General features: G+C 34.5%; 21 protein-coding genes and 1 long non-coding RNA gene across 26 annotated transcripts; 16 read left to right on the top strand and 6 right to left on the bottom strand.

Moving 5' to 3' along the window:
* The first annotated feature begins 9,112 nt into the window (after window positions 1–9,112).
* LOC108212131 (nuclear transcription factor Y subunit B-1) lies at window positions 9,113–12,653 on the top strand. The gene is made up of 6 exons (XM_064089758.1): window positions 9,113–9,137; window positions 9,704–9,929; window positions 11,393–11,522; window positions 11,734–11,826; window positions 11,910–12,044; window positions 12,606–12,653. Exons 1-6 carry the CDS (start codon window positions 9,113–9,115, stop codon window positions 12,651–12,653), a joined length of 657 nt encoding a protein of 218 aa, XP_063945828.1.
* Window positions 12,654–15,776: 3,123 nt separating this feature from the next.
* LOC108214372 (pentatricopeptide repeat-containing protein At3g09650, chloroplastic) lies at window positions 15,777–18,209 on the top strand. Its single transcript, XM_017386336.2, has one exon. It carries the CDS (start codon window positions 15,838–15,840, stop codon window positions 18,034–18,036), a length of 2,199 nt encoding a protein of 732 aa, XP_017241825.2. The 5' UTR covers window positions 15,777–15,837; the 3' UTR covers window positions 18,037–18,209.
* Window positions 18,210–20,198: 1,989 nt separating this feature from the next.
* LOC108214374 (ribonuclease MRP protein subunit POP4) lies at window positions 20,199–24,286 on the bottom strand. 2 transcript variants are annotated; one of them, XM_017386340.2, is made up of 8 exons: window positions 23,921–24,286; window positions 22,417–22,493; window positions 22,043–22,308; window positions 21,514–21,582; window positions 21,366–21,424; window positions 21,055–21,156; window positions 20,666–20,771; window positions 20,199–20,469 (listed from the first exon to the last, which is right to left on the bottom strand). In XM_017386340.2, exons 1-7 carry the CDS (start codon window positions 24,174–24,176, stop codon window positions 20,677–20,679), a joined length of 924 nt encoding a protein of 307 aa, XP_017241829.1. In that variant the 5' UTR covers window positions 24,177–24,286; the 3' UTR covers window positions 20,199–20,469; window positions 20,666–20,676. The 2 variants fall into 2 exon arrangements, with proteins under 2 accessions (XP_017241829.1, XP_017241828.1); XM_017386339.2 differs by having other exon boundaries at window positions 20,666–20,774; window positions 23,921–24,285.
* A 1,707-nt stretch (window positions 24,287–25,993) lies between these two features.
* LOC108214373 (beta-1,4-xylosyltransferase IRX9) lies at window positions 25,994–28,338 on the bottom strand. The gene is made up of 3 exons (XM_064088725.1): window positions 27,558–28,338; window positions 27,030–27,270; window positions 25,994–26,511 (listed from the first exon to the last, which is right to left on the bottom strand). The coding sequence occupies exons 1-3, from the start codon at window positions 28,199–28,201 to the stop codon at window positions 26,383–26,385; spliced, it is 1,014 nt and encodes a 337-aa protein (XP_063944795.1). The 5' UTR covers window positions 28,202–28,338; the 3' UTR covers window positions 25,994–26,382.
* An 897-nt stretch (window positions 28,339–29,235) lies between these two features.
* On the top strand, window positions 29,236–32,887 carry LOC108211457 (pentatricopeptide repeat-containing protein At3g53360, mitochondrial). Its single transcript, XM_017383063.2, has 2 exons — window positions 29,236–31,694; window positions 32,749–32,887. Exon 1 carries the CDS (start codon window positions 29,277–29,279, stop codon window positions 31,578–31,580), a length of 2,304 nt encoding a protein of 767 aa, XP_017238552.1. The 5' UTR covers window positions 29,236–29,276; the 3' UTR covers window positions 31,581–31,694; window positions 32,749–32,887.
* A 1,159-nt stretch (window positions 32,888–34,046) lies between these two features.
* Window positions 34,047–36,414, bottom strand: LOC108214855 (polyubiquitin). Its single transcript, XM_017387073.2, has 2 exons — window positions 36,161–36,414; window positions 34,047–35,587 (listed from the first exon to the last, which is right to left on the bottom strand). The coding sequence occupies exon 2, from the start codon at window positions 35,585–35,587 to the stop codon at window positions 34,214–34,216; it is 1,374 nt and encodes a 457-aa protein (XP_017242562.1). The 5' UTR covers window positions 36,161–36,414; the 3' UTR covers window positions 34,047–34,213.
* A 908-nt stretch (window positions 36,415–37,322) lies between these two features.
* Window positions 37,323–39,956, top strand: LOC108213810 (uncharacterized). 2 transcript variants are annotated; one of them, XR_001805382.2, is made up of 7 exons: window positions 37,323–37,472; window positions 37,561–37,663; window positions 37,800–37,874; window positions 38,214–38,316; window positions 38,650–39,069; window positions 39,182–39,267; window positions 39,566–39,956. It is a non-coding gene; the product is annotated as an uncharacterized LOC108213810 (long non-coding RNA). The 2 variants fall into 2 exon arrangements; XR_010290577.1 differs by having other exon boundaries at window positions 38,650–39,267.
* A 1,468-nt stretch (window positions 39,957–41,424) lies between these two features.
* On the top strand, window positions 41,425–50,386 carry LOC108214954 (importin subunit alpha-9). Of its 2 annotated transcripts, none has more exons than XM_017387228.2 (11): window positions 41,425–41,609; window positions 42,216–42,435; window positions 43,162–43,315; window positions 43,826–43,928; window positions 44,753–44,937; window positions 45,313–45,392; window positions 45,706–45,856; window positions 48,382–48,463; window positions 48,547–48,605; window positions 48,681–48,986; window positions 49,881–50,386. In XM_017387228.2, the coding sequence occupies exons 1-11, from the start codon at window positions 41,558–41,560 to the stop codon at window positions 50,043–50,045; spliced, it is 1,557 nt and encodes a 518-aa protein (XP_017242717.1). In that variant the 5' UTR covers window positions 41,425–41,557; the 3' UTR covers window positions 50,046–50,386. The 2 variants fall into 2 exon arrangements, with proteins under 2 accessions (XP_017242717.1, XP_017242716.1); XM_017387227.2 differs by having other exon boundaries at window positions 48,538–48,605.
* Window positions 50,387–54,076: 3,690 nt separating this feature from the next.
* LOC108213727 (uncharacterized) lies at window positions 54,077–56,830 on the bottom strand. 2 transcript variants are annotated; one of them, XM_064089109.1, is made up of 10 exons: window positions 56,587–56,830; window positions 56,421–56,508; window positions 56,201–56,331; window positions 56,016–56,112; window positions 55,564–55,720; window positions 55,225–55,338; window positions 55,044–55,123; window positions 54,769–54,840; window positions 54,605–54,659; window positions 54,077–54,515 (listed from the first exon to the last, which is right to left on the bottom strand). In XM_064089109.1, exons 1-5 carry the CDS (start codon window positions 56,605–56,607, stop codon window positions 55,620–55,622), a joined length of 438 nt encoding a protein of 145 aa, XP_063945179.1. In that variant the 5' UTR covers window positions 56,608–56,830; the 3' UTR covers window positions 54,077–54,515; window positions 54,605–54,659; window positions 54,769–54,840; window positions 55,044–55,123; window positions 55,225–55,338; window positions 55,564–55,619. The 2 variants fall into 2 exon arrangements, with proteins under 2 accessions (XP_063945179.1, XP_063945178.1); XM_064089108.1 differs by having other exon boundaries at window positions 54,605–54,840.
* A 213-nt stretch (window positions 56,831–57,043) lies between these two features.
* LOC108210788 (lipid phosphate phosphatase gamma) lies at window positions 57,044–61,187 on the top strand. Its single transcript, XM_017382203.2, has 2 exons — window positions 57,044–58,058; window positions 59,982–61,187. Exon 1 carries the CDS (start codon window positions 57,365–57,367, stop codon window positions 58,034–58,036), a length of 672 nt encoding a protein of 223 aa, XP_017237692.1. The 5' UTR covers window positions 57,044–57,364; the 3' UTR covers window positions 58,037–58,058; window positions 59,982–61,187.
* A 36-nt stretch (window positions 61,188–61,223) lies between these two features.
* On the top strand, window positions 61,224–63,913 carry LOC108213434 (uncharacterized). The gene has a single exon (XM_017385225.2). The coding sequence runs from the start codon at window positions 62,751–62,753 to the stop codon at window positions 63,633–63,635; it is 885 nt and encodes a 294-aa protein (XP_017240714.1). The 5' UTR covers window positions 61,224–62,750; the 3' UTR covers window positions 63,636–63,913.
* A 669-nt stretch (window positions 63,914–64,582) lies between these two features.
* Window positions 64,583–67,336, top strand: LOC135151224 (uncharacterized). Its single transcript, XM_064089019.1, has 4 exons — window positions 64,583–65,854; window positions 65,944–66,264; window positions 66,364–66,707; window positions 66,789–67,336. Exons 3-4 carry the CDS (start codon window positions 66,390–66,392, stop codon window positions 67,332–67,334), a joined length of 864 nt encoding a protein of 287 aa, XP_063945089.1. The 5' UTR covers window positions 64,583–65,854; window positions 65,944–66,264; window positions 66,364–66,389; the 3' UTR covers window positions 67,335–67,336.
* Window positions 67,337–67,978: 642 nt separating this feature from the next.
* Window positions 67,979–73,411, bottom strand: LOC108212130 (uncharacterized). The gene has a single exon (XM_017383863.2). It carries the CDS (start codon window positions 73,409–73,411, stop codon window positions 67,979–67,981), a length of 5,433 nt encoding a protein of 1,810 aa, XP_017239352.2.
* A 1,427-nt stretch (window positions 73,412–74,838) lies between these two features.
* On the top strand, window positions 74,839–75,711 carry LOC108212129 (uncharacterized). Its single transcript, XM_064089757.1, has one exon. The coding sequence runs from the start codon at window positions 74,839–74,841 to the stop codon at window positions 75,709–75,711; it is 873 nt and encodes a 290-aa protein (XP_063945827.1).
* Window positions 75,712–77,748: 2,037 nt separating this feature from the next.
* On the bottom strand, window positions 77,749–80,159 carry LOC108210602 (L-type lectin-domain containing receptor kinase VIII.1). The gene has a single exon (XM_017381961.2). The coding sequence runs from the start codon at window positions 79,982–79,984 to the stop codon at window positions 77,870–77,872; it is 2,115 nt and encodes a 704-aa protein (XP_017237450.1). The 5' UTR covers window positions 79,985–80,159; the 3' UTR covers window positions 77,749–77,869.
* A 2,106-nt stretch (window positions 80,160–82,265) lies between these two features.
* Window positions 82,266–84,338, top strand: LOC108211771 (putative F-box protein At4g38870). Its single transcript, XM_017383455.2, has 2 exons — window positions 82,266–82,420; window positions 82,873–84,338. The coding sequence occupies exon 2, from the start codon at window positions 82,937–82,939 to the stop codon at window positions 84,014–84,016; it is 1,080 nt and encodes a 359-aa protein (XP_017238944.1). The 5' UTR covers window positions 82,266–82,420; window positions 82,873–82,936; the 3' UTR covers window positions 84,017–84,338.
* A 2,156-nt stretch (window positions 84,339–86,494) lies between these two features.
* On the top strand, window positions 86,495–88,790 carry LOC108213256 (putative F-box protein At3g16210). Its single transcript, XM_017385031.2, has 2 exons — window positions 86,495–86,682; window positions 87,283–88,790. The coding sequence occupies exon 2, from the start codon at window positions 87,339–87,341 to the stop codon at window positions 88,428–88,430; it is 1,092 nt and encodes a 363-aa protein (XP_017240520.1). The 5' UTR covers window positions 86,495–86,682; window positions 87,283–87,338; the 3' UTR covers window positions 88,431–88,790.
* Window positions 88,791–98,496: 9,706 nt separating this feature from the next.
* Window positions 98,497–100,846, top strand: LOC108210598 (zinc finger protein BALDIBIS). The gene is made up of 3 exons (XM_017381954.2): window positions 98,497–98,992; window positions 99,087–99,486; window positions 99,762–100,846. Exons 1-3 carry the CDS (start codon window positions 98,845–98,847, stop codon window positions 100,741–100,743), a joined length of 1,530 nt encoding a protein of 509 aa, XP_017237443.1. The 5' UTR covers window positions 98,497–98,844; the 3' UTR covers window positions 100,744–100,846.
* Window positions 100,847–109,441: 8,595 nt separating this feature from the next.
* Window positions 109,442–115,238, top strand: LOC108213561 (dnaJ protein P58IPK homolog). The gene is made up of 9 exons (XM_017385366.2): window positions 109,442–109,618; window positions 110,090–110,255; window positions 111,741–111,942; window positions 112,045–112,205; window positions 112,347–112,440; window positions 112,517–112,729; window positions 112,835–112,915; window positions 113,310–113,528; window positions 114,756–115,238. Exons 1-9 carry the CDS (start codon window positions 109,489–109,491, stop codon window positions 114,918–114,920), a joined length of 1,431 nt encoding a protein of 476 aa, XP_017240855.1. The 5' UTR covers window positions 109,442–109,488; the 3' UTR covers window positions 114,921–115,238.
* A 1,020-nt stretch (window positions 115,239–116,258) lies between these two features.
* Window positions 116,259–118,214, top strand: LOC108214977 (cytochrome c-like). The gene is made up of 3 exons (XM_017387262.2): window positions 116,259–116,601; window positions 117,061–117,194; window positions 117,891–118,214. The coding sequence occupies exons 1-3, from the start codon at window positions 116,490–116,492 to the stop codon at window positions 117,981–117,983; spliced, it is 339 nt and encodes a 112-aa protein (XP_017242751.1). The 5' UTR covers window positions 116,259–116,489; the 3' UTR covers window positions 117,984–118,214.
* A 2,282-nt stretch (window positions 118,215–120,496) lies between these two features.
* Window positions 120,497–122,435, top strand: LOC108214978 (cytochrome c). The gene is made up of 3 exons (XM_017387263.2): window positions 120,497–120,752; window positions 121,189–121,322; window positions 122,031–122,435. Exons 1-3 carry the CDS (start codon window positions 120,641–120,643, stop codon window positions 122,121–122,123), a joined length of 339 nt encoding a protein of 112 aa, XP_017242752.1. The 5' UTR covers window positions 120,497–120,640; the 3' UTR covers window positions 122,124–122,435.
* A 1,228-nt stretch (window positions 122,436–123,663) lies between these two features.
* LOC108212128 (protein ATAF2-like) lies at window positions 123,664–124,782 on the top strand. Its single transcript, XM_017383860.1, has one exon. The coding sequence runs from the start codon at window positions 123,664–123,666 to the stop codon at window positions 124,780–124,782; it is 1,119 nt and encodes a 372-aa protein (XP_017239349.1).
* Window positions 124,783–128,979: the final 4,197 nt, after the last annotated feature.

The raw sequence follows: 128,979 nt of genomic DNA, 5'->3' as shown, positions 1-128,979 counted from the left end.
GTTGTAGTAGCAGTATTTAACTATTTACTATGATGGGCTAGCTCTATATTAAAGTTACACTTAGCACAATGTTTGGTCACACTTTTGTACAGTCAATTATTTAATCCTAAGCCAGGCTTCATAAAGTAATTACTCTAATGCTGCTTTTCTATTTGCTTTTGCTACAGTTTTCAGGAGCTTTTCTGGACTTCTGGTGCATTTAGTATATTATATTTTCTGGAGCTGACTAAAACTAAGCTTGTCTCTCTCCTCGTTTTGTCTGGCATATTTTCAAGGGGATCCTGGGTGCAGCTAAAGTGCTGTGCAATACTATGTGTTGTTTGATTCATAGGTTAAGTGAGATCTTTGCTTTTGGCAGAGGGGAATTTATGTCTTTTGCATTTGCTTTAAATGTCAAATTGTCTAACTCACCAAAACATCACAGTTTACTAGTTTACGTTAACAAATGTAATTGTGTTCGAGCTAACTAACAAACCGAACACGAGTTTTTTCACAAATAAATACGAGACGAGTCGAGCCAAACCAGAAAAAAATAAGGTCAATTTGCTACTTGACTCCTAAAATAGCAAACCAAATAAAATTATATTTTTTTTGAAAATTTGGTATTTTACTATATATATGTATATGTATATGTATATATATATTAACAACCATACGGTTGGATCGGTAAAATATATTCTTAAAAAATCGAAACACTAAATTAGTATTAAACACTAGTTAGCGGTACCCATCAAACCTCTACTTGACTGTTAAAATAGCAAACCAAATAAAATTATTATTTTTCAAAATTTTGGTTACATAACTAAAATATATAAATGATGACATCCATATGGTCAGATCGATAAAAAATATTTTAATAAAATCGAAACACCAATTCAGGACTAAACACTAGTTAGTGGTACTAACCAAACTGTTTTTTGATAAAATAGCAAACCAAATAATATTATTTTTTTCCAAAACTTTGGTTACATCATTAAAATTAATAAAAGCATCGGATGTTGAATTCTGAGTTCAATAACATGTATATATTATAAAAACATCGTGAAAATATTGCATTTTTTTTAGTTTTAAGGGTGTTGCTAAATGCAGTAATATTTTACTTCCTGCAGTAACCAGTAATTACTTTCTTAGCCTTCTGTTGTTTTAATTATTATTAAATGTAAATCACCTAACTTTAAGTGCTGCGTGAATTTAATACACTCTCTTTAACTGGGTCTGTGCCGAATGTTAAAAGCTCCAATGCCCATGAATGAGAAAAAGTAAACTGGATCATTTTTTTTCACGTCTATATTATTTATTTTATATTTTATAAAGTCTGGAAAAGCACACAAAAATCTCTGCACCACTGCACCTTTGGCTTTAAACCTTGTATATGCATTTCTTTGTTCATGTGCGTTGATTATAAATTTTATAAAACTTAATATTAAATAAAATGTTGAAGTTAAAATTTTAATTTATTATCTAATACCTAATAATAGAATGTAATATAATGTATATCTTTAGTATCGTATGGATACATCAAAGTATTTCAAAGTATTAGTTTGTATTATAAATTCTTGTTAAATAATTAAAATATTATATTATTAAAAATTTAATAACTCTGAAATTAAATTTTCTTACAAAAATTTAGCCATCAAGATAATCGATTTTAAATTTGAAAAATAAACCACAATTATTCAGAATATTATTCATTCGGAATTCTCATTCATTCAAATATGGTTCCAGTTTGACAAATGATTCATTAAATATAAATCTCATACACATTTTAAAATTTTTAATTTATGTGTTAGTTAAATTTTATATTCATATACTATTTCTATGCAACATAATGTAAAATTTCTTACACACACATACATATTTCAATACAAAACTTCTTGGCATACTATTAAAACAAAATATTTTATATATTATAATAATCAAATATATTTATAATTTAAATTCTGTTCATCACAATATTTGTTTACTTTTTAATTAGAATATGAGATTTTCCTAATCAAAAATATGAAAATCGCTAAAAACAATACTAAACTTTTGTTCATGCAATAGTCTAAATTTTGATTTCAATCAACAATATTTACAATTAACTTTATAATATCATTAAAACATATAAATAAATGTAAAAAAATTATTTTTTATTTTGAAATTATTAATTCAAAATTAAAAACAATAATAATAAAGATAGTTGTAAGTTTCATATTTTTTAATATATTTTTTTAACTCACAAATTAGATGAACCAAGGTAAACCGAGCGACAGCTGGTATAATCACACATTCTCCTCCTTCATGAGTAGAACATGTGACCATAAATACAAGTCCCCTAACCAACCCTAAGGATCTATATTTTTCAATATTACCTTCCAAACAAATTAGAAACTTCCTTGAAAAAATTCGAAATTAAAAATAATAATTTCTTCCTATCCGTAATAATCATTTTACGACTAATTCAATGCTTATTTATTAATTTTTAATTATCTCATATTGAATTTGAATATTGCTATTAAATATTTATTATAATTATTTTCATTATACTGAACATAAATTCTTGACTTATCATTTATTGTCAAAAATAAAAATTATTGAAAGTAATTAAATAATTTTTTAAAGAATATATGAAATTAAAATCTTGAAAATAAAAACAATATTGTGAAAGAATAAAAGTTGTATAACTTAAAATTATGTTCATTTAGAAAATTATTTCTACTATATCGCTTATATTTATAATTTATAAGATATTCACATTATCTATAAAATACTCCCAAATTTAATAAACAAAATTTGATACTTTTCGTGTGAATAAAATATAAATGAATGTTCAATTATGATTGCATAAAAAGTTACTGTAGGTGACTTGCCTGGGTTGACTCGCTCCACAAAAGATTAAGCATACGCAGAAAACAAAAAGAACGGATGAAGGACATAGTAGTAATTTCTAGTTACTGCATAAAGTAAAAAATTACTGCATTTAGCAACCATGAGTTTTAAAGAGTCGAACTCGAGCCGAACACACTTTATGCAATCGATCGGATTCTATAGATATATATCCCTTCAATGGAACTTGGGTGTGGGTCTTTTGTCGAAATGGAAATATGCAGTATTTACAGACAAAAGTACTCGTTTTCTTAACAAACACATTTATGTGTTCAAACTCGAACTCGAGTTCTTAACGAACCGATCAGAATCGAGCTTTTATCGAGTCGAGCTCGAATTTGTTCGCGAACAGCCCTATCTATGTTAACCGAGTCCTTCCCCTTCTTGACTAGTGCTCGAATAAGAAGATGACAGTAGTGGGACTTGAAAAAAAAACACCAAAAAGGATTTGTGCATCTCATTGCTCGGAGAAAAACATAACACGCAGACATAGAGTCAGTTTGTCCACCCTAAAAGTCGGTGGTCTAAAATTGTTTCGAATTTTAAATTGAAAAATATACATTTGTATAATAAATCACAAACTTGATAAATGATAAGTTAGTTTAAATTATTTTTTTAGTTACCTACTCCCTCCGTCCCCTTTTACATGTCCACTTTGGAAAAAAAATTTGTCCCAAATTATTTGTCCACTTCTCTTATCAAAGCAACTTTTTGTATGTTTTTTCAAAAAGTAACAACTTCCAATGTTTGACTAGCATATATATATATACACAACTCTATCTAATTCATTACATTTATTAGGGATATGTATGAAAATAAGATATCCAACTAACATTTTCTTAAGATGCGTTATTTTTCCAAAAGGGACAAGTAAAAGGGGACGGAGGGAGTATAATTTTTTATTTTTGATAAAAATTACTCATCAATCAAATTAACGTGTGACAGCCCTCAAATCCGGGGGTCTGGATTTGGTGCCACTAATAGAAAAAAAAAAAGAACAATTTACGCATTGCCCTGAAATAACATGTTCCGGAACTGAAGACTAGCTACGTCTTCAAATAACGCTGGGCCATTGCCTTACAATGGTCCTCTTACGCAAACAAATAGGCTGGGCCGTTATCAAATAACGGTCCTCTTACGCAACTCCAATTATATCTGAGTTTTTACTTCCCAGTTCTAAAGAATTACATTTTTAAGAAAGGGTTTATTCCATAGGAAGTATACTTACAACGGATAAGCCTTACAACCGAGGAACTAAACCGAGTTATGAAAAACATTTATAGAGATTTGAAACCATGTGTATCAATTTGATAAGTCACTCTTTCCAACTCAAAATCGTACTGAAGTCATGCATTTGCAATAAGTAAAAGTTTTAAGAAAGGAGCACTTGCTTCTAAATATTGAGTTTGAATAGGAAGACTTGCAGTAATTACAAGTTGAGAATAGAATTACTTGCATAAGGGTTTAAAGAAAATATCACTTGAACAATAAGTGAAGATAGGAATACTTGCCTCAGTTCTGCTGATTTTCACACCAACTAAATTCTACCAGACTATCCCACAGCACAGCTTCGTCTTAAGGAACTATTGCTGATTCAATTCGCAAAGCTATTCAACTAGTTCTGAATGTCCTTGATATACAAGTCTTTGTTTATTCTCCAAGAGTAACACAGTACTTCAGTTGTCGATGCCGACGGAGTACACTAATATCGAATAACGTTTAAAATCCGCAATTAGCTACCCTCCGTAAATCCATATACATACTACATAGTCAGATAAACACATAGCACATAGTTGAACAATTAACTTTTATAACTATTAAAAGTCAATATCGATAAGCTAACATATAACATGTTTCAGTTAACAATGTCGCGTTATTCTTAAATATTTAATATTCTTTAACAAGTAGAATATATATAATTTCTAACGAAAATTCGGCAGCATTTCCTCTATTTATCGGACTATCCACCTGTTTTTTAGTCTAGTGCCAATAATCATTCCAACAAGTTTACAACCCAACAACTCAACAACCGTCGACTAACAATACTCCGAACATAATTATAACTTTAGTAATCCATATATCACTTTATACTATAAGGAACAAACTTTTTAATCATATATACAGATATACCTCAAGAAAGTCGAAGTATATTTATATACATAACTAAGAACTTAAATTCCTTAATCCTCGTATAGTCAATATCGATAGTCCAAATCCCAAAATCATCAACTGCATACTATAAGAAAATAAAGGTTTTAATTATATAATCACATATACCCGAAAATCGAGGCATATATAAGTATATAATCAAACCTCAACCTTCTTAATCCTCGTATAATCTCAATAATAAAAATACTTTAGACAAAAGTGCCAATATCTCTGATTTTTTTACCTTAAAGCTTGGCTGCTTAATCTCACAAGCTGAACTTATAACAAAACCAAGTTTAAATCAAATTCATTGTATGCTCCCATTTACCTTTTTAGTTTAGTTCCCAATTTAGTTTAGTAACTCTTTTTAATTTAGTTCCCAATTTAGTTGTACAAAATCAGAATAAACTAATCTTTTTCAAAGTACTTAACTGTTTATAAACTAAGCTTTAAATATTTTAGATTTTCAAATCATAACATATGCCAATATTACACAGGGACACCATATGATTTAATCTAAATATTTAAAATACCATCTTTTCAACATATCTACACATATACCAGTATTTCAGTTTCTTTTAGAGAAGGCTAGTTTTTAAATACCCACATGTTGTTACTCAATTAAAGACTAAACAAAACCAATTCAACTTAATAGCTATTCACATATAAACATAAACAAGTATGCACTTAAGGACAAACAATCCCACATAATCTAGAATTCATAAATTACTTAACTAATTACTCACAATCCTTTTGAATAGAATTAACGTGATTTTACTTATATATTGATATTCAAACCAATTAAACACTCATCTCCATAGCCTCACAGGCTGATTGAACAGTAATATTCAACCGATTTGCAATCATATCAACATTCCTAAACCTTGGCTTTAGCTAACATATAACAATTAGCAATAACCCATATCCCTGTGATTGCTTGTGTATATATTAACTAATTTGAAATAAGCCCACTGATTCAATCTCGGCACAATCCCAACAATTCACACATATACATACATATATATAACTGAGAGATGAGTGGGAGGAGATGTACTCAATCAGAATGATTACTGAATAGAGTGAATTGCTGACCGGAAACAGAAAATCAATGGACCGAAGAAACAAGGAACAGTGCCTGGCTTTGAGGAATAGATTTGAGGTGACCGGAAAGCGAGCAGAACCACGGTGATACTTGCTTCGTCAGGCAGCGGAGCGGTGGCAGTACAGTGGCGATTTGATAGCCGCGGAGACAAGCGAGGAGGTTCGGCGGTGCCGGATTCCGAACAGTGGAGGAGGACGGTGATTCAAGAAAAGAAAAGGAATGAGGGATTATATTTGCGGATTAAGGAGATGAAGAGAATGAGGAATAGGGTCTGAAAAGAAAATAAAAGAGAGGTGTACAGAGGTTTTGATACGTGGCCAGAAACAAGAAAAAGGGTGTGAGCACGTGTTATCAACACAATCAGCCAATTGTAGTTCAATTGCTGAATAATCACTTATATTATACCTGTTTATCAATTTACGGGAATAACATACGAGTAAGATTTCTCCCGACAACTACTGAAATATTTTTATAAATCCCAAAATATTATAAAACTAATCAAATAAAAATTTCAGAATTTATAGAACATTTTCAAAATTTATATAAAATTCTGAAGTTAGGTTGCGTTCAGAAACTAATTAAAAAAATTTATCCTTATAAAAATAGGATTTTTAATATTTTAAAAACTCCTAAAAATGTTTATTGTCATCATCAAATAATTAAAAGAATCCTTAAAATCACTTTCATATTTTCAAGAATTCATTTTCCAAAAGTCCATTTTTAAGAAAATCATAAATAATTCTAAAACAACATAACAATAAGTAACATGTACGCATGCTTAAATCACATCCAAAAAAAATACAGTTAAATCATATAACAGGTAATTCACATATTTAACATGGCATTTAATTCATACAGACAATAAAATTCCGATACCCCAATAACTAAAAAAATAATATAAACAAATATTTTTGAAACTGATCAAACTAGAATAAAATATTGAATTTTATTCTTAATTTTTCTCAAATAATCATGAATAAAAATAATAAAATAATTCTGAAAATCCTGTTCGTCACATAACGTAAGTCACTTTTATTTTTATTTTTATTATTTTAACAAATCAAAATTATTTAAACATATATTTTAAATCGCAACTTATCATATTAGTAGCGCGATTCTTCTTGAAAAATCTTTTCATTCATTGACGAGTTACCTGATTAATATATTATACATATAGCATGTTATCCATCGATCATCTACAATACTTACACAAAATTATAATAAGGATTTTGACTTATTACAAAAAAACACCATATTCCTAACATGATATATTTGTTAAATAAATTTGTGTAAAGTTAAAACATACTCCCTCCGTCCCAATACAATTTCCTTTTTGGGACGTCCCATCAATTGTATACATTCCAAAAGTAGCAAACTTTTATAATATAAAAAATCATTACACCAACTACTTTCTTTCACTATCTCCATTCTATAATAATATAAACACTATTACACCCACTAATTTCCTCCACTATCTCAAATCTATTATTAAATATAAATGGGTCCCACCACTATACCTACTTTTCATCTAACTTTACTCATTTCTTACATAATTTCTTGGTCTCCGTGTCCCAGCCATTTGTATACAAATGACTGGGACGGAGGGAGTAACTTGTTAACGTCTGAGTATTGTCTTACATACATTTAATAAGACTTCGATAAGTCATTGATTATTATCTTTATGTCATCTAAATATCATATCATTTATCTGTTATATTTTTAATAACCCAAACATATTGAGAATTTTGATAATTTAGAATATTAAGATTATTGATTTTTATAAATTTATTCTTAAAGAAAAATAATTATATTATTAATGATTTGATGATTTGATTTAAATAATAATAAATTTACACTTTAAGTTTAAGCTAATCATTTTTGGGCTTCATAATTTATATTGGGCTAGTATACTAAACTGTTGAGCCCATTGTACTCTTTTAATTCGATTGGTCAATATTTATTACTATAGTCAATCATAACCTCTATATAACTATATAGCAATATCTTCACTTTGATATATGATAGTGAGCGCCGTCTTGTCTTGTTCTTAAGAAAATGGCTAATCCTCGTCCATTAACAAATTCTGCAGGTTCGACTGCTCTCTATTATCTGTTTTGAATTTATGTAATGGTTTCTTTACGTATACAGCTTTGTTTCGAACGTATATATGGTCTCGTTTATAAATGTTTCTGATTTAACTTTGTTTTAACATGATTTTATGAAAAACGAATCTTACATCGATCATCGAGATATATATACATGATTTTATGATTTTATTAAATCAATAAACCTATTGAGATCTTTTATCATTTTCATATACCTTGATTATGTATATTGATTTGTATTCAAATAATGGGTTATTCTTTGTTATATAAGATTTAGCGTTATGTTAAGAAACCTTGATACCAGTTTAAGAATTTAAAGCAAAAGAAATGCGTTTTAAGAAATTTTTTGCAAATGAGTTTGAAATTTGATACATATAAATGGTAGTATTCAGATTTGCCTTTTGGTATGTGCTTTCAAATCTAGTGTTATTTATAAAATGTTCATATATGTATGTAATAAAATCATTTTCAAAACTTTCTACATATGAATACTAGATTTGAAGAACCTTTTAAGATTCAATGTATTTATTCTAATTTTATTTGGTCATGACTTTTCTTAGATATCTTTCCATAAAGATGAATCCTTTCAATCATAAAACTAAGATATTTAATGTGGATATCACAATTAAGATATAAAGATCACTATTTTATTGTATACCTTGGAGATCATATATGCACCGCAAGCAAAACATGTTTCACATATTAATATATTTTATAATCTCTTACTTGCGGAACATATATAATCTTCAAAGTCTCTAATAAAAAGATGGTCTCCATAGAAGTCAACTCAATCTCATTATTATAATATTGATTTATCAAGTCTAATAACAATATGATAATCTAAATATATTTATAAACCTACTTATTAACTGATAATATTTTTGCCACGATGCCGCTCTTGAAATTTTGGAGAGGTTTGTAATTTTTGGATTATACACGCTTTAAATTTTTTATTCATTCTCTGACTCAATTTTCATTTATCAACTAACAAAGTTTTCAGATATTTATATTTATTAATTTATGAGGTGTTATTCATTAACAAATATTTATTAATTTTATTAGCTATTATTTATTAAATTTTATGGGGGTGGGCGGGGGATATTAACGGACGGTGTTCATAGTACCCAAATCCAGAATGATCTATCATTTTATTCTTTTCCTCTATGCACCGTCCGATCTCATATCTCTCATCACCCCTCGCTCATGTCTTTTCTTTTACATTTCAGTGAATTATTTTTCAAATTTTGAACCCTTCTACTCAATTCCCGACAACTATAGATGCTAGCATATTTAAATTGATAAATTTTACTTTTAACTTGAATTAATCCCCAATTTTTACACACACACACACACACACACATGTGTATATATATATATATATATATATATATATATATATATATATATATATATATATATATATATATATATATTGACTATAATGAAAAAACTGTAAATTTTTGTTTGTTTATTTATGCAGGAATGGAATCTATTGTAGAAAATGCAGCAGTGAGTCCAGGGCGTGGAAGCTCAGAGAATGGGAATCGAAGCTTTGAATCCGTCCGAGATCAGGATATGCTTCTTCCAATAGCTAATATCAGTAGGATCATGAGAAAAGCGGTTCCACAAAATGGGAAGATCGCGAAGGAGTCTAAAGAGCGTATCCAGGAGTGCGTTACTGATTTTATCAGTTATATCACTGGCGAGTATGTTTTATCATATCTCTCACTTTAATTTTTTTTCTTAACTAATAGTAGTAGTAAATTAGTACTTGTTCCTATGTGCTTATAATTATACATGTTGATATCTTCAATATCTCTTTATTTTGATATTTGTGACAAACATTAAATACATATGTTTCAGCATTAAATTGAATCATTTCAACATGCGCACACACACACACACACATCACTAACTACTTTGTTGCACATACCACACATATATACCACTTTTGTAGTGAAGTGAGGTGATCTTCGTTCTAAGACCCAAATCCTAAATGTACCAACGGGAAGTTAGTAGTTTTTGCACCGTGAGGAAGAGAAAAGACCAAGACCTGATATCTAAGATCTGAGACCGGCAAAAGTTTGAAAGTACAAATACTACATTAAGGTGTCTACAAACTTTAAGGAAGTAACGAGAGTTACATTTCAAGACAAGTCTTGTAGGTTTTTACATTTATATTGAGGAAGTAATGGGGAGTTTCAAGATATATATTTGTAGAATTGCAAAGGCTTTTCTTCCTACTGTAAGGAGTAGATTTTTCTTATAGTGAAAATCTCGGCACCTGTGAGGAGTTCAGGGACTAGACAGGGATGAACGGATTTATTAAGGATTTCGCCATCATAAATTAGGATAAAAATCTATCATGTAATATTTCTTGTTTCTTTGTTTTTAATTCAGATATTATAAATGTTTATACTCTCGATACAAGATTTGAAAATGGGGTTTTTTTTTAAAAAAATGACACAATTGTTTTTAAATGATGATTAAGTTATTCAACCCCTCATAATTTAATTAACCTTGTATCGAGAACTAACACATGTGATTACATTTTACAATTAAACTCATGTACAAATGAGATTTTAATACACAGTAATACACACACACACACACACACACACACACACACATAATTCTTATTTCCAAACTGTGTAGACTCTTTTGTTTTTCATGAATATAGTGGTTTGTGAGTCTTCAATGAGGCATCTAATGTGACAAGACTATTAACTATATTAGGATAGCCTGAGATCATGTGTGGATATTTATGTTTTTTACTTGGTCGTTATTCCATTTTATTGTGCAAAATTGCTACCCGATTTTATCTAATTAACATTTAGATGAATGTCGAGTCCTTTCTCCTAGCCGTGTTCATTCACAAATCTTAACAAATTATGTCATGTCGTAATTCACGGACTAGCATTTCTTCTCTATCTTTGGCCTGGACTTCCTATGAGTCTCTCACTATATTCCATTCGAATTAACACGGTCTTGGATAAATTTAATCACGATATGTTAAATATAGATTAATAATGAAGAAATTTTGTTGAAAAATTGAAGATGAAAGACATGGACATAACCTGTAAAATCTATGTCTCATGTTCTCAAAGTGACTTGTTTCTATGTTTGTTATTTTTTCTAACAGGGACAAGTAATTATATCTGTTTTTCAGGGCAAGCGACAAGTGTCGAGAGGACAAGAGGAAGACTATTAGTGGTGATGATGTGCTATGGGCTATGTCCAGAGCTGGATTTCAAAATTACATTGGTCCTTTAACATTATACATGCACAAATTCAGAGCGGTAGTTGCCTTTCCCATGTAAATTATGTCTTCAGCTATGTATCTTGACATGTTTGTTGACCATTTTTTTTTTTTTCACTTTGGGTTCCTGAATGTTCTGGAATGATTGAGCTTGTTCAGTTTGAGTTTAGTTGAATTATTTGATTATTATGTTCGTTTAATATATATGTAATTGTACCATTAGTAATATTTCCAGTGATGTATTAATGTAGGGTGAGAAAAGGGCAGCAACAAAAGGTGGCCGAGGATCTGCTAATATGAATGGAGGCGTTGGAGGATCTGGGATAGGGAATGGAGATAATGGGGTAAATTCTTAATTTTTCAAATAAAATTTTTTGAAGAATATTTCCCTTGCTAATTTCTTATATGGTTGGAATTTTTTGTTCAGCTTGCTCAACAGATTTCTCATTCTCAGGTAGTGATTGACGCTAACTCACAAATTCTCTTTCCCTCTCAGGGCGTGAATGACGCTAACTCTCAGGGACTATTTCCCTCTCATGGCGTGAATGACGTTAACTCTCAGGTTTTCTTACCCTCTCAGCGCGTGAATGACGCTAACTCTCAAGTTCCTCTTAACTCTCATTAAATTGTGCAAAACTGATATAAAATTAGCTTTATAACTTGAGAATATTTTCTTTCTGTGAAATGTTTTTAGAGTTAAAGCTATTAGAGCAGTAGCATCTTTAGTCACGTGCTACTTTGAATGTAACATACGGTAAAAGATAATAATATGTCACTAATATCCTTAGATGTAAGATATTGAAAGAGAAGGCTAACTTTTAGGATTATTTGGTGTTTTACGAAATACGAGGAAAATCTTTATAGACAAGTTGCATGATATTCTTTTGTAAAGTATTAATATTTTCTTGCGCCAACATGCTAGTTTATTTTGGGAGGATTTGATATTATATAGCATATAGACATAAATATACTAATACATAATCTGGTTTGTACTAATTACATGGTATGTGTAATGGCTCCTGGGACAATGACTTGCTGAAACCTAAATAACATATTAACATGCAAAGTTTTTGATGATGCAACATACTATCTAATTTTTGTCATTGTTTAATAAAAATTGCAGGCACATGGTGAGTTTGTGACAGCTTTCATGCAAGGCCGCCAGGAGTAAGAGATTGTTGCTCGTTGCTCATCCTCTTCAAATGTTCGTCTAAAAAGATGAATGTTATGTCATAATGCAACTGTTTGGTGCCTAAATAATATGTTATAATTAGAACCTATGCTCTCCTATCAGGTTGAGCGTGTTATATTTATATTTGGACACCTTTGCTACTTGATTTCTGCAGATGTGATTTTGAAACGCAAAATAACTTTATGTTTGAGAAGATGTGGTTTGTTTTACCGTTTTTTTGCTTGGCTTGCTTGTTTGGTATGGTTTGTGTTCACATTTTTACATAAATCCCCATCAAAAGTAAGTAGTTGTAACTTGTTACAATGTTATTAGCTAAGAGTTTTATCACTTCAATCATCATGGACTGTTGCATGACATTTTTGTTTAATGAATGAGCTTGGCAAGCATTGTTTTCATAATCACCCTTATGTAACATACTGACATGCCATGCTGCCCGTGATTAGGAGAGACCTGGTTGGTATCTAGGACATACCTTAATTTGTATAATACGCATGACCCTTGTTGCCCTATATGAATTACACTACCAAACATGTTGTCAGTCTCACTCAAACGGGTTTACTAAGAATATCTGCTATGAGTTTGACGATCAAATTTATATATTGTTATGTAAATTTTGTAACACATTATATACAGCTAATATTAGGAAGTTTATTATATTTATAGATAATAAAAATGTGGCAATGGAATTGAATTTTTTTACATAAATCACTATATATTTTTTATAATATTAATAATTTTTTACTATGATTTCAAGATGATTGTACATACTCTAAATTCTCTTTTTATTTTCATAAGACATTATTAAATGTGTAATTTGAAAAGAATTAGAATCGTGTCTGAGATATCCAACTACCGACATTAGTTTGCGTGAAAGGTTGAAAACCTTTTTTTCCTACCGTCTATTATCAAATCATGTTCTCACATCAGTCAATTGTTATTGAAAAGTTAGCAAATCGTTCGAAAAGGTTTTTACAATTTCGACTACCATTTATCGATTTCAAATTTTTTTCAATTTTTTAAATTAGTGATCTATCTCGGTGATTTTGATACTCCCGACATTATTGACCGATGCTTGTCGCTGGCAAAACCTTCTTTCGCTAGCAAATCCCTATTTATAGTTGGTTTGTATAACATTCGACTAACGGATGTGTTCCCAATATAATGAATATGAAGAGGATATTATGTATAACAGTAAGAAATTAGCATAATATGGGGAAAGAAAATTTCACGATAGTATCATAAATGATATTTCAAGTTAATATTATTATTTAAATAGATAATCTATTATGTTTATTTTTGCTATTATATTTTGAATAGTTTATAAATAATTAATAATATAAAATTAAGCATAATTTTTATATTACACTTGTTGCGTTAAACATTATTTTAGAAATCAGTGATAGATTTTAATTAATCAATAATTAATTATTTTTTATAATTCATCGAACCAATAAATCTCCCGCTCTTCAATTAATCATCCCATAAATTTTTGATTACTTATTATTTCGTGATTTTGTCTAATTGACATTATTTTATAACTTTATTTAAATCAATACTCCCTCCTTCCTAAAAAGTTTGACTCACTTTTTTTGCATGCATTTATTCGGTAAAGAGTTACTTCTAAATAATTTTTTTAAAATATTAGTGTTTTTTTTAAAAATATAAGATCCATATTTTTAGACAAAACAAATATTTTTGAAAAAGAATATTTACAAGTAACTGTTCTGAGTACGTTGAAAACGCGAAAAAGTCAAAGTGTCGATCTTCCGAGTATAAGTCACTCCCTTCGTCCCCTCATTTATTTATATTGAGGACAGGGCTTAGCGCACATCCTAATACTAATAAAATATAATTTGATAAATTATTTTGAATTTATTTTTTCTTTAGAATAAATATTTACTATCTAAATTTTTTATTTTTTTTGAAAATGAGAATAAATCTCACAAATATGAATCGGCAATTTACCGTGATAATTCTTTCATTTAAGAAAACTTATTATCTAACCGTCGGACATGCAAGATGATCGGAGAAATTTAGACAATAAAACTTTAATGTCCGAAAAGAAAAACCGGTCTTTTTCCAAGAAATCCTGAAAATAAAACAAGGGAAACAAGAAAATTATAAGGCGATATATATTAGGTTACATAAATTATAAAAATAAAAAATATATCCAATAATCAATTATTAATAAAATCACGTGTATATGCAGGTGCTGATCAAAATATTTACACAATTATGATAACTCATAATTGAGACAATTAAACTCTTAATTAAGGCACAATTAATAAAATATTAACGTCCTTAATTAATACACATTAAAGCCCTTTAAATAAGGTACAATTAACATCCTCAATTTTTATATAAAAACAAATTTTAAAAAATATTATAAATTATATTTTATATGAGTGTCAAGCAATGAAAAAATATAAACAATTGAGAGGGACGCCGGACAGTCGGACACAAGTAACTCCTTATTTTAAATTGACGGAAAAAGGTTCCAACACGGAGAGGAAGCAAGGTATGAGGATATAATACAGTACACATATCACCGCCGATGTCCATTCATAACTCATATACATACAAATATCTCTGTTGAGTCATGATTTGTTTCTCTCAAATGTTTATCGCATTTTTATAAATACAAAATCGGATCATTTTAATAGCATTCGAAAATAATATAGCATTTTATCCCTGAAACACATGTTAGTATAAAATTAAATTTCTAATTTATCATAATATTATCACTTATCGGCTATAAAGATCAGCTAATCGGTCGCTCTGAGGACAAGATTTTTGTCTTGTGACCTTTGACTAGAAACGAGCTGTGGCGGACCTGAAATTTTATACTCCCTTCGTTTTGAAATGAAATATAAGTCGTTTAGTTTTTTTGCACGCATTTTTAATTGGTTTGACCGTAGGCTAAAAATTATTATTTTTTAAAATTTATTTTTCTGAATAAAAATATGTGATATATATTTTTATTTTAATAAAAAAAATTTCAAAAATAATGATTTGTAACATACAGCCAAATGATTTAAAAATACGTGAAAAAAAGTCAAGGCACCTGTGAGAGAATAAACTTATAAGTGGAAAAAGGGAATAAAATTATAAGCAAAAAGAAATAATAAATCAGGGATGCCCCAATTGTGGATGGGCTAGTATAATGACCACCAACATCATCACTACACCACCGTGGCCAACCACCCCTACCCACCCTATCACCGCCGCCCTCCGCCGCATATCCCCACCGCTCAAAACCCCCAACCCGTTTCGTGTCCAAACCTCAACTCAACCCAACTCCTCAAATCTCTCTCTCTCAAACCCCAACAACATTAATATTAGTAGTAATAATAATAATCCCCAAGACCAAACACTAATCTTGCTTCTCCGACAGAGAAAAACAGAAGAGGCTTGGTTAGCTTACTCGAACTCAACTAAACTCCCCAACCCCACTTGTCTGAGCCGCTTAATCTCTCAATTATCTTACCAGAACACTCCTTCTAGCTTCGCTCGAGCTCAGTCTATTATCACGCGTCTCCGTGATGAGCAACAGCTGCACCGTCTCGACGCCAACTCTCTGGGCCTGCTGGCTGTTTCCGCTGCGAAATCAGGTCAAACTCTTTATGCTACTTCGATTATTAAGTCTATGCTTAAGTCTGGTTATCTTCCTCATGTTAAGGCTTGGAGTGCTGTTGTGAGTCGATTAGCGTCGTCTGGTGATGATGGGCCGGCGGAGGCTGTGAGGTTGTTTCAGTCTGTTGTTAAGAGGGTGAGGCGTTTTTCGGACCCGAATGTGGTGGTTGATTCGAAGCCTGATACGGCTGCGTTTAATGCGGTGCTTAATGCGTGTGCGAATTTAGGGCTTAGTAAGAGGTTCTTGGAATTGTTTGATGAAATGCAGGAGTTTAAGTGTGAACCTGATGTTTTGAGTTATAATATTATGATTAAGTTGTGTGCGAGGGTTAATAGGAAGGATTTGCTTGTGTTTGTGTTGGAGAGGATTCTTGATAAGGGGATTCCGTTGTGTATGACGACGTTGCATTCTCTTGTGGCGGCTTATGTGGGTTTTGGTGATTTGGAGATTGCGGAGGAATTGGTACAAGCAATGAGGGAAGGTCGGTTAGATATATGTAGAGTTCTTAGGGAGTGTTCTGATACGGAATTTGTTAGGAAGACGGAGAATCACGTGTTTGCAAAGTTGCTTCCGAATTCGGTTAGCTCAAATGATCATGATCCGCCAATGTTGAAAAAAGTTTACAGACCAGATTCTAGAATATATACGACGTTGATGAAGGGATATATGAAGCAAGGTCGTGTTTTGGACACGATGAGAATGCTAGAAGCGATGCGTCAACAAGAAGATAGTGGCAGCCACCCTGATCATGTTACATATACGACAGTTATATCTGCGTTTGTTAAGGTTGGAGCAATGGATAGAGCAAGGCAGGTGCTGGCTGAGATGTCTAGGATTGGTGTTCCTGCTAATAGGATTACTTATAATATTCTTCTCAAGGGCTACTGCGAACAACTTCAGATAGAGGAGGCCAAAGAATTGATTCGTGTAATGGCTGATGGTGATGCAGGTCTGGAGCCTGATGTGGTATCTTATAATACTCTAATTGATGGGTGTATATTGATTGATGATGGTGCTGGGGCTCTTACCTATTTTAATGAAATGCGAGCAAGAGGAATTGCTCCTTCCAAGGTTAGCTACACCACCTTAATGAAAGCATTTGCTTTGTCGGGTCAGCCAAAGCTAGCTAACAAAGTTTTTGATGAGATGCTCAATGACCCGAGAGTGAAGGTTGATTTGGTTGCTTGGAATATGTTGGTCGAAGGGTATTGTAGGCTGGGATTACTTGAAGAGGCAAAGAGGATAGTAGAGAGGATGAAAGAGAACGGAGTTCATCCAAATGTGGCGACATATGGAAGTCTTGCAAATTGTATTGCATTAGCCAGAAAACCTGGAGAAGCACTTCTGCTATGGAATGAAGTGAAGGAAAGATGTGGAATGGGGGATGGAGAGAATTCGAAAGCTTCAGATGTCCCGCGATTAGAGCCTGATGAAGGGCTATTAGATACGCTGGCTGATATCTGTGTTAGGGCTGCTTTCTTTAAGAAAGCATTAGAGATTGTGGCTTGCATGGAAGAGTATGGAATACCACCAAACAAGACAAAGTACACCAGAATATATGTTGAAATGCATTCAAGGATGTTTACAAGTAAACATGCGTCCAGAGCCAGACAGGATCGAAGGAAGGAAAGGAAAAAAGCCGCAGAGGCTTTCAAGTTTTGGTTGGGATTGCCTAATTCTTATTATGGGAGTGAGTGGCGCCTTGAAGCTGCTGATGGAGACGACTGAGCATTTCATTTTGTTTGACATCCAATTCACTGAAATATATTAACTGTTACAATTCTTGTTGGATGGATAGTGTAGAACGATATTGTAATACAGAAGCAAATATAGTATAATGTTGTGGATGTATCATATTATTATTTGTTACATAATATTGTCATTTGGGTTCAATTTGAGCAGACTGTGATTTGTGTCATTAGCATGAAGATATTACTGACCAAATGTTTACAAACAAAAGAAAGGCGGGTGACTGTATAGATGTATACTATTTGTTAGTACTAAATTTATCATGAAAGCCGGTCTCTGACAAGCAATTGTTGACTGACAAGCAATTGTTGACAACCATCTTTTTATAACGAACCCATGTATTCATATAAAAAATAAAGTCTTATTTCTTTTGGCAATAAAGAATCACGGAAAGATGGATACAAATTGTCTGGATTCGGACCCATTTATTATTCTTACTTAGTACTCCCTCCGTTCCAAAATGTTAGTCTTGTTTGTCATTTTCACACATATTAAGGTATTTTGAATGTGTATGTTTTTCTTTTTATTTTTAGTGCTATTTAATGATTGTGACCTTGAAAGCTAGCTAACTGCATTTAATAAGATTAAAAACTGCATGAGACTTTCACCAGATAGGTGTATCCACTACATCTAGTCAATTTTGGAAAGATAAATTCAAAGTTAAGTCTTGAAAAAATGTATTGAAAAAAGAGTAGGACACATATTATGGAATATTTTTTTTTGGCAAACAAGACTAACATTTTGGAACGGAGGGAGTATATTAATATCATCAACACAGGGTTCCTTGGAGAAGTGGAATAAAAATTTCTTGCTAAAGTTGATGCCTGCTTGCAACACTTCTTTCCCGGAACTTAAAGATGCAGCCGGAACTTAAAGATGCGGTTTATATAATAAATTATCTTCCAGTCCTGCAAAGCAACACCCTTAAGCTGCAGCTTGCTGAAGGGAGAGAGATGATCAATGAGCAGCTCCAATACTGGGCAAATTTTACGCATATATGTCATCAAGTTTCAATACTGGGCAAATTTTGTGCATAAATGTCGTCTTGATGTTCACATAACTGGAGCATAGCAGAATTGGATGGTCATGGATATTACCACAAGTTTATTAGATAATGACAAGCATTTTCAGTTCTTTCGGTTCGGTCACCGAACCGCGGAGCTAATTTTAGACAGCCTACCCATGTTCCTATGTACAAGAACAATTTACCTCATTTATGATTTATTATATTAAGATGATTGATTTTATCTATAATTATCTAATTATAAAAATTATAATATCATATTACTTTTAGTATTATTAAAACACACCTCTTTAAAAATATAACAAATTTTAAATAAATACTTTTTTATATTATTATATCTAATCATTTTAATCAATGCAATGGAGATGTTCTATTTTTTTTATTTTCCTTAATATATGTATTATTATTTTTTTTTATCTGTGATCTTATTGTTGTATGCTTACAAAACAAAACACTTGCTAAATACCCATAATTATTTAATATTTTAAAATTTATATATCTTTTACATTTGATCAAGCTACATTATATACTTGTCATAAAAAATTTAACCGTACACACGATCATGGTTAAAATGACACAAAAACATCTTATTCAACTTAAATTACGTTGTGCTCTGATTATTAAGTATAATTTATATTAATCGATGATATTTTTAAAATAATATATCATTATCTAAAATTATTATAAATAAAATATGTGAGTTTAATTTAATAATAGATGACCCAAATTCGTTAATGTTTGTTTTCTCCATTGAAGTGAAAAAAAATCCGCATATACTTTATAATTTTTATTTATAATATTTTCTTATCAATTTTAACTAAGAGTTTGAAAAAAAAAACTAAGAGTTTCAGTAAATCAGAAATTTTTCTTTTTTGATGTCTGCGTTTGAAAGCTCCAAACAGAGTTCTGAGATTGAACTTAACAACTTATTTAATATAAAAAGTCAAAACCATTTTTCTGTACTAAATCATAAAATAACTCCACCAATATAAGATTTAGCACAACCGCCTCACACCATATAAACTCCGAAGTTTCTTTCACCAAGTAGACATTCTTGGAATAACAGGAGTGAGCACAGAGAATGTAGTCAGATACTGTATTTAGCGTATTACCCGAATCAGATAATCAAATATTATTATATGTGATTCAATTATATAAAATTGAAGTCTATTGAATTACAATATATTGGATCAAGGTTACCAAATTCAATTTTAGTATAACAAGTTTTTCTGTAAGAAGAAGAAAATGCAGGTTGATTCATACTTATCATTGGCTTATCAGCTTCCTTCTTTCTATTTTCTTCAAGTCTCTTGTAAAGGCTGACTCATGCATCTCTGTTTTCTTTCCCCCAGGGACGAGTTACGAGCAGCCTTCCCTCCTTCACGAAACTGCAGTTACCAAAAATTTAATTAATTTTAGCCAATAGGCCCAAAAGAAAGGATCAGAGCTTATCATGATGAATAAGACTTCATTTTCCATGCATAAATAAAAAACCAGTCCATGCCAACAATAAACTTACTAAAATAAAAATTAAGAGATATGTGCAGAAACTAGTAACCAAAACAATTAGAAAGTCTGCATTACCTGACAGCTACTCAAGGCCCCATATTTCTTGACCTGAGCTCATCTCCAAGAAGTGTAATCTTCCAGCAATCAGCTTGCAGCATGAACACAGATGCCTTTTTCGGCACTACTGCACAGACATTATGGACGAAAGAGGATCAAATATTCAAATTAAATTACATTAGCGACAAAAGTAAGGCTTCAATATAATGGCTAAGGCTGCTGTTACAGCTCCTTAAGCATTTTTAAAATGCATATAGACATTTGCTTATAACAAGTTAACTGAAAACTATTAAGTAAAGGAGTTTCCACTATTACTCTAAGCACCTGCACCTGATACAATACAAACCAAAACTTGAAAATTGTAAGATAGCATACAGAGCAAGTACAAACTGGTTTGAAGATTTTACCATGTAACTTGTTGTCCGCTGTAATTATTGAAAAAGTTTCCGCAGTTTCCCGAATCATAATACCATTTGCTCCAACGAAAGAGGCTACATTACTTTGAACAACTACCAAGATCAGAAAAACAGAAATCGTCAAGATGTATATATAGACGTACCTGTGTGTGTTTGCTTATGAGCAAATGACAGGGATTTTTTTATGTCTAGTACGAATGGCACCCTAATCATATGCCTAAGTATAACTAGTAGTGTAGGATATGCTATTGCAGATTGTTGCAGTTGCAACTTGCAAGTACGGAAAATGTGTGCATTCTTACTCAAAATAATTGAACCATGTAGGTCTGCACTGAGTAGACGTTGTGCCACCTGAATGTTCCTGCCAAGTGATAGATACAAAAGCAATGATATCACAGAGCTAAGACTGAACAACCATAACTGTACAAGTGCAAAAGGCAACCACATTACCCAAGATTTTTAAGAAGTTGTGTTATGTAACCTTTCCACATTTCATGCATTGGTTTATAGATCTCAAACCTGCAACCAGAAAAGAATTGAAAGAAAAGCCAAAGCCAGTGGAATCTGGTTAAGAGACTGCACAAAAGCTTGTAAGATAACAAAGCTAAAATCTTGAATGCATAGTTTCTTATAGAAAGTCCTCACTCACTGATACGCATGTATACATAGTGAAACATATCTAGAGAGTAACTATGGAAATTCAAAGTATTCATAGCTTTCCACATTTCCTGTTTTACCAAATCATATGCTCAATAACTATATGATAAAACCTATCTTTGTATTCATTTGTTAGAAACTATCTGGGGTATGAGTCCTATGATGGTAGCAAGTGCCAAGTAGTATAATAAATCTAACCCTATGGTTATAGGACCAAACCAAAGATACAATACTTGAAAAAACAATACTATTTCTTCTTGAAAATTTATAATGGTTGAGAATTAGAGATAATCATATACTTAGCAGAAAGAATGGAACACACTTTAGGGAATCAACAGGCAAGGAGAGGGATCCAAATTTTTTATGTTGCTTCATGGACATGTGCTTATTAGATCGCTTAGAGATTCTATTAAGAGCTTTTATATGGGCTCTATCATATGCTCCACACCCTTTTTCTACATTCTCAAGAGAGATCCAATTATCAATCTTTTTGCCTTTTAATCCCTGATTATATTTCAGGGCTGCATCGCCATTTCGGAGAAGTTCATGTAAAATCTTATCAGGCACACTCCCTTTTTTATCGGAAAACTGCAAAACATTGAAAGAGTTATGATTAAAGATCTTAGTATAGGAAAGTTCAACACAACAGAATGAAGAATATTAAGTTTCAATTACTTAAGAAATGGAGGAATTTACCTCAATGCTGGTGGATACTAAATTTTCATGCACGGGATAAGAGAGAAAAGAATATACTGGATCGCTTGTTTCATTATCTGCATCCATAAAGGGAACCATCATGTTAAAACTGCTAATTCCTTAGCACCAATATATCGTTTCTGGTCAATAATATATGAGAAGCAGGGAGAACTGGTGCAAACGCAAGAGAGAAGGGAATGTGAGAGGGAGCTGATGTCCATGTTCATTTTTTATTTCTCGTCATTAGACAAAAGGACTCTTAAGGATCTCCTAGAAGCAAACCATAGAACGGGTTCCTATTAACAAAGTTCTTGTAAAAGGCAAGTTCAGAACAATTTCAACTACAAGCTTCTGTATCTTGGTGACGATCAGGGGTAAGCACATAACAAAAACAGGATCCTTATATAAGTCGTTATTTATTCTACCTTACTCATTGCTAAATTTGCTTAAATTTCGATCTTCACGAGAATCCCGCTCAACCAATTGCTCAAAATCAGCATCAGTTATCACCCTAGCCATTTTAAGCAACACAGAATTGATATCTAAACAATCGTAACAGGCTATGCTGGTCCATGAGAAATTAATGTATTCTCTAATTTTATAGCTTGCATTTCAATTAGTTAGTCACTAAAATAGAACAATTTCATTATTTTTAGATTAAAGAAAGATATATGTTCATATACATGTGTGTTATGCATTAACCATTTGAATTTAAGTTTCAGAGCTATGACATTATGAATGCAGACTTTAGTTCCGTCATCATATACCACGTATAGGATAATATATTTTGAGGTACATTATCATCCATGATCACACATTCTCTTGAACTGGCTTAGCGTCATCTTTTCGTGGTATACTCATGTCATTACTTGTATAAGAAATTAAAAAATTTAATAGCGCATAAATTTAGAGCTTGCCGAGGATAAGTACCCTGTTCAAACACTGCCATGCCATGTTGTAGCTTCAGTTTCCTGCCTATAGCTAGTGTCTACACTTACAGCAACTGTCAAATCCCACAATATGTATCTATGAGCTCTTATTATTTCATCCTAGGCACAACTGAAAACCCCAAAATTTTACAAAGTAATGCATATGTATCATTAAATTTACCCCCGGGAACCAAACTTTCATCCAATTTAACCACAAATCTTGCTCAAAAGCTTCTTGGGACAGCATAAAAACAGCACAAGCTAGTTCTTGAAGCATCATATCATCAAAGTTATTAATGCAAGAGCCAGAATAAAATATAAAAAATAAATCAACTAATTTTTTCAACGCTATGTGCTACAGAGCTTCTCAGAGGACCTTTATCAAACAGTTGGGAGATCACGCCTTATACTAAAATGAGCATAACCAATGATAGTACATACAAGGGAGAGGGGGGAGGGAAAGAGGGAGAGAGAGGGGGGGGAGGGGGGAGAGAGAGAGGGGGGGGGGGAGGGGGAGGGAGGGGGGGAGAGAGAGAGAGAGAGAGAGAGAGAGAGAGAGAGAGAGAGAGAGGAACCTTTTTTGACAGAGTGATTGGGAGAAGACAGAGTGGCGATGGGGTTTCCATACGATGAAGAACTGGTATTGGTATTGGTATTGGTGGTGCTATTATTGTTATTGTAAGTAGTAAATTTGGGTTTTTCTTGGGGGAGTGGTTTCTTTCTTTTAGGTTGTTGCTGCTGAAGAAGCTCGTCTTGAGCTAGGGCAAAACGCCGTTCCAATGCGTTCAAAGCCAGCTGCTTGCGCTCTTCGTTGCCGGTGTCACTCGCCATTAACGCCGGAATTCAAGGTAATGTTCCCCTTTTTTCGAGGGCGAGTTTAGAATTACTGTATCGGCGAAAATACTCATCAGTTTCTTTCAGAAAAATAACAAAATATCCAAAATTCACATGACCAGCGTAATAAAAAAGCAAATACTGTGAAAGTGTGAAATAATTTTATTTTATTTGATTTTTGAAATAATCTGAAAAAAAAAATAACCTTTTCTTTAAAGAAATAAAACAACTATTTTTGTTTTTCGTTGCTAAAATAGAAGTGTGGGTCAACGTATTAAAAAAAATAATACTAGTATAAATTTAAAATATTAGTATGGTGATAAATTGATTATATGTTAAAAAATATTTTATTATTATCTTAAATTATTATAAATAACATATATTATTTTAATTTGATAATTGATGATAAGAAGTTTGACAAATATACCTAACATCTGGATTAACAAAATTTTAGATAAGATTAACTACGTTGTGGGACTGATTTTTCTTACAATAACATGTAACTTTTATTCATGATATTTTTTGTCCATTTTTAACTGGTGAATTGAATGACTTGAAGATGATCTCGGGAATGAATGATATGAACAAAGTTAGAACACAAAACGCTTCTCTAAACAAATTTGTTCATAACTCATTGTTTTTTCCTGAGTCCTGATAATACAGTAACATGAGGGATATCACATGGACTCTTCTAATCATCAAGAACTGCCCATCTGATATCAAAAATGCAGGTATTTTAGAAGCAAGATAATGGCTACAACCAGCATCTGGATGGTTAGCAATCATTAATCTTCTCTGTGCTTCCCTCACTTTATCCGTCAGAGTTCTTTCTCTGTCAGATTAAAATACGCAAACATCACTCAATATATAGCAGAATGACAAAGGAGAGAAGCAGCAGCAACATGTTAGAAAGAACTTTTCAAATACATAGTTAAGGTGTAACTCAACTAGGACAATATTTTAACATTTATCTTCATGAATCTAAGGGTCATACATAATTCTAATCCTCTGCATTTGTCGGATATCTGAAGGAATACAAAGTTTCCGATAGTAAATCAAATAAACACACCTTGCCACCTGACCTCCAAGCTCAATTCAACCAAAAGGAGAGAACATAAATATGGTAAAGCTACTCGATGGTCAAGGCCATGTATTAGGGTACCTTACTCCAAGAATAAGAGCAGCTTCTCTTCTTGTCATTGTAGATTGAAAACCTCCTCCATAGAATCTGCGTAGTCTAGGTGGTCTTGCCTTGAACGCATTCCAAGCTAGGATTATATACCTCCCAGCATAAGCCGCAGCAACAACTGCACATCCTACTACCCGTGGTGCTTCCTGATGCAGAAATTAAGGCTTAAGCTAGCAAAATGTTATGTAATAGACAACCACCTAAATCATAACCGCATGAAATAATACAATATGTAGATGAAGCCGAGCAACAATCCTTTTCCTAATGTTACAGCCATTTTTAAGTGGGGTTTGCAGTCATGTTGCAGATGAATATGATTGCTTGACATACTGCTAGTTACTATTAATTTAACTCATCACAGAATAATCAAGAAACTGAGAAACCTCCTTTCTCTTCCTTTTTCTATGGTCTGTCTATTTATTTTTATTTCAACTTACCACTTATAAAAATATACAATTGGTATCATAGTATAATAAGATGCAACTTTTATTAAATTGTTGTTTTTTATTTTTTAGACAATTTAATTTCCAAACCAATAATATATAAGTAGTCACATCCATAATACATAATGTATTTTTTTTCTGTGATTCAGTTTAAGCTGGTATAATTTTGTATGCCAAGTAAATCCCCGTCAATTAAGTGAAATTTTATTCAAAAGAACGAAAAAAATAAAGAAATTGCTAGCAAATAATTCTTTTCTTGCAATAATGAATTTGCTGATAGTAAAAAAAAGAAACTATCTGGAGAAGTCTTTTTCTTGTGGTCTGGTTTTCTATGTTCTCAGCTTGATGAGGTGCACTGAGAAGTGCCAGTGTACTAGTAATATGCCATCTCCTGCTATTTTGTAGCCAAATTTATAAATAACAGGAAGATGGAAGAAAAATTCGAAACACTTGGCTTGAGTGTCTCCTCAGTTGTCATCTCGTTAACCCGGCCTTGACATCTTCTAGATATATCAAACATTAGCTAAGCCTGTGCATGTTGATTACTTGATGTTGCATGCTTATTGAGATGTTAATCCCCCATTGGTTTTATTGGCACATGAAGATTCCAGAGCATGATTCTGGAGCAACCCTCTGCTGGAATACCTTTCAGATCAGTTTCCCCTTCAAGAACCTCTTTCTCCACGAATTTTATGGAGTTCTGTAAACAAACAAATTTTAGAAAAATATTGCTCTATGCAAATGAAAATTAACTCTGATTCTCGTTTTGTAGCCTAGTAGAAACCACTTTGTTCTTGGTGAGTTCGAGGCCAAATATTGAGATATAAGTGTTTCCTGCTCTAGAATATTGCAGTGGATGGTTTAAAAGGAATGACTTGTGGGTTATTGTCTTTTAAGGTACACAAAGTTGAAGGAGGTTGGCCAAACCTGTACCAAATATTGATTCCTAAGGCATATAAAGTTGACATATTACAGTTTATAATTCATCTTTAGGAGCCAAGGCATTTTTATATACCAGGCAACTGCAAGCCAATAGATTTCTGAACTTTCTAAGATTCTTTAATTTGTATACCAATATAGTGATTCTTTACAATTTTGTTTGCTTTGAGAATCTCATCAATTAAGTTAAATTAAGGCAGCAGTTCATCAAAAATAAATTATACTTTTTTCGCATTGATATCACTTAAAGACTACTATTAAAATTTGTGAAATATCTACCTGTGACGTGTCTTGAACTGAAGAAGGGCGACCCCATCTCTCTGGATCCCAGAGGATGGAGCTGTTGAATGCAAAGCTAGAAATGTGAAGCGGAGATTTTGTATCTTCTTCTGTCGCATTATTATTGTTCTTCCTTTTCAAATGCCATCCTATAACTTCAGCAGAATTGCATACAGGTCCTTCAATTGTCACCCTTTTCCTATTAGCCGATACCAGTGCCATTGGCCAAGTTCCGAAAACCCTGCATTGTAATAATTATATTAACATAACAATAACAAAATGATCTGGAGCACAGAATGCCACTTGAGTGGTGGTTAGCGTATGGTCAAGAAATTTAACAACTGTCAGCTGAAACATTCTGAAAGAAATTATTTTAAGCGCTTTACTTTTTCTGAGGGTTGGTGAAATTTTAGAATAAAAAGGATTATATAACTTTCAGAACATGAGTTGAACTTTTATAATAACAAGAAGACATTTTAAACTCATGACAGATTTGCAAAAATGAATTCAGAGAGAGAGAAGACATACTCAATTTTTCTGATCTCGCTGAAGAAGCTGAGATCATAGACATTAGATAGTCCAGCAAAATGAACAATACCACTCAGCTTATGGTGCTCCATGTGATTCAGCGCGACATTCTTCTGATAATCCATTTCAGCTTCTAAATTATTGAAGTTCTCCGCGAACACTAAATGCCTATACATTACACCCGTTTTCCTTAAAACCTCTGACACCTGAGAAGATTCAGATTGTTGCTCAACAACAATCCACAACAGTGGTGGAGGAACCAACTTCAATGTATTTGCCAGCTTACTCAAAAGAAGCTCCCGCAGCTGATCCTTGGCACTTGTTGGCGTCACAATGATAATTAGCCTTTCAGGACTCGTGTCACTCTCAGTTTTTTCCTGGTCTTCCTCTGCTACTTCTTGATCAAAATGCATTGGCAAGGCCACTTCCACTGAGGTTTGCGCGAAAGAACTTTCATTTAACTTCTGAACCGACATTTCCACTGGCTCTGGTGAAACTTCCGGTGTCATACCACGATTGGAAAACACATGCATTGAGGACTTCCCCATTGGAGCAATGCCGGTGAAGAATCCCATGACAAAACACAATAAGAAATGAAAAACAGCTTTCTTCCACAGCTGGACCTTCTTTTTCGACCTTTCCATGGAAACTTACAACTACAGACAGAAAAACAGCTCCTACAATCCGAGAGATTATCTTATAAAGGATTTATTTATAAGTCCTACGACTTAATCAAGATAAATTAACAAAAAAAATAATTACTAAGTATACTTTATTAAAAAGAATGGTTGTAACCAACTAATTTATAATGCGGCTAAACTTGAATGCGTTGAGAAGGGAGCTTGCTTGAACAAGTCATTGCTTATATTTTAAGGAAAAAAAAATGGTAATGAATAATGCAGAAGAGGAGGAGTTGCTGTCTGCACCAAATAGTTGTTGAGATTCATACTTGTAACCTAATGTTTACAACAAAAATATAGCAAGTCGTACATAAACAAATGCTGTGCTCTCTAACAGGAACTCGACCGACAGAACGACCAGGTCGGAATCTGCATACACATGTTCTTCATTGCTGCAATTCTATGATACTAATAAACATAATGTGTTTGACTATTTTAAACACATTTTAGGAAACGTCTGCGGCAGAATAATATTCGAGCATGTTCAATAAATTAAGCAAATTATTATTGGAGCATCCTGTATATGATTGTGCATTTCAAAGCATGAACATCTTTTTAACTATATGCACTTTAAAAATGTGTATTTTTATACTTGGTTCTTTTTAATTATTGGTCATAGTGATCAAATTTTGGTTAAAATTAATAAATTAATCTAGTAAAATTCTAAATTTTTTATTTTAAAATTGATTTTATATTTTTCACTCGTATAATTTTATTTTTTATAAATTATATATATACGAGTTTCAATTAAAATTGAGTCAATCTAATTGATCAAAAGAATATATTGAAATGGATTCTACTAGCTACCTCACCCAATCTTCATAATTTATCAGAGACTTTTTTGATAAATCAAAAATAATAATTGTAATGTAATCGGTAGATCGATAAAATACTTTTAAAAAATAATTAAATATTAACAAAATAAATTCAGTAAATCAAGGATTTTTATACCAGAGACCTCACCGAATATATTGAAATTTATGTAGGAACAAAAGCTGACGAGGATTACAGTTAGTATGGGCTGCAGCTTGTCCTCGACATGTTAAAAACTCTGGAAACTAAACTGCACTCTTCTTCTACTATCTGTAACAACATTAACAATGTCAAACACATCATTAATCCAACAACAATTACCTCAAATTTCAAGAATGAAAACTCCAGCAATGATTACATTAGCTTCCTATGCAAACAAAAACAATATAGCAAAGCTCTCGATGCTTTTCATTTCTTACACAACAACACTACATTTTCACTTAAGCCCAGCACTTACGCCAATCTTTTCTCTGCTTGTTCTTATCTCAAGTCTATTAAACAAGGCAGAATTGTTCATGACCATCTGTTGTTGTCTGGTTGTAAGGCGGATATTATACTTCAGAATCACATTTTAAATATGTATGGGAAATGTGGGTCGTTGAGTGATGCAGTTAAGGTGTTTGATGAAATGTCTGAGAGAAATATTGTTTCTTGGACTTCACTGATTGCTGGGTACTCGCAGAATGGGCGAGGGGTTGATGCTGTCAGATTGTACATTGATATGCAACGTTCGGGGGTGATGCCTGATCAGTTTACGTTTGGGAGTGTTATTAGGGCTTGCGCGAATATGAGTGATGATGTTGAGTTAGGGAGGCAGTTGCATGGTAATTTTATGAAATCGGAATTTGGGTCTAGCCTTATTCCGTTGAATGCTTTGATTGCGATGTATAATAAGTATGATAGGATTATTGATGCTTCCAGTGTGTTTTCTCGTATCAAGACGAAGGACTTGATCTCGTGGAGTTCAATGATCTCGGGGTTTTCACAACTAGGATACGAGTTAGAAGCTTTGTGTTGCTTCAAAGAAATGATTTCTTTGGGAGTTTACCAGCCGAACGAATTTATATTTGGCAGCATTTTGAGTGCATGTGGGAGTCTCCGGCATCCACAATGCGGAAGACAGATACATGGAATGAGTATTAAATTTGGTCTCGGAGGAAATCTTTTTGCAGGTTGTTCTCTCAGTGATATGTATGCTAAATGTGGCTTGTTACATTGTGCACAAATAGCATTTTTTGAGATAGAAAGCCCTGATTTAGTGTCGTGGAATGCAATCATTGCCGGGTTTGCATATGGTGGTTATGTCAATGATGCCATATCATTCTTCTCCCGAATGAGACATATGGGGTTCACCCCAGATAATATTACGATTAGGTCTTTACTTTGTGCTTTCACGAATCCTTATACTCTAAACCAAGGCAAGCAAGCTCACTCTTACATTATAAAGCACGGCTTAAGTTCAGATGTTACAGTCAGCAACACTATACTTTCCATGTATGCAAAATGTCTAAACCTCAGTGATGCATTTGGTATATTTAATGAGATAAAAAGCAATGCAGACTTGGTTTCTTGGAATGCTATTCTAACTGTATGCATGCACCATAAGCAGGCGGCAGAGGTTTTTAAAGTGATAAAGATGTTGCTACTATCTCAGAATAGGCCTGACCACATTACATTAGCCATAGTACTAGGTGCTTGTGGAGAAATATCCTCTTTAGAAATGGGAGATCAAGTTCATTGCTATGCAACCAAAAGTGCACACAAGGTGGATACCTTCGTAGCTAATGGACTAATTGACATGTATACAAAGTGTGGGTCCCTTGTAAGTGCTCGGAAGCTATTTGATTGCATGAGAAATCCTGATGTTATTTCATGGAGCAGTTTGATTGTAGGCTATGCTCAATGCGGATATGGTGAGGAAGCCCTTCATTTGTTCCGGGAAATGAAAAGCTCAGGAGTCAAACCCAATCAGGTCACTTTTGTCGGAGTTTTAACTGCTTGCAGCCATGTTGGACTTCTGCAAGAAGGATGGCAGTTGTTCACTTCTATGGAAACTGAACATGGTGTTGTGCCTACAAAAGAACACTGTTCATGTGTGGTTGATTTGCTTGCCCGTGCAGGATGCATTAAAGAAGCAGAGGCTTTTATCAATCACATGCCATTTGATCCAGATATTGTGGTGTGGAAGACTCTGCTAGCTGCTTGTAAGACCAATAATAATGTCGAGGTAGCAAAACGGGCTGCAGAAAGTATTCTTAGTATTGATCCCTCCAATTCTGCAGCTCATGTGCTCCTTTGCAGCATATATGCTTCTAATGGTAGTTGGAAAGATGTTAAACGATTGAGGAGTTTGATGAAACAAAACAGTGTCAGGAAAGTTCCAGGCCAGAGCTGGATTGAAGTCAAGGACAAAATGCATGTTTTTCTAGCCGAAGATTTTCTGCATTCTGAAAGGGATCATATATATTCATTGCTAGATGAGTTATGGTTACAGATGTTAGATGCTGGGTTTGTTCCACTCCGGAAATAGGCAGGCTCTTTGAAAGTTATTCTACATCCCTTTAATGTTTGGAGGAATCCAAGATGCTGCAGAACTTTATATGAATCTGGCCATGCTTGATCGGCGAGCTGTCTGCATTGTATGGTATGTTTTTTTCTGTTACTTTACACATTTGAGTATTATTTTATCTGCCAAGTTATGTTCTTAAAAGGTATATTAACTGGGAAGCAAATTTATTGATAGCATATACTCTATACAGTACTTGCTGCTGACAAAGTAATCATATATTATAACTAATTAAACTTAAATGTTGATGAAAGTATTATGTTCACTTTATTGGATGTAAAAAGGTACAAAGTGCACAAGTCTCAAATTGGAGATGGTCCTATGTGATGTATGTGCGGTCTTGCATCTATCTATAGAGTACTTGCAGGACTTTGGTTCTTTCATGAAATATATAGATGGTTAATATACCTCTGTAATCTTTTTTATTTATATAAAAGTGAAATATAGTAGTACCTCCTTGCTATCTTTTTTTATGCATTCGTATCCTGAAAGAAGTAAATGTGTCTGGACAAGCCAGTTCAGTTTAGGCTCCTTCACTTCACTCTGTCTTTCAGTAAAATTGACCTTTCATCATTTTTGAACAAATTTATGTCAAACACAACCTATGAGAAGGATCCAGGTCTTTTTATTGGATAATTTCTGAATGTGCAACAAGTAGATAGCTACCCACATGGATTTTCATTTTACTGATGATATGGTTCAGAAGACTTTCTTTGCATGGTAACAAAAGTTGGTCTATATCACGTTGCTCACGTTTTGCAAACCCATTGTTCACTTATTTTTCAACTAAGCAATCCACTTTTAAAGTTCTTCACTCAGGGACAGCCCTAGAGATTTGACTCGGTGCCCTATATTTTGAAAATGGTGCCCTAGTAATAAATATCGCATGTGTAAATCAAAACATATACACGCCAACATTCATAATAGTTACACAAATAATACAATTGAACTGGTGACTGAAGTTCAACTTCTCCACAAAAAATTTAGATGTACCTATAAATATATACTTCTATTATGATTATTATATAAATGAAGTTCTTTTGGTGCCCCTTGTGGGAGTGCCCTTGGAATGACAATAGTGTTTACATACTTTCATGTATTTATGAATCTAATATTGAAGGCAACTATGCAGCTTCACAGATTTAATGGACGATGGCTTAAAAGGAACCTGAGATCTACAAACCTGCTTTTCATGGATCTACCTTGAATGAGTTTGAGCCTTTGGCCTTTGCTGCCAACCTAGGCATGGGACTGAGAATAAATATAGTCAGCGAGTACAACTTGGGGAGAACGCCAATCTGCTGTTGATGATGTAAATTCATGTCTGCGAAGGCCATCAGGAGATAAATTGCGAAACAGAGGAGGAATCGACCGTGTAAGCAAGGAGAGAATTAATCCCAGATCCGCCAGCCATGCCAAGTTTAGCAATCAGTTCTGCAATTGCCAATTAAGATATGAGAGACTATGCATCTTTCGCAATTCACATGATTCACAGCCCGCTAATTAGTTTCAGCTTTCTCAGCTAAGTGAAAAGGAAGAAACAAGTAACTGGAATAGTTGGGTGCTAACTAATGACACAACCTCAAGTCCGTGGATTGGCTCATTGTTGATAAGTTGGGAAGCAGCTTAAAACCACAGTTGCTGTTGTTGCTGTTCACAACTGTTTTTCTATGGCCTTTTTTTCTTTTCTGATGTACAAATCACTTGTTTGTTTATATTTTGATATTCAACAGCACAAATTGATTTGAATGATAACAGATACCCCCAGTTGTATACTCATCACAGGAAATCCTAGATCAGCATATGTTGTTTCAAAATAGCAAGAGTGGCACTGGCTGACTGGCACAAGATCAAAAACAAATAGCGAAGATTCTTCTTATATTGTGCAAGGTCAATTACAAGAAATTTAAATACCAACCCACAATTGTACTCACCAGAACTCAAATCCTCGCTTGTTACAGAGCACGAGAGATATCCACTAAGCAAAAATCTTATCAGTAAGAGCCTATCATAACAGTAATAACAAAATGTTCGCATTGTGGCTCACCTTGACATGTGAAATAACATTCTTGGTGTATTTTTTAATTTATTTTTTGTAAGTCAGGGCTTTTAGCCTTCTCTCATAACCTCTGGAACTCTTCTAAATTTAAATTTCTTCAATTCATTTAACCATTTTTAGGAAAAACATTTGTTTCTTTCTGCTTTGGACCTGTAAAACGTATAATGTAGCATGACTCCGTATATATGAAAACAAGAAAAAAAGACAACAGATATATCCACCCCAACCTGCCAAGTACCGACCAGGCGACCAGGCTACTATAATGAGTTTCAATCCACCCAAATTATACTAACCATATGCATTACAATAACTAATATTGCAACTCTATTTAAAAACGGCATGATAATTAAACCTGATTAAACAAACAACAATTAAACAGCTCAAGAGATTATTATATAATGTACTTCAGAGTACAAATCATAAAGAACGCATCATATTATCGTTCCAAATGAAACTTAGTTCATAGAAAAGAAACATAAACCATCAATGTCAGGCGAAACCAAGCAAACATTCAGAAAACATTGGTAGAAACAACACTTTAGAAACCACCGCGGAGACGAAGAACAAGGTGCAGGGTAGACTCCTTCTGAATGTTGTAGTCCGCTAAGGTCCTTCCATCTTCCAACTGCTTTCCAGCAAAAATCAACCTCTGCTGATCTGGTGGAATTCCCTCCTTATCTTGGATCTTAGCCTTCACGTTATCGATGGTGTCTGAGCTCTCCACCTCCAAGGTGATTGTCTTGCCAGTCAATGTCTTTACAAAGATTTGCATCCCTCCACGCAGACGAAGCACCAGATGAAGGGTAGACTCCTTTTGAATATTGTAGTCGGCCAGTGTGCGGCCATCCTCCAGCTGCTTTCCAGCAAATATAAGCCTCTGCTGGTCTGGTGGGATGCCTTCCTTGTCCTGAATCTTTGCTTTCACATTATCAATGGTGTCTGAGCTCTCAACCTCAAGTGTGATAGTCTTCCCAGTCAGAGTCTTCACAAATATCTGCATGCCACCTCTCAACCTCAATACCAGATGAAGAGTGGATTCCTTTTGAATGTTGTAATCAGCCAATGTCCTACCATCCTCCAATTGCTTACCAGCAAAAATCAACCTCTGCTGGTCTGGGGGAATTCCCTCCTTGTCTTGAATTTTCGCTTTCACATTGTCAATTGTATCAGAACTTTCTACTTCAAGGGTAATCGTCTTCCCAGTGAGAGTCTTAACAAAGATTTGCATGCCACCGCGAAGGCGGAGCACCAAATGGAGGGTTGATTCCTTCTGGATGTTATAGTCAGCAAGGGTACGCCCATCTTCGAGCTGCTTGCCAGCAAAAATGAGCCTCTGCTGGTCTGGTGGGATACCCTCCTTGTCCTGGATCTTAGCTTTGACATTATCAATAGTATCAGAACTTTCAACTTCTAGAGTGATAGTCTTTCCGGTAAGGGTCTTTACGAAAATCTGCATTCCCCCACGTAGACGCAGAACCAAATGAAGGGTCGACTCCTTCTGAATGTTGTAATCGGCCAAGGTCCGTCCATCCTCTAGCTGTTTACCAGCAAAGATGAGCCTCTGCTGGTCTGGTGGGATACCCTCCTTGTCCTGGATCTTAGCTTTGACATTATCAATGGTATCAGAGCTTTCGACTTCTAGAGTGATAGTCTTGCCAGTAAGTGTCTTTACAAAAATCTGCATTCCCCCACGTAGACGCAGAACCAAATGAAGGGTCGACTCCTTCTGAATGTTGTAATCAGCTAAGGTCCGTCCATCCTCTAGCTGCTTACCAGCAAAGATGAGCCTCTGCTGATCTGGAGGGATACCTTCCTTGTCTTGAATCTTCGCTTTGACATTGTCAATAGTGTCCGAACTTTCAACCTCGAGGGTGATTGTCTTGCCAGTAAGAGTTTTCACAAATATCTGCATCTGTATCAATGCAAACCCAAATTAACATTCAAGTCCAAGAACTATACTCACAGACTTAATAGCCCCTCTACAATCCTTCTAACAAACATAATTAAAAGCAACAAAAAGATCAATACATACATCCCCAGTGTTCTAAACTTAACTATGTTGTTTACAGATTAAAAAGACACCCTAATTTCAATAATCCTAGAAATCGACATGATCAACAAAAATAGTGTAAAGTTCAGCTCAACATAAATCTATAACTACCAGATACAATCTAATTCAAATTAAACAGATGACAAAAATCTAATTTACCATAAATCAACAATAGTTACCCGATAAATAAACCAAAAAATACGATCAAATCAGGAAAAACATAGAGGTTAAAACAACAGGATGATCAACAATAATAGTCTTATGTACACAAAACGAGAGATCGACATCGATATAGAAAGATCTAAATTACACAAGTCGATCAAAATCTATAACTAACAAAGGCAAAAACAATATAATCAAAGTACGACGAGTATAAACAATCACAATCAATATCCACGAGGCAAGATTAGATGTTTAGCGATTCAGATCTCGTACCTTGAGTAGTTGTTGATCGATTAGAATTTTGTATGTATAGGCTAGGGTTTGCGATGAGAAAATATAATGAGATGGGAAATTTGGGGGCGAGGGGTGCTGTATTTATATATGTGCCTTGACCTCCTAGAAGCTTCCATTGACCTGTTCTATCCAATAAGATTTTACCACGTGGACTTTTCCTGGACAATATAGACGCCTTGTTGGCACTCTTTGCCGACGAGGAATAGGCTGGAACGCCCTCGAAGTTCGAACATGTATTCAACTGCGTCACTTGTAAATTTGATGACTTTCTCCTTTTGAAAATTGGAGGTTTTTTACATTTTTTTTATTCACGTATTTTAAGATTTTTGACATATATTTGAATGAATTTGTTTTTAAAAAATTATGAATATAAATACGATATTAATGTTTTTATTCATAAGAGACTTTAGGATTTGGTTCTCAGTCCACATGTAATATTGAGAATACAAGTATAAGATTATAAGAGTAAAAAAAATACAATTAATTAATGTTAAATTCAAATAATAAGAAGTATTTGAAGTTATACTTGAAACAAAATCTTGCGGGCGAAATTCAGAACGAATAGTGTTATGTTAATACTGTCTCAGGTCGGTTAGATAAAAAAATATTTGCGTTTGTATACCACAAACAAATAACTAATGTATACCAATTTGCTGGTACTTTTGGGCCGACTTGTGATGAGTTGCTGGATCCGGTATGCATATCTAATTATGCGGACAATGCACTTGAAAATGTGTGCACGAAAGTAAAATTTCGAGTATCTGAAAACAAAAGGAGTAAAAAATTACAAATTCATTACAATCAGTGTTAATGTAATGCACTAAATTGAAAATCTATTAATTGCGATGATACTCTTTTTGTCTTATCTAATTTTTTTATATATCATATTGAAATTGAGTTCCGTCCAATTTTTATTTTGAGATGGGCGCATAAATAAGAAAATGTATAAAATAAGATCAGTGGCTGGAAAATGAGATTTACTAATATTTAATCTTATATTTATATAAAAGGAGGTTCTTCACATGCTGACATGGCATGCTTCAGAATCCTGCCTTCCAAATCTTTCATTTCCTAGATTTTTCACATCTTAATAATTAAAAATTCACTTTTAAGGCTGAGAAATATAAAGGGCCGATGAAAAGGCAACTTATTGCATCTTTATCTCTTCAGTTTCCCTTCTTTAGTTTTGCCTCTTAGGGGCCTTAATGTTTCCCTTTCAACCGATGATCCATTCATCACACAAAAGAACCCGGTGGTTGAAGAATACAGTGCTTCGGAATACAATGCTTCGGTGAGTATTTTCTCTAATTTGTTTGTGTTACAAATTACAAAACATGAGGTGATATTAATATGATAATGCAAATCTTTTTTCCTTGCAGGTGTAGAGGTTGGGCTCCTGTGATTTATGTGAGATTGCACGTAATTCAGTCTACCAACCAGGTTTCTCACATATTTTAAAGGTGCAGTTGTATAGTTCAGAAGGTAAATCTCATTAATTTGCCATTAGCAGTTTTTGTTTTATTTATCTTTCTTGCAGCTGCATGGCATATTTCGACATAAATCTTTTGATTCATTTTCTTCCAGTCAATTTTACAATTGTATTGTTCCATCATGACAGCAAAGTGAATGAGTGGTTGAAGTTTGGATGGACTAACCTGGCCATTCATATTGTTGCTCAGAATCAAACAAAGTGGTAACACATGACACTATCATTTATTTTTTTAACTTCATGATATGTTTCAGCTTTGAGTTTTAGGCTTGATAGTAAAATACTTCACATGGGTTTGAATTATTTCTTGTGAAAATTTTACAATTCCGTTACAGGCTTAAGATAGCTCTGTAAGTATAGTGTGTGCCTTACATAGAGGTCCCTAATTGCCCATAAAGTGTTGGGCTGATGTTTTGGTTTGAGTTTTGGGAGTTCTTTTGTATAACACCATTGTAAGATATGAGGAACTGGATGCATCAGCTCTTCTGTGATCATGTTTCAGGTGGTTTCCTTTTCATGTCAAATAATATTCTTTTTTTACAGAGCTTTGGGATATGTTGTTAAAGAATCGAGTCTATCAGCCGACCTCAAATGCTACTTGCTTGGTCACTCTCCAAAAGCTGCTATTGTCACTAAATTGCCTCAGGTACTAATGAATCATATCAACTTCTAATTAATTGTTTCATTCCCTTCCTTATTTTGTAAGCATATACTGTGTATTTTGCACTTTTTGACATCCCAGAATCACTGGACACATTGATTTTATTCCTCTGATAAAATCAACGTGCTTGTGCTCTAATGCTTGATTACAATAGAAGCACTTGATCATAATAGAACCAACGAGCTTTAAACTTGATCCATTTCTTCATTTTTGGTTGGCTGCTAATGTGTTACAAGATCCATTTCTTCATTTTTGGTTGGCTGCTGATGTGACAAGGATAGTTACAGGCATTTCTGGTTCATTTAAATTGCTCCACAGGAAGTACAGTGGAAATTTCTTGGTATTCTGTTGGGCATCTAGCAAGAATCTAAATATTCATGTCAGTCAATACCTGTCGGAGGTCTTGCTTACTGCTCCTTCAAGCTTAGCAGATATGGCGGCCAATCCTTTCCATGCTCTATTTTATGTAGTCTTGGCAAACAATAATTATGGTTTACCCTTTACCTCTTTCGTTATCTCTGCTTTAATGATGGTTTAACTTTAAACTATTCACATGCCAAGTCTGATCATATATATATTGGTGCTGTTCTAAATCAATCAATCAAATGCTATTTCCTTCTCTTTCTGGGATGGGAGGAGATGTTTACCAGTAATTTTAATAGGCTCAAAAGATCTGCATTTTTTGACAGTGCACTTCATCTATTACATGGTGGAAAGGGAGGTGGCAAAGAGCCTCCAGTAAGTGGTGTTCCATCTCTGTTGTCAGTATTGATTGGGAAGTAATTACAGTTTCCTGATATGCCTAATATCGTTTCACCCTTCTCGATAATGTCCTCAACTGGTGTACAAGGTTCAAGTCCAAACACAGGTAGTTTGATTGCTGTTGGCGCTGATGGTAAATGGGGCAAAATCAAGGTTCTGCGATCTTTAAATCAAGTATGTCATTACGTTGTAGTATCGAACTGAAAACCTGACTATACCGATCTAGGTTCTTGTACTTCGAAAGTAGTTTCTGAAAAATATTTTATAGCTTATACATTTTGCGTTCTATTTTCTTTTATAGAATTTCAATTTCTGTTAATGTATCTAACTGTAACAGACATTAAATTTTTCTTAGCTTATGTGTTGATGGGAGCTAAAATCTTCTTCTGATGAACTTGCTTTTGGACCAAACATATTCATGACAAACATTTATTGTAAAGGTTCATTCAGCTCTTTTTATTTTTGTGAGCAGAAAAAGAGAAAAATTCCAAACCTGGCAAAGAAATACAAGATAGGGGTAAAAACAAGAAATTTGCAGTCGCGAGGGTGCTTGCAAATAGATCATTACTTTGGAAGAACAGGTCAATAATCGGTGAGCTATCCGTGTTCTCAATTCTCATTACATCAGAACCTGAGGAAAGTGAAACCGTAAGATTGCCAAATAATTATCGGAAAGATGCAAAGGATGAAACTAAGTAGTAGAAACTTGGCATCCTGGAGAGAACTCCTGGGATCAATGTCTGTCACTTCTCACTTTATAGAAATGATAAATTATAATCTGAACGAGTGAATGTTGTTGTACTTAAATGATCCAGATTTGAACATTATTTATATAATCATAGTTTTTTGTGTGTGCCTGTCTATTTATCTACTACTGACTAATGATATCTTTAAGGACTTAAGACTTATGTTGGTACACTCAGTGGTTTGTTATGATAGGAGTATAGTGTCTGGCAATTTAAATTTGACTTATTTGTGAACATACGTTAATCAACTGTATTAGCAATCTCCCAAGGAAGGAGGGAAGTTTTCTGTGTGTTTGTACATCCATGAGTGTTGCAGGTAGACTTGCCCACTTATGCGACAAGGAATTTGCAAGCATATGCAAATTTTAAGTTTATTAAAAATAAAATAAGTAATAATTAATTAGGTCTAATAAAATTCTGAAAATAAATTTAATTTTAGACATTTTAGGGAGTAAACACCACTGATACATCTTATTTTATTAACTAAATAAGAATATATTTGTTGTTGAAGCAAGTAGAGGTTTGTACGATTGATATGCAGCGGTCTCTATTTTAGGTTTGTTACTCTCTCCGTCCCCCTCATTTGTTTACATTTGAAGGTGGGGACTCGGCACACATTCTAATCCTCTCAAAAAACGTAGTTTAATAAATTATTTTGAAATTTTTTAACTTCTGAATAAAAAATTTATGTATAAACTTTTATACAAAAAAGAATTTTTTTAGAAAAGTTATAAATCTATATTCTATATATGATTTAAAATGCGCGTCAAATCCGTGTAAAAAAAACTATATAAAAATGAGAGGGACAGGGAAAGTAGGAGAGTAGGAGGGACAACGAGAGTAGAAAAAATGAATTCAATTAAAATAAATATAACTAAAAACTTGATTGACGTTTACCCTTTTTTTTTTTCCAGGGCTTCTACCCTCTTTATAATTAACAATGATTTATTATATTTTAATAGCAAATACAAAATAAAAGATCTCAGAAACATAAATCATACATAAATTTAAAAAAAAATTATATTTGATTCTCACTCGCGCGAAGCGCGTTTTTTTCTCTAGTTGTTTAATAAACAAGGTGGATGAAAGTATTAAGGGGTCGTTTGGTTCGAGGAGTGGTATCGGGTTGGAATGAGGAATCGGGTTAAACTGGTATGGGTTTGAGGTATCATATCTGATATCATGTGTTTGGTTGAGTGCTGGAATCAATATATATAATTTTTATAAAAAATAAGTTATTAATATATATTAATTAAAAATATTAATAAAATTATTATTGTCATGTATTTTTGCATCATTGATTTAATTTTGTATCAAATATTAATATTTTATTACTTGAAGAGAGGGAAAAAAATAAAAAATGAATATAGCTCATACCCCCATCTCATACCCACCTCCCCACTTGGGTATCAAAAACCCATACCTTGGGGGTTTAAGGTATGGGTTTCAGATTTTATTTTTCTCAACCAAACACCAGGTATGGGTTTGGAATGGACAAACCCCATACCTCATTCCAAAAACCCACGAACCAAACGACCCCTAATTGATATTTGTTTTTATGTTATAAAAATCAATTTCGATTTTAGTTCGGTTTTTTTGTGCGCCACCGCCGCTATCTGAGCTCCTATAATCTCAGCTAAACAGTCCACCCCTCTCTCAAACAAACACGTATAATTGCCTAAAATCAAAGGGTTTTACAGCTCAGCTCATCCTCATTAATGGCGGACGAAACCCTAGCTTCTCACAAAAGAGACCCCATCAAATCCTCAGGTCAACTCCTCCACCCCCATCTCTACTTACATGCTTTCTATATCTTTGTTATATCTGCTACCTACCTATTGTTCATATTAGAAATGTGTGCTTTTCTGGGGTTTGTCCAACTCCAGTCTATTGTATGTTTGATTTAACTATTGATAGTATTAAACTGATAATTGGGCTATTTTGATTATTAATCTTCAGATTCTTGGGTTATGTGTTTACAATGATTATAATCTTTGGACTATTATTGATTGATGATTACTGTATAGTTCTTTTTCGGGGAAGGTTAATCGCATTTTTTCCCAAGGTGGTATTATATCTGTGGACATGAACTTCGAATTGGTTGACATTTGAAGAACAATTTTGCAGTGATTGCGAAACGAATAAATATCGCTTTGAGTTGTTTACTGTGACCAGAAGATAGGAACGTCTTTTGTCAATGTAGAAGAGCTGAAAATGTAAACTCTGAATTGATGTCATTTCAGTTAATAATTTGTGGGAGTAGTATTATTCGCTTAATATTTTGTTTGTTGGATTTAATTAATTTACTTTAGACTTGAGATTGCTGGTGGGTTTTTCTAATGGGATAGGGGGTATTAACTTGTATGTGGTCTACAGTTGGACATGTTGCAGCACAGCGTAGAAAGCAACATGCAGTTTCAATCGGAAAAGAACGAAGAGAAGCGCTTGTGCGAACCAAGCGACTTTGCAGAGTGGGAGTTAGTGGTGATAGTGATGTTCCTATAGAGAGCGATATGATGATTGAGGAAGACCAATCCATTTTGGAAGCTCAGACTTCAGCAGCTGTTGAAGAATTAAAACTTTCCGTTGCCTATCAGTAAGTAATTTCTCACGCCATAATATGTAACTTAAGAAGTAAGATTTTTTAGGTATATTTCTCAAACTCTGTATTTCAGGCACATATATCAGTAAGTACTAAATAGTAGTACTTTTTATCTCATGTACATGCAAATATTCTATGTTGGTTTGCAAGCGATGTTAGCTATATTTTCTTGCATCATATGAATTTAAGTACTATTGCTCGATATCAGTCGATATATCTGGTTCCCCAAAAGACTTGGAAGACAATGCATCGTGAAGGGGGAGGGACATAAAAAAGGAGAGCTTTTAAGTCAACAGAAAACTGAATTCGTAACTGATGGAATGGACATATTCAAATAATTGACAAATGCTATAAGAATCTTCTATCATAGAAACTAAAGTTTTGTTTGCATCATAGTATATCATATACTTTGATACCTTAAATTTTATAGGTAACGAAGATATTGCTAATTATTTACTGCATGTATTATATACCTTTCTCCCTAGGGTCTAGTTAGATGCACGAAGTCATGAACATATCGAATCTAATTGCGAATCTGTAGGTATTCAGTTATTTCTAATATACATTATTTAACATTTTGCCCATTTCCATTATGAATGGACTATGGATGCATCAAGGAGAACTTGCCCTATGACTAGATTAAACAGTTTTGCATCATTTTAAAAGAACTACCATTTGTTCGAGTATTAGATCTTCTCTTTCTTTTTCTTTGTTTTTTAGGGGTAAAGGTGCCATACATAAAAAGGTGGCTGCTTTGCGTGAATTAAGGCATTTGCTGTCTAGATCAGAGTTCCCTCCCATTGAAGTTGCCATTAGTTCAGGAGCAATTAGTCTTCTTGTGCAGTGCCTTTCATTTGGCTCCCTGGATGAGCAGGTCAAAAGAAAATTCTGATCCTTTCTAAGCGTGTACCTCATATCTTTTAAATTTGTGTGCAACTTGCTTGCTGATATAAGAATTTTTTTGGTTTTCCCTTTTTATCCAGTGAAAAAGCATTTCTCACATTATATCTCTCTAACTAGACCAACCATTTTGAAATGTATGCTCGTATTTCTCGGTAATAGACCCATTATTATTTCGGAATGTGCTCCTCTTTGGCACCTCTTTTCAATAATAGAAGGATTGCCTGTTTCTCTCCTTGCAGTTTCACTTTAATATATCTTATTGCATGCTATCATACTCACCATCAAATTCACTGTCATTTCAAATAGCATACACCAAGGTACATGGTATTGCTCGTATTTGTAATTTCATGTATAACTAGTGTAAGTGTGTATGGACTCTAAGGTCGTGTAAATCTATCGTCATAGAACTTGCATTCCTCTTTGTAAATTGTTACTTGGGAAGATGATTGTCGTGTACATCTTCTTATATCCTGTATCGCAGTTGCTTGAAGCGGCTTGGTGCCTTACAAACATAGCTGCAGGAAGGCCTGAAGAAACAAAAGCTTTGTTACCAGCATTACCTTTGCTTGTTGCTCATCTTGGAGGTTGGTGACGTCATATTACCAGACTTAAAACAGAATGATTCGATTAACCTTGGTTTATTAAAATTTAAAGCCCTTAGGTTTAGTAGTGACACAAAATATATATCGCAGAGTTGAACGTTTATGGTTTTACATGTCAAGCATCCTTCAAACAGACATGCACCTGATAGCTATAAGCAATGGAAGTTGTTTATGAAATTTTATTTGTCATCTCTGAGATTTGAGATTCCATTCCAAACTATATATCATGCATTTTTCTTTCCCCATATCTTTTCACTTACTAGGGGACCAAATATTTGCTTGTGGTACTTTCTTATTTACTTAGTTCTGCAATAATAATGCAAATTGCATATTCTCTGTTAACTTTTTACAAGTAAACAATATTATCAATCGAGAACGTGCTAATCTTTTACAGTGTTGAGGTACTCTCAAAATAAAAACTATTCTTGAAATAAACAACTCGCAAAGTCTTCGTTTTCCTTGCATAATGCATTAATTTGAACAATTATTAAATTTAGTAATCAGCTGTTGCATCTGACTTCATTTTCTACATTTTTTAGCATGATGTTTTCGCCTTATTCCTTTTTATTTAACTTAATTATGGTTTTTTTACTCCGAACACTGGGAAGCTAATAAGCTTCTAGTGTAGAATGCATATTGTACATGTTGCAGCGAAGGAAGGGGCTTTCTCATGAGTTAATGTTCTTTAGTCTCTGAGTACTTCTGTATTTTTTTTGCTTTGTTATTTTTTAATAATCAATCAACCGCCCAATGGGGGTGTAAGAGTGCTATCTCTGGTGTATAACCTTTTGTATGCTTGTGTCTAGAAAAGAGTTCTTTACCTGTTGCTGAGCAATGTGCATGGGCACTGGGAAATGTTGCGGGTGAAGGAGTGGAGTTGAGAAATGTTTTACTATCGCAAGGAGCATTACCGCCTCTTGCAAGAATGATGCTACCAGACAAAGGCTCAGCTGTGAGAACGGCTGCATGGGCATTGTCAAACCTGATCAAGGTCAGTATTCCCATTGCCTTTTGGATTGGAAATACCAATTTCCAATGTCTGACTTGGTGTGTATATTTCTTTCGTAATATTTGTATTGAATAGCTGTCTTATATTTCGCAAATGTCTTGTGTGGGTAAACATTGAGTGTATGCAAAGCTTACTTTATGCAATCATTTGGTCACATTTAGCTATGGCCATAAGATCGTTAATTCTTTTATAGTCCTCTTCTCTCAAGTATACATGGACAGGACAGGAGTGATTTTGGAAAAAGTTATGTTATAGTCACACTCGTGTGCGTGTATTTGTATATCCTACTTTTCCATTAATACTCTTTTCTACTATTTGCTCTTTGATGTCTTTAATTACATTTCGTTCTGAATGTAGGGACCAGAATCTAAAGCTGCCACAGAGCTTATAAGAATCAGTGGAGTACTCGATGCTATTCTCCGACACTTAAAGAAGTCGTAAGTTTTTCTTTTGAAATTTAATTTCCTTGCATTGTGTCACCTAATAATGCTTGTAAGAGTTTTCCTGACCGTAACCTATTAGTTGATTTTGCACCACCGAGCTTTCCACTGTACTATGATACTTCGTCTTCCTCTGCAAGGCCCTGCTAAAACGAGTCTTACATGAAATTGTCCAATCTTCTCTTCATTCATAGTATTTAAGTTGTCTTTTATGAATTTATGTACCATTCTGTTTTCAAATACCTTAATCTACGGAGAACACATATTTCTACATGTGTAAGATGATCAAAATGAATTGTTAAATAACCAGGGATGAAGAGTTGGCAACTGAAGTAGCATGGGTTGTTGTGTATCTCTCCGCACTATCAGGTGAAGCTACAAGTATTCTGGTGAAGAGTGATGTCCTTCAATTACTCACAGAGAGATTGACAACTTCGAATAGTCTGCAGTTGCTCATTCCGGTATTTACAAACATGTCATTGACAATATGGGATTTGCATTCGCATTCATTAAGAAAGAGGGTTTTATATCAAACTGGCCACCCATTTCGTCAAAAAATCTCACTTGACCCACCCAAAAAATTTCGGACTCATTTAAGCCACTATAAACCAAATATATATCATTTTACCCACTTCATTATTTATACCTTTTTACTTAATTATTTATAAAAAATTAACCGTTTATTTTTTTACTACAAAACCACTTCGAGTACTTTCATAATAGTCCCTGATATTTATTAAAATAATTTGGGAATTTCTAAAGCAACATAGCCATGTAGTTAAAAAAAAAATATAGTTATAGATATAGTTATATGATCATCCTAGCTATGTTGCTTTAGGAATTCCCAAATTATTTTGATAAATACTAGGGACTATTATCAAAGTACTCGAAGTGGTTTTTTAGTAAAAAAACAAACGGTTGATTTTTTATAAATGTTTAAGTAAAGAGCTATGAATATTGATGATATATATTTTGTTTATAGTGGCTTAAATGAGTCCGAAATTTTTTGGGTGGGTCAGGTGAGATTTTTTGACGAAATGGGTGGGCAGTTTGATATAAAACCCTTAAGAAAGACTGCTCACACAATTCACGGTTTCATTTCTGACCAACTGCTGAATCCTATCATATTCAATTTTTTTTTACCTTATATCTTTATATTAAAGTCCACAAACTAGTCTTTATGACGTTCTCTACTTAGCACGGGTTAATGTATACATTTTTTTGTTTCAAAACTGCGGATAAATGAAGAAATACACTCGCATATAGTAATACATAACAAGAGAACACTATTAGTTAAATGGTATCCCTCCTCTCTTGGTAATAAGAGGTTGAGGGTTCAATCCCCAGTGGTGTATGGGTACCCGTGTATTTGAATCTATGGATTTGAACTTTACCAAAAAAAAAACAAGATGAAGAAAATGAAAAGGAAATGAATCGAGAGAAACAAGAATCCAGGAAAGAGAAGGGAGCAAGGAGATTGGAGAAAATGAAACACCCCTTTCTTTCGAATTTGGGATCACACAACACTTCTTTACTTAAAAGTCATTGTCTATTATCTAACACTTCTTCAAATCCCATCAGTATTTTAATAAGTTTTTGGCCTATCCTTCCTTGCTGTATAATAAATCTGTTTAATATTAGACCTGTCCACGAGCTTCTTGAAATTTGCAAATATTTCCCTAGTGTCATAGATTTTTAATCTCAGTGGCGCATATCTATTTCTTCTGTGTTCTACAGAACAAGCCCATTCTTTTGAAATTTAACAGTTTCAACCCTGACAAGTGAAAATGATAAAAAATGAAGATAAAAGAAAACGGCAGAAGTCTAAGTGGTCTGGTAATGCGCTTGTGAATTGGCTTGCAAGTGTACAAGATCATTAACACAACAGAGTTATTTAGTGACCTGTTGATTGGATTGAAGAAGCTGCAATGATATTTTCACACCTAATGCTTCAAAGGACGTTAAACTGCCCAATGCCCACTATATGTGTTATTGAAATACTTACAGAGGTGATTTAGATGAGGAATATGGAGATGCATATGTTTCCATGGCAGGAAATATGGAGAAATTTCATCATATTGTGGATCACATTAATGATGACAAAGTGGAAATGGAGGTAGAAGAACATGCGGATTTTGTTCTTCCTGAAAATGTCTATGCACTTGTGACTGTTCTAAAGTTCTTCACTTGATGTTGCTATATCAAGATTTGCAAATGAAATTTTTTTTTTTCATTTGGGAAGAATGGTGGTGGACGCAGGATCAATAGACTAATCTTTGTTTAAATTATTATGGGGGAATGTCTATGGATAATGTGTTATGATTAATTTCCTAGTCTTATTATAATAGGATTAGATGAATGTTATTTACTCGGACTCAACTTGGATACGTCTAGTGTTGGACTTGGCAATATATTGTAAATTGCTTGGTTTTGGCCCAACATGTAGCATCGAGTATCCATGTCCGGGAGTTAAAAGTGTCCAGTACAGTACTTAGATGAAGTCGTAAATCTGAATAATATAGGATAAATATTTCCTTGGGGAAATGTGGCAGTTGATAATTATTAGGAAATAAATATTTAAAACATCTATCCTTTTATTTGGATCTTGATCGGTGCCTTAGTCTTTTAGAAAGTTATGTTCATTATCTTATAAATTTGAATTATGAATTATGAATTGCTAAGAAGCATTCATAATAGATCTGCTGAGACAGGGTTTATCTCCACTTTTGAACGCTGTCCTACGAGTGATAGGAGCCTAGTCGAGTTAAATTTGTAGGCATGTAGGTCCTAGGGAATAAGTTAATTTGGATAGTCGGCATAAGCCTACACAAAATCTGGCTTGTGAACTTTCGAACCCAAAGTATGGGCACAGTAGACCATGTATTCTGTAGAACTTTATCTTATCTCGTCTGTTTAAAGATAAACTAATGATGTTAAGCAATAAACTGATAGTGGTAAGCTAAAAAGGTATTGATTTTCTCTCTAGGTACTGCGGAGTTTGGGCAATCTTGTGGCTGGCGATGCTCACACAACAAATGTTGTCCTGGTTCCTGGACATGAAATCACAGGCAAGTTTTTAAGTGTATTACTTGTTGACTGAGAAACGGAAACTTTGACCACACATTATATCTTAAAAGTACAGCATTTGCAGATAATGTTGTAGCTGCACTAATTAGATGTCTGAAAAGCGAGCACCGTGTATTGAAGAAGGTAATAGTGATCTTACTTACCTTTTCTAGAAATCGACTTAATCTACACTCATGACATGCTCCCCTTTTTCTGCAGGAAGCTTCTTGGGTACTATCCAATATAGCTGCTGGGTCTATTGAACACAAGCAATTAATATTCTCTAGCGAGGCAGTTTCTTCATTGCTGCACCTTTTTACAACAGCACCATTTGACATAAGAAAAGAAGTAGCCTATGTTCTAGGAAATCTGTGTGTTGCCCCGACCGCAGTTTCTGGACGACCTTATTTGATACCGGACCACTTGGTTTCTCTTGTCGGAAGAGGGTGCCTTCGTGGTTTTATCGATTTGGTTAGGTCTGCTGATATTGAGGCTGCAAGGCTAGGACTTCAATTCATTGAGCTGGTACGAATTATGGAATTTAGTTATTGTGTGAGATTTCTTTCGTTAATTATGACGAATATACTTTACGTAAGCTTCTCCTTTATTTATGGCTTGATAAATGAATTATTAGATTCGTCAGTTAATTCAGTATAAACTTTTTTTATAATGTAATGCCGTTCTCCCCTGCAACCAAATCTCATACAGAAGAATGCAATGATACTGGATTTGTTCTCTTAATTTTTTGTGCCAATTCTCATCGAGTTACTCATTTGGTAGTGACTACTGAGTTATAAATCTTTAATTGAATTCCCGTTCTCTCCTTAGAACTTAAAAGTTGACAATGCATCCGCTAAAAACTACACAGCTAACTGATATGTGATTTAGTTCTCATTTTATTATCTGTAACTGCACGGAGATTTGTTTGTTGTATTTCTTTGCATTACCTTTTCTACTTTTTGATTGCTAATATATGATTTCTCTATAATATAGATAATTATGTGGGTGTGGACAATCTGTAGCTCTGGGAGTTGATGTCTGTAGTCATTTTGTACTTTATAAATGTCAATGCTCTTGCGGTACCTGCGCTTGTCTGAGGTCTTGTTTCCCTTGCTTGGGCCTGTGTAAGAAAAACACTGTTCTATATACATCAACAACTAACACTGTTATAACATTTGATAACTATGTCGGTCCTAGTATTAAACTAGCCATCATTGCTTGCTGGCTTCGTTGTTGTAAAGGAACGTTGCATGATTATACAAATCAGCAAAAGCACGATAATGCATGATACTATAGCTTTATTTTTTCATGTTCCCATTTTAAGTAATTATTAAATGCGAGTTAAAGTCTAACTCAAGGGTCTTTCTCCCCCATACATGTAAATAATTTTGTGGGCTGCGGGGTGTGTTTAATCTTCAGGTTCTCAGGGGGATGCCTAATGACCAGGGTCCAAAGCTTGTTGAGAGAGAGGACGGCATTGATGCCATGGAGAGATTTCAGTTCCATGAAAATGAAGACCTTAGAAACATGGCTAATGAATTGGTTGACAAATACTTTGGAGAGGACTATGGGATTGATGAGTAAAAGGAGTCCTTCCATGGAGCAGCAATGAGAACTTACTGTCACAACTGCTAGCCCTTAATGTAAATGGAGACCAAACAAACCTTGAGATGGCCTTTTTAATGGCTTATACGTCTGTTTTTTTAACTGTGTTAGCTGTATTTGAAAACTTAGAGGAGAGCTGAGGTGGCTGTAGAGGTAGAGCAAACATGTTATAGTGTTCAAACTGCATCTCAAATTCATAAATGCAAGAAATATTGTATTTTATGATATTCACACCTGTCAGTGCCACTGTACATTATGTTGAAACCCTAGAGCATAAGCTCCAATAAGAAATGGACTATTTGCACTCTGTCCATTTTGTATCTCCAGTGTCCAATTATTTTGCAGGCTTCAGTGTAGACATTCTACATTTCTACTGCACAAAAGCTTTAATACTATAGATCATTGAAAGACTTGATTATTTTGATGCCTAAAAAGAAAAATATGCCAAATGATTTATCTTGATGTGAATTTGTGTCATACATATTGTTTGATACGAGTTGAAAGTGAACTCGGTAAAGATCGACATATTTTAACAAATCTTTATTATGTATTGATTTGTTTTATTTAAATTTTATGTATTGATTTTGTATATAGACGAGGTTCATTGTTACTAATTTTATTGACGTTAATCAAAAACCGTCAATATGTTAAGTAATAATAAAAAAATTATATTAAATATAAAAAATGCATAACTAATTTAAATAACAATAGTTAAAATATCATATATAATAGCTAAATGTATATTAGAATAAATAAGATTGGACTAGTCATTAAAAAGAATAATATATTTTAAAAATATATAAACATCAAATAGTTCGTCCCATAACATTTTTAATAAAAATTTAAACGTCAAACTTATATTCAAAGAAAAAAAATTAAAAAATATTATGAAACTATACTATAAAAGTCTCAAAATGCGTGTTAAAAAATAATATAAAGAAACTGTTGAGACAGAGAATAAACAATAAAACATATATAATTACTAGCACTTTTGCCCGGCTACCGCCGGTATATTCTTACTCAGGAGTACTGTGAAAAAGTTGAATGGAAATTTTTCAAGCAAAAGACCCACACAAAAGCCTTTCCTAAAGTGCTATCATAAGTCCCTAATAATTTCTGTTTAATACTGCATATGTATATACGAAACACAGTGAGCATTCTTATTTAACCAATTGAGCCGAAGCATAACAATTGGGCTAACGCTAAGAGGGAATTGCAAAATTATCTTTTCACTTAATTGGCGTTATAACTTTGTGAAACACATCTTAGGATGACCCGACCACATACTTAATAATTTATTTCAAATTAATTTTTGGATTGAATTGAAATATATTTATTTATTCGTATTAAAAACTTAGAACTTAAACAATGATATTTTTTAAGTTATCTTCTATCCAACTCTTCACTTTTGGCTCACATATTTAATTGAGATCATCAAATAATTAACATAATCAATTCTGATGGTTTTTTGCCGAGATTAAAATATTTACAGCCATTTAATTTTTATTGGTAATATACAATCGAATTTTAGTTCACATAACTGAAATAAAAACAAATAATTAACAACCGCTATTGCCAATTAACCGTCCAGGAAGTTTTATTTTGAATTGTTTAGTTACTAATCAAAAATACCTCCTTGAATGAAAGAACCCTCACTTTTCAATATCCCAATATACAGAATTCCTGTTGGGTTTCTTACTTCACTTTTCTTTATCATTCCTTCATCTTTTGATTTTGGTTCAGTTTTGATGTGGCCAACATACGTATGTGATTTCTTCAAGTTTCTAATCTATGATGACTGCTCTTCAAACGAACTTGTGAGTTTCTCTGCAATCTTCATAGGCTGCTCTTATGCATTTGTCTGTTCCTATTTGACGATTCTTTTCTTTTTCAGTTTATCCCGCAAAAGTTCTGTGACATGCAGCGAAATAATCTAAGTGGCAATTGAATTCTTTCCATGAGGAATGAGTATAAGATTGAAGTTGTTTATGATCGTGAAAATTTGAAATTGTTGGGGGTGGGGGATTTGTTTTCTGATTTTGGCTCAATACGGTGAACTGTTGCTATTTGAATTTGTTGATTTTCGCATTTTTAAAAATGTGTGCTGTCTGTTGATTTGTTAAACAAAAAGTTTACACGAAAGTTTTTCAATACGTGCTGTTATAAAATTATATAACTTCTTGAGATATTTACATTTTGAGGTGATATTATTAACAAATTATTAATTATTGTAATGTAAAATTGATTATTCTTGCATAATTATTATATCAAGGTTACTTGGCATGGCCGCTCAGCCATGCCTCGATTTTTAAATATATATTTTCTAAATATTATCATAATTTTAACATATTAAATTATAATAAAAGATAAATTAATTTTTAATTTTATTAAATTTAAAATTATATTTTTTAAGCAAATATCATCATTTCAAATTTAATAGAAAATATGTCAAATTATGAGCCTGTTTGGTTGAGAGAAGCAGAAACTGCTTCTCGCTTCTGCTTCTCTTGACCCGTTTGTTTAAAAAAGTAGAAGCTGAGAATGCTATCTTCTCCCTCACAGCTTCTGCTTATTTCCCAAACACTTTATTAACTTATTTACTTATCAATTCTACTCCACTTCGTAAGAAGTCAATTCTTTTAAGCTAACCTAAACGGCCCCTATATCTTAGTTTTATGAAGATTATAGTTTTTACAGATTTACACAAATTTTAATGTAATTACCATATAGTTTGAAATTAATTAATTAATATATGTTATTCACAATAATATAATTTTATAAATGATATTTTTAATTATATTTTCTTAGCAATTTAACATTTGTGAAATAATTTGGAAAGACTTAAAAATTTCTAATAAGCAAGTCAACGTATTAAATACTTAAAAATTTATAATGATGGTTAATGATATTAATTGATTAATTTTATTAATTTTTCTTGTCACGGATGTAAAAGAGATTTGATACATCAAGTAGAAGTGTTATGTATTAAATTTTCTAAAGACTAACAAATCGAGGAATCACTTACAAAAATTTATCTTCCTAAATTAGAAATCTAATTTTGAACATTTAGATGGTAGCAATAAAAGATTAAAGTAAATATCATATTTTCTCTTTAAAAAAATTATATAATACCAACTTTATAACTTCAAATAAGCAATTTAACGTATTAATTAATTTAAATTATAATAACGTCACTCTTCAGTCATTGATGATTAAAATGCATTTTTGTGACTTTGAAAACTCTACACTGATACTATTAATTAACTTCAAAGTTTTAAATAGCCACACTCCAAGACTAAGTTAATGCAACAGACTATATGTCCTATGTCCGACACTCAATTTCACTACTATAGGCACTTGATGAGTTGACCACACACCTTCTTAATACGTTAGCTTTTTAAGCTCTTATAAAATATATAGTTTTACAATTTATTTTTTAAATTTTTTTTTAATATAAAAATATAAATGTCATATTTTTTAAAAAAAGAAAATTTTAAAAATAAATTGTAAAATTATACTATATTGAAGCATTAAAATCTGTTTCACGTCCTTACAGAGGAAGTATTATTCTAGGCGGCAGTACATAATTATGTTGTGTAATGAGTTTGGAGTAGAAATGTAAGTATGTAACCAAGTCACCTATCAAACATTTATTATAAAATCATCATTGTTACTCTGTGTGTTTGACAGTTTCTCTTGATGAGGAGTAAGAGAAGAAGAGTAAGACAGAGCAACCCCTCCAAATTTGATTCCTTCTATCCTATTATACTTATTTTATCTTATTTTTTTATTTTTCAATCATAATCATTTTAAATTTTCTTCCTTTATTATTTAATTCACATTTTTGATTTATTTCAAAATTTTAATAAATTTATATTCTTATATATATAATTTATTTTTTAAATAAATTTGATTCAGAAATAAAATACACAATATAATGAATAAAAACATACTGTAAGCTTAATAAAAATAAAAAGAATTAAAAAAGTTTAAACCAAATTCACACATAATTGCCAAAATATTTTAAACAAAAAATATAATTCCGAGGTGATCCATTTTGTTGAGACTAATGCTACAACAATATTCATAGTTTTCATATCATACATGCTTAACACTGATCATAGATCCAGACAGACATCAAATTATATATAGCCTAATGTATATGAAACTATATTGCTAAACAGAGAAGATACTTCGCCGGATGATAGCAAAATTTGTACAAATATATTAAGTCTGATTTCTTGTCAGGCTTCGCATTAGTAGAAAAAAGCTTGGACACGAGTAGAGTACCAACGAATTCTCTCCATATGAATGGTTGCAGTAGTATACACAGAGCAATTTCAAGTAACTTACAAACATACTAACAGCCCCACAAAGACTCCTGTATCACCTCTTCCAGCAACTGCTCCTTCTCTTCCTGTTCCTCAGTGGTCAAAGGGTCTCCCATATCTATATAATCAACAGAAATTCAAGGCATTACCAAATAAGAAAAGAAAAGAAAACGTGGCTACATAACAGAAACAGAAAAAAAGGCAAACCTTCAGGCTCATCCGCTTCAACTGAATCTTTTGATTGATTCTTCTGATCAACTTGCTACGGCGAGCAAAACAAAATTACCATCCAAACTTTTGTCTCCACACAAAATAGGACATAATGTATAAAGCAATTATCTGTGTAGAAAATTTGTAAAACCAGCTTATACCAACAATAAGAAAGCGAACTTCTTTTTCATACAGCTCAGTAAGCCTCTGTATTAAAGAAGTGAAATTCATGCCTGTATAACAAAAGTGAAACAGATAGGATATATGAGACATTGGACTTTGATGAAAGACGTACAAAAAAGAATTAGATGTAATACAAAATACCCAATGCAGCAACTATAGCCCAAAACAAAAGAAAACTACATAAATTTACAACCTAGAGATCCTTCTGTAATAAAAACTTAAAATACTGCTTCTGCATTTGGGACATACCAACCTTGAGTATTGTCTCCTTCTTGGAGGCAAGCCCTTCTCAACATCTGACTTCAACCTTCTCGGAAGGGATGGACGGAGGACCTAACATATGCAAAAACATAATTAGAATAGCATAATATTGCAACGGCGGACAACAGACTTAAAGACAGTGAGTAGTGTATCTTGTGAAGCTGTTGAACAACCTCTTCCTAGTCATTTTCCCCAGAGATTGCAAACCATTCATCAAAAGTTTCTGTTGAACTAAAAATCTCCCGAAGTAGAAAGTTCATGAGGGACCAGAGTTCATGAAGATTGTTCTGCACATCACAACTGACATTGGTCAAAAATTAATTTACATACCGGATATCATATCTTGTGCTACGCACACTCGCAAGCTAAGCAAAAAACGTTATAGACGGATGAAAAAGAAAACACGCAAATGAATACATAAAAACTTTAACAGGGAACACAAGAATCAGTCACCAGATTGCAGAGAGGAATCCAAACTATATTAAAGAGGTTTTTAGATGTTTGATCTTTACCTAACCTATTGAAAAAACCACTCGTTTGTCATTAAGAAGTAATGGCGGATGAAGCTTCAGGCTACGTAGCAGAGAGAGTTACCAAAAGCAAGTTTCTCATTCACCTCATCAGCAGGAAAACGACATTTCCTTTTAAAACTACTCTTCTTAGCAGTACCTAAAGGCAAAATAGTATTGTATGAAAAAAACATTATCAATGTAAAGGAGTAGTGGGAGTTATAACGAAACACCGCATCTTGTACAGCAGAAATATCGTCTGAGATTACATGATCAAGACTTATTTCTTCAACAATCACGGCTTCACTCACAAATCTTCTAGACATGGAGGTTGGGAAACCTCTGTCTGAACAATCATACCGTCCTTTTTGAACTTATATGCAACTCATTAGACAGAAATTAGACATTACTGGAAAAAGGAGTTAATATAATTGACACAGTGACATTTATCTTACCTGATTTAGTTGTAGAACGACATGAAAAAGGACTATTTTCATCGGAGAAAACACGACCGGAATCTAAACAGAACTTTCTAGAAGGACCAGGAGATTTCTAAAGATGTAATAAAAGACATATGACATATAAGTAAGAGAAATCATAAGCTGTCATACATTCACAATGCTCACAGTATTTGTTATACCTGCCGAGATGCAGAGAGAGACTGATTGGAAACATCGTACAGAGGAGTTCTACCATGCTTGCCGCCGGAACAGTGACCACAAGCAGCTGCAAGCCCGGTGTGGTCAACTTGAAACGAAGGTAAAACGCTGCCTATATGATATAGAAGTATGAACATCGTGGCAAGCAAAAAATAAAATATCCACACAAAAAATTTAACAGGCAGCTATTAGAGCACTCACCAGATTGCCAAGATGAATCAAAACTAAAATCAGCAGACATCCAACCATGATCCAACCCATCAGAATCAGAACCAGACATATTGTTGGGCTGCGCAAACAGAGTTCATTTGATGAAATCACTGTACAAACAGAAAAATTTAAGAGATTTTATATGCTGATTCTTTACCTGACCCATTGAAAAATCCATTTGTTTGTTAATAAGATAAATGGCGGAGGAAACTTGAGGCTATAGCAGAGAAAGCTTGTGGGGGGAAAACAGAACAAAAGCAGAACAATGAAATTTGAAATTAGAGAGCTAAAGTCAAATAATTACACAGAGTTTGATTTGATAGCCATAATTGAAAGGGTGTCTAAAAATCAAACAGCAGTGTCAGACATTAATGACCAATGGCAGTGCCCGTAAATAAGAGGCTCGAGAGGGGCAGTCCACGTAATTAAGACGCGTTTTTCCCTTCAGGATTTATATTCTACAGATATTTATTTTAAATATAATAAATGTATAATTAATAACGTTTGGATCTAAATCTAAAATTTAATTAATATACTAGCGTTTTGTTGTCGAAGGTCAAGTACTGTATCGTTGACTTATACGTCTCAGAGACAGAGCAAGTGGAATGAGATATTAGTGGAACAGTTGTTGACTTGTTGGTGTGCTAAATCCATGAATGTAGCTTCTCCTCTGTGACTCTTTTCACTCTGGACCTTCGATCTTTTTTATTTAACAAAAGGATATACAAAAACTCTGAGTCATTGCTTCCCTATTTTCCCTCCGATTTACCCCCAATTTCAGATCAACCCCAACGATTCCTTTACAAAGAAGCCACCTCATTCTTGAATCCTGATCATCATTCTTCTTTAGACCCACAAAATATACATAAAGATCCGATCTTTATACTGTTACAAACCGACCCTTTTCAAGATTGATTCTAATTTGAAACAAATTCATGGCTCACATTCCATTAAAGGCTGTGACACTGACCCATGTTAGGTACCAGAAAGGTGATTACTTTGGGTATTTCTTGGCTTGGGTTTCTCTTGTTCCTGTTTTTATTAGTCTGTGTGGATTCACTTGTCATTTGTTGTTTCGAAGGGAGCTTCAAGGGTTGTTTTTTGCTATTGGTTTAGTTATTTCTCAGTTTATTAATGAGCTGATCAAATCTACTGTGAAGCAAGCTAGGCCAATTACTTGTGAGCTTCTTGAATCTTGTGATTCTCATGGTTGGCCTTCTAGTCATTCGCAATTTATGTTCTTTTTTAGTGTTTATTATACCCTTTTAACGCAGACGAAATTTGGTATCTTGAGTAGAAATCAAATGGGGATGGCTCTGTTTGTGGTTTGGCCTATGGCGGTGCTTACTTTGATTTCCAGGGTTTATTTGGGATACCATAGTGTTGTACAGGTGTTTGCGGGTGCCACATTGGGTGCTTTGCTTGGCGGGGGTTGGTTTTATATTGTTAATTATAAGCTCAGGTCTTATTTTCCTATGATCGAAGAGAGTCCAATTGGGAGCGTGTTATATTTCAAGGATACTTCACATATACCACATGTGTTGAAATTTGAGTATGAGAATGCAAGGGGTGCTAGGAAGCATTCATCATACAAGCGTAGTGAGTGATGATGGAAGGAAGTCGAATTAGGTAATTGGTTCTATTTGTCTTGATTGAAAAACTTTAATATTATGGTCTGTCAAAACTAAATTGTTATGTTAGTATTTACTACGGTATTTTCTAGCTGAACTGCAACTTTTATTCTTGCTTTAGCAATAAGAACTTTGTTATGCGGCTTATCAGCATCGTGGATGTGTATCGACATACATTAAAATTTTAAGGTGATTTGTGGTTTTTCTTTTGTAACAGTAAACTACTAAAGTGATTGAATAAATTGCTAGCATCCTGATTAAAATCTGACAATGTAAAATTTCTTGTGAAATGCAATTATTTTGTGCTGGACTTCATAAATATTATGCAAACTTTGTTTCTTCCACACCTTGTTAAGGATTTTGATATAAGTAGCAGTTTATGAACATGCCTTGAAAGAGTGGATATTTCTTTTACCATGGATTGGTGATAGGTTGCAGCTTTATTATTTTACTCATGGCTTCTCTTTTAGTGCTAGTCGACCTTTTGGTTGATATGTGTAATACATTTAGATTTACCACCCCATCTACTTGGTGACTTTTAGGAAGGTAGAACTATAGAATAATAAAGAGGCAATGGCATAGATCATGTTAAAACTATTTATGTTTTGTCATGACCCATTTCAGATGGATTTAAACACTAATTTTCAGATCATTTAGTAATTTAGCAACTACTTGTGAGTGACTTCACCAAATAGTGGTGCAGCTTATTCCTCTGGTGGCTTCTATTGCTGATATTTTCCTTCCTCTTCCTCCTCTATTTATTCTATTTGATATTCTTTTCCTTTTATTCCTCTTTCCTCTTCTCTTTTCTCATTCAAAGTTATAATATAGTATAGTCTAACACTAGCCACGCATATTTATTAACTATTTAATCTGTAATTAATAACTAAGATTAATATTATGTGAAAGAACATATACTATAATCTATTATGACAACCTATAATTATATATTATGATTATCATTTTTAATAACATTACACCCTTAAAGTTTGGCCGATTATACTCAGAAACCCGTAAAGAAAAATTGTAACTCAGTGCCCTCAAATTTTGGCATTTATACATCCTGACCCTTCATATGATATCCTGTAATTAACCCTGTGCTCTGTTAAGTCTTTTTATTCTTTTCTCTATTCAGCATTCCTCCTGTGCTTTACCACAAGTATAGGTCAAAATGAAACTCACAGCAAACCATGCTGTATAAACTAATCATATGTCTTCATTTGGTTTTTAGTCTGCTGCTAATGGCATGTCACTAATAACATGTATAAACTGTTACACCACTAGCAACTAATATACATTCATGTTTACCTGTTTAATATACTAGATGACTTCTATGTGTTGAATTATATATAAGAAAATGCAAAGAAAAGATATATTGATTCAAAAATAATAAAAAATTAATATCAAGTATAAAAAGAACTTTACAAGCGACAAAGAAAGTAGGAAATCACAAACTTTGTCCATGAAGAACAGAAGAACAAGAGGAATTAGTAAACAGAGACGACGGTTATTTATGAAGAAATTTAAGGAGAAGGGCTGGGATGTACAAAACCTCAAATGCCAAATTGTAATAATGTGGAGGTACAATTTTTAGTTTAAGGCTTCATGTGTCTAACTGCCAAATTTTGATGGCCAAAATGTTATTAATCATGATTATAATTGCACAAGTAGTTATATTTATGAGACAAATGTACATGTAATTGCCTAAATTAATTATTGAAAATGATTTAATAGTGTAGGAATGTAGGATACTAAGATCTTCAATAGTAGCCCCCCCCCCCCCCCCCCCCCCCACACACACACACACACACTCACTCACACACACATATGGAATACCAGGACTATGATAACTACTAAGGTTTTAAATATATCTATTTTCTGCATTATATATGTAATTGACTAATTGTACATTAATGTTTAGGGGTGCGCCATATCGCCAAATGGATGCATTAACGCCATTATGTCATGACGCTCCTAAATGCTTTTAAGAACGACATAAATACATCGCGCGGTAACTACAATGTTGGCTACTCTTTTATGCTGCTTCCAAGTACATGTATTTGAGGTTTTGACTGACGGTAGATATTAGATGTAATTTTCCAGAACCTGTAGATTAGTGTCGGTTCTGTGAAATTTTGTTTCAGTCAACCCGCTTTAACTCTAACGAGAAAGACAAGAGATTGGAGTCATAATTGTGCGTTTATAGAGTGTTGTTCTGGTATGTTGAGTTAATTTCTGCCAGAGCATGATTGATAAAATGATAGTCTGGTGGGCGACTTGTCATATTACAACACCAGATATTAGGACTGCGATTATGATTAAAATGGCATTTTAGGACTACAGCTATATAGCATAACAGTCTCTGTACACATCATAAGAGCAAGTCCAATGCATTGCTATAATTAGTTGTATTGCTATAATATAGTACTAAGTTTGCCAAATCATCACTCCAATGCATAGCTATACTTAGTCCTATATAGGCATAAATGTATATTTGGTTTTGTATGAGATGCTTTCTAAGAATCGAACCTCCCTTCATGAGAAGTTGTTGATTTGCTTGTGGATATTGCTTTAGAACATCTGTAGTTGAATCAGGAGTTCATCTTAGCATCAAAGTTATAAGCATTGCATGAGGTCATCTATAGTACTTGTTTGGAATGGTGAGTGATTGTTGAAGTACAGTAGCCAAAGTTCTTCCTAGTTCTTTCTGCATAATCTTTAATGTTGTTGGAGAAAGTGGCGCTTTCTAGTTCTTATTACTTGTTAGTATCTCAAGTAATCCTTCTGAGTTCCTACTAGCATCCTTAACCCAGCTCATGAACTCTTGTATGACATTCTGTATTACGATTCTGTTAGTTCTGGTGATCTTTTCCTTGTTGTCTGTACAAGAAACACATCTTCATATACAGAACTCTGACTAATGAGTAATGATACAGAGCTACCATATCTTCATGATATGGTAGTTACTAGTTAATATGCCATGGCCAGTGTGGTTGTTTTAACATTATTCATACTTAGAAGTAAGAATTTTTTCATGAGAAGATGATCAAAACTGGGAAAAACATCAGAAAAAAAGTTGTTGCAAACAGAAACTTCCTGGGTTGTAGATAGCTATGCAGTTCCATATTACTAAACATTCCTTTTTGCCATTCTATCTTCATAGTTATGTTATATCACACTACTGGGTGCCTGAACCCAAGTCAGCAGTCGGCATAAAAAGGGCAAGGATTCACATACAATCCTGTAGCTGCTTCTGCATAAAATAGATGGTACTACAGCAACTAAATTATGTTTACTGACAAGTTCCAAGGTAAGTAAATATGCAGGCATCAATCGCAGGAATTTAGGATGCCATGAGAAACTCAAGTGCGGGGTCATCATGTTATCAAACATTTACCACCCGTGTTGCCAGTTTCGTCCCTTTCTAACCTGGCCCTACCAGCTTAACTTTGATGTAAAGACTTATACAGTATGCATTTTCCATCCTCTAGTTTTAGCTAGATACATTATTATGTACCAATAATTTAATGGTTTGTTTGAAAATCTAGATTTCATTTGAAACTTTGGATTTGATTAAATAACCTGTTTGAGAATTTGGATTTGGATTTCATTTGAAATCTAGACATTTAAATATTAGTATAAATTTGAGAATTTGAAATGACAACTCAAATTTTATCATTTGAAATTCAGTATTTGAAATGAAATGTTTGTTTCCAAACGGCAATCATTTTACATTCCTTAATTTCAAAAGTCGGACTTTTTAGACATTTTCTTGGTGATGTTTTGATCATTACCGTGAGTATATTAGATATAATAGGCATCTCATCTTCTCTTTCTCATTTTTATCATTATCAAAGCAGGAGGTCAGAATTTTTCTCGATCAAATCCAAAGTGAGAGAAGACTCCCTTGCCTCCCTCTGATCGTGCTCCCCATTCAATGAAAAAGTTTCATATAATTTTTAGTTAAAGAAATTATTGATGGTGAAATGTATTTATCCTGAATCAAAAAGGTGGTGATTGCATATAAATCTTAACGTAAATCTGTATAGTATTCAGTATAATCCACTACTCCATTATTTGATGGCATCACCCAACTGAAATGGACAAATTTGTGATTGACCTGGGCGTGGCTTTGGCAGAGCTTTTTCTTCTTTACGCAGGTAAAGAAGGCTGAAATTTATGTTGACTTTTTGTATTCTTCCTGTTAGGGGAATCGTATCTTTATGGCTAAACTATTCTCTGCGGTGCATAGGAGTATGATGAACAGAATAGATATGTAAGGTAAATTTAGTATAGGGGGGCTCCCACTTCTGAAAAGTGGATTACATGTAAAATCCTTTAGGTTTGTAGTGTTTTGTGCAAAAACCAAAGGTGGTGGTGGAGCCTTTGTGTGTTGCAGAAATTTTGCCTCTTCACATCACCTGTGTATTTGTCTTGCTGCTTCTTCTTTATCAACTTGTCCAGGGCCTTTCCCTTTATTCAAACCCATATCTACACTAAAAAAGTAATCAAAATAGTGAAGAATTATAAATTTAATTGACAAGCTTTTTTCCCTACACTATAAAGCACAAAGAAGAGAAACAAGAACACTATCCTCTTCTTGTGATAGTCTTTAAAGATAGTTGTGATTATTGGTTTTAGCCCAGACTATCTCGTAATCCTGGTACTGATTGTGGAAAAGGGCGAAGGTATGAAGGGTGTTGGTTCAAAAGCAATATCAAGTCCAAGCAGAGGAGAGAATTATCCAGCTCCACTAATAATGAGGTTTCTGAAGAGCAATGCGGGAAGCAGAAGCAGAGGAGGAGGAGCGAGGCCGCGGTCAAGTCCAATGTTTGTTGTCCGAAAGAAGAATGTAGCAGCCACAATCGAAACTCAAGAACCATCTTCTCCTAAAGTCACCTGTATCGGTCAAGTTCGTGTTAGGCATTCAAAGAAGTTCAATTCTACAAAACGCGGCCAGTTAAAACAATCTCAGGGGACGTGTACTTGCTTCTCTGTCGCAAAATGCAGCTTTAGAAATTCAGCAATAAATTTGAAAAAATGGGCTTCATTTTTCAGGTTCGGCTTCCGCAAAAACGTCGATAGTAGAGATAATTCAGCAAAATCAGAATTAGATCACAGGGGTCATATTAATGATGCCGAGACAGAGATGACTGGCAATGAAGGCAACGAGGCTCAACTCGAAGAAAAAGAAGACACTGAGGAGGTTTCAAGAGGTGCAAAACCTCCCCCAAGGAATGCATTGTTGTTAACGCGTTCCAGGTCTGCTCCTTTCAGGTCTTCGTCTCTGGCTGTCCAATTATGGGGAGAAACCAACAATGACATAGCAGACGTAGTGAGGATGAGAAGATGTTTCCGCGAATTTGATCATCGAGAGAAAGAGAGTGAAAAACAGATGAGCAGGAAATTAGGAATTGATGAAGAAGGAAGTGAAGAAATTTGTGCAATGGGGAAGCTGGCTGAAGGAGATTCGAGTATTGGAAAGAGCATGGAAAGATTAGGCATGCCTCATCCGCTTCTTCTTACAAGGTGTAGATCAGAATCAGCATTGAAAACCAGGAAAGGGCAAGCCTAACAGGGCCTGGTTGAGTGTCAACTTTTTGTTTACCTCCTGCTTTAAATTGTAATTAGGCAGTACATTAGTTGTATACCAGAATTATACTTCAACGTTGGCAAGTCTGTAGGTTGGGAGGGTTCGGATTATATTTATAGGTGAGAATTGGAATGGAAATGGAGAGTACTAATGATTTAACATTCCAACGAAAATAAAATAAAATCTTAACTTTATTGTATTATGAATAGACATTACTGAACAATAGCCAGCAGAGATGAGAATGCCTTTTCATTTAATATAACAAAATTGATAATTAGCCACTAGGTATAATGAATGGAAGCATATATGAAATTTCTTACAATTGTAAAAGTCCAATTACCCGAAATTTATGATGGCCTGCTATGAAATTATATATTTTACAATATTTTTTAAGAAGAATTCTGAATTGAACAAATGTTGGTGCATCAATTTTGTATTTTAGTACTCTTTTTGTCCCTCTCATTTCTTTACACTTTTTTTACATTACTCGACACGTATTTTAAAACGCATATAAAACATAGCCATAACCTTTTTTTGAAATTTTTCTTTTTCGTATAAAAGTTTAGATAGTAAAATTTTTTTCAAAAGAAAAAAAGGTTCAAAAATAATTATTAAATTATATTTTTATGAGCATTAAAATGTGTGCCGAGTTCCTGTTCCCCAGCGTAAACAATTGAGAGAGACGGAGGGAGTATATAAATAAATGTCACGTGTATATATGATAATGAGTTATATAAGCCGTTCATAGGGCAATAACATAAAATTAAAAGTGCTGAGTTCTGTGCCATTTCAAATATTTGATTGCAACTAAATTTAAACATGCTTTCGATCAAGATTAAAATGATCAATATTTTAATAATTTGTCATGAGAATAAATAAAATTAGCAGAAACAGAAAAGGGTAGTTGTTCGTACGTGCTTTTCGGGGTTAATTGCCAAATAATTTTACTCCTAAATACGTATGCTAATTAAAGACTGAAAAATAAACACCAATGATTTGGTTACGCGGAAAGCCTCTTGCGAGGAAAAAACCGCGGGAGGGTATAAATCCCTGCCGAAATAATTGCACTAGAATGATAATTGTGGGTACAGTAGTTGAAGTGTATTCTGAGACTATCTCCTAGCACATGTACATCTATTTATAGTACAAGATTCTAGTTTGAAATCTACTCCACGTTATCCACCCGTTTCCTTGTTCTTATCTTTAACAACTGATCACGCAGTAACCTAACTCCCTACTTTGTCTCCAGTGCTTGACCCCTTTATTTTCTCCAAGCCGTTATGTTCTCTTTCATTCAAGCCGTCATGTCCTCATCGACACCTTACTCGACAGGTCTCGTTGTCCACACGTCCTCCCGTCAGTGCGTCACGTGTTACGACTTGGTCTATATTTTATAGTTATAACAATAGCCCTTTGATTTTGATTGGATGCATGCAAATGTATCTAATGAAAATCAACTCAATCTTTTGGATAGATTTCCCCCGCCTCGAGCAACGCGCAATCAGCCCAACTTCCCGTATTCCCCATCATTACATTTCCCCATATTTCTCTCTTATAACTCCTTTTCAGTTCCTTCTTTCTTCCTGTAGACTAAACGTTTCTTTCAGATTCTGCATCAATGGTGAAAAAGACTTCCCAAACCTCTCAGCCCGATGTCGCTCTTCCGCCTTCTCTCTGGGTAGATCCTGATGTGCTTGACAAAGGTGATAGCAAAGCAAGCATTATGAAGGAGACGAAGTTGATCACTGTCAAGCCGTTGTTAGGTCGGAATGTCGTCGCTGTTCTTCCCAGATCCGATGAGCGTGCAGACTGGTATCGTAAGGGGTGGGTATGCTTCTACTATTATCCCTTCGATATTGGTCTTGTTTTTCCTTTCTCAAAATTCATAAGAGATACCTTCACATATATGCGGATCTCTCCCGGTCAACTTATGTCATTTGCGTGGAGGACTCTCGCATGTCTTGATGCTATTGAGGCTAAGCATCAATTGGGCATCGACGTTAACGTGGTTAAATGTTGTTATAACATCAAGAAATTTTACAAGGCCAGATTCAGTTTTACTCACAAGAAGCCTAATGACCCACTGATCCTGAATGTCGAGGCTGTAAATGATAGAAACTGGAAAGACGATTTCTTTTTCAGTGAGAAGTCTAGCTTGGGGGAAGAGGGTTCACATTTTCTTGATCTCTGGACTTCCACAGGTAATGGTTATATGCACTAATTTCTGTCTTTTTGGCTTGTACATCCTTGTTACTGTCACGCTCACTCTCTTTCTTTTATTTGTGTGTAGAGCCAAACTTTGATTTTGATGACAAGGATTCCGCAACCAAGGAGATTGTCGCTAAAATTAGGAATCTCTATCTAGGAGATAGACTGTGGCCCAACTGATTGGGTCGACCCGTCAGGAACTCCAGCCCGGTGGATGTCGAGGCATATGCTGCCCGTTTGAACAGAAGTGCTGCTAAGGCTGTTGCTCAAAGAACCAGGAGTAAGATTGTCCCCTCTGTTGCCAAGAGTTCAAGCTCAGTTCAGAATCTGTCGTCTGAAACATCTGAAAGCCCTGGTACTGAAAAGGGAATAGAGGCCAGTTCTAGCAGAAACTATGCCAAAGGTATCCGCAAGTTCTTTTCTTTATTATCTTTGTTCCTCATGTCCATGCTGCTTTCTATTGCTTTGTTGACCTCTCTTGAACCCTTTCGCCTTGTTGTAGAGTTTAAATCACCCGTCTTGCCGCCCATGTTGAGCACTAGTAGAGAACTTTTTGCAAAAAGGGTTCGTGATGATAAGGCCATTGAAACCAATTTCCCTAAGAGCCCGTCAATGCCTCTCTCCAAACTTAGTCCTGACCACAAAAAATCTAAGACTTCACCCAGTGGCGTCATGGCCAAAACTGGACCCTCTGTTCCCAGGATCCTCCAGGAATACAAACCTCACGTCAATCCGTCTGAGTTTTCACACCAGCTCGATGATCTGTTGCTATCCCAATATGTTGAGGCCTCTGAAGGCAAGAAGTTGGACGTTGTCCTTGATGAAGTTCCCGGCTATGTTTTTCACGTGAGTGTCTCCTCTGCTTTTCTACATATTTTTATCTTCTTGTCCGCCTCTTAACGTCCTTTCTTTGTTCTATTTCTGCAGGCGTTGCAAGCATCACTTCTGTCGCGCCAGACGTTCAAGGCCCAGGAAAAGAAACTATCTTCCCTGGAAGTTGCTCATGGCATGTGTTCAGAAAAGTTGAAGGCCGCCAGGGAGCTGGCTGCTGCTCATCTGAAAACAGGAATGGAGATCCAAAAGGAGTTGGATGAATTTGTGGAAAAAGTGCGAGTCATGGAAAGGGACCTGACTGCTAATGCTCAGGATGAAATCACTCGTCATGTCATGCGTTCTAGGGTGGAGGTGATGTCTGAGTATTTTCGTGGTGAACATGTGGGCTGGGATCTGAATGAAACAATCCGCATCTATAATGAGGCATATCCGAAGGATGCCTTCCCGCTCTATGTTCCTCCAGTTGAGAATGCAAAGACGGGGTCTGCTGTTGATGAGATGGATGTGGTCGAAGATTCCGAAGACAAGGGTGTGGCTGTTGACGCAGAGGTAGGTGACAACAACACCCGTGATCCGGATGATCAGGATCTTCAGGATGGTCAGGGCGGTCAGGACGCCAAGGATGTCGCGAATATTTAAATGGATTCTCGTTTCTTGTTTACTAAGTTTTCGTTAAAGACTATTTTGCTTGAATGTTTGTTTTAATCTCAAAACTTGTGGGGAGTTGTGTTTCTGCCTGTTGGGGCAACTTATGTCATGGATGTTGGCTTTTGTTTGTTTAATCATCTTTTGTCGTTCATTTGTCTAACTTAATTGTGTGTTTTGTGTGCCTTGTTCTATCACTTGTTATTTTGTTATTTTTATGATCGTAGGTGCATGCACTTTGTGGGGTGACTAAGGAATGTTTTTTCCTTGAAGTCTTCCGTCATCGTTTCAAGGCGTCTTTTGTGTACGTCATGCGTTGTTCTTTGTGGTTATTATTGATTATGTCAAACTAATTATGAAGACGACGAGAATAACAAGTTAGGCTATCATAAGTAAAAAGCATGTAAAGCAGATTATACAAAGCAAACATGTAAGGTAAACATGAATTGAAGTTAACAGATTATATAAAGCGAACATGTAATGCAGACATCAGAGGCAAATGGAAAGTTCTTTATTTCATGGCATAGTCATAACAAAAGCAAATTTAGGCATAAAGCAAATTTAGACGCAAAGACAAGTTCTTCTACTACCTATGTCCTAGCGACTTATTCATGAACTCGATACTAGAAAGACATTGATCAAACATGGTAAAACTTCAGGTGAGTGGCATTCCAGCTTCTTGGGACGGGAGTGCCATCTAAAGTTGATAGTCGGTACGCTCCCTTTCCGACCACAGCGTCCACTAAGTAGGGGCCTTCCCAGGTGTCAGCAAATTTCCCTGCTGTCGGGTCAGTGGTGTTTTGAAACGTCTTCCTCAGCACCATGTCACCTACTCGGAACATCCGAAGGTGGACATGTTTGTTGTAGTTTCTTGCTATTTTCTGTTGATAGGTTGCCATTCGTAGCTTAGCCATTTGCCTCAACTCATCCACAGTGTCAATATCAGCAGTCAGTTCGTCTTGATTTGTCTCTTCATTCAACAGTCCATACCTCGCAGTGGGGGTCAGGACCTCTGTGGGGAGGACTGCTTCTGCGCCATACACTAGGCTGAAGGGTGTTTGCCCGGTTGAAGTTTTTGGTGTCGTCCTGTCCGACCAGAGGACCCAGGGTAACTCTTCTGCCCATTTTCCTTTGTGTGAAGTCAGTCTCTTCTTCAGGTTGCTGATTATGATCTTGTTGCTTGACTCGGCTTGACCATTGGCCTGTGGGTATCTTGGTGTCGATTTTATCAAGTTGATGTTGTATTTTTTGCAAAATGACTCGGTCTTGTCACTGATGAATTGGGAACCATTATCGCAGACAATTTCTGAGGGCACGCCAAACTTGCAAAGAATGTTCTTCTTGATGAAGGTGATCACCTCTTTCGAAGTTACCTGTTTGTAAGCCTCTGCTTCGATCCATTTGGAAAAGTAGTCTGTCATGGCCAACATGAAAACCTTTTGTCCTGGTGCAGGGGGCAGCTTCCCGACTATGTCCATCCCCCACTTCATGAATGGCCATGAGGGAGTTGTCGTGTGGAGGTATTCTGACGGCTGGTGGATGACAGGTGCATGTCGTTGGCAGGCATCGCATTTTTGAACATAGGCGACTGCATCCTGCCTCATGGTAGGCCAGTAATATCCCATCCTCATCACCTTGTTTGATAGGGCTCTTGCTCCGCTGTGGTTCCCGCATTCTCCTTCGTGAACATCGTGTAAAACCATCTTGGCCTCGTCCTTGCTTAGGCATCTCTGTAGGAGACCTGACACTGACTTTTTGAAGAGTACATCATCGATCAAGACGAAGCGTGAGGCCTTCATGCGTAGGACGCGTGCCTCGTTGGGACTGACTGGCAGAGAGCCGTTTTGCAGATAGCTTTTGAAGGCTTGCATCCAAGATTCTGGCTCGTCATCTGTGTGCATATTGTTAGTACACAAGACAAGTTCCTGTTGTATTCTTGTAGTTGCAGGTTGCATAATGTGTATTATAGGGATAGACGTTATACCCGTGTTTTTGAATACAGCCCCAAGTCCTGCTAACGCGTCAGCTTGTGCGTTGTGTTCCCTGGGCACCTGTTGAATACTAAATGCGTTAAAGGACAGTTGTAAGGTTTTTACTATGTCAAGGTACGTAAACATTTTTTGATCTTTTGCTTCATAAGAGCCATTAATGTGGTTGACAATTAGAAGAGAGTCGCAATGTACGTCAATGTTTTTAACCTTCATGTCTCTTGCTGTTGTTAGGCCCACTATCAGGGCCTCGTATTCAGCTTCATTATTCGTGGCTTTGAAGTCACAGCATATTGCATACGCCAGGTTGTCCCCTTGTGGCGATTTCAGCACAAACCCGAGTCCTGTGCCATAGGAGTTTGATGCTCCATCAGTGTAGAGTATCCAGGCCTGCGTGTCATGACATGTCGTGAATTGTTTGAGTTCCTCTTCTGCCAATGTCATCTGCTTTGGGCTGAAATCAGCCACAAAATCTGCCAAGGCCTGTGACTTTATTGCAGTCCGTGGTTCATAGATGATGTCATAGGTGCTAAGTTGAATCGCCCACTTCGCCATTCGACCAGTTAGTTCTGGCTTACTCAAGACTGTCCTCAAGGGGAAGTTTGTCAGGACATGTATCCTGTGGGTCTCAAAATAGTGTCGTAACTTTGTGGACGTCATGGCAAGCGCTAGGACCAACTTTTCCAGGGGTGTATATCTGGTTTCTGCTTCGAGTAGACTTCTGCTCGTGTAGTATACTGGTGACTGCACCCCAGTTGCCTCTTTCACGAGAACACTGCTCACGGCATGACTTGTGACAGACAGGTAGACGTAGAGGTCCTCTCCCTGCACTGGTTTTGCTAGGAGGGGTGGTGATGTTAAGTATTGCTTCAATTCTGTGAGAGCAGCTTCATGTTCACTTGTCCAGTCGAATCCTTTATTCTTCCTTAGGACGTTGTAAAATAGTTTACACCTGTCAGAGGAACGTGAAATGAATCTGTTAAGTGCAGCCACTCTTCCTGTCAACTTCTGGACGTCCTTCATGCAGGTGGGACTAGTCAGGTCGTGAATGGCTTTGATCTGTTCTGGGCTGGCTTCTATGCCTCTCCTGGTGACCATGTGTCCCAAGAATTTTCCCGATGAGACTGCAAAGTTGCATTTTGATGGATTAAGCTTCATGTTGTATTCTCGTAGAATGTCGAACACTTCCTGAAGGTGCTTGACATGATCCTCTGCATTGAGTGACTTGACCACCATATCATCAATGTAAACTTCCATTGTCTTTCCTATTTGGTCCTTGAACATCTTGTTGACTAATCTTTGGAACGTTGCACTTGCGTTTCTCAAACCAAATGGCATGGCCAGATAGCAGTAGACTCCTCTTTCAGTCACAAAGGCTGTCTTTTCAGCGTCGGAGGGATCCATTTGAATTTGGTTAAAGCCACTTGAGGCATCCAAGAAAGTCAGCAACTCATGTCCTGCTGTTGAATCTACCATGGTGTCAATGTGTGGCAGAGGGAAAGGGTCTTTTGGGCAGGCTTTGTTCAAGTCAGTATAATCGACACAGACCCTCCATTTGCCGTTTTTCTTCTGGACTATTACCACGTTGGCCAACCATTCTGGATAATCAACTTCTTTTATCATTCCTGCCTTTAGTAGTCGTGACACCTCGTCATTGATGATCTTGTTTCTTTCTGCTGCAAATTTCCTCCGCCTCTGTTGCACCGGCTTGTGGTTGGGGTCGACATTCAGCTTGTGGGTGATTACTTCAGCACTGATGCCAGTAATGTCTTCATGTTCCCATGCAAATGCATCTAACCGCGTTGTCAGAAACTCAACCAGATTTGCTTCTATGTTTGGAGATAGGTCCTCTCCTACTAGCACCTTCTTGTCCCCTGTATCTAGGCTGACCTCAGCCAAATTCTCAGGTCCTGTCATGGCTGGACTTGACGTCAACTCTGGTTTATGTTGGACTGTGGGTTTCATGCACGTCTTGTAGACTTCTCTTGCTGTGTATTGATCTCCTCGAATCTGCTGAACTCCCCATGGGGTTGGGAATTTGATGACTTGGTGAAATGTCGAAGGTACCGCTTGCATGTCATGAATCCATGGTCTACCCATTAGTATGTTATACGTGGAGTCACAGTCAATTATGAGAAATTTCGTTGAGATATTGACTCCATGTGTGTAAACAGGCAATGTGATTTCTCCCAGGGTCTTCTTTGTCTCACCACTGAAGCCTACAAGGATGGTTGAGCGCTTGATCATGTCGCTATCTGCCAAACCCATTTCCTGCAGGGTGTTTTTTGTCATTATGTTTGCTGCACTGCCATTGTCCACCATTATCCTTTTGATGAGGCAGTTGCCAACTTGGAGTGAGATTACTAAGCCATCTTGTTGTGGTTCCTGCACGTGTTCCTTGTCTGTCCAGCTGAAGACGAGTTCCGTCATGTCGTCATTCTTTGGAGTCAGTGTATTGACTTGCTTGCCTTTTTGTCTTGCTATGCGTTTTGCTTGTGAGTAGGTTGCCCCACATATCTCAGATCCTCCTGCTATAAAGTTCACAACTTTCTGATAGGGGGGTGGTGGTAGTTTCTGGGGTGTCTTTTCAGTGTCTTTGGTTGTCATGAATTCTGTGAGGTATCCTTTCTTCACGAGGTACTGGATCTCCCTCCTTAGGGCCACGCAATCAGACGCCTTATGGCCGTAGTCACCGTGAAAGTCACACCACAGCTTGGAATCTGGGTTTGCTTTTGGCTTGTTACTCTTTACTGGCCATTTTATTACGTCGCCCATCTTCGTGAATTCCCTCATCATGGCAGAAGGTGTGATTGTGAAACCATAACTGTCATATGTTGGGGGTAAATTTGGATCCTTCCTCCAGTCAGCATGTTCATGCGTCGAGTTGACACGTGTTTCTTCTTTTGGACCCCTAGGTTCTCTGGCGTAGGGTTTGTAGTCCCTGTCTCTTGTAGTCATGACCTTTCGATTTGGACGATAATACTTGTCATCCCGTTCCTTCTTGTCCTCCTCGAGACGCACTTGCGCCATTGCTTTAGCTTGGACATCATCTAGTGTTTTGCAAGGATACTTGGTGAGCTCGTCGTATAAAGGTGAGTCTTTCTCCAGTCCCCTCCTGAACGCCTCAATCGCCGTGGGAGTGTCACAATTTGTGATGGTCACCTTCTCACGATTGAACCTAGTTAGGTAATCTCTCAAAGGCTCTCTGAACCCCTGGACTATTTTGTAGAGGTCACTTGTAGTTTTCTCAAATACTCTGCTACTCGCAAACTGAAGGTTGAAAGCGTCGACCAAATCGGCAAACGTCTCAATACTTCCATTTGGGAGGCTCACATACCATTGTAATGCTGGGCCGGTCAATGTTGAGCCGAAGCCCTTGCACATGCATGGTTCCCTCAGTTCTTTCGTAATGGATACCGTGAACATTCGTTGTTTGTACTGTGCCACATGTTCCTGTGGGTCAGTCGTCCCATCGTAGGTTTTCATGGCCGGTACGGCGAAGCGCTTTGGCATCTCCACCAGAGCGATGTTGTCGCAAAAAGGGGAGTCCGCGTAGCTCATGGGTGCAGCTTTTTCAAGGGGTTTTGGTACCCCAGGGATGCGTTGAACCATTTCCTTCAGGGCTTGTAACTCTTTGCGCATCGTGTCATGGCTACGTGACCTAGTGGACCTGCTCTCCTTCTTCTTCTTCTTCTTATTTCCTTTGTCGTGTCCTTTGTTTTTGTCCTGCTTCTCCGGACCACCGTTGTTAGCATCTGGGCCTACACCATCACCATCATTGTTGCCCTCAGGACCCCTCTGTTCTGGGTTCTCTGCTTCAATTTCTTCATCGTATTGTTCCTCCTCTTCGTCGTCCATGTTCAAGCGTCTAGCCACACTGTTTAACACACCCCTTGCCGTAGGGTTGGACTTGGATTTGGCTGTCGTGAGTTCCCTCTGTAGTGCTTCTCTTTCAGATCTCCATGTTTCTTCTCGGGCGTCCATGTCAGCCTGCATCTTGCGGATTGTTTCCATCATCTGTTGTACCGTAGGGTCGTCTCCATGGCTTGTGGAGCCATGATGTTGCTGATCCCCTGTCGTCATGTTTCTTTTACGTAATTCTTTGGCAAATTTCCCACAGACGGCGCCAATTGTTCGTACGTGCTTTTCGGGGTTAATTGCCAAATAATTTTACTCCTAAATACGTATGCTAATTAAAGACTGAAAAATAAACACCAATGATTTGGTTACGCGGAAAGCCTCTTGCGAGGAAAAAACCGCGGGAGGGTATAAATCCCTGCCGAAATAATTGCACTAGAATGATAATTGTGGGTACAGTAGTTGAAGTGTATTCTGAGACTATCTCCTAGCACATGTACATCTATTTATAGTACAAGATTCTAGTTTGAAATCTACTCCACGTTATCCACCCGTTTCCTTGTTCTTATCTTTAACAACTGATCACGCAGTAACCTAACTCCCTACTTTGTCTCCAGTGCTTGACCCCTTTATTTTCTCCAAGCCGTTATGTTCTCTTTCATTCAAGCCGTCATGTCCTCATCGACACCTTACTCGACAGGTCTCGTTGTCCACACGTCCTCCCGTCAGTGCGTCACGTGTTACGACTTGGTCTATATTTTATAGTTATAACAGTAGTAAAACGAGTTTTGTTAGAGGGACCAGCCACAATCCAGGCAAGCCTCCAACAGGGAGGTAATAAAATTAAAGCAGCGTTGTTTACAACTCGTGCGTAAATTTAAAATTTACCAGAAAATGAACAAACTTTCAAGTGTATCATTTTATACACCTATACTCATGGTATACTTTGGATTAATTTTTTTTAAAAAAATGCAAATTATAGGGAGTATACAGTATATTATTATACAAAACTATATCCATAACATAAAAAGAAAAATGTGAGTTCGATTAGCGATTCAAATACTAGATTGCGACTAAAATAGTACTCACTAGGTCCCTCTCATTTTTTTACTTTACTTTTTGACACGTTTTTTCACACTCATTTAAGGTATAATTCTATAATATATTTTTTTAATTTTTTTCCTCTGAATAAAAGTTTGATGTTTAAATTTTTATTAAAAAAAGAATATTTTAAATAAAAATTTTAAAATAATACTTTATAAGAACCTCAAAATGCGTGCAAACAGTGAAAGTAAACAACCACGGGAGACGGAGGGAGGGAGTATGGAGTAGGATTTGAATAATCCATGGTATTATTGTTGTAATCTAACTGTCAAGGTTATAAAGTAAAATCCTTATAAATAATATTATAAAATTATATTACCAAATGTAATTTAAAGCCAAATTCCAACCAAATACAGCTGGGAGATCCCAAATGAGCAGGGGATAATTGGAATATGAGATGCCGGAGTACTTTTTATTCCTTTGCTAGATAATACTACTGGAATATATTTAATATTACAGCCGTGCACCATGCATAACCGTCAAGTGATGAGAATAACTATAACTATTTATCTGCACTATAAAGCACAAAGAAGAGAAATAAGAACAACATGATTTTAGCCTCATTTTCTCGTAATCCTGGTTCCGTCACTGAGTGTGAAAGAAGCGGTGAAATGAAGGGTGCTGGTTCAAGAGAAATATCGAGTCCTAGCAGAAAAGAATCCGCAGCAGAGAATTATCCACCACCACTGACATTAAGGTTTCTGAGGAGCAATGTGAAAAACAAAAGCAGAGGAAGAGCGTGGTCGCGGTCAAGCCCAACGTTCATAGCTCGGAAAAAGAATGTTGCAGCAACAATTGAAACTCAAGAACCATCTTCTCCTAAAGTCAGTTGTCTCGGACAAGTTCGTGTTAGCCATTCAATGAATTTTACTCCCACCAAACGTGATCAGTTAAAACAGTCACAGGGGACATCTAGTAAACTCAATTTGCGAAAATTGGCCTCGTGTTTCTGGTTCGGGTGGTGTAAGAAAGTTGATGTTAAAGAGAATTCATCAGAATCAGATACAAGGGGTCATTTTAATGATGGTGAAATTGTCAATGAAGGCGGAGAAGCTGATCAGATAGAAGCAAAACAAGACAATGAAGAGGTTATAAGAGGCACATCATCAATACCTAAGAATGCATTGTTGTTGACTCGGTGTAGGTCTGCACCTTTCAGGTCTTCGTCTAATAAAATCGAAGCTGAACTGAAGATGACAAGTCGCTGGTGCGATTTTGATCGGCAAGAGAGGGAAGGTGGAAAACAGATGAGCAGAAAATTACAAAGTGGAGGAGAAAGTGAACAAATTGGTGCAATGGGGAAGCGGGTAGGAGAATCGAGTGTCGAAAAAAGCATGGAGCAAGAAGGTGTGACTCATCCGCTTCTTCTTATGAGGTGCAAATCAGCATCAGCATCAAGAACTGGGAAGGAGCTTGCTTAACAGGGCTGGCTGAAGTCATTACTTTTGATTGTAATTTAGTACATTGCTTATACACCGAAATTATACTTTGAACAATGGCAAGTTTGTATGGTATGGGAGTTTAGTAACAATTAGAGGATAGGAAGAAAGGGTAACAAACGGAAGTAATAATTTCTCTGTTTAAATCATTTTCGGATATGAGGGGAAAAAGAAACTTCGTGAACTTTGAATTTTCTTATGAAATGAACATTGGTCAGTGTTTAGGTGAGCTGCTATAAAATGATCTGGTTTATGCTTTGTTATTTACTTATGGAATTGATCCAACTTCAATGCTTTGTTAAGTTCAGACAAACCTTACTTATGGGATCGCTCGAGGTGATTTTACTCTCTGAAGACCTTATGGCAGTTGATGGCTCAAGCTGATGGGTTTTGTCGCTTGAAAAGGGTAGTTGGTAGTTGGCTTTTGGTTCATGTCTCAGCCTTTGTTGGCTTCTAGTTTAGCATCTTAGATTTTGCTCACAGGTGGCATTTACTCTTTTGTTGTTCAGCTCATGGGCCTCTTTTGTAGGATGAATGCTGAGACATTTCTATTATTATTATGAATGAATTTGCTCTGCTTTTCAAAAAAAAAGTTCAGACAAACCTGAATTGCCTTCTTAGCGTAAATATGACAAATGAACAAAGGAAATCCCAGCAATTGCAAGATGGCTATTTTTAAACTTCTGGCAGTCAGTTATGTTGTTGGAAAGATATGTACAAAAAAGATCAAAGCTACTTTATTTTTCAGTCTTCTCCTTAATCCTGTATAATTCGGAAATATCTCACAAGTTCCTGATACTCAAGAAAAGAAGGGTTAATATTATTAAAATATGGCAAAAATACACTTATTAGTGCACAAATATAATTGGCGTCATATTGGTCCAGAAATATATAATTGGCATCATTTTGGTCCAAAAATACGTTAAACTCTGACGCTGCGTCCAAAAATTCATGACTTGTTGATGCATAGTTATATTTATCCTTTCAGAATGTAAAAAGTATCCATGCTCATAATCATGATTAAACTCTGAATTGCATCCAAATAAGCATGATTAATTTACTAATGTATAGTCATATTTATACTTAAAAAATGATTTAAGTCTACGCACTTATCGTCGTATGAGACTGGAGTGGATGTTCAGCAACTTGATCTATATTACTGTAGTTTTATGCAGATGATCCATCAGAAATTTATTATCTGAAGACAAACTCTGCATTCCTAGAGTAGTTTTTATTTCCTATTGAACGTTGATCAAGATTCATAAAACACAATTACACAAGATTGCAACTTATAAGTCCAAATTTAAGCAAGCCCAAACCTATATTCGTGTCTAAAATTATGCAAGTAAAGATGCGGTCTGAATTCTAAACTCAGAAAAGCGAAACAATAAAAGCTGGTGGCCAGGTAATTCTGAAAGTAATGAGTATTAAAAGAGAGAAAAGCTGAACAGGGTCACATGACATTATTATTGGCTTATCATCATAAATGTAATATACTTGATGCTTCTGTTTACTGCTGTACTACTCATGGCTCCTTTTTTTAAAAGCTTATATTAATTGCCGAATCTATCCTCTTGTTTTTATGTGAAGTAGAATAAGTTAAATGTCAAATAAATCTTCCAAGGATTAGATGTTCATCTTTCACTAGATAATGTAATTTTTGCAAAAACCAACTCTTCCAATCAGAGCTGCTGATTTATATAGTTCGACAAGACTGGACCCAAGTTACTTCAAAGGCAACACAAAAGAGTGAGAAAATGTAAAGGAAAAGAGCAAAATATGAGCATACAAGTTGATATGTTTAGTTGAAAAAAATTATTATTGGTTACAAATTACACCAAATCTCTCATTATTTTTATGAAACTTCAAGAGATCTACTTTTTGTCATTCCACTTTACCAAACTTCTACTCTAAACTCTTCAAGCTTTTGACAATTTCAAGTTGCTTTGGAAAGCAACTTCTTACCTGTTCCATAGTCCACACTCCACACCCAAATATCCCACCAAAGAATTGAACCCCACCACCAAGCCCTTGGCTTCTTTTTGTATGTTAAATTGTCTTATACATTACATACACATTATTATGATATAAACATATGTACATATAAAAATATTAAATAAAAAGAAAAATGGGATAGTAACTAGACTAGTCCAACAATGCTACTGTCACCATTGTAGCTGTGGTCTGATGAGGAAGTGGAGATGGTGATCATGCCATTCAAGTCAGAAACACTGTCCTGCAAATTCAGTATCAGATGAGAGGTACTGAAACTCATTGATGGCTTGGTTCTTGGGACTATTGGAACCTCAGCCTCACCCACTAGCATCTGAGCCACAGCTCTCATTGTGGGTCTGGCTATGGGGTCTGGGTGAGAACAAGCTAGCCCAACTAGTAATACCCTTCTCATTTCACTTTCTTCAAACTCCCCATGAAGGTTTGGATCAGCTGCAACTAGAAGAGCTCCTTCTTTATGCAAACTCCACACCCATTCTACCAAATTGCTGCCGGTTCCGGTTTTCTCCACCCTTTTTACGTCTTTTTCAATTGGTCTCCTTCCACTGGCCACCTCAAGCACCACAGCCCCGTAGCTAAAGGCATCAGTTTTCTCGGTGGCTCTTCCTGTTAACAAATACTCTGGAGCCAAGTACCCCATTGTGCCTGCAGCCACCGTGGCATCCGGAGACTTGTCATGCTCTATCTGCCTAGCTAACCCAAAATCACCTAGTTTAGCGTTAAACCCTTCATCTAACATTATGTTACTACTCTTCACATCCCTATGAATCACTTGATTTTCACATTCTTGATGTAAATACGCAAGAGCAGAAGCAACACCCAACAATATCTTCTTCCTATGAGCCCATTGTAATGTCATTCTTGATTCGAACAACGCCTTGTCAAGACTCCCATTAGGCATATAATCATAAACTAACAAAATTTCGCCCTTCTCATGACACCAACCTTGAAGCCTAACAAGATTCCTATGCCGAAGTGTCCCAATTATAGACAATTCAGAGAAAAACTCCGCCTTACCTTGCCCACTATGACTACACTTTTTTACCGCCACAATGTCACCCGTCTCCGCCAATATCCCCTTATAAACAGTCCCAAACGCCCCATGACCGATAATCCTTGAAGAATCAAACTTTTTTGTGGCCAACTTCAGTTGCTTATAGCTGAATTCTTTAGGCATTTTAATATACTCCGAGGCCAGTGATCCCGATTTTTTCACATGCTTTACTTTCTTCGAATAAACCCAAAAAATAAGCATCGCAAACAAGGCCAAACCAAATGCCCCAGCCGTTACAACTCCAACAACAGCCCCTGCACCTTCTCTACACAATTGGCTATGACACTTCTTGCCACCATCCGAACTGCGTAAAACGGTCCTATTCGACTCAACGGGAGTCGGGCTGACCGAATTAGCAGCCGGGTTCATCAAAGGACTCGTGGGTGGCGGCGACATAGACGCTGAACCATTTTTAGAATCTGAATCAAAATGTGAACTAAAACTCCACCACAAAATGCTATGAGTCTCGGTACTCCCCTGAGTAGACCCACTAAACCCCACATACATAAAATCACTAACATACTTATCAAGATCAAGAGCAAAGGACAAAAGGGGTTGTTTAGGTTTCGAATTAGAATAGGAAACTGAGATATCGAATACCTGAGTTGACCCGGAGTACTCGACCCACGAGTTCACTACAGTGCCACTTTTAAGATCAACATCAATCGATTCCAAATCACCAACTTGAGTCGAAATCATCGAGTTTAGATCCAAACCCACGTGATTCCCATTAATATCTTTGAACTCAACGTCCATTAAAGTATCAAACTCAACCGCAACGACGCCGTTCGGTGAATCGTCTATAGTCCCGAGATAACCGCCGGAATATCCCACCGACTCATCCTCCGGCGAGATAATAAACGCCAAACCACCCCCAATAGATGACGGATTGAGATTAGTGATTGAGAACGAGAAGAACGTTGAGAAACTCGCCGGAATATCAACCCCGGGCTGCCGGAATCTGATGGGCTTAGAGTAAAGTATTTTTCCGGCGCCGGAATTAGGGACGGCGAGGTCCTTAGTGAGCATTAGGGTCGCGTTGCTCCAGTGTGCATCACCAAGAAGCTTTAAATTACTTAGAGTCAAGGTACTCAAGTCAAATTCCGTTGCGCCGGCGCCGGAAAAATAGGAAAGGTGTACTAAGAAAATGAATACGAGGTGGGTAAATTTAACGTTGGGTATCGACATTAGTGAAATTTAGGACAGGGCCATTAAGAGAAGTAGGAGTTGTAATGAGTTTTGTTTGTTTGGTCTGAGATTGTGTGAAATCTAGAACAAGATTATCACGGGAGTGTGTGTAATATACAGAGAGAGAGAGAGACAAAGAGAGAGGTGTGTGTATGTATAATTATGTATGTGTGATTGTAATATGGGTTTGTCTAGTGTGTGCCCATGGGCACATGCTAAGCACGAAAACTCATAAATTTAGTGTGTTTTCATTGGTGTGATTGGTGTGAATGCAGGGGGGCCATCATTATTAAAGGAGTGTAAGCCAATCAAAACATAGAAAAACTATCAATTTTTGTGCTTATTGTGTGCCCATGGGCACACACTAGAAAAACCGTTGTAATATTCTTTTGCATGGAAAAAGAAAGACCAAAATGGAAAGGGAGAGCGTAGTGAGATTGCTAAGAGAGAGAAGGGGGTGAGGATCCAAAGGACGAGATGGAGACAAGTGGCTGCCTTGTGTCACACGTGTCAATCATAACGGTAACTTTTTGGATAGAAAAAGGGGGATTGGACTCGTATTTATCTCTTTCGCTCCTCTTTTTCTATTTCTTCATCGCATCTCGGACGCAGTTGTGGGAAAAATTGCTAAGAGCATCTCCAACGCACGTCCATGTTAGCTTTAAAGTCTATGTGTCAGTCCATAAACTTAATATGTAAAAAAAACATCACTCCAACGCAACACAGAGACCTGTTAGCAATATTTTTAGATACCGAGAATTAAGCACGCTACATTTGCTGAACCAAAGTCTGTCATCTATATCATATCCACATCATTTTCTTTTAAAATTTAACTTAAAAAAATTTAAACTTGCTCCAACCTATATGTCTATATTATATTATATATGTATTATAATATTATAATTCTATTATATATATTTGTATAACTTTTTAATTTTATAATTTAATCTAATGTATTGTTAAGTGTAAAAATATTTATAACAAATAAATAATATAATAAAAATAATATAATAAAACTAATATAATAACTTATATAGTTATTTAACGTTAATTATGAATTTTTAACAAAGAAAATTAGTAAATGTTTTACATGATACAAGTAATTTTTGTTAATTAGTTTTTTAAGTTTTTATTATTATAATAGTATTGGTATATATGTTTTTATTAGTTATATTTTTTATTTTCACCTATATTAAATAAATAATTAATTAACTTTTTATTTTAATTCTTTCAAACCCATTTTATCAAAAGAAAATTAGCTTAAAATCTTTAGCACTAACTTTTATTCTTACCCTTCTAAATTTTATTTTATTTTTATTTAAAGCATATAACATTCTACCTAAATCATTTTTATAATATTTAAATTGAAATATTTAAGGTATTATTATTATTATTGCAAGTATAGATGTATTATTTATTGTTTTTACAAATAATATTGTTATGTGAAAATGTTACTTTATTTTCAATCAAATTTTTTAAAATTATAATATAATAATATAAAATGTTAAATATTATAATTGATCATTATCTATTAAAGATATTATTATTTTTTCAATAATATAGAATAAAAACTAAATAAATTATTTTATTGTATATTTATAATTAATATTTAAAATAGTATTTTGAATATAACTGATGGTTTTAGCTAATACCCATTGGAGCAAAATTCCTTACAGGCTCAAAAAAATTTTAACTAATGATGTTTTTAGCTAACAGTTTCATCTTTAGCGTTGGAGATGCTCTAACGGAATATAAATCAAATTTCGGCCATTTTTTAATCAATATATCAATACATCATCCATGCGGAAATTCATAAAATTGAATTTGTAATTGATACTGAATTTCAGCCATCTTTCGATCTTTTTTTTTTAAATTTCTTCATCACATCTAACTCGGGGCGCAGTGGTAGCAAAAATTGCTAAGAGTATCTCTAACGATGTTGGCTAAAATTGGTGGGCTAAATTCGACCTTTAAGACATTATGTAAAATTTGTCGAAACTGTAAGCTTTTAAGAGAGAATAAATAATGTGTATTTCTTTTGACAGAATTAATATACAGACACACTATTTATTTTTTCAAAAGAAATACATATTATATATTATAATAAATTTATCAGTCATTACGAATAAAAATTAAAATCCGAATCTGATTATCTAATTTTGCAAAAAATTGTCCCAAACTCTGATTTATAAAAAGAAAAAATCTGAAGTAAATATCCGATTTTTTGGATCAAATATTCGAATTTTATAAAAACAAGATATTCGTGTAATCTGATTTATGATTTCTTTTGCCCAGTATCTTTAAAGTCTTTTTATTTCAGAGCTCATAGTAATTGAGGTGGGTATCTGAAAGGTCGGGACTACTAGCCCATTTCAGACCCATCTCACCTGCTTTTGTATCCAGAAAGAAGAAGGTCTGTCTCTGGTCATGAACGAGGTAATCTCTGCGTTATTTTATATTTTCAGCACAATGCTTTGTTGTTCGATCAATTCATTAGTTGAAAATGAATCGTCTGTTGTTTGTTAATCTCCCACTTTGGGGACTTGTTTAATATATAGAAAGTTGTTGGTTGGGGTTTTTAATCACTCAACACACTGTGAGTCTGTGATTGCCTCTTCCCGTATTTGTGTTTCCAGCTTAAACATCGCTTGTTTGTTGATTATATGCATTTGTGATTATGAAATTCCTCCTTAAAAATAATTCATTTTATTCTATAGGACCAAACAAACGAGGAAAATTCCAGATTTTCTAATTTTCTTGCGATTGTTTGTATCAAACAAAAGCTGAAAAATGGGGAAAATATTTTCTTGCATATAAACCAAGGCTAAATTAACATAATTTTTTCGTTGCAATTGACTCTGAATATTGCCCTGGTTTTGTTTTTACAGGTGTAGTTTTTGGTGAGCTTGAGAATCTTGAATATATTATTAGTAATTGTTATATTGAAATTTAATGGCTTGCTCGAAGCATGTTTTTCCTGAAGAAATGACTATGGAAATACTGAAAAGGGCTCCGCTAAAGCTATTGATCCGGTGTAGGTCTGTTTGCAAGTCTTGGCTATCTATCATCGCAGACCCTGAATTCATTAAAACTCACTTTCAATACCAACAGTATATGACTGACAAGGAAGCTTCACTATTGATGATTGTTGAATCATATTTACCGCTACCTCCATTAGTCTCTCCAGACTTTAAATGTTATCTATATGTGCCACACAAGTTCACAGTTATTGGTTCCTGTCATGGTATTATTTGTCTGGTGGACGATATACATTGTTACCTCTGGAACCCATTAACCAAGCAATGCAAACAACTTCCTACGTTTCCTCGGAATCAAAAGCCTATAGTGAATGTTCATCATGCAGGTAATATAGCCTTTTGTTTCGATACTATCTCCAATGACTACAAGGTTCTGCGGCTTCTTTGCGAACTCCTTACTACTGGCGGGTTACCAGTTTTGCAGCTGTATTCCACAAATACTAATTCTTGGCAAGAGATTTATATTAATGATACATCCCCATCAAAAGTTCTGTGCTACCCGTATCTGAAACTTGGTCCTGTTATAAATGGGGTGATATACACAGGTCGAAAGGAATATGCGGTTTCGTTTAATATGCACACGGAGGTGTGTACGGCTATCCCAATCCCCAGTTCCATGGTAAGATACTCAGATATTTTGGATTTTGAAGGTTCGGCTGCTGTCATATGTGGATCGGCCAGTAGAGGATCTGAACTTAGTCTATTGACATTAGATAATGTTGATGGCAAAATCTCTTGGACCAAGATGTTTAATATTATTCAAGATGGCATGGGTTGGATATATTCTTGTTTGGGCGGTGGACTGCTTTATGGAAGAAAAAGAGGAGATGTTACTGAATACTTCTTGTATGACTACAGGAACAAAGATTTCAAATATATGCCACTTTCAAATAGCCCGGTGAGAACATTCCTTAAATACACAGAGACCGTTGCTTCAGTCAAAGGGTTAAGTCATGATTTATATGAGTTCAATAAAACTGTGTCCTTGCTATAGTTGGATATTTCAGAACTTGTGGGGTGTGTTCTGTTAGACATGTACTAAATTTCTGCTCTTGATTAGTTCAGGAGTTTTTGTTTGGGTGTTTTTTACCTACATTCTCATATGTAAGGTACTTTACTTGCTTTTATTACTTCAGGGTTTTGTTCTAACTACAGTCTAAATTCTAAATTCTCAAGTGAATTGCCTGAGTTGGTTCTGTTCTTGTATGTTCCTGAACTGTATCCTTGCTATAGTTGGATGTTTCAGAACTTGTTGGGTGGTTCTGTTAGACATGTACTGAAGTTCTGCTATTGATTAGTCCAGGAGTTTTTTTTTACTCATGTTGCATTTGGTTGGGGTGAATGATTCCGTAAGAAATGAAATGAAAAATGAACTATGTTATGGACGATTATTAAGAAATTTCAATCCTTCCTCCATTCCGTTCCTTAAATCATGTGCTAGAGATCATACCTTCAATTTGAGATAGAATGCTTCATTCTCTTCTGCTCTCAAATCTCATGGGCTCTCAAATCTCATATCAGTGGTTGTATATTGATAATTATATATAATAGTATTATCATTTTTATATGTACGTTTCATTTGTTATTTTTAGAAAATCAGTTTTTCAGTTAGGAATCTGAAAAAAAATATTGTTTTAGTTAAAAAGAGTAGTTATATTGTCCAATGTTATTTTTAGAAAATTGAGTTTTTTTAGTTAGAAAATATAAAAAAAAAATAATAATTTTAGTTAAAAAGGATAATTGATTATATAAGTAAGCTCGTAACTCGGGTCAAGTACCGAACAACCAACCTTTTAATATTCTGGGCTTTAATAGCTACTAGCTTATAGCCCGTGCAAGGCACATGAGCTTTTTAATTATTTATAAATTTTTTAAATATATTTTAAAGGGTGCGAAAAAATTTAATCTATAAATAATAAATCAAAATTTTTAATAAAAATAAAATTTGAAATTATGATTTGTTTGTAAGTTAGAACTGTTGTAAATACATAATCACAACCATTAATAACTTCAAATAAACTATTGTAATCAAGCCATTATTTTTCTCGTATGTATCATGCCAAAGTATTAAATTCTTTCTATCAAATTGTAATAAAAATTTGAGTTGAATATGTGAGGCCAACTTCTATTAGATTATATTTATAAATGTATTTTATATTAAAATTATTATAATGTGATTTAAATATTTTTCCAAATTATGGTTCTAGATTAAAATTGATAAACATAATTTATTTTGAACTAAGAAAAGGAATCATAAACATGCAATAAGAAGGTAGAATCTATTTTGGATTAAGAAAAAGTTTTTGTATTCGTTCCTCACATAAATTCGGCTTATTAATTTTAAAATATATTATATAAAAATTGTGACAGTGCGATTTATATATATATATATATATATATATATATATATATATATATATTTGAAACAGATGATGCAATTTATATGATTCTACAAATAAAACTGGTAGAAAATATTTATTTTACATTAAAAAAAGTCATAAACACATGAAAGAAATAATTTGTTTTGGATTCAGAAAAGGAATCATAAACATGTAAATAGCTATTAGTTGCCTTATAGAACAAAAGTTAATTTTGTTCTAATCTAACGGTGCTTATTTGTTCAATATACGATCCAACGGATGATAAGTTTTTGGACCATAGAACTATGCGACCAAATTATCTCCTTTACGCTTATTATATATAAGTATATAATAAGAGTCGTTTGGGCAAACTTAAGGAAAATATGATTTTGTGCTTAAAATAAAAAAGTGGATCAGAAGTGAAAAGTAAATAAGTTAATAAAATGTTTGTAAATGAAGCAGAAGCTGAGAGAGAGAGAGCATTCTCAGTTTCTTTTTAATAATACTTCTACTTATTTACGCATACGGGTCAAGAAAAGCAAAAACTAGAAGCAATTTCTGCTTCTTGAATACAAACACTCTATGTATATTGAAAAAAATCGTGCATGCCATAGGATGAGCAAAATTGAACATTCAGTCATGTTTCCTATAATTGAAGTAGATACCCGATTTGTTCAATTATATAAAATATATTTCGGATATTGATAAAGTCTAGTCAAATATTCATATCCACCTTTATTAGATTAAAAACTAGAATTATTTGGATTCAAATTAATTAAGTATTCCCAAGTCTAGTTTATAATTTAATTTAATTATTTTAATCTTTAACAATATTTTATTTACTTTATTTTAAAATTTTCCAAATTTTTTTTAATATCATGACAAATCATTTGTTTTTTTTTTGAAATCACAAATCATTTGTTTTAAAAACAAAAAATATATATAAGTAATTATTTATAGTTTTATTTGTATATTATGTACACTATTTGTTATTGGTAAATTCTGTTAGTCACTATGAATGAAAATATAAAATTCGGATCTGTATCTAGTTTGGTAAAAAGTAATGGCCCGAACTAGAATATTTCGAATAAAATATCCAAGATTTTGAAATTTCAGGATTTTGGTATAATCCGAATTTGTGATTTTTTTTGGCCCAAGCGCAGGCTGTTTCCGAGCTCAGAGTAATTGAGGTGGGTATCTGAGAGGTCAGGACTAGTACGCCTATTCGAGAATTGAGACTCATCACCTGCTTTTGTATCTGAGGAAAAAAAAAAAAATGTTCTGCCCGATCATCAACCAGGTAATCTCTGCTTTCTTTTATATTTTCACCATAATGTTTTGTTGTTTGATCAATTCATCAGTTGAATTTAAATCGTCTGTTGTATGTTAATCTCGCACTCTGGGTACTTGTTTTTACATATAGAAAGTTGTTGGTTTGGGTTTAATATCACCCAACACACTGTGACTTGTGAGTGCCTCTTCCCGTATCTGTGTTCTCAGCTTAAACATCTTTGTATGTTGATTATATGCACGTGTGATTATGAAATTCAGGAATACAAATTATTGGGAAATTTGCGAAAATACCCATGTTTTCAAAAATACGGTCCAAGTTGAACACAGTTGATTTACAGGTTCGCTTGTGTTACAAACGATGTTGCACTGTATTTTTGGAAATAATTTCTGCAATTTGGGTATTTTTGAAAAAACCCTAGATTATTTTATATTGTAGAACCAAATGAACGAGGAAAATTTCAGAGTATCTGATTTTCTTGCAACTGTTTATATTAAACAAAAGCTGATAAATGAGTAAATGTTTTCTTGCATATAAATGGAGGCTAAATTAACATAAATTTTTTTGTTGCGATTGACTCTGAATATTGCTCTGGTTTTGTTTCCACAGGTTTAGTTTTTGGTGAGCTTGAGAATCTTGAATATATTATTAGTACTTGAAACTTAATGGCTTGCTCAAAGTACGTTTTACCTCAAGAAATGACTATGGAAATACTTAAAAGGGTTCCGCTAAAGCCTTTGTTCCGGTGTAAGTCTGTTTGCAAGTCTTGGCTATCTATCATCGCAGACCCCAGATTCACTAAAACTCACTTTCAATACCAACAGTATATGACTGACAATGAAGCTTCACTATTGATGATTGTTAAATCATATTGTTTACCGCTACCTCCATTAGTCTCTCCAGACTTTAAATGTTATCTATATGTGCCAGACAATTTCAAAGTTATTGGTTCCTGTCATGGTATTATTTGTCTGGTGGACGATGTACGTTGTTACCTCTGGAACCCATTAACCAAGCAATGCAAACAACTTCCTAAATTTCTTCGGAAACAAGAGGCTATCGTGAATCGTCAGCATCCAGGTAATATAGCCTTTTGTTTTGATACTATCTCCAATGACTACAAGGTTCTGCGGCTTCTTTGCGAACTCAATACTACTGGTGGGTTACCAGTTTTGCAGCTGTATTCCACAAATACTGATTCTTGGCAAGAGATTTATGTTAATGATACATCCCCATCAAAAGTTCTGAGTTACCCATATATTGAACTTGGACCTGTAATAAATGGGATGATATACACGGGTCGGGTGGACTATGTAGTTTCGTTTGACTTGCACACAGAGGTGTGTGCAGCAATTCCAATCCCCAGTTCCATGATAAGATACTCAGATATTTTGGATTTTGAAGGTTCGGCTGCTGTCATATTTGGATCGGCCAGTAGAGGATCAGAAGATTCAGAACTTAGTCTATTCACATTAGATAATATTGATGGCAAAATCTCTTGGACCAAGATGTTTAATATTGTTCAAGATGGCGTGGGTTGGATATATTCTTGTTTGGGTAGTGGACTGCTTTATGGAAGAAGAAGAGGTGGTGTTACTGTATACTTCTTGTATGACTACAGGAAGGAAGATTTCAAATATATGCCACTTTCAAATAGCGCGGTGATAAAATTCCTTGAATACACAGAGACCGCTGCTTCAGTCGAAGGGTTAAGTCATGATTTATATGGTTTCAATAAAACCTTGTCCTTGCTATAATCGAATGTTTCAGAACTTGTTGGGTGTGTTCTGTTAGACATGTACTGAAGTTCCGCTCTTGATTAGTTCAGGAGTTTCTCTTTGGGTGTTTTCTATCTACATTCTCATATGCAAGGTACTTGCTTGTATTACTTCGGGGTTTTTTTCCAACTACAGTCTAAATTTTGAATTCTCAAGTGAATTGCCTGAGCTGGTTCTGTTCTCATATGTAAAAGTTGATTACAGGGGCTGCCTTTTCTTGTTTCATTTCAAACTTCTGCGAGATTTCCAATAAGTTTTAGCAATAGTAGTAAACTTAAGCATCTCATCACAACATGACAAGTATAAACAGTATTATGAAATTACAAACTTTATCGTTTAGATGAAGATGTTGGTGGTTTTAATTTGGTTTTGTTTCCCGGTTTTTAGTGGAAGTTTTACTAATATAATTTTGTCAGGCATTATTGGTTGCAGCCTATTTTTACAAGTGAATGCTTTTGTTTTGACAGTTGAGTTCCCTTTCTTGATGCCCTTTGCTTCGTTCACACCTGGTAATGCTTTAAAGCTTACAATACCGTGTAGATAACCTCTCAATGAACAATGACCAATACTGTGTAGATAACCTCTCAATGATCCATACTGTGTTTTGTTGATGTGATAGCGTGAAATCAACTTCTGTAACTGGGAGTTGAAGATTGTGCATGCTAACCGGAGATTTTGAATCTGTGCCTGTATGAAACTGACACTATCTGGTCAGATTATCTGTCAGTAGAGTGCTATTTTGAGTTCTATTTTCTTTTGATGTTGGTAATGTTGAGACGAGTGTGCACTTGTGCATAAATGGTGTAATAATATGTTTGCCGCATGTCAAAAAGGCCTCACCTATACGGATGTTTTCTGGTGGGCTGATTATTGGACTTTCGGCTTACCGGGCCTCTGATATCTCTATCCTATCTTGCTACAAGGCCAGGGCCAACCCTTTAGGCTGATCCACGAGTATTAGCATCAAAACTAAATTTCCATTAATTTGTCTAATTTCATCAAAGGATTTACATACATATCCGCTTGTTTCTATTAGGTCAACGTCAATCTGCATGAGAAGCATGGCCTTTTCTCTACTTCTATTCGTACCTTAACCACAGAATCAATCAGAATTTCGAAATATTGGTAGACGGAATTAGTAGAATTAGAATTTTGAAACAATTGTAGTTGTATAAATAAAATTTTAACATTCTAAGGTACGCTCTAAATAAAATTATATTAATTTTCTTTGTTTTTGAAATCTCGATTTATTAAAAAATCTCCTATCAATCTTTAAATAAAATTTCACCGATGTACTGAAAACATGTGGATTTGACCAAAATCCATGATTTATCCAAAAATCCTGAATAAGTAGGTTTTCCGATTAGGTCCGATTCTCTATTTTTAAGCCATGCTGAAAACTAGGCTTAAAAATAAGGAAGAAACATGATTCTCTAAGAATATGTTCCTTGCATACCTAGTAAAGCTTATAGTGTAACATCTAATCTTCTCCCTCTTGACCCATGGATGTAACATCTCTTACAATTAATCTCGTGCATGTGTTTTGGATTGAAATTTCTTGGTTTCAGGGTTGATGTGAATAGACGGATTGAACATATACAGAATGTAGTTTCACATGTAAGGAAGCATAAGAATGGCCCACAGCTGAAATACACATAAAGTAGATAGCAGGAAATATATGTGCATTCAGTACTAGTGTTTGTCTTCATTCTTTTCCATGTAATTCAAAACTTTAAAGGACAAAACATGCATAATGCAATGGGGTATGATATTTCTGATTTCACACTTGTGAATTTCAGGTGCCTTGTGTTTGTTTCCTCTTGGAAGCTTGTTTGCTGCTGTCTTCTTTCCCTCATTCATCATTATTGTGTGCCATTCTCTGGCCCATCACTTCACTTATTCAGTTTTCACTCTGGAGAATATCTACTGTTGATGTTAGGACTTGCTCCATTGTTCAATATACACAAAAATGGGCAAGTTTGAGTTTGCATTCGGGGTATTAGTCTTACTACTTCAAGCCCTTTTACCTTGCCTTCCAATTGCATCGCCACACAGTTTAGTTTAGTTTAGTTTGTCTACCATATATTCCCTTGTTATGTTCTTGCACAGTTTTAATTACCACAGTATCACGGGCAAGGCTTGGATCGGACTCTGTCGAGATACAACATAAAATTCATTTGGAATCTTCCTCTAAATCTTAAGATTTTAGATTGATTGATTCTCAAATTAATATCAAAACTTAAGTTTGGCAGTTTGACGATTTGACAGAAATCTCAAGTTTGACTCTCAAAATCTATTTGAACGTTATTCTAAAATTTTAAGTGGGTGTTTGGCAACCCAGCTTCTCAGCTTTTTTACTAAAAAAGTGATGTCTGCTTTTTGTATGCGTGTTTGACAAATAAATTTAAGCACTTCTAAGGGGTATTAAAAGCTCAAGGAAAAAAAAGCTATGGATCCTAAATTTTTATGATCCACCATATAAATACATACACTTAAATAACTTATAAGTTACGGTATCCAAACCTTTTTAATAACTTATAAATCCAAATCAGCTTCTCACTTATGATCCATTTTTTTACTTTAAGCAATAAGTTACTTCTTTTAAGTTTAGCCAAACGGCTCCTAAAATTTTATTTTCTCACAAGTTGAGTTATCAATTTATGTTTTTTTAATATTTTTTTTTTTGGATAATCGGAATTGTACTCATTCCCGTATAGAACTCGTCTGCCCTAAAACAAAATTCCGTTTTCTCCCGGCCTTAACCATCACTCCATCAGTCCATCATATCACTAACAGCTGCGGAACGGTTAAGCACACATGGAGGAACTGTTTACGATCTACATTGTTGGGAATTGGGAATATATTTAGCAGACTCGAGTGGTGCTCCTTAAAGAGTGAAAAAGGTTTAGTACATTTTATCCGCAGATGTCATGTCACCAAAACAGAAAAGATTGATAAGAGCCAGTTCTGTTAAAGCTTATAAACTGTAATCACTTTGTGACCAAGTTCTCAGTTGTTGTTTCTACTACCTTAATCAAATATTACATTAAATCCGAGTTTCCAGATCTTCACAAAAACAGTCTCCTTCCTTTTTCAAATCGGACATGATTTGTATATATTTTTCCCGAGACCCTACTTTAATCGGAAAATAATTTTAATCAAGAATTACATCAAATCTAAACTTAGAATATGGAATATATTGGAATTAGCATGCAGTAGTTAGCAGCAGCAGAAAAGAATCCCGTTAAAGTCGCTGAACGAACGAACATACACGTTCTTACATCCCTGTATAAACATTGGATCCCCTATTTTGATTTTGTATATATACAGACAGTCCCACGTGTGGGCTAGTTCCAAGGACACACAGACATACACATATGAGTTTATATTATAATCCTATATTACTGTAATTGTTGACATGTTTAATTTAAATATTAATCCTAGCCTAGTTAGGAGTATAATTAAATATTTGGTTTAATTAATTTCAATGCAGATGTACAACTGCGTTTCAACACAACCAACATTTCGATAAACTCTGCACATTTCTGTCTTTTGCTATTTTCAACTTTGATTGCAAAGGTTGTCTGTCTTTCCAAGAGAGTTGAAGCTTTTCAGTTTCATAGAGAGCACTCAACAAAAAATTTCCGGTTTCAAATTATCTAGAACTGATATGATGACTTGGTGATTATAAACTCAAACATGGCTATAAAAATGGGATTATGAAGTGCATTGGACGAACATTTTTATGTGCTTATAAATATTTGTTTTTAGGTTGTTGTATAAAGATCAAATTTTCACTTATTAGTCTAAAGGGGTTTATATCAAACGGGCCACTCGTTGGGTCAAAATATCTCACTTAACCCACACATCTCAACGGTGACTCATTTAAGCCACTATAAACCAAATACATATCATTTTACCTACATCACTATTCATACATTTTTACTTAATTTTTTATAAAAAGTTAACCGTTTGTTTTTTTACTACGAAACCACTTCGAGTACTTTCATAATTATCTCTAGTATTTATCAAAATAATTTGGGAAATTATAAAGCAACATAACAAGGGTGATCAAATAAATATATATTTATAGCTACATATATTTTTAATTACATAGTTATGTTGCTTTAAAAAATTCTCAAATTATTTTGATAAATACTAGAGACAAATATGAAAGTACTCGAAGTGGTTTCGTTGTAAAAAAACAAACGGTTAATTTTTGATAAATGATTAAGTAAGGAGATATGAATAGTGATGTGGGTAAAATGATATGTATTTGGTTTATAGTGGCTTAAATGAGTCCCCGTTGAGATGTGTGGGTCAAGTGAGATATTTTAACGCAACGAGTGGCCAGTTTGATATAAAACCCTTAGTCTAAATGTTATCTTAATTAATTATTTATTTATAAGAATACTGCTGGTATTCAAATCTTTTAAATAGAATATTTATTATATTGTAAAGATATAATTGAAATGATAGGATTAGTTATACCGTAAACTTCTATAAATGAATTATGTTGAGACTGCTAAATTTTATTAATGTATCGAGATTATTAATTAATCGAGTTTAGATATGTACTGTTACTATAATTTTAGACCAAAAATTTGAAATTCGAATATTAGTTTGATTATTAATTTATGAATTAATAACGGTTTTACTATACATTGAAAAAGAAACAAAATCAATATTTTGAAGCAAAACTTATTTTCTAAAACTATACTTGTTTTAAATTATATCTTCGACAGAAATTTATAATTGAGAGTTTATTAACAATAAGATAACAACTAAAATTAATATTATAACATATTCTCATCATTGATTATATAATTTATGTTAACGGACTTCTGTAAAATGAAAATATGTGAGCTACCTTGAGGATATATGGACAATTGACATGCACAGAGATATGAATGACACCTTAAACTATATATTGGATCTATAGATGCATGGACAGGTTATTAAATAATTCCTGGAGAATAATATTTGGTAGTGAAATCCGAGTGCATACAGCCAAAAACACATCAAATAATTCTATTGTTTAGCAGTTTTAAGGGCCTCTAAAGGCCAGTGCCGTGACGGGAGTCAAATGATATACACACACAACATGTCAGATCGAAAATGATACACACACACACAAAATGTCAGATTGATCTATTCACCGAAACAAAATAATATATTTTTTTTCATGAATTACATATATCATCAGAATATGTTTTTTCTCGATTATTTACCGTGAATGATTTGATATCAAAATACGCCTACATTCGGTCCTAAACTAGAAATAAGTTGTTTTCTATGAAATAATCTTGAAATATTATTATTCACTTCTTTTAAGATTTTCATCTACAACTTCAAATTAGTATTCGTTAATTTGACTCTCACACCCTTTATATTTAATTTGAACTGTGATTGCACGACTCTAAATATACGGAATCTACTCATTTCGAAATTAAACTAAGCCTTCATTAGGTTAACAATATGTAGAGTGATTAACATATTTGTCATAATTAAAATCATATTAATGTGATTAAGAATAGTCTATGAGATGATTTGTATAATTATATTAATTGTTGCTCTTGTGAAATTGTGGTGTAATTAATATATCAGTGAAAACATTGTGAGAAAATACAAATATGACAAATTCCGAAATTACGCGAGTTTTTATTTAGTGCTTCTAATAGTTTAAGAAAAATGATTTATTAAGAAATTCTCGGTTAATAAATTATTTTACCGATTACACACCGATATAATTAAAAATTCTTGAATTATCAAAAATATTATGATAAATTTTATATTAATTGATAGCTTAAGTGAGTTTCTGCTTTCCGATCTCGATATCATTTCCTTCTTATAAATATTTTAGCTTCTCCTTTCGCACGGAGGGAGCTTTGTATATTAAACATTTATACGGAAGTGTAGATGTAGTATAAATATTCAATCAATATATATATATAAAGGAGGATGCGGGCGTCTCTAGAATTGTTCGATTCAGTCTTCTGATTTTTTTTAAATTTCAGAGAGAAAATATAATTATAATTCAAAAAATAAGGTTCAAGAATTCTAAAAGTAATACAACTCTTTTCTTATTGAATTAGCGTCTCTAGAATTGTTCGATTCAGTCTTCTAATTTTTCTTAAATTTCAGATAAAAAAATATAATTATAATTCAAAAAATCAGGTTTAAGAATTCTAAAATTAATACAATTCTTTTTTGACTGGATTATACTAATTTTTGAATACCTTTTCCGTATTCAAGTCAACTGGCTAATAACAACTCTAACTGTATTTCACTGAAATTTCTTAATCTTCGATTTATTAATAGATCTGTGATTAATTTTTGATTTTTTTATCAATTTATCGATTTTATCATGATTTGATTAAAACTTCCAACTTATTTAAAAATTTTATAAATCTTTTATAAATCTTGAATCAGTTTATCAACCCATTAATTCCTATTTCTGATTAACGATCATGATTTTTTTTTTTTGCAAAAACAATACAACAATCATGATTTTGAATGATGATTTCTAGAAATATAAGATTTTTTGAGATAAAAAGGAAAAAGAAAAAAAAAGTGGATAAAAAATACGATCGCGTTGACAACAGAAAGCAACGACGTTTCACCGCCTAATAACGCGAGAAAAAGAATTAGAAAAGCAATACAATTCTTTTTGTTCCATCTCTAATCAATTTGCTCCACCTCCCATATTTTTTGCTGAGTTGCGCTTCGTTTTAATTTCCCTTGATGTTTCGAGTTTTAGTTAGTTGCTGAGTGATTCGGTTGGGTTTTGTTGCCGGGTCAACCGAGTTTGTTGTAAGAGCACTGAGTTGAGCAGTTGGAAATTGGAATCCGCTGGTAGTCTGATTTTTGTTTTGTTGAGTTTGCGCGAGTCTTACAATTTCCATATATATTACTTGAAGTTCCAAAATTTTAAGTTCATACACACATAAATTATGACCCTAATTTAATTGATTTTAAATTTTGAGTTGCTTTAATATAATATTATTGAATTTTTTTAAAAAAATAATAATATTTCCGCAAATTTTTTTTTAAACTTAGTTATGTATATAGAAAAAAGCCCAAAATAAAATAGGATATATAAAATAAGAATCATATATTGATTTTATGAATACTGTAAATGATTTTTGATTAGTATTGTGTTTGACGGGCACGGGAGGCGGCCCAAATTATTTTTATCTAAATAATAATAATTTTTCAATTGGTTTAATGTTTGGCAAGAAAGCGGCCGAAATAATTTTTTATCTATGTTATAATATATTTTTTTGTTAAAATGGGACCACGGCTTAAAATAATTGTTATCCAATTATAATCTTTAACTTTATCATAATTATAATAATTTTTATTAGTATTGTTTTTGATGGTAGGGCGACTCAAACTAATATCCATATTATAATATTTTGTTATTAGTATTGTGCTTGACGAGTGGCTCAAACTAATTTTTATCTATATTATTATATTTAATTTTATCATAATTATAATATTTATTGATTAATATTGTTTTTTATGGGAGGTCGGGTCAAACAAATTTTTTTTTATTAGTATTGTGTTTGACTGGAGGGCCACTTAAACAAATTTTTATATTAATTATAATATTATTTATTAGTGATTTGTTTAACAGGAACATGACTCAAAATAAATTTTATTTAGTTATAATATTAATTCGTATCAAAATTTATAAAAAAAAAATTCTTGATTAGTATTGTGTTTGAGGGGAGGGCGGCCCAAAATAATTTTTATCTAAATAATAATAAATTTTCTAAATTTTCTATCGGTATTATGTTTGACGGGAAAACGGCTAAAACAATTTTTTTATCTAAGTCATAATATATTTTTTTTTATTAAAACAGGACCACGGGTTAAAATGATTTTTATCCAAATATAATATTTAAGTTTATCATAATTATAATAATTTTTTATTAGTATTGCGTTTGACGGTAGGGCGACTCAAACTAATATGTATATTATAATTTTTTGTTATTAGTATTGTGTTTGACAAGAGAGCGGCTCAAACTAATTTTTATCCATATTATTATATTTAATTATATCATAATTATAATAATTATTAATTAATATTATCTTTGATGGAAGGGCGGTTCAACAATTTTTTTAATTAGTATTGTGTTTGACAGGAGGGCCACTTAAACAAATTTTTATATTAATTATAATATTTTTTATTAGTGATATGATTAACGGGAACATGACTCAAAATAATTTTTATGCAATTATAATATTAATTCGTATCAAAATTTATATAAAAATTCATAACCCCGCCGCGAAGCGCGGCTTTATATACTAGTATATATATATAAAGGAGGATGCGAGCGTCTCTAGGATTATTCGATTCAGTCTTCTAAATTTTCTTGAATTTCGGAGAGAAAATATAATTATAATTCAAAAAATCAGGTCCAAGAATTCTAAAAGTAATACAATTCTTTTCTTATTTAATTTAATTCTAAAGATGATACAGTTCTTTTCTTATTTGATATTTTTTATTAAATTCTAAAGATGATACAATAGTATTTCTTATAGAATTCTAACGATGATACAATTCTTTTCTTATTTAGTAATCCCAAAAGAAATAGGATTATATTTATTCAAACTAATAATAATAGATAAAATACAATTTATATTTAAGTTATGTAAAGTAATATATGCAATTCTTATTTTCGATAATATATACTCCCTCCGTCCCTCCCATTTCTTATCAAATGGGTTGGGCACGGAGGTTAAGAAATATGTATAAAATAGTGGAAAAGATAAAGAAAAGTGGGTGAAGTGGTGGGACCCATTGATTTTTAATGTATAAAAAAAAGATAGGGGTGTAAAAGTAGTGTGAAAAGGAAAGAAAAGTGAGGAAGTGGTGGGACCCCTTAACTATTTTTGGTAAGTTTTGAAATGTAAATAATTGGATGGGACACCCCAAAAAGGAAAGTGTAAAGAAACGGGAGGGACGGAGGGAGTAATATATTGAAGATATGTTTAACGGGAACACGACTAAAAATAACTTTTATGGAATTATAGTATTATTTCGTATCAAAATTTATAAAAAAGATTATTTATTAGTATTGTGTTTAAGGGGAGGACGACCCAAATTAATTTTTACCTAAATAATAATTTTTTTTATTAGTATATGTTTGACGGGAAAGTAGCTAAAACAATATTTTATCTAAATTTATAAAAAATTCATAACGCCGCCGCGAAGCGCGGCTTTTTCACTAGTTGTATAATAATTCTAAATTTGGAGAATTGAAATTACTTTGGCTCGACTATAACCAGCCCATGATGGATCACCGTCACCTTTCTTTTTCTTTCTTTCATTCCAAATTTTTTGTAGTGCATTATTTCACTTTTCAAGATCTATGCATGACTTTTCCCTTTCAAAAAAGAAAAGAAAGAAGACCCCTGCATCTGCATGACTAAATTTAGACGATGAAAGACGCAACATGTTTCAAAAATGTAAAGCGCCAGTACACACACACTACACATTGAAAACTAATAATGCTAGTATTTTCGGCACTTATTTACTCCCCACGTATATATTTTGATTTTCGAAGATCAACCGGAATCTTGAATTTTAGTTGTGCCCTCCCTTCATGTTCCGTTACTCCATACATGCACATAATATATGTAATGGACTTGACAAAAGACGATAGAGGTGTAACGAACCGAAAGAAACGACACACGCAAATATACAAAATAAAGAGAGCTGGACCGATACAAAATAAAACGATACAACCGATATATGTATACATAACATAGAAACAGTACTTTGTCAGTGCTTAAAAAAGAGAGCTGGACCCGAACAGCTAAATCTCTCAATCTATGGCTGACCGTCTTTGACTTTTTAAAGAAAGTAAAAATAAAACCACTTTTTGTTATTAAAAATCATTATAGCTAGAAAGCTGAGTACGTGGAATCAAGAGTCGTATATCTATCTTGCTTTCCCCCAAGAAAGAAAATGTGCAAAAACAAGGGCTTTAAAATAGATACTAGTATATAGGCTATAGCTAGCTAGCAAAACAGGAAAAATTAAAATAATTATTATAATTTTTATTGTTTTTATCCTATGGACTTTGCTTTTGGTGTTTTCCTAAAATTAAGCTCTCTTGAACAACAATTTCATCTGCACTGTCTTAAATTTTTTGTTGTTTGCAAAGCTTGTAAGATTTGGATAAAACCAAGATTTGTGTGTTTGTGCTTGCAAAAACACTAGCCACTTAAATTGCTATTTATTTCTTTTGTTTTTGTTTTCTACCATATCTATCCTTTCCCTCTTTAGCTCAACTAGAGCTTCACTCTCTCTTTTGCTAAATCCACAGCAAAACCTAAGCTATATATACCACACACTAGAAATCTTGATTCACTTATATGTATGTATCTGCCAATGATATCTGGTGACTTCTTCTCCACTATCTCTTCTCCCATCAAAATGCTTCCTCAAGACTCTGAAGCAAACCCTAATGCTAAATCCAACTCAAATCCCTGTCTCAAGAAGAAAAGAAACCTTCCAGGACATCCAGGTATGCACTATTATATGCTTAATTATAAGCTGCTTATATGTCTTGCTTATAGGTCTTGTTTGAAGATATGAATAAGTTGTTTTTGAATAAGCAGATCCAGATGCTGAAGTGATTGCTCTTTCACCAAAGACCCTGATGGCCACCAACAGATTTGTCTGCGAGATATGCAACAAAGGGTTCCAGAGAGACCAGAACTTGCAGCTTCATAGAAGAGGCCACAACCTGCCGTGGAAACTGAAGCAAAGAACCAACAAGGATCAGGTGAAGAAGAAGGTTTATATTTGCCCGGAAACAACATGCGTGCACCACGATGCCTCCAGGGCTCTGGGGGATCTCACCGGGATCAAGAAGCATTTTAGCAGAAAGCATGGTGAGAAGAAATGGAAGTGTGACAAGTGCTCAAAGAAATATGCGGTTCAATCGGACTGGAAAGCTCATTCCAAGACTTGTGGGACTAGAGAGTACAAATGTGACTGTGGCACACTATTTTCCAGGTATATTTCATTCAATGTGTTAGAGAATGTTTGTTCTATGAAATAAATTTTCGGGTGAGTCAGGGTCGAACCCAAGACTTGGGACGACAGAAGATAAGCTCTTGACCACTTGAGCTATCCAACCGTGCTCGGCTCTATTTCATTTAATTTGTTAGAGAATGTTTGTTCTGTGAAATAATAAATGCTGGGTTTAGCATTAAATTAGTGTCATCAAGATGCGGTACTTGATGTTGGAGTGTTGTTTCTGAAATTGTGTGTGTCATAAATTTGTACAGGAAAGATAGTTTTATTACACATAGAGCTTTTTGTGATGCCTTGGCTGAAGAGAGTTCAAGATTTAGTACTTCACTCACTGCACCTGCAGAGGCTGCGGCGGCTAATAACATGAACTTCACAAATACGGAGACGAGTAGTGCGATAAATCATCACCAGCCGAGTAATTTGTCACATGGGTTTACGGGGATTCCCGAATTTGGATCGGGTACTTTTACACCGGACATGGGTGGGGGTGAGCACCACAAGCCAAGATTAGCGCTTTGGTTGCAGGATCAGGCGAATTCCCAGCTCAATTCTCCGACGATGTACAACTCGAATGTGACTGATCATGTGGTGCAATTGGGGTCTAATAATAATGTTTTTGGAGGAGGCAATTACGGAAGTCTCTCGTTGTCTCAAGGCCTTAAGGAGGATGGATCGGTGAATAATTCCAATAAATCTTGTGTACCATCAGGAAAAATTCTCAGCGGAAGTTCTAATTTGTACTCGAGTAATTACAAGAATGGGCAAAGAATGGAGTCATCTCCCATGTCCGCCACGGCCCTTCTCCAAAAGGCCGCTCAGATGGGATCGACTCGAAGCAATCCATCGATGTTTGGAAACACATTCGGCCTAATGAACTCTAGTAATGACAATGCTCTCCCATCCCCTGACCAAAGAAACAATGATCCATTTCACCAAGTGTTCGGCAAACAAGGGGAAACCTTAAGTGAATTATCTTTACCAGCTTCTGTCAGTTGCTCCAGTTCATCGACAATGTACGTGAACCCGGGCAACAATTTTGATCAAATGATGGTGCAGAATAGGATGAGTGCACAGCAGAGAAGTGCTGGATTGACTGGTTTCGAAAACAGCAGCAGCTTGACTAGAGATTTTCTTGGCGTGGGAGGTGAAGGGGGGCGTCCATTTTTGCCACAAGAGTTGGCTAAATTTGCTTCCTTCACTTCTGCCATGGGCTTGAGCCACTTCCCAAGCCATTAATTCACTAGTTAAATTCATGTTTCTGTTGATTCACATTACAGTATAATTCTATTTTGTACTTCTGTTGTACCAGTTGTGTAATAATTTTGTTGCACTTGATTCATTTTATGCTCTCATTTTTTGCTGCAGTGCTGGTCTCGTGAATATACCTCTCTGGCATTCATGTCAAACTGAAAGAGAAGTAGAAAAACTCAGTGGATAGTCAAATAATTATTTATTTGACATATAAATGTTTCTTTTTTGATATTTAGACCTATGTCTTATAAAAGATTATTTATTTAAATAACTTTCAGAATAAGTCAGGGTCTAATCCAAGCATCTTCAACAATAAAAGATATAAAATTTAGAGGCCGTTTAAAAACATGCATTTTATTTCGAATGCTGGATTTCAAATGACAGGATTTGAATTGTCATTTCAAATTCTTAAATTTATACTAATATTTAAATATCTAAATTTCAAATAGAATTCAAATTAAAATTCTCAAACAGGTTATTTGATCAAATCCAGAATTTGAAACGAAATCTAAGGATTTTGGCCATCACTTAATTTGGAATTACTGGAATGAGAGGATAATATAACTTGCAGAGTAGTCAATTTAAGTGAAAAAATTGAAATGGCTAAAGGAGTGACAACTGATTGGGGGGGCTGGGCTATACCAGTACCATGTCAGGAGTAGGCTGAGAGCAGAAGAGACTACGAGAGCCAGCCAGCCATGCATGTCTTTTTCTCAGATCTCTTCTCTCTTCTTCCTTCACTATTTGGTCCTACTCCTACTATTTCCATCTCTTCACCAGAAATAAAGCTTTTCTTCAAAATGATTTTGAGAAAAACACAGAAACCTATAAGATTCGTTGACCATCACTCCCTCAGTCAAGTTCAGTGGGCTACCTCCTGCTAATAGAGGTAAAATCTGTGTGTATACTGGAGAGGACTAAAAAAGAAATTAGATTTTAAGCTCAGTCATTAGCTTTGAGAGAAAAGAGTTAAAAATCAACACATTTTAAGTTAAAAACATCCCATCATTTACAAGGAGGCTCACTGAATTATTGTTTTGCTATTTAAAATCATGCATGTGATGTGTATTTAAGTGAAATGATGTTGATAGTCACAGCATCATGAATTTAAAAAAGATTATAAGATTATACAGAATGTGATTGACAGGTAATCCGTCACCAATAATTTCTAAAAAGTAAGTTTAATTAATTATAACAATATTAACCTATAAAATAACTCTAATAAGAGGATTCTCAGCCGGCCACCTTGGAACATTTTACATTTCGCGAATGTTTTTGTTCTTAATTCCATGCATAATATTTTAGTTAGTATTATCTTGTACATAAACAAATCAAGAAGAAACAAACAAACAAACACGTTGGAGACCTTGGGGAACTGTGTGGTTTCAGAGTCAAGTTTTGAAATTGGCAGATTATTTTATGGAGTACTCCCACCTACTTTTCATGCAGATTGAGATACAAAGGCAAAACTTGCGACCTTTTCACGGTGAATATGGGGAAAGGGTGAGTAAGTTTAGGAACAGCTTTATGTTAGGGTTAGGGATTTTCCCGATATGAAACGTACAATTTACAATGAATTTTTATTGGATTTGCGGCACCTGCAGCTTTAATTCTTTCTCTAATCACTTTTTTGTTTTCAAGACTCTTGGAGCACCCCAGCAACTACAAATTAACTACACTAGCTACATGATAGCATATTACAATCCAGAATCTACACTCGACTGAACTTCAAAAATTATTCTAACATTAACAATGATCCGAAATTTAGTTTTTCTTATTTTAATATAAGAACCCGCAGCTGCTACCCTTCAAATTATATTTTTCAATTCCGAATTTTGGTTCGGCCAGTACATCGGATGTGTGGTAAGATTAATATTCTAAATATCCAAGAATTGTTGAAAAATCTTCGACTAATCTTTAAAATAATTTTTTTATCAATTATCTATGATTTTGCTAAAAATATCTGATTTATCCAAAGATCTGCAATAAAATTTTGACCAGATAGATTCATCGATTAATTCCGATTTCCAAATTTTTACAATGACTGGGCAGGATTAGAAAATAGAGATGAGAGAGGGCAGACAGTGTGATTTCAAAATGAGTCTTAGTTGACTAATAAGCAGGTGTGATGAGTTCCAGGTCTCTGCTCCATGTTTAACTAAATATATCAAGTAGTTTAGTACATAAAAAGCTATCAAACTTTACAACAATGAGATCCAAACCTTTTTCTTGGACACACCAGTTTACACACACTCTGCAACAAACTGTATAAATATATACTACTGGTAATCTACTTAGGATACCATTCATTGACCTTTATATTAAAAAAAGAGCCTCCTTTCAGAAATGGCTTTCCAGTGATTCCAAAACAATGACCAGACACTTCACCTCTTTTTTGCTTTTTCTATCTCCTTTTGCTCAATAATTGCCTGGTTTTTCCTTTCTTCTTTCTTACTTTATTTCTGCTGGTGGTTGCAGACCCGTGGTTATTCTTTCTTTGACGTTCTTAATTACTAAAATTACCATATTTCACTGTTTTTTCTTACTTAACTTTTTCTTAATCATTACTCACTAAAATGGTCACACATGCATGCATGTATACCCAATGTCTTATTTTAAATCAAGTAATCCTGCAGGTCCGAGGCCGATCATTTTTAACCAACATCGTTGGAGATGTTGACTAGAGCTCTCCACATCAGCATGTACAGCCTATCAATACAGGCTGTCACTACCACCACTTGAGTCACAGTTAGTTGAAAGTTAGTTAGATGTAGCGGAGTGTAGTCTATATATAGATTCTCTCTCATTCATTCACAAGTAGCTTTTGTATAAACATTTTCATTCTCTCTGTTTTACACAATACAATATGGTTACGTAATACAGTTTGTTACACACAGAGCCTCCATTGTTGCTTACTGTAATTAGCTTCAGTGCATAATTGTTACATGGTATCAGAGCTGCGTGACGATCTACTGTTCATCGTCATCTTCTGCGTTTAAGTAAGATCTTCGATTTTTCTCTGTTTTTTCGATCGATTCCTTGTAATCGATTCTATCAAAACAGTGTGTGCTTTTGATATGATCCATATCGATGTATGGGGTCCTTATCATATCAAAACTCCAAGTGGTTGTAATCAATTTTTAACCATTGTGGATGACTTTAGTAGGTTTAGTTGGGTTCATTTACTCAAGCATAAATCTGATTGTGCAACTGTTTTAGCTGCTTTCTTTCAATATGTGGATACTCAATTCAAAAAGAAGGTCAAGGTTGTTCGGTCTGATAATGCTAAAGAGTTAAAAGATGGTGCTATGTTTGTTTTGTTTCAACAGAATGGTATCATTCATCAGACAAGTTGCAGTCATACACCTCAACAGAACGGTGTAGTTGAGCGTAAACACAGGTTCCTTCTTGACACAGCACGTTCTTTATTTTTTCAATCGAAAATTCCACAGAAATTTTGGGGAGAAAGCATATTGTGTGCTACACATTTGATTAATAGAGTCCCTCTGCAAAGTATCAATAATGACACACCTTATTATAGGCTATTTCATCAACCACCTGATTTACAGCATTTAAAAGTTTTTGGATGCTTATGTTTTGTTTCTACTCTGAAAGTACATAGACATAAGTTTGACCCTAGGGCTGACAGGTGTGTTTTTCTAGGATATTCCCCATCACAAAAAGGGTACAAAGTGTTACATCTTTCATCGCATACTATATCCATTTCCAGAGATGTGGTCTTTTATGAGAAACACTTTCCTTTTCATGACATGGATAAGCATCCAGATTATTCTAATGCTATCTATTTACCATCTCATTCTACCTCTTTTTGTGATATGGATGGTCAGTCTAACCTTACTGCATATCCCACTACCCAATCTGATCATGATTCTCCATTCCTAGCACATGATATCAATTCACCAACTCATTCTGATGTACCTGTTAATAGTGATACTGCACATGTTGATAGTAATACTGGAATGTCTAATAATGTTGTGGATCTCAGTCCTTATGTATCTCCACCAGTTCTGAGAAGGTCTACTAGAGCTTCTAAGCCTCCAGACTATTTACATGATTATCAATGCAATATTAGCACTAATTCGGGTACATCTCATTGGTGTAATTTGATTCGATATACACCTTCTGTTTCTTCCTCTGCTATTGTTGAGCCTCAGTCTTATGCTCAAGCGGCTACGGATCCTTTATGGGTTGATGCAATGCAAACAGAAATTAAAGCTCTTATTGTTAATGACACTTGGAAAATGGTCCCGTTACCACCTGGTAAAAAGGCAATTGGGTGCCGTTGGGTTTACAAAGTCAAGCTTAAATCAGATGGTAGCCTTGAGAGGTGCAAAGCTCGGTTAGTTGCTAAGGGTTTCAGTCAAAAATTTGGTATTGATTACGCTGAGACTTTCTCACCAGTTGTTAAAATGGGGACTGTTCGAATGTTGATTGTTGTTGCTGCTATCAAAAATTGGCCACTGTTTCAATTGGATGTGAATAACGCCTTTTTACATGGCGATTTAATCGAAGAAGTATATATGCATGTGCCTGAAGGCATACCAAATCCTCACAATCTGGTATGTTTACTAACTAAATCCATCTATGGACTTCGACAGGCTTCCAGAATGTGGAACACCAAGCTTGTTACAGAGTTGCTTAATCAGGGATTCATTCAGTCTAAGAATGACTACAGCTTATTTGTTAAGCATACTGGTGACAAACTTTGTATTGCTGCCGTCTATGTGGACGACATTTTGCTCACAGGAACTGATATTACTAGGATGGAGGTTTTAAAGGCACATTTGCATGCTCTATTCAGTATTAAGGATCTTGGTAAGCTACAGCTTTTCCTTGGTCTTGAGATTGACTATTTACCTGATGGAATCATGTTGAGTCAGCGTAAATTTGTTCGTGAACTGTTGGCTATGGGATTATTTGATACTTCCAAATCGGTTGCTACTCCTCTTCCTTTACATTTGAAGTTAAGTAATTCGGAAGGTGAACTTATTTCAAATCCAGAAGATTATCGTTCAGTTGTTGGTAAGTTGAATTACTTAACTAACACCAGACCAGATTTGTCTTACACTGTGCAAGCCTTAAGTCAGTTTATGGGAAGTCCTCGAACGTCTCATTGGGATGCACTAAGTCATACTATGAGATACATAGATGCTACATCTAATCAAGGCATTTTAATGCGTGCTACAGACAACATTAGACTACAGGCATTCTCAGATGCAGACTGGGCATCGTGCCCTGATTCCAGAAGGTCAATCACGGGCTATGTGTTACTTTTAGGCAGTGTTGTAAAAAGCGGGAATCGGACTTAGTCGGTGAAAGCACCGTCTAGCGATTAATCGGATAATCGGGGATTAATCGGAGTGATTAATCGGATCATTAATCGTAATCAATTTAATATTATTTTTAAAATTATATATATTAATATAATTATATTGAGTTAAGTTCTATGGAGTACAAAAAAAATTGGAGTATTGGAGTACAAAGTTTGATAAAATGTAATCTAGTCATCTAAATTTCAATTTTTTTTGTCCGATAATATTTGTAAATATTTGACAACCTGCACATTATGTTCTACAACATAAACATCGTGATCAAATGGCAGAATAATTACTTTTATAAATCATAGGACTCTATGTTCTGTAATATAACTAATAAGCAGAACAATAATCTTATTACTTGTTAAAGTTGAAAAATATTAATGATTAATTGACAATTATGTGCAAGACAACTTATAAATGATAGATTATATCAAAATTTGGATAATCAAAGATATTATATAGGATCAAACTAAAAAATTATGATTTGTACTCCAATACTCCAATGTTTTTATGTACTCCATAGAACTTAACACTAATTATATATACTAGAAATTTATAGTCTTATAAAATCAAAAGATTAATGATTTTTTATAAGACAAAATATGTCTTTATATACATATACAAGTCTAGTCATCTCATGTATAAACTTGAATTTGATTGAATATGCGAAGGAAAAAATTGCAATTTTTGTAATTAGAGTTTAAGGGTTAATATTGAAAGAGTGCAAGGTGATAAAAACAACTTTTATTTGTCATTTCCACGCCTTTTGTTTTATTAGAAATTAAATTTTAATTTTAATTTTTTTTACTTTTTATTTTAAGAAAAAATAGATTTTTTTGCCACTCAACTTATAGCGTTTTTAGAAACTTACCACCCAACTTATTTATTTTTGCTTTTAGTCACTAATGTTAGGTTTGGTTTTATTTTTATCCACCAACTTAGGTTCGGATTTGATTACGAGCATTATAATAATTTTTTGTAGCATCATTTATACATAGTGATAGTATGTAATATTTCGATGAGTGTCGTATGTTTATATCTTTATATACAGCAATAATAATATAAAATGAGCCGATGAAAATTAAAATCTAGAAAAATCGTAATTAGATTCCAAAAATTCAATAAATCATGAATATGAAATTAATGACTTCAAACAATAGACCTCCTCTAATAAGATAAAGTGTAATTGAGTGATATGACGCATCATCTTTCGCTATTAAAGTTTCAATCGACTAGCTCAGTCTAAGATCTCTTTTAAATTTATTTTCAAAAATTTTAATAACTTTGTCTTATTACAATTTTCAAGATAAATAAATAGAGAGGAAAACTTAATTTTCGATGATTGTCCTCTATATATAATACATCATTTTATATTATTATTACTCCCTCCGTCTCTCTCATCAGTTTACCGTTTTTTCTACTGCTTAGCACGTATTTAAGACTCTTATAAAACATAGTTCCATAACTTATTTTCGTGATTTTTTTTGTGTGTAAAAATTCAAATGCTGAATTTTCATTCGCAAAAAAAAATAAAGTTATATTTGAAACTACATCTTTTAAAGGCCATAAAATGCGTGTAACATTCTTATCATCCAAGGTAAACGACCTTGGAGACATAAAAAGTACTATATACAAAAATACAAACATATATCAAATTATCAAAATATTACAGACTACCACTATATTTTAATAATGCTACACATAATATGTAATGCTAATAATTAAATCCGAACGTAACTTCAGTGACAAAAAAAAGCTGAATCTAACACTAGTGAGTAAAATAAAAAAAATTATAGTTGAGTGGTTAGTTTCTAAAGACGCAATAAGTTTAGTGACAAAAAAAATTATCATAATACTAGTAATCAAATCCGAACCTAAGTTAGTGGCTAAAAAAAAACCAAACCTAACATTAGTGACTAAAAGAAAAAATAAATTAGTTGGGTGGTAAGTTTCTAAAAACGCTATAAGTTGAGTTGCAAAAAAATCTATTTTCCCTTATTTTAATTTTTTTTTAATTTACCGATTTTTGACCGACTTTTTCCGATTAATCCCGTCTTTTGACCGATTAATCCCGATTTTGAGAAAAAACGATTTCTTCACCGATTAACGCTTAATCGAGACGGTGGCCGACCGAACAGCGATTAATCCCGATTAATCGCCGACTTTTAGAACACTGCTTTTAGGCCAATCTCCTATCACCTGGAAGTCCAAGAAACAGCCTACAGTATCGCGTTCTTCATCTGAAGCTAAGTATAGAGCGATGGCAGCTGCTGCATCCGAAGTTACTTGGGCTGTTCGAGTGTTGGCTGATATAGGGGTTACAAATCTTACTCCAGTTACTCTGCATTGTGATAATCAATCAGCATTGTACATTGCCAAGAACCCTGTTTTTCACGAGAGAACTAAACACATCGAACTTGATTGTCATTTCACTCGTGACAAAGTGTTGGAGGGTTTGCTACAATTAACATATTTGCCAACCAAGTCACAGCTTGCTGATGTCTTCACTAAGATTGCTCCATCACCTCAGTTCAATTCTTTGTTGTCCAAGCTGGGATTGGGTCATCATGCTGTCACCACTCCCATCTTGAGGGGGGCTCTTGAGGGGGGCTGTTGACTAGAGCTCTCCACATCAGCATGTACAGCCTGTCAGTACAGCCTGTCAATACCACCACTTGAGTCACAGTTAGTTGAAAGTTAGTTAGATGTAGTGGAGTGTAGTCTATATATAGACTCTCTCTCATTCATTCACAAGTAGCTTTTGTATAAACATTTTCATTCTCTCTGTTTTACACAATACAATATGGTTACGTAATACAGTTTGTTACACACAGAGCCTCCATTGTTGCTTACTGTAATTAGCTTCAGTGCATAATTGTTACAGGAGATACGCTGATAAACGCTGATAAAATGCTTCCTTTAAGAAAAGTATCAATTAATTATCATATTAATCTTTTTTGTCATTTGGTTATTTATAAAAAACACACGAATAAAATTAATTAATCTATTTCAATTAAACAAGCTAACGACGTACGGACCACAGTCCACGGCAATATAATAGCAAGAATCTATGGGCCAATCACAGAGAAATGATACTCTTGGACAAGGCCGGTTTGTTTTAAATTAGGGCATTAACACATAATTGTCCACTGGGCCAAAGCCCACTTTTAACTGATCCAGCGAGACCCAGATTGCAGATCATTTGAAACTGTAATGCAACGCGGAAGCTGACTACTCGACACTTGTATCAATAGACAGAGACCACGTGGAGATTTTTAATAGGCTGTTCCTACGTAACACAACAACTGAATGTCCTGTTAGTCTGTCACACTCGTGCTTAATCCTCGTACGCAACAACAAGCACACGAGCGTTTAAAAAAACACATAATTTATGATGAAAATATGGGGTGCTTTATCAGTGGATTTTGTAGCATGGAGGGGATTTGTGTACACATTATTTTTACTGCATTTCGTGTTTATATGTCAATTCCTTTTTCTTCAGCCTTTGGTCTCTGCCCTTGGTAGTTTCTTTTACTATAATCTCTTTTATATATCTCTTATCTTTTTGTTTGATTTTGTGTTATAATAATCTTAATTACAAGCTCACTTGATCTTCTAGCTTTGTTATAATACCATTTGAAGTTATTATGTGGTTTCTTTGAATTGACATATGTTAATGTACCTGTGGGGATGTTACTATGTTAGGAAGCTGCAGTTTTATCCAAATACCGTATTTTATTGATGCATAATGTATTGGGAAGACCTGTGAGAAAAAGACACTGGTTTGGGATTAGCCCTTTTGTCGTAATTTGAGTTACTTGTTTTTTGTGTGTAATGAGAATGTGCTGATGTTTGCGGGATGGTTATAGTTCAAGTGCTTTGGCATTATGTGGTTCTGAGTGGAATCGATGAGTGTATTATGTTTATGGTGTAGTGGAAACTGGAAAGTGTGCAGGGAATAATTAAGCTTTGGCGTTATTGTAAATGTGCAGATGGCAAACCAGGTGATGCTGCTGAGTTGTATGAGAGAGTTGCGCATAGTATTAAGGTGAAACGTTATAGTGAGGCAATTAGTGACCTAAATGCTGCTATTGAGGCTGACCCGACTCTTTCTGAAGCATACAGGCATAGAGCATCCATCCTTCGCCAGCTTTGCAGGTTCTATTTGGCAACTCTCATTCAACCTTCCTTTAAAGTTCTTTTTCGTATACCAGTGCAATATAGAACTGTTGTCTTCTTGAAAAATAATCTGGCAAGTTTCTTCAAATTGTGTTTATATAATTAGGCAGTAATAGTTATTGCCTTCTTGATGTTAGTGACTCGGAGACTCAGTAATTTCTTGTATATAGAATTTTAATCATAGACTATTTATTGTGGTTCTTTCGAGATATTAAAGAGGCAAGTGACTCTATATTGGAGTTGACTAGGATGGCCTTTTGTTTCCCTTTAAATTTTACAAGATTTACATTTAGAAATTTAGCTACCAATTTACTTGGGCATAAAATTACCATTCTAAGCAAAGTTGGATTATGATACCTCTACAAACATCGAAACATGTGTCAGTAGTTAGAAAACTATTTCAGCGTCCAAAACAAAAACAAAAACTAGGGTACTCCGTATATGAGGCTCAACTCTAATACCGCCTGAACTGGTAAGCCAAGACAATCCTGGTGAACGTTAGAGGTGATGGAGATTTAGAATAATTCCTCTTAAAGTTATGATCAGTTTACCTAATTATTATTGGGCCTTGTACATTAGGTTGCTGATGGACTTCCATTATTTTGCAGCAAACATCGATAATTCGATATAATCCTCAGGGCTAAATGTTTGATAGTTTGGTTCTTTCTTAATTATATTTTCCTCCATCGGATTATCTCTCTCTTCTACATATAGAATGACACTGGGCTAGTGGCCATCAACAATGTTGAATAAGTCTGCAGTTTATCTGTTTGGTCATGATTTTCTACTAAAATATTTGAAATATTGGGCTTAGATTAGTGAGCCAGTATCTAGACAATTCTAGCGTGCCAGTATGTTGCCAACATCTTCATTGAATTAAGAGATTCTGTGGGCTTCTAGAGCCACTTGTAGAATTCCATCAGATGCCAGTGTGACTATTTGGGACATCAAAATGATATAATTTTAAACCCTTCCAATTCTGCTGTGGGTGCTGCGACTGTGCTTTAAACTTCTTTCTAGTGAGTAATACAATGAAATGGCTACAATAAACTTAGGATAGGTGCTTCATACCCCGATACATGATTTCTAGAGCTGATATGTCATATACCTGTTCATTAGAGGTAGAGCTGATTGAATTGCTCCCTAGCTTTGGGCTTGCCATATAGTTATCCAAATCATAACAAGGCGAGCTGCTTGACATTTTTTACTCACAATTTTTTTCCGTAAAATATGGAGTATCTGTTTTTTCACTTGTTTCAAATTATTATTGATTGTGACTGTTTTCTTGCAACATTCTTTATATCAGTAACATTGAATTGTGTGATTTGATACACCCGCTCATTTAATAGAATTTGTATTTCATTCCAGGCAAGTAAGCCATGCATTTTGAATATTGAGGGATGGCAAAGTGTTTATTAGGTCTATTCTTTGGACAATCATTCTAACAGATTTTGTTAAATTTAGATACGAGGAATCAGAGAAAAGTTATAAAAAGTTTCTGGATATTAAACCTGGAAATTCAGCAGTGGAAAAGGAGCTCTCTCAGTTGTATCAATCTCGTGATGCTCTAGATACTGCCCTTAATCTTTTTGATTCAGGCAATTTTACAAAGTCATTGGGATATGTGGACAAGGTTGTCCTTGTTTTTTCTCCAGAATGCTCAAAGGTAACCATCAAAATTATAGCATTCATTTATCTTTGAACATTATTTCCCATTTACCTATATATATTTTCTGACATGATGCATTATTTTATCTCACGGTACAAGGCCAAAGTCCTCAAAGTTAAGCTTTTATTAGCAGCTAAAGATTTCTCCAGTGTCATCTCAGAGACAGGATTTATCCTCAAAGAAGATGAGGATAATTTGGAGGCGTTGCATCTTCGTGGCCGGGCTTACTATTATTTAGCTGATCATGATGTTGCTATAAGGTTTGTTCAAAAAGATCTCTTTTTCAGCAGCAAATATAAAAAACACACAGACATATTCTAAGTGAGAGACTTGGGGGGGGGGGGGGGGGGTTATTAGCTCGGGCAACAGTTTATTTACAATGACGCTGCATGGGCTTTCAGGCATTTCAAGAAAGGTCTCCGTCTCGACCCAGAGCATAGTGAATTGAAGAAAGCATATTTTGGGGTGAAGAAATTACTGAAGAAGACTAAAAGTGTAAATGAATATGGCCATTCCTGAACCATATGTTATTTCTTATTACCTATTGTACTAAAATGCGACATCAATGCAGGCAGAAGACAACGAAAATAGGGGAAAGTTGCGCCTTGCGGTGGAGGACTACAAAGCAGCCCTTGCTTTGGACCCTACTCATATTGCCAACAATGTTAATCTGCATCTTGGTTTATGTAAAGTATTGGTTAAGCTTGGTAGGGGAAAAGATGCTGTGAGCAGTTGTACAGAAGCGCTTAGCATCGATGGGGAGCTTCTAGAAGCTCTAGTACAGGTCAGCTATAGTTATGCATTTTGCAACATACTTGTGCCAAGAATTAAAATTGTCTGCGGAGTTGCATGATTAGTTATGTAATTCCTCAATATATTCGGTTTACAGAGGGGTGAGGCCAAACTTTTGGTCGAAGATTTTGAGGGAGCAGTTTCAGATCTAAGAGCAGCTTCTGAGAAATCACCTCAGGTCAGTGGTAAAGCTCAAATTGTAAGAAGGCATCATTATAATATTATACTTTCTTATAACACTGCTGCATGGTGTAGTTAATAGGTCTGTCCTTCTAACTACTATACATTGTGTAAACATTTCACGTCTTCACGAAGATTTTATGCTCCAATTCATCTTCTTTTTTTTTTCTTTCTATTTTTGCTGCTTTGGTAAGATTGCAACAGTTCTGTTAAAATTATGCTTTGAATTTTAAATTAAAATTGTTTTAATAATTGGTTGATGTTGACCGAACCTTTTAGTTAATAAATGTTGATTACATGTTGAGATGGCAGAGGACTTGATGCTTCCTTGTTTCTACTCAAAACATGACTGCAAAGTTGGACCACTAATATGACATGGGTAAATGGTATAGGATAGGAAAATACGTCAAACACTGATGAAGGCTGAGAAAGCACTAAAGATTAGCCAGCGGAAAGACTGGTACAAGATTTTGGGGATCTCTAAAACATCATCTGTATCAGAGATTAAGAAGGCCTATAAGAGGCTTGCATTACAATGGCATCCAGATAAGAATGTTGACAATAGAGAAGAAGCAGAAGCCAAATTCCGAGACATCGCTGCAGCTTATGAGGTTTGTTTCTGCCAAAACTATCTTCTTGTGCTGGTTCTTATGTTATCCTGCTACAGTTCAGTACTTGTTCTCTGATACAATGTTTAGATTTTGTGTGATAAGCTCTTAGTCCAACTGATTGACAAACTATTGAATCATATAATGGCGATATAGACAGCATCTGAACCTATGTCGTTCGACAAGAATCAGATCTTGAATATATATATTAGGAGAATAGATGACTGAGTTTGCTGACAAAAATATATGGCCCTGTTTGGGGATTAGCGGTTAGCGGATTGAATTAGATGTTTTGACTAGCTGATTGAATTAGATGTTTTGACTAGCGGATTAGATTAGTTGTTTCTCGTAAAACTGTTTGGTAAATAGCTGATTGATTAGCTTTTTCTGACACAAACCAAAACCTCTAATCCAAAAAGCTCCTCAAAGTAGCTTTTTCAAAATTAGCTTTTTAGACTCAAACCTTTATTTCAATCCGCTAACTACCAAACACTAAAATTAGCGGATTGTAGTGGTCAAACCTCTAAACCACCTCAAACCTCTAATTTTTGCCCAAACCTCTAACTTCCAAACAGGGCCTGTATATTTTTCTTGTTCAGCTACTTTGCCTTCTGTAAGTTCATAGTTCGTTGTAGGCAGAGTATAATTTTGAAGTCTCTTCATTCACAACTCCATTTGTCAGATTTTCTATGAAATTTGGCATCCTAAGTGATATGCCCCTCTTGAGTAATTATGGTTGGCGCGTTTGTAAGGCTTAACATAAGCGTTCAACCAAGTAGTGATCATATGGTAAACCAGTAACGAGTTAGGCTGATTCTCTGCACCCAATTCGTCTGATATAGTTTATGAAACTGTCACAGTTGGCCAAACTTCACAGTGTTTAGAAAGCATTTTAAACTTCACAAGATTCACTAAAAGCTAATCACCTTCAATAATTAAGTTGTCAAGGACAGTAAAAAGAGTAGTGAAGCTTGTACTATATGCAATAGCCAATTGCGAAGATATACTCTAAGGAGCTACTATATATAAAAAAACTGATGTATTTTATGGTGTTAGGACTTATGATTTGATTTAGTTATTTATAGTACTGGACCCAATGTTTCTTACTTCAAAGTTTCCTTAGATATGGTTGTATAAGAATGAAATTTTCTAATGTATAATAAAATTTAAGTTAGATTTTGAGCGTTGTATATTCTTGGCATGCTAACCACCAGTTCTGTTTTTTTACAGGTTCTTGGCGATGAAGAAAAGCGTATGAGATACGACCAGGGGGAAGATGTAGAAGGCATGGGCATGGGCGGCAGTGGGGGTGGATTTAATCCTTTCGGTGGAGGAGGGCAACAATTTACGTTCCATTTTGAAGGAGGTTTTCCCGGTGGAGGATTCCAGTTTTAATGAATTTGAAGTTTATGATACTTAATGGCTTCATTAACATGTGCATATATTTGTTACTCCTCATTTACCAACTGCTGTCAGGCACATGGTAAAATGTGCAGGGCCATACTTGGTTGCTAGAAAATGGGGATACACCTTCGAGAAAGTTATACTTGCTGGTACGAGATTTCAATTACATTTACATGGGAGTAGTTCAATTTATGAATTTAAGCATACTGTAATTTTCTCGTGTTTTACACCACAAGTTTCGGTAATTTAGGCAGAAGTTGATGCCTATTTACAGCAGCCAAATGCCAATGAAGTACTGGAATTTTGAAATACTCATTATGGTCGTTTAATTAAAACAAACTTAAATTATTGGACGGCTCGTCTAGCGACCAAAAGTAGTTCAGTGGTTAAATTGTAGTAAAAATGTTCAAATATTTTAATCCTAATCGGAAGATATTGAAATTGTATTTGTGTAAAATATCAATAAAATAATTTATCAAACCAAATTAAATGATAATATATATATTAATCAATTATATTATAAAAAATCATACATATTACTAAAACAGATATATATTTTCAAAAATTATTGCACAGATTGTAAATTATAAAAATAGAGGGAGAAGTAACTAAATCTAGGGTAAATTTCAAAGAGTGTATTTAACTGAGATTTTAATGATTTTTTTTAGTCAAGAGATTTTAATGGATTGTACATGATTTTGATTTTGTGCGGATTTTTGATGAAATGTCATAAAATTGATATTGATTTTTTAGGATTTAAACCTATGTTCTAAAAGTCGGTCATTAATCACGATTAATCACCGATTAATCCCTGTTCCGTAGATCAACGAACTGATTAAATATCCGATTATTTCATTAATCACCCGATTAATTCATTTAATCCCCGATTTATCTTTGTTCAGTGTCTTCACCGATTTAGTCCGATTACTGCTTTTTACAACACTGTTATTTTAAACGCAATTTTTCAAAATCTCATTGATTTTGATGAGATTTAAAAAAAAAAATTAAATACATTAAATAATATCACAAAATTCATCATTTTATCATGTCCAAAAAAAATCCATCAAAATTCAAATATCATCAGATTTTAATGAATTTTAAATCATATCAATTGAATATCATCAAATTTTTAAGTATAATTTAAAATTCTAATTAAATACCACCAAATTTTTTTAACATAATTTAGAATCCAATTAAATAACTGAAGATTCTGATATTTTTACAAAATTTAAAATAGATATTCTCAAATTTCAAAAAGATACTGTATTTTAAAATTTCAATTAAACAGGCCTGTGTTAGTTAAAGTTGTGAAGGAGACTACGTGGAAATATCCCTTCCGCAAATATTTGTAGACTTTAGTCAAAAGGAAGTTTCCAGAAATTCCATCAATATTTAACAGCTCTCCCTCTCCGCAGCGTGTTAAACCTACACACAAATACATATACGCCGCCTCGAGACCACCACACGCCAAAACTGCCTTGTTTCTTCTCTTTCTCTCTCTGTATCACAAACCAAACCAAAACTCCTTTCTCTCTCTAGAAAAACAAGAAGGGAAATTGAATGGCGTCGTTCGGAGAAGCACCAGCAGGCAACAAAGACGTGGGAGCAAAGATCTTTAAGACCAAGTGTGCTCAGTGTCACACCGTTGAACAAGGCCAAGGTCACAAGCAAGGTTATTACAACTACCCATGAATTTCTTTTTATGTTTTCGCCTTTTTTGCTTCATAATTATGTTTTCAGATCTGCTCATGTATGCTCTTTCTCTTTTATTGATTTAGGGGTTTTCATGTTTTTATTTTCTTGGAAATTTATTTGTTTAGATCTATAGTTTATTTTGCTTTATTTAAATGAAATCATAGTCTTCATAGAGATCGAGGTTGTGTGTATGTATATTTGTTGGAATGATATATTGCTCTGTATCTTGTAAATCTCGAATTTTTAATGGTTTTTTACAAGGAGTTTAGTGATTGTGGTATGTTTGATGAGGGTATTTATGTATTGTTTGGTGCATTATAGGGTATTGTGTGCCTTGTGAGAAATATTCATTGCAGAGACCAAATGGATATTTTTTTTGGTTTTGCTTGATGAATGAATGTATTCTGATTTATTGGTGTTAATTTTGAATATTCAGGACCCAATCTCAATGGGCTTTTTGGAAGACAATCTGGAACAACGGCCGGATATTCCTATTCGGCTGCGAACAAGGGCAAGGCTGTGATCTGGGAAGAGAACACTTTGTATGATTACTTGCTCAACCCCAAGAAGGTATTAACAATATTCTGTGCACGGCTATTTTCCTTTTATATTGAAATTCTATCTTCATGTGTCATGCTCTATAAAATGAGGTGATTCTGGCTGAATTGAGGCTATTACGAATTGTCAATATTAGAATTTTTTTATGTGTGAGCATCTATATGATTACTTGTATTATATAGTTTACTGTATATAAGAGAAAGCAGCATATAGAAGTGTGTTTTTGTATGAGCTATATGAATTACATATGTGGAATTTTACTTTGTTTAAAACTGAAAGTCAATGCAATGTTTTTTTAATTGAGCTAATTTATTAGCGGTAGCGGATTATGCTTTTCTGTTCTGGTGAACGTTGCAGCTTGCATGTTCGGTAAAAGCTTATCTAACAAATTGCAATCTCTGTGATGGATCAGACCTAAAGTATTGATTAGGCTTCTATTTGTTTGCTGATATTGTGTATCTTTCAGTAAATATCTGTTATATTTTTTAAAGTTTTGACTATTTTTAGCGTTTTGATAGTGTTTATACTGTAAATTGTTGAGTTGTGGAGATTTCATATGGTTATGTTTGTGTGTCAAAGAGCTTTCATATGTTTAATATGCTAAATGTAGTAAATGTTCTGTGTAATTTTTGTGGACATCCAAGGGAAACTCTATTACCACTGTCTATTTGTTCTAACGATTTTTTCTCTTTGTTTCTTTTGGTACAGTATATTCCTGGAACTAAGATGGTTTTCCCGGGACTGAAGAAGCCACAGGAACGTGCAGATCTCATTGCATACCTGAAGGATGCTACTGCATAAGTTACTTCTTCTATGATGTTGAGCAGTTTTTAGAACTACAAAGGTGAATGAGAAAGGAGCAAACAAACTACAATTTCTTTCCATAATAAATATACTTCTGAGCTACTCTGTTCTTGTTCATTGAGTGCTGATGTAGACTCTGGTTTTTGAGATGAGGTGATATTTGACACCAAAACAGTTGATTATGTCAAGATTTTAGATAGTTATATATCATATGATTATTTTGTCAAAGCAGCATTGGATGTTTTGATACATTGGTTTACACAAGTTATTGTGCAATTTGCATTTTAAGAATTGGTATTTCAAGCTACTTATCCTACAGAGCTTTAATAATGGAGACTTGTGTACCTTGGTTATCTAGCTACTTTCCCCTGTTATTTGTGCTATGCTTCTTACCTTGTGATTCAATCATGTATTCTAGTTCCTAAAGCTTGAGATACCTGTCTGTTAGATGGCCGCTTAGTATGATTGGATCAGTACTGTTATCAAAGATTACTGGATCAATAGTGTTATTGTATATTTTTACTCAAACTTGACAGTGAATTACTCTCAATTGAATGTAGGGAGATTTATAAGTTGGATTGTACGGGATATATAATGAAGAGTTGTAGCTTGAATAGGATTATAAGCTATCTTTGGTTGATTTTAAGATGTACTCGCTTAACTGGTTACTCTGCTTTCTGCTCTATTTCATTGATGTCAATGTGGCACTAAATATGCATTCTATATCTATCTCTTCGAGATTTAAAAGGTGGGCTTGAAAGTTTCTCAGCTCACATGGCTAGGGCTGAGCATTCGGTCGGTTCGGTCCAGAACCGGACCGAACCGAAAAAACCGAAAACCGAACTTTTGAAAATTTTTGGACCGGACCGGACCGAAGTTTGCATATGGACCGAACCGGAATCGAACCGAAATAATTCGTTCGGTCCGGTCCGTCAAAACCGAAATTTTTTAAGTAAATCAAATGATGAACATAGCATCTCAAGTAAAACTCAATAACAAACCTTAACTGAGACGAGATCAGGCCTGGTACCCCCGAAAAGGCCAACATACAAAAAACATCCAAATCAGTATCAGATGGATTTGGAAGAAACTTAAAATTAGTGAAGAGGAGGAAGCTTAAGCCTTAGCCTCAGTAATGGATTGACTGAGGGTTATAGTGTCTGTGTGTGTTTATGGAGTGAGGGTTAGCGTATCTTTGATTCTCATTCAAGCATACAACGGCGCTGCAGCACCAGCAGATCAAGATATTAGATTAGGTACAGCGATGGTCTATTAGGATATTAGGTCCATTAGGATGTACAGATAATATAATATGTTTATTTAATATATAAAATAAAAATATTAATAATACATATATAAGTTCGGTCCATTTGGTCCGGGACCGAAATTTTTTGATAGGGACCGGACCGGACCGTATTTTATTTCGGTCCGGACCGAAATACCCGAATAGACCGAAATTTCAAAAAATTAGGACCGAACCGGACCGAAATTATTCGGTTCGGTCCGGTTTTTCGGTGTCGGTCCGGTTTTGCTCAGCCCTGCACATGGCAGATATAAGCCATTTGACTTATCTCTTGTTTTGGAAATAAGTCCTTTATTTCTGAAAAATAAGTCATTTGACTTATTAATGACTTGTTATATCTATAATGGTTCGACAGTATGTTGAAATGTGATATTTTCATGGAATTTTTTATTTTTTATTTTTGATATACCAACTTCTTTCAACTAAAATTTTTTGTGATTGGAGTTACTATCGGTCACACTGTTTAAGGATTCTTAGTTCACAGTGGTCATTCATGTTGGGAGCCCCTCAGCCTTACTAAAAATAGTAATTTCCCAAGATTATCCTTAATTTATTTCCCCTATCTTTCTCATTTATTTATACTTTTTTCAATTACTCGCCACATGTATTTTAAAGCATATAAAATATAGTTTCATAATTTATTTTTTTTGAAATTTTCTGTTCTGTATAAAAATTTAGGTAATAAATTTTTATTTAAAAAAAATAAGTTTAAAATAAATTATTAAATGATATTTTTATGAGAGCATTATACTTGCTGAGCTCTGTTTCTTAATGTAAACAAGGGACCGAGGAGTAAATAATCTTCTAAAAAAACCTATACATCTCATTCATTATTTTTATATTATGGTCAAATTAAAAGGAGATTTTTAAAATTTACGTAGAAGTGGGTTTTGTAATTAAAATATCATTTTTATTTTCTTATGTTAAAAACTAAATAAAAGGGTATTTTGTAAATAGAATATGATCATGATAAAAAATCTATTACCGTTTCTTTTACTAATTATTTTGTGTTTATTAAAATATAATTAATCTTTTTGTTCTTACTAAAATGAAATTTTTGATTTTAATTATGTATAATTAGTGAATAAAATATTAATTAAATAATTTTTAAATTAAATAATTTAATTTAAGTCCCAGAAATGACCATAGTCATAAGGAAGTTTCCAGAAAATCAATTTATTTGACAGCGTGTTAAACATATATACGCCGCCTCGAGAACACCACACGCCTAAACTCTCTTGTCTCGTCTCTCTCTCTCTCTCTTTCTGCATCACAAAGACACAGACCAAACCAAAACCCCTTTCTCTCTCTACATCTTTCTCTCTCTAGAAAAGCAAGCAAGGGGAATTGAATGGCTTCGTTCGGAGAAGCACCAGCAGGCAACAAAGACGTGGGAGCAAAGATCTTCAAGACCAAGTGTGCTCAGTGTCACACCGTTGAACAAGGCCAAGGTCACAAGCAAGGTTATTACAACAACCCATGTCTTTTCTTTTTATGTTTTCGCCTTTTTGTTTCATAATTATGTTTTCAGATCTGTTCGTTTATGCTCTTTGAGATGACTTGGCTCGTTTATTGAATTAGGGGTTTTTATGGTGTTTAGATCTGTACTTTATTTGGCTTGATCTAAATGAAATGATATGGATCGTGGTTGTGTGTATGTATAGGCATAGGCAAATTCATCACTTTGAAGTGATAATCTCGAATTTTTAACGGTTTCTTACAAATTTAGTGATTGTGGTATGTTGAGAAGAGGGTATTTATGTATTTTTTGATGCATTTTTGGGTATTTTGTGCCTTGTGAGACATATCCGTTGCAGAAAGGAGGTGGATTTTCTTTTTTGGTATTGCTCAATAAATGAATGTATTCTGATCTAATCGGTGTTTATTTTGAATATTCAGGACCCAATCTCAATGGGCTTTTTGGAAGACAATCTGGAACAACGGCCGGATATTCCTACTCTGCTGCGAACAAGGGCAAGGCTGTGATCTGGGAAGAGAACACTTTGTATGATTACTTGCTCAACCCCAAGAAGGTATTGACAATATTCCGTGCACAGCCATTTTCCTTTTATATCGAATTTCTATGTTCATGTGTCATGCTCTATAAAATGAGGTGATTAGAATTAAGACATCCTAAGTGTTCTACAACTTGTCAATATTAGAAGTGTGTTTTATGTGTGAACATCGATATGATTTACTTGTATTATATAGATTACTGTATATCAGAGAAAGCAGCATGCAGAAGTGTGTTTTTGTATGAGCTATATGAATTACATATATGGGATTTTACTTTGTTTGAAACTGAAAGTCAATGCAATGTTTTTTTAATTCAGCTAATTTATTAGCGGTAACGCATTATGCTTTTCTGTTCTGGTGAATGTTGCAGCTTGCACTTTCGGTAAAAGCTTATCTAACAAATTGCAATCTCTGTTATGGATCAGACCTAAACTATTGATTAGGCTTCTAATGTTTGCTGATATGTGTATCTTTTGGTAAATATCTGTTATATTTATTAAAGTTTTGACTATTTAGAGTTCTTGTAGTGTTTATACTGTAAATTGTTCAGTGGTGGAGATTTCATATGTTTTTTTTTGTGTGTGTCAAAGAGATTTCATATGTTTGATTATATTATTCTAAATGTAGTTAATGTTCTGTGTAATATTTATGGACATCCAAGGGATACCCTATTGCCACTGTCTATTTGTTCTAACTATTTCTTCTCTTTGTTTCTTTTGGTATAGTATATTCCTGGAACTAAGATGGTTTTCCCGGGACTGAAGAAGCCACAGGAACGTGCGGACCTCATCGCATATCTGAAGGATGCTACTGCATAAGTTATTTCATTTATTCTGTTGAGCCCTTTTTTGAACTACAAAGGTGAATGAGAAAGGAGAAGACAAACTACAATTTCTTTCCAAAATAAATATACTTCCGAGCTACTCTGTTCTTGTTCATTGAGTGCTGATGTAGACTCCGGTTTTTGAGATGAGGTGGTATTTGACACCAAAACAATTGATTATGTCAAGATTTTAGATAGCTACATATCATATGATTATTTTGTCAAAAGCAGCAATGAATGTTTTGATACATTGGCTTAAAAGTTACTATCATGCAATTTGCATTTTAAGAATTGGTACTTTTGACTACTTACCTTGGTTATCTAGCTACTTTCCCCTGTTATTAATGCTATGCTTGTTACCTTGTGATTCAGTTCCTAATGCTTGAGGTACTTGTAACTTGTAAGTTAGATGTAGCAGCCAGCTTAGCATGATTGGATCAATAGTGTTATCAGATATTTTTACTCAATACTCAATAGTGAATCACTCTCCAAATCAGAAAGTCCAGGGAGATTTATAATTTGGAAAGTATTGTTAGCAAGAGTGAAGTAGTTTTCGTCTGTAAATTGTAGGGTATAAGAAGCCTGGTGCTCGTAAAATGGGCCGCCAAGGACACTCGCAGCAGAGCAAGAACAGTTGACAGGGACAAGGATAATGGTGTTGGGGTGATGGATGAGACGCTTGAGAAATTGTTTAGCATGACTGTTTTAGAAGAGTTGAGATCAAGGAGAATGGTGTCATCCTGAAAAATCTTGCTTAGCGATTTTTGTGTCTTGTCTGCCGCCACTTAGTTAAATTCCTGGATCCATCCCCATAAATATTTATATTTAAATAGATTTTATATATTAAATCTAGTTTAACATTACACATTGTGAATTTTTATCAATATTTGTTTAACTCGATTCAAAATTTCAAACCTAATTCAAATATGTCAAAATTTCTTCAAGCCGAGCTCATAACTTAAAATTTTAAACCAAGCCAAACTATTTAGTCGAATTTAAACAAGTGCGTAACATTGTCCGATTCGGCTCGTTTATACCCCTAAACTCATATTATAGTTTCAATGAAATATTAATATAACATCTTATTTAAACAATATTTTTATATTTTGTTAACTTTTTTATATAATATATTAAAATTCATATTATTTTATATTAATATTATATATTAAATAATTTTTATTTTATTTTTATTTACAATATATTAACTTGATATTATCTAAATTATTAAGATTACATAATTACATAGTTTCAAAAAAAAAAAAAAAAAGATTACATAATTACATATCTTGTATAAAGTTTAAATCAAACGTGCGCAAGTATGATGAACCCTGCTAAACAAGACAGGGATGGAAACCCCAACGTTCGACAGGGGTTTCCTTACCTGGCACCAAGCTATATCTATAAAATCAGATATAAAGAGCGAAGAATCCACATTGTTATGATTACAACTTCTTTCAAGTTTCTATATCTGTTTACAACAACTCTACTGTTCTTTGCAAGAAGCGCTTGAGTTTGAGTGTGTAAAAACCAAGATAATGGGAGATGATGATGAAACAAGGAGTGGGTGGAGGTTTGATCCCTTCGATCAAGAATTAATCGCTGATTATCTCAAGCCCAGGATTACCAGAAAACAATTCTCATGCACTCTTGTCAAGAACAGAGAAGTGTATGGCCCTTGTTCCAATCCATGGCAAGTTTTTGATCCCAAGGATGAATGTTGGCTCAAGTCCCCTCGTATTAAACCCTCTCAGAAGTACATGTTTGTGTTCACCAGATTGTCCAAACTATCAAGCAGTGCTGCTTCCAAAAACACCTCCAAAAAAGCGGGGTGTGGGACTTGGGTTGGCAAGACAAGTCGGAAGAAAATCAGGGATGATAAGGGCGATTTGATTGGGGAGAGCAGATATTTGGTGTTTGAAATCAATGAGACTCATTCTGCAGCACTTGGGGTGGGAGTTGATTTAAATAAACTCGGTTCTTATACAATGCATGAGTATCGATTGAGTGGAATAAACGAAGCACTCAATTCTGCTGAGGATACTGTTGTTATTTGTAAAATCACTCACGATTCTTCTAAGACTCCCACTATTGCTCTCAAGTCGGGTGCCACAATGGCTAATTGTGTGTCTGGAAGTACTAGTGAAGCTCGATTTAAAGAAGACAGCGACAAAAATCTTGGAGGAACCGGCAGTCTGACAACAGAAAATCTGACTAAAGTAGATGGTGCTGTTTGTAATGATCTTGATGGTGCTGTTTGTGATGATCTTGATGGAAGAAATACTCTGACTTCAGAAAATCTGATCACAGTGGATAATGTTGAGGAAAGCGGGATTTTAACCTCACAAAGTTTGGCTGTGATAAACAGTGATGTTGGTGAATTGTATGAACCTCTAGATTACAATGATCTTTCAGTTTGGGATGATCTAGATATCAATGATCTTTCAGTTTGGGATGATTGTGGTGGGGGTTTCGGTCTTGATGACCTCCCTAGTGGAGATATTTGTTTGGATGAGCTAGGTGGTTATGACACAGATTGGATAATGGCATGTCTGGATTCTAATCACCAAGAGGAGCCTGTTGAAAACAGCAAACCTGGGAAAAGAAAATTTGAAGACGAAGAGAATTCATGCCCGAACAAGAAGACCTGTCTCTAGTGATTATTAGCAGCAGCTAGGGCAAGTGATGCACTGATGCATAATTATTAGCAACAGCAGCTTATGTGAGTGATGGATATATGCATTACTTATTGTTCTATTTTGTACTTTCAATTACTCGGTAAATTTTGAATTAGTTTGCGTAATTTTGCTCACTGAGATATATATATGTAAAACGCAAGATAGATGAATGAAATATTTTGCTGATTTTGCTGAATTCTTTTCTCTTTATTGTTCTGCACAATATTTGATTTACTCCATGATAAAATTTTCTGATAAAACAAAAAGTTTGAATTATTATGTCAATGCTTATGGAGTGATGGGGATTTGGGTAGGGATTCACATTGTATTGAGTTGGGAGGAGATCTCTGTTTTAGCGCCAATCGGCGTTCCCCCGGATTATTTAGTATGCTAATAGGTAATGGGGATTTCTGTTTAATTGAGCTCAGGCCTCAGAAGAGCTTTTTTTTCATACCTGTTCTGTTAAGAAGCAACAACTAGATTAGAAGAGCATGATATATAATTGGCCTTTGGCTCCTTTCAAGACAGCTAGCAAAGTATCTGTAAGGAAATTTAATTTTTTTCAGTCTTGTACAAACTGCTAAGCTTCAACATGCATGGAATTTTTGGATGTGGATAATAGTTTGTATTGGTTATATACTCATTATAAAGTCTCTTTAGTCTTGCCCATAGACAGGCCAGTGTTATTAATATCGTCAATATAGTTAATACTGCTTGTAGAAGGAGTCGATATCTTTCACCATTCATACATCATTTCTCTTAATTTCCATAAAAAGAAATACTTTATAGAAAAAGTCACAGAAACAACTGGAAGTGAAGTCTGCTAATTAGAAGCAGGTATGTTTGTCTTTCCTTGATCTGGTATTATGTTGCAAAGCTACCCGATTGACTTTGCTTGCTCTGGAGTTAGCGAGGTGCTGGCCTCTCTGCTCCATTAATTTTTTTTGGCTGTTGAGAAATTTTTGGCATTTATCAATTTGTGGTATTGCAGTGTTTCTAACTAGGAGTGATGCTATGGTTATATCTTCTTCTTTACTACAAGAATAGGATGAGTCTTGGACCTTGGTACTGGAGGCAATTGAAAGAAATAATAAGCTAAACAAATTTTAAAACCTTAATGACATGGCATGCATTTCTCCTCTTTGGCCTTACAGATATGATCTCTGATATGTTCTGTCACTTTGATGAAAACTACTGCAGGAGACATGTTTAGTTTTTCTTGTCTTTTACCATTCAGAGTGTTCCAAGTCCTATTTAATGGGGAACATCATGTTTGCAGTGACAAAGAACACAATCTAATCATGTCTTGATTTGGTGGACATACCACACGAGTTCGTGGTACGGGTACTTGACTTGACTTGGCCTTCTTAACCATATATGTTGCAACCATATAATTTGTACATGACTGTACAGCTTTTGACTTGTACACCTCAGGACTTCCCAGGCTTGAGCACTTGCAGATGGAATTTACAATCTTTTTAACTTGCAAAAATGAAATGAGTGCAAGTGCTCAGAAACTTTCAATAAAAACAAAAAAGTGCTTAAGCTCTTTCAAGTGTTGATTGTTCACAAGATGTCCCTACTTTATGTGACCAGCACTTTTGGTTCAATGCTATATATAACACACACCGGAGAATCTCAAACCTTGCACTAAAGCAGAACAAATCCATTTGTTTCTAAATTGCTGCATTCCTCTCTTGATTAGATATTCACTCACTTATTTGCTAGACGTGTTATCTTTACGATATCAACAGAGATTGTGAAATGAGCAATACCAGTAGATGTGTTGCAGAGTCATGTTCTACAGGGAAGACAATGCTACCTCCGAAACGAGGCCAGGTGAAAGTTAAAATTGTTCAGTATCTTTTGAAGATCGCAAAGGGAAAAGCCGTCGAGGCAGACAGCATCAGGGGAAATGGTGAAGAGAAGGAAACTGAGGCGTGAAACAAAAGCATGGAGGCATCTCATCCTGCACTTAGAAATGTGGCCTTGTAACACTGAGTCTTTCGTGTGCATTATAGATAACTAGTTATGGAACAATGTAAACCACTTGTGCCTTGTTGCAAAACCAGTAATAAGAACATTCATTATCAATGTTGCAGAGAGTTTTGAGCATATTGAAATAACGTTGTCCAACTCCAATGTGGTCTTACACAAGACTCTTAGCCTCCGAATTTTTATATATAATATTTCAATTCCTTCATAAATCATTTATCCATCAAAAATAAATATTAAAAAAAATTATTGGACACTAATTTCGTTGCACGCATCGTAGCGTAATTGAAGTATGGTACAGAGACGATACAATAATTGAAAAGTGCACGAATGGATATTGAATGAGGAGATATAATATGGAGTTGAAACAAAGATGATTACAAACTTAGGCAGCAGACCAGAAATGTGTCCAGGTTGTGGAAATGTACCAAACATGAACAGTTTTCTGATAGCTAACAAGGGAACAATTGGATTATTCAACACCAGCTCTTTTCTATTTCTTCTTCTCCATATTGTTGTGGTCTGTGGGGACTCGCTTCTGTCTATTCACTTTTGTAAATTGTAATTTTCTTTCTTTATTTATGTAAGGATTGAGATTCATATCAACATAGAGCAACATAAAATACTTTTGCACATTTTAAGATTTGGTTCGAGTAGATCATAAGATCGCTACTTAATCCATAACTAAGTTGTCTGTGATGAACATGCCTGAATATTATTTGCTTTGTGTTGGCAGAAACAGTCTCTAGTCTCTACCTACATGTGAATTCCAGGGTGGCTTCAGCTCTTCTGGTACAGCATCGGGAGATTAACTGCAAACAAAGGCAGGCGCCGCCTGAATTCCTGGCATTGATCAGGAGACGCAATTAAGGCTCTTATTTGTCTTCTTGCTCGTTGATGTGTAACGATGCTTTTGATGGCATTGATGACTTGGCTCTTCTATTGAATTAGGGGTTTTTTATGGTGTTTAGATCTGTAGTTTATTTTGCTTGATTTAAATGGAATCATAGGGATCGTGGTTGTGTGTATGTATATTTGTTGAAACGATATTTTGCTTTGTATCTTGTAAATCTCGAATTTTTGATGGTTTTTTACAAGGGGCTTAGTGATTGTGGTATGTTGAGATGAGGGTGTTTATGTATTGTTTGATGCATTTTAGGGTATTTTGTGCCTTGGTGAGAAATATTCATTGCAGAGAGGAATGGATTTATTTGTTTTGGTTTTGCTTGATGAATGAATGAATTCTGATATAATTGGTGTTAATTTTGAATATTCAGGACCTAATCTTAATGGGCTTTTTGGAAGACAATCTGGAACAACTGCCGGATATTCCTACTCGGCTGCTAACAAGGGCAAGGCTGTGATCTGGGAAGAGAACACTTTGTATGATTACTTGCTCAACCCCAAGAAGGTATTGACAATATTCTTCGCACAGCCATTTTCCTTTTATATCGAATTTTTATGTTCATGTGTCATGCTCTATAAAATGAGGTGATTAGAATGAAGATATCCTAAGTGTTCTACGACTTGTCAATATTAGAAGTGTATTTTATGTGTGAACATATATATGATTTACTTGTATTATATAGATTACTGTATATCAGAGAAAGCAGCATGTAAAAGTGTGTTTTTGTATGAGCTATATGAATTACATATATGGGATTTTACTTTGTTTGAAACTGAAAGTCAATGCAATGTTTTTTTAATTCAGCTAATTTATTAGCGGTAACGAATTATGCTTTTCTGTTCTGGTGAATGTTGCAGCTTGCACTTTCGGTAAAAGCTTATCTAACAAATTGCAATCTCTGTGATGGATCAGACCTGAAGTATTAATTAGGGTTCTATTTGTTTGCTGATATGTGTATCTTTGGGTAAATATCTGTTATATTTATTAATGTTTTGACTATTTTTAGAGTTCTTGTAGGGCAAATTGTTCAGTTGTGGAGATTTCATATGTTTTTTTTGTGTGTCAAAGAGATTTCATAAGTTTAATTATATGCTAAATGTAGTTAATGTTCTGTGTAATATTTATGGACATCCAAGGGAAACCCTATTACTATTGTCTAGTTGTTCTAACGATTTCTCCTCTATGTTTCTTTTGGTATAGTATATTCCTGGAACTAAGATGGTTTTCCCGGGACTGAAGAAGCCACAAAAACGTGCGGACCTCATCGCATATCT

Source organism: Daucus carota, chromosome 3 (assembly GCF_001625215.2).
Source record: "Daucus carota subsp. sativus chromosome 3, DH1 v3.0, whole genome shotgun sequence".
In the NCBI taxonomy this organism is placed as follows: Eukaryota; Viridiplantae; Streptophyta; class Magnoliopsida; order Apiales; family Apiaceae; genus Daucus; species Daucus carota.
The sequence above is the reverse complement of the archived record's forward strand: the minus strand, read 5'-3'. Positions and strand labels throughout refer to the sequence as shown.

Bases quoted from the DNA above. Each gene is read 5' to 3' on its own strand.
- LOC108213561 (XM_017385366.2), top strand. From the start codon at position 109,489: ATGATGAAAATATGGGGTGCTTTATCAGTGGATTTTGTAGCATGGAGG. The intron at 111,943-112,044 runs GTAACCATCAAA...TCACGGTACAAG, and splicing joins TTTCTCCAGAATGCTCAAAG to GCCAAAGTCCTCAAAGTTAA. The intron at 112,916-113,309 runs GTCAGTGGTAAA...TAAATGGTATAG, and splicing joins CTTCTGAGAAATCACCTCAG to GATAGGAAAATACGTCAAAC.
- LOC108214977 (XM_017387262.2), top strand. From the start codon at position 116,490: ATGGCGTCGTTCGGAGAAGCACCAGCAGGCAACAAAGACGTGGGAGCA. The intron at 116,602-117,060 runs GTTATTACAACT...TTGAATATTCAG, and splicing joins AGGCCAAGGTCACAAGCAAG to GACCCAATCTCAATGGGCTT. The intron at 117,195-117,890 runs GTATTAACAATA...CTTTTGGTACAG, and splicing joins ACTTGCTCAACCCCAAGAAG to TATATTCCTGGAACTAAGAT.
- LOC108210602 (XM_017381961.2), bottom strand. From the start codon at position 79,984: ATGTCGATACCCAACGTTAAATTTACCCACCTCGTATTCATTTTCTTA.
- LOC108214978 (XM_017387263.2), top strand. From the start codon at position 120,641: ATGGCTTCGTTCGGAGAAGCACCAGCAGGCAACAAAGACGTGGGAGCA. The intron at 120,753-121,188 runs GTTATTACAACA...TTGAATATTCAG, and splicing joins AGGCCAAGGTCACAAGCAAG to GACCCAATCTCAATGGGCTT. The intron at 121,323-122,030 runs GTATTGACAATA...CTTTTGGTATAG, and splicing joins ACTTGCTCAACCCCAAGAAG to TATATTCCTGGAACTAAGAT.
- LOC108214374 (XM_017386339.2), bottom strand. From the start codon at position 24,176: ATGGCGAGTGACACCGGCAACGAAGAGCGCAAGCAGCTGGCTTTGAAC. The intron at 22,494-23,920 runs GTTCCTCTCTCT...TTATGGATGCAG, and splicing joins CAATCACTCTGTCAAAAAAG to ATAATGAAACAAGCGATCCA. The intron at 21,583-22,042 runs GTGTGTTCCATT...TTCTGGTTGCAG, and splicing joins TTGCCTGTTGATTCCCTAAA to GTTTGAGATCTATAAACCAA.
- LOC108212131 (XM_064089758.1), top strand. From the start codon at position 9,113: ATGCCGCTCTTGAAATTTTGGAGAG. The intron at 9,138-9,703 runs GTTTGTAATTTT...TTATTTATGCAG, and splicing joins GCTCTTGAAATTTTGGAGAG to GAATGGAATCTATTGTAGAA. The intron at 11,523-11,733 runs GTAGTTGCCTTT...GTATTAATGTAG, and splicing joins ACATGCACAAATTCAGAGCG to GGTGAGAAAAGGGCAGCAAC.
- LOC108210598 (XM_017381954.2), top strand. From the start codon at position 98,845: ATGTATCTGCCAATGATATCTGGTGACTTCTTCTCCACTATCTCTTCT. The intron at 98,993-99,086 runs GTATGCACTATT...TTGAATAAGCAG, and splicing joins AAACCTTCCAGGACATCCAG to ATCCAGATGCTGAAGTGATT. The intron at 99,487-99,761 runs GTATATTTCATT...AAATTTGTACAG, and splicing joins TGTGGCACACTATTTTCCAG to GAAAGATAGTTTTATTACAC.
- LOC108214373 (XM_064088725.1), bottom strand. From the start codon at position 28,201: ATGGAAAGGTCGAAAAAGAAGGTCCAGCTGTGGAAGAAAGCTGTTTTT. The intron at 27,271-27,557 runs GTATGTCTTCTC...ATTACAATGCAG, and splicing joins AGCGAGATCAGAAAAATTGA to GGTTTTCGGAACTTGGCCAA. The intron at 26,512-27,029 runs GTAGATATTTCA...GTTTGTTTACAG, and splicing joins CAGTTCAAGACACGTCACAG to AACTCCATAAAATTCGTGGA.
- LOC108213727 (XM_064089108.1), bottom strand. From the start codon at position 56,607: ATGGATTTTTCAATGGGTCAG. The intron at 56,332-56,420 runs GTGAGTGCTCTA...TATATCATATAG, and splicing joins TGATTCATCTTGGCAATCTG to GCAGCGTTTTACCTTCGTTT. The intron at 55,721-56,015 runs GTAAGATAAATG...TTTTGCCTTTAG, and splicing joins TCGTTCTACAACTAAATCAG to GTACTGCTAAGAAGAGTAGT.
- LOC108211457 (XM_017383063.2), top strand. From the start codon at position 29,277: ATGTTAAAAACTCTGGAAACTAAACTGCACTCTTCTTCTACTATCTGT.
- LOC108212129 (XM_064089757.1), top strand. From the start codon at position 74,839: ATGATTTTAGCCTCATTTTCTCGTAATCCTGGTTCCGTCACTGAGTGT.
- LOC108211771 (XM_017383455.2), top strand. From the start codon at position 82,937: ATGGCTTGCTCGAAGCATGTTTTTCCTGAAGAAATGACTATGGAAATA.
- LOC135151224 (XM_064089019.1), top strand. From the start codon at position 66,390: ATGTTGAGCACTAGTAGAGAACTTTTTGCAAAAAGGGTTCGTGATGAT. The intron at 66,708-66,788 runs GTGAGTGTCTCC...CTATTTCTGCAG, and splicing joins TTCCCGGCTATGTTTTTCAC to GCGTTGCAAGCATCACTTCT.
- LOC108212130 (XM_017383863.2), bottom strand. From the start codon at position 73,411: ATGACGACAGGGGATCAGCAACATCATGGCTCCACAAGCCATGGAGAC.
- LOC108213256 (XM_017385031.2), top strand. From the start codon at position 87,339: ATGGCTTGCTCAAAGTACGTTTTACCTCAAGAAATGACTATGGAAATA.
- LOC108213434 (XM_017385225.2), top strand. From the start codon at position 62,751: ATGAAGGGTGTTGGTTCAAAAGCAATATCAAGTCCAAGCAGAGGAGAG.
- LOC108214372 (XM_017386336.2), top strand. From the start codon at position 15,838: ATGACCACCAACATCATCACTACACCACCGTGGCCAACCACCCCTACC.
- LOC108214855 (XM_017387073.2), bottom strand. From the start codon at position 35,587: ATGCAGATATTTGTGAAAACTCTTACTGGCAAGACAATCACCCTCGAG.
- LOC108212128 (XM_017383860.1), top strand. From the start codon at position 123,664: ATGGGAGATGATGATGAAACAAGGAGTGGGTGGAGGTTTGATCCCTTC.
- LOC108210788 (XM_017382203.2), top strand. From the start codon at position 57,365: ATGGCTCACATTCCATTAAAGGCTGTGACACTGACCCATGTTAGGTAC.
- LOC108214954 (XM_017387227.2), top strand. From the start codon at position 41,558: ATGGCGGACGAAACCCTAGCTTCTCACAAAAGAGACCCCATCAAATCC. The intron at 48,606-48,680 runs GTAATAGTGATC...CTTTTTCTGCAG, and splicing joins AGCACCGTGTATTGAAGAAG to GAAGCTTCTTGGGTACTATC. The intron at 48,987-49,880 runs GTACGAATTATG...TTTAATCTTCAG, and splicing joins GACTTCAATTCATTGAGCTG to GTTCTCAGGGGGATGCCTAA.